Raw genomic sequence first — 144,179 nt, 5'->3', positions numbered from 1 at the left:
ATTAATCCCTTGCGTGCCCCCCACCCTCCGCGCGCACCGAGCCGGGTTATGCATTGTGCAACAGATTTTTTTTTCTTACCGTGTTACATTTTGCAGCGTCCACTTCCGCGCACAGAGAAAAAGCTGTATATGTGTGTGTATATATGTATATATATGAGAGAGAGAGAGAGAGAGAGAGAGAGAGAGAGAGAGAGAGAGAGAGAGAGAGAGAGAGAGAGAGAGTGTGTGTACGTTTAAGGGGTTGTGTTGGCAGAATGGTTTCCCGGCCAGACGAGCATCAGGAGGGCCAGAAGCATCAAGGAGGATCAGTTTTATGTTAGTCTCGTGTTTTATTGTCAACACAGCGAGATGGTCGGCCGATACCGCCCCTCCTTGTGCCGCTTATTTAAATACCTCGTTTCTCACACCACTTGGGTAACTGCTGAATGGCTTGATGAGATTATCCCACATATTGATAGATTATCTTTTATCTTCATGATACTGGGGACAATATAGTTTCATGTGTGACAAGCTTAAGGCTCCTTAAGGAGTGAGGTCTAATGGTCGTTTCTGTAGAGAATAGCCCTAATGTCAGATTGACCAGTCGAGTTAGGCTTGTATGTTTTGTTGTCCATTGGTGACCAGCTGATGTTCCTTTGAGGTCATGTGGTTATTGAGACGATGTGAAGGTTGTCCCGTCCTTGCTGGCTGTCATACACCAGTCTACCACTCTACCTCCTACTTCAGTCCACATTCTTGACCTCTGACGTCCTTAGAGTGTTCATCTTATCCCCACTCTGTTTATCTACTTACCTCTCCCTTACTCTCTCCCTACCTGCTACTACCTACCATGTTCTCTACCATTACCTATCTACCATCATTTCATCTACCTCCATGCTATTGATTATCCATCTAGCTACGTTACATACTTTCCACTGCCCTGTTGCTTTCTAACCTGCTTTCCAACCCCCTACTGTCAGCCTCATTTCTGTCCGTTTCTTCTGCCGTCTACCGTCTCATTTCTCTGCTTCTCATGGCGACACCTGGGTGTTCTGGCTTGATACTTATTCCACTAACTATGTGGTGGCGGTGGGGAGCGCCTCTGCTTAGCTCTACTGTGGAACCCTGTTTATAATTAGCCTCCTCTTAAGAGGTGTGGTAACCCCCCAAAAGCATCAGTTGGGTCGCAGAAGAACAACAGTCCAATAGACCAGCCACAGTAGGATTTGTCGTACGTATATAGCGTCATTTTCAAGAAAAATTACTCATACACCGATGACCTACGCAGTCTCCTGGATATCAAAACACCGTCGTTTTCGCCAACAAAACCATTGACATGAGGACAACAAAGGCAGAATAAAGGAGGCTTTCTTCACAAAATCTCAGCATCAAAACTAGACATAAAGTTTGAAAGTTTTGTATATATGCGTATACCTTAGACAGCTTTATTGCGCTGTGTCTCTATCTCTGATGCCACTATTGTTGTTGCTGCCCCTGTCAAGATCATGACGTCTGGCAACCTAGAAGTTGTTTATTCCACCGGAACTCCAGCCGAAGACGTTCCATAACCCAGCCGGAGACGTATGACAGCTGATTTGTCAAAGAACTTGTCAACAATGGCTGCCGTGGGAACAGTTGGACCCAAAGTTGGTGAAGTCTTCGTCGTGGCCAGCGATCCGATCAGGCAGGAGACCCAGCTGAGGTTGGCACCTGTAACAGAGTACGTATATAGCATATATATATATATATATATATATATATATATATATAGAGAGAGAGAGAGAGAGAGAGAGAGAGAGAGAGAGAGAGAGAGAGAGAGAGAGAGATACATAGATGTAGATAGATAGATAGATAAGTATAGTTAGAAAGACAGATAGACATTCATTGATAAGGCCCTCTCCTCTTCCCTTTGCACTTAGATAGGTCCGCCATCATGTAATCCTTTAAAGCCGCCGTTAAGGCGGTTCGATTCTCAATCATGACGGTTACAACACCTTAAACACGTCGGTACAACCCTCGGGTCTGATGGCGTTGTCTTTGACCTTACCCTTCTAGATCAGGTTAAAAGTCACACCCTCATACTCAAGGGATGTACCGTCGTGGTCAGGGAGCACAGCTGACGGTGGATAGGATTCTCACACTCAGGTTTCTCCCGCAAATCTGGACGAGTCGCTGTACCTCATCAGTAAAAGAGCAACACGACCAAAAGATAATCTAAAGCAGTTTCATCGAATATGGTGATGGATCACCTGCCATGTTAAAGATCTGACAAAACAGAAACAAACGAACCCTTTAACAGCCTATCGTTCTAAGACTGATGATGATACTACACACATATGGTGGCAAAGAAGCCCTTCCCTTCCTCACAACCACTCCCACCGCACCGCCATGTCCAAAGTCAAGGAGGGAGGCGCTTATCAAAGTCGAGACGTATACCAAAGCAACCATAAAACCTTAACATGACGACCACGCAACCACTCGACTCCCAGCACTCAGTAGAGACTGCATACACTGAGCAAAGAGGGTAGCGCCCTGGTTACCTCATCTCGCTCATCAAACCTGATCATCTACTTAACCCAGTACTACACTCTCCAGTCGAGAGCGTGACTGAGGCGTTTAATATCGGTCTTAATTCCTCGTCTTGTAGAGGCAATGAGGGCTTCTTCAGAATTCTCATCGCGACACCCTCTCTACCGCAGCGTCAGCAGCAGAAGAACGTCTTCTACTACCCTCCATCCTCATCCTTGTGACCACACCCAGCTGGGCCCTCCATTACCGCCACAGTCCCCTCATTCCCAGAGGCAGCTGGAGATCTCTCCACCTCATCAACCTGTTATGGTAAACATTACACCCCCAGCATTCTGCCTCCGTCACCCCCCACCCCGTCACTTATCCCTCGCTCCACCCTACTCCCTTCCTCTGCTGCTGGACGCCCTCCGCTCCCCAGTCCTCTCCCAGCATGTCCCGAGGCATTATTCACTCGGATGATAAATATGTAAAGAGGGAAGCAGCACTCATTAAGGCGCAGATGACAAATGTGCATCTTTTATTTCACTGGTAATAGGAACCGTCTGGGCTCCACGCTGGAATATGAGCATCATGGACCCCAGGCTGGTGTCTGGGGCTGACGAGGAGGACCTCATACTGTAGTGCGCAGCTATCCAGAGCCCCTCGCTGGAATATACACGGAAGGACGGATAACAGGAGACCTGATGGTACATGACGCGGGTATCTGCAGTCATAACCTTATTTGTGGTAGAACCAGGATAGTAAAGCTGAAGTCTCTCTCTCTCTCTCTCTCTCTCTCTCTCTCTCTCTCTCTCTCTCTCTCTCTCTCTCTCTCTCTCTCACACACACACAGTTCCCTCTGGCTGAACAGCTGACAAGGAAAAATCTGAGAAGGAACATCATGTGGTATGCAGAGGGTATACCGCCATGGACATTTTATAGGAGAATGTGAGCGGGAGACGTTCCCGGCTTTAAGCTGTTGTGCGCTTTTCCGGCGCGGAGACATTTCTAGGACATAACAAAAATGATGCTCATGACTTAAGGATGTTCTTTTCCTCACTCTTCCTTCACCCAGGGTATTTGATGATAACGGGTATCAGTGAAGTCATTATTTAGCCTTGATTTTATTGATAGTCTTCGCGTTGATAGTATCTAGTGTTAATTTATTTATAAAATCTACAGATATGCGGATGAAAAAAGAATAATGTATCCCTGACTGGTATTACATCATCTTTCTTTAAATGTCATACTGTTATTTCTGGTTTATAATTCTGTATCTAATGTGATGGAATTCTAGAGTTGTTATATTTTCGAAGTTAGTTGGTAGTATGAAAAGTAGTTTTAGCTCTCCTTAAGGTCATCACATTTAAGAAAGAATGATTTTCTCCCTCTGAATATTGTTTCAAAAGGCTTATTTCTGACTGACGAAATTAGGTTTGTTGCTATTCTTTGAATTCGTTCTAATTTTTCTTCATCGTTGACCAAATCTGGTGACCAGAGCTGACCAGAGCATGGAAAATAAGGTCTAACCAGGGCGTTATAGGGTATTGTATCCTTCGTCTTAGAGTTTTCTTTCCTATATACAACTAGCCATTGTTTTTCGTATATCAGGTCATTACTGATATAATCACTTCAAGGTTTTTTTCTTTTGCTCATGATATTGGTTTACCGATCGTTTGATATTCATGATCAATACTTTTAACAACAAAAGGCATAACTTTGCATTTCTTGACAGTGAAGTTCATTTGCCACATACTGCTGTCTACAGATCAACACTGAGGGCCCTGCGTTTGGTCTGTGGTCATCAATGCCCTAAATGGTGATCTAGATTTCTATTCCCCAGTCTGGTTTATGGGTCATCCCGTGGCCTGGCCTGGTATATGGGGGGCCGAAGTGATTCCATGCCGTTGTACAACACCATATGTGACCCCGTGTTGGTATATGGGGTTATCTTACTGTCCCACGATGGTTTGTGTTGACACCCATGGCTTGACGCTGCCTCTTTAGGTCAATCGGGGCTTTCCACTGGTGTCCAGTTATATAAAGCGAGGGAAAGATCGTATTTTCTTTCCTTTACTTTACTGGTACATTGTCGATCTCTAGAAGAAACGTGTTCACACATCACCTACTCTTACCACGAATGCCGTCATCACTAGCAACACCTGTATCATCACTATTCTCCAACATATCTTCCCTACATCATCACTATTCTCCAACATATCTTCCCTATACCATTACCAATACTTTCCATCAGCGTTACTACACTCCGCCACCACCAGTTATCCTCACCACCACCACCACCACAACCACCACCATTGCTTCCCCTTCAAAAAACGAACCCCCCGCCTCCAATACCTCCGTCACCAGTACCCAGTACCACCACTGCCCCATCACACTATCCCAACCACCACTTTCACCACCATCTCTACCACCTATCACCACCACCATCTCCATTAGCACACGGCACAGCTTCCCTCAACATCCTGGCTACATGTAAGTTCGCCTCTACTGGTGTCTGGGTGAGGGAGGGAGAGGGGGGGGATATAAAGTCGGCCGCCCCCGGTGCATGGTGGCCTAAAAGCCTCGGGGAAGCTCCTATATCTTTCTGATGTGTGTTGTCAGAGCTGAACAAAGAGTTAAGCACGAGGGGAAAAAGAATCCTGAACAAAAGAACAGGACATCAAAGGCACTATTCAGCTCGGAAGGTTCACTCCTTTTTCTGTCTTCGCCATAATTAATTGCAAGTTGCAGCAGATCTGGGGCGGCCGGCGTCTTTATATCCTTCCCTCCCATAGCGGACCACTAGCCCCGTACAACGCCATATACATAACACCCGCGACTCCCTCTACTTAGGCGTGAGTCCGGGTGCGCTTCCTCCCCAGTCCGTCGCCCTCGCAGAGTCGACACAGTAAACCCTAGTATCGTACATACGTCTAAGAGAAAGCATGACGACTTGAAAAGGGTACACACTTATACAGGGAAGGAGTTGCATGTTTTCTGATGTCTTACGTTCGGATTCATTTGGCATGTATCCCGTCAGCTGGGAAGAGATACAATAGCCTCACAATGACTCATGACCTGAGTTTGTTTTGTTTTTTACCGCTGGGTGCTTAGCAGGAGAACAAAGAATGGGTTGGACAGGAAAGGTAAAGTAGAGAAGTAGACGGGAGCCACAGAGCGTAAAGATGTCTGGTGTAGGTTGAATATTGAATGTGAATGTTTTGTTAGATATCTCTTTTTAGGTGCCTTACTTATATGCCCCTGGCAGACGGTGTGTGTGTGTGTGTGTGTGTGTGTGTGTGTGTGTGTGTGTGTGGGTGTGTGTTAAGAAATGAAATTATCTAAGCTACGTTAAGAGCTGGAACTTCTCTCAGGGTTCTGAGACTCCGTGGAAGCCAGATGTGTCCTGCGTTTGAGCTGCTGTCGAAATCTTGAATACTTTCCGTCCCGTCATTTTTGCAACATGGAGCAGCGGGGTGTTACGTCAAGTCGTAGATGTCGGTCGTCGGTGATTTTCAGCGTCTGTGTATCTTTCATGAGGGATGAATGACAGTGATACCTTCAGTACACATCGTAGCATCAGCTGCCGTCATGTGGAGTTCGTGTGCGTGAGCACTGAAGAGTAGTTTGACATGGTCAGAATCCACGCCATTACGGGAGGTGCCAGAATCTAGACCAGCTCCTCGTAGTTGCTTCACCCCGTGTTGAGATCTTTCTAGTCGATATAAGTGTGTATGTAAACTGCGTTTTACGGTTCTACTGGTGCTGTGCGCAACTTTCCTCCACTACTGTGTCGCTAGGTCACACGCTTCCCGGAGCCATATCTATGAACTTGTTTTTCTTTACGTTTTCCCATCGATTTTACAGTCTGGTTGCCTCCGACTGAAGGAGGCTGACGTGTTTTACAAGTGTGCTACAGGGGGCTGGTACTTACGTGGCCATCGTCCAGTGCTAGCGTAGGGCAACGACGGGAGGTTAGGTCAGGTCAGGTCAGGAGTGTCCCACCTGGTTCGAGGCAGCGGTTGTACAGTGCAGGAGGCTGGTTAAGTCATACTCCAGGACTAGTATTGCTTGGTCAGACTATCACATGAGGAGAAAAAATTTCCTTTTCTCTTTCTTTTGACATTTGCTTAATATATTGATTTTATATGTTCTATTCCTAGTTCTTTCCGCATCTAGAGTGAAAATGAAAGCTATTTTGATTTTCTACTTACAGTGTATAGAACATACAGATCATTGCCTAGCAGATTTCCCCTTTTTCGTTTGTCCTTAAAGCCAAATTCTGTTCAAAAAGTATATAATAATTTTTATTGTCATAATGGATAACTGATCATATGATGGGTGTGCATCATTTTCATGAGTTTATATATATATATATATATATATATATATATATATATATATATATATATAACTTCCTTCCGAGCAACTTAGTCGTGTGAACGATACATTTCGAGCCGTGAGCGACAGGTAGAGCGACGTGTTCCCTCCTGGCATTACCCGCCACATGCATCGCCCCGATCTGAGGAAATTACTTTCATCAAGTTTACCAACTTTTCAAATTCGTAATCATGTCGGCTGACGGCTACACGCCCCGCGCCAGGCTGAGTATGCCAGGCCAACCTGTAGCGAGGGATAGAAACAGACGAACAGATCCATAGAGAACGAATATACAGACAAATGGCGATAGACAGACACATATGCATCATCAATATAGTTCTCCATATCTAGTTCTAAATGATGTATTTCTGAGTTTCTCCACACACACACACACACACACACACACACACACACACACACACACACACACACACACGTACGTACGTGTAAAACTCCCTCCCAGTGACGCACACGACTCCCTCGGCCACTGACTATCGACAGTGGAGGTCGTGGGAGGGAAAGCTTCACCCCGCCCCGACCCCCACATCGCTCAGCTTGCACTCTCCCCGCCAGCTGAGTGATGCTCGACAGCTTAATCCCGTCTGCAAAGATGGATGCAGATTAGCTCACTTTGTTCCCGAGATCTTCATAAAGCTGTTCTTCTCCAGATCACTCCTTCTGAAAAATGATTACCAACATAATCAGTAGCTCTCTTCATCTTCACTACTTTTTTTTTTTTTTTAGCAAAGACGGTACGCGTAACTAAAGGACCTAATCAAGGTCATGGATATATATATATATATATATATATATATATATATATATATATATATATATATATAGAGAGAGAGAGAGAGAGAGAGAGAGAGAGAGAGAGAGAGGAGGATGATGAACAGCTAAGTGGACTGTGAACCAACTTCCGTAACCAGGATTCGTACCGACACTGGCTTGTCCCCAAGAATGCCTCATCAACTCACACATTTTCAACCCGAGTCAGTGTGATGAACGTGGTATTCCACGGTTATGAAAAGTACTTCTTAATTCATTACACTTTACACACTTAACTGATTCGTCTACCATACACAAAATGCAACTGATGCAACACCTGCAAAGCAGAATAAACTTCTACGACGCGACGTGTTGTTACATAAACACTCTCCAGAAAGTCATCTGTGAAAAAAAGATTTTTTTTTCACGAAAATCAACCTTAGGATGGACTTATACCAGAGCATTGTTACCAACACTCAGCTCACTCTTAGAAATTGTGCACAATAGTTTCATATTAACAAAACCTCTACTTTTTCCTCCTCGTGTTTGTTAACGAATGTTAAATACAGATGTTAACATGTTAGGCGAGCAGCCTCTGTTGACCCACATTAACCAAACACTCGCTGCCCTCAACATAAGTACAAGAGATGAGCTTTGTTTGAATGATGTTACACACATTCAAGACGTAGGCTTCACATGTATGTATAGGCCTAGATTCAATAAGTCTGACGCTCTAAGTACCAGTTGATCTCGCATGAACAGCTGCATCGCCACCACTCACAGCTGCATCGCCACCACTCACACGATACTAACTGTACACAGCAAACTTTCTCAGATTCTGGTTGTAGACTTCCTGATTTCTGAGAGTTACACGGAAGGCCATCTACCACTCACGGTGCCTGGTCGAGTGCAGAGGTCAACTCTGACCAGGTCTGGGGCGCACAGCACCGTCTTAGGACACTTCACAGTTTCCACCGTCACTCGCTTCACAATCTACTATCCTCTTTTATTTCCTAAGGTAGTTGTGACTTCCAGACATCCTTCCGTCTGAAGGGACAAGCCTCCAGGAGATTTATCTGAAAAGAGGAAGAAGGGAAACCCCAAACTTTGTGATGGTTCTAAAACCAGAAGCATAACCAAAAACCGGAGCAAAATTCGTCTGTTTCCGTCGGCACGACAATACTGCGGGTTGGATGTGGGCTGCCTGCCTTATCACGCGTGACTGATCGTCTACACTCATTGTGACATTTGGGCTCAAGTTGTAACCCCTGAAGAACAGATGGCACGGTGCACAGTAGAGGTTACCCTGGGAAATCGGTACTTGAGTTGGGGGTCACGGAGGCTAGAGTGTCAGTACCTGCTGTGAGGGGGGGTCACACGCCGGAGTATCATTACATGCTGCAGGTGATCACAACGTAACGTCAGTACCTCCTGTTGCGGAGCTGACGCTGTAGTTTCTTCTGCTGTTGGCGGGTCAGACCGGAGCTTCAGTTCCTGCTGTAGGGGGTCACACCAGAGCTCCTGTCGGGAACACAACAGGAGCACTGGATCGTAAGAAGGGAGGGTCGTCACGACGGGGTGTCCTTACCCACTATGGAGGGTCACGTTGGAGCGCCGCTACGCAGGAGAGTTGACAATGCAGCAGCAACACCGGAACGGTAGTACTGGCGGTAAGTACCTTTGTATGACGAGCCTGACGCCGCCGGCAGTGTTGTCGCCCACCGTGGCGTGGATCCTGTGGTGCGACGCCGGGCCATCACGGTGTAATGTAGGTTGCCACAGTAGCAAGGAGCGTCCTCTCTGGGATGCGAGGCGGGGAGATTTCAAGCATCACTTGGCGCGTTGATGTTGAGGGGGGAGAGGAGCTGATGATGGCACGGCCTCCGCAGCCGTGCGTCACTTCCCGACGCAACTGAAGAGATGAGCTGACATACCGTGGTCTGTTGACGGGCAGGCAGGGGATATATGAGCCATGTCAAACAGCCGGGGAAGTTTGCGAGACATCAGAAGAGAGAGTGAGGGAGCGACACACTCGGGTGCCCGTCACATGAACGGCTGGCGGGAATATCAGCAAACAGACGCACCACACACAGTCTTGTGTTGCCACAAGCTGTACACACACACACACACACGCCACGCAGTCTCCAACCGTACGGCCGTGTCCCCTGATGTCTCCTGGAGGGGCGCGGCCCCGCGACACGTCCTGGCCCAGCAGTAAAGCAGCTTGGGACGCCTCGGCAGAGGTGGCAGTTTTTGTGCGTGTCGGGGCGGCGACAGCAGTAATGGCCGTCTTCCGCTGTCTGTGAGGCCGGGGGAGAGACCCAATGTTACATCACCACCATAAACCCGACCATCTTCCGCACAAATCTGCTATTTACATCTCAGATCACCTGGGGCTCCCATCCTAAGCATCACTCCTTGTTTTCCCTCAACATTTTTTAGACGAGGTTTGGGAGTTGGACCGGAAGTTAGGAGCAGGGGGAGGGGAGGTCACTCAGAGGGGAGGGGGGTATCTACAAGTTAGTAGGGGGGAAAGGAGGGAGGGGGTCAATGGAGAGTACGGGGAGAGGGAAAGGGGGAGGGAGGTCAGAGGGTGAGGGAGTCATGGAGGAGGGTATAAGAGGGGAGGGGCAGGTATTGAGGGAGGAATCCACATGATGATATAAAGAGGAAGGGAGGCTACTGCGACGGGATTTAGGAGGCTGGGGAGGAACACCTGGGGAGCTGAAACGCCAGGGAGAGGAGGAGGAGGAGGAGGATGTATCCGTTGGTAGTGAGCTGCGTCTGGTGGGGTGGGTGGAGGGGTGGGCAGCGTGTGGCCTGCTGCTGGTGTACTCCCTGGCGCAGGGACCGCCCGCCATGACACACAGCCAGGGAGGGAAGAGGAAGACGTGCCACTGAGAGTCGCACATATTCGGTCGGATGGATATCGCTTCGTGAAATATTTTACCCCCATTGTCTGCAGCAGCGACGCAGTGTGCCTCTGTCTTTGTTTTGATTATTTTTTGTTGATGTGCTTCTTTTGTAACCAGCTCTAGAGTGATCTTTGGATTAGTTTGATGTTAACTTTTCTGCACAATCCTTCACACACACACACACACACACACACACACACACACACACACACACACACACACACACACAGAGTAGCACTGGTGACGTGATGGAAGACAGGAGAATCACAGTGTCCGCAGTCCACCCTCCCTGGGAACTAGGTCTTGGCTGCAGCGCCTCTCGCACTACGTTCCTTGGAGTGGTTGACGCACCTTGGTTACCCCTTCCTAACCCCCACCCTCTCTATATCTTTTTCCAGATGACATATAGAACTAACAGCTGGCATGGAAGAGCTTTGAAGTTTTCTCGTCTCGCTTTTCATATGAAATTTTGATAGGGTATTTGTGCGTAAAGTTCAAATTATCAAAAGAAAAATTGGGATTTTTTTTTGTTGTTACGTTTTGCAATATATCTTTTCGTGTATTTGATTCTATCTGTTCACATTTGCCCCAGGTATCCTTTTTTCAGTGTTACTCCAGGACCCTTTTTCCAGGAACTCCTGCAGCTTCAAGGATGCGCTTCTTTCATTTGCAGGGAAATGATGGACACCTTTAGACTAAGCTGTTCCTCAGCGCGAGTGTACACCTTGTCGTCAACAGACGATGATTCAGCCTCGCCGAAAGTGATTTTTCACTCACGGTTTAACCACACACAGGCGCAATCCGGTAACACCCATCGTTTCATGTCATAACCGTTGAAATCTAGAGGCAAATAAAGGCAATAACGGGAAGATAGAAACTGATTCTTTATGATATATTTTGTGCATTTTGTGGTTAGAAAATACGGCGCTCGTCATTCATACACCTTATGCAACTAAGGTTCGCCCTGTACAACTAAGAGACGGCATGTACAACAGAGAAACCCTCTGTACAAACTGAGGCGCGCCCTGCACAAGGGAGGAAAGCCCTATACACATGAGAGACGCCATTTCCAACTTGGAAAGGTACCCATACAAAGCTTAGAATTAGGATGTCCACGCCAGACGTGCCCTGCATGGCTTACGAGATGCACCTTGCAATCGATGTGATGCCCTTGTCAACTGAGGGGTATCCATGTACAAGAGTGTTTCTCCTCGTATGCGCAAAACCGTCCCTTGACTTCGTTCGAAATGCCTCGTGCGTCTGTCGCGGTGCGACGCAAAGTGGGAGCACTGTGCGTAATGAACACAGGACTGACGTGTCCGTAGAGTGCACCCGTTGGGTCCCAGGTGCTGTCAGTAACAGCGCCTGGGATCCGTGCATCATGGCACCCGTCACCATCCACTCGCCACACAGCTGTATAACTCGCCACGCAACCCTTGCCACCCATCATCGCTCGTGATGCACCATCACTCACCGGCCAGTTCGAGTGACCCCTGTCGCTTTCTGACTCACTGACAACATGTGACCTGAAGGTCTTCGTTCGTCATAATCCCTTGTAATCCCCCGTAAATCCCAGGTTACCCGGGGAAAACCTACCAGTTTTCTTTGGTGTCGATTTGTAGAAGTAGAAAACCTGACAGAAGTCGTCCATAAAACTAGATCTTTATTTTTTTCTCTCTAGAATCTTGTAAGTATAGCTAGCTACCTTGTTATAAGAACCATTGGATATAACAACAGTAGGATATATCAAGCACTGAACATAGCGACCACAGGATATAACATGACCACAGGATATAACAACCACCGGATATAACATGATCTAGCAATCACCGAGTGATAGGACACATTGGATATGACGACCACAGGATATGTAGTAATATAAACAATCATTAGATGTAGTCCAGTTATATGTTCGTTATTCGTTATTACTTCATAATTCGTCAGCGTTTCGTTATTCGCTATTTTCTCGTAATTCGTGATTATCTCATAATTCGTGATTATTTCATAATTCGTGATTATCTCATAATTCATTATTATTTCATAATTCGTGATTATCTCATAATTTGTGATTATCTCATAATTCATGATTATCTCAATTCATTATTATCTCATAATTCGTGATTATCTCATAATTCATGATTATCTCATAATTCGTAATTATCTGATAATTCGTAGTTGTCTCATAATTGGTGATTATTTCATAATTCGTAATTATCTCATAATTCATGATTATCTCATAATTCATGATTATCTCATAAATCGTAATTATCTCTTAATTCGTGATTATTTCATAATTCTTTCATCTTACAATTCGTTTCGTTATAATTGTGATCATTCTGTAATTCGTTATTTTCGCGATTTGTTATCATTTCGTTATTTCCTGTTATTTCATTAATCGTGAATATATTAATTTGCAGTTATCAAAATTCATGTTTACCTCATGAATCTTATTTTTCAAGTAATCCTTGTGTTTCATAATTCATTACACTGATCAACAACATTTTTACTTTGTCACGCGAATCAAACTAGGTGGACCTTATAGTACTTTTTTTACGCCGAATTCAAATCTGTCTTTAAAATTTTCTAATAAGCATGGTTTTTAAGTGACATAGCAATCACATTTTACAATAAGGGCATATTACTCATTCATAAATAAGGCTGGTACTACAATTAGAAAAAATTACCTCTAAAATGTAGAAGTGTACAATCTTTGGCTATATTTGGCCTCAGGAACATCCTCCTCCCTTAGTGTCTAGCAGTAATCTGTCAACATAGAGCGGCTTGACTTTCCTTAGTATCGCTTTTCCATGTCCAGAATGTCCTGGTGAAATCTGTCGCCCTCTTCATCACTGACTGAGCCAAGATTTTTCCGGGAAAAAGAGTCTGAGTGCGAGTCCAAAGAGTGGGTTTATAGACTCGTATTGCACAACCCCAGAGCTTTGTACGAAGTCAATTGATCTTTGACAACATCACAGTTGTTTTCTGATCTGTGATTCCCCTCCAAAAAAAAAAAAAAAAGAAAATCTTTGCACACTCTCTTCAATGACAGCCATGCAGCTTTTCAACTTAGCTTTTCATCGAACTTCTCATCTCGAAGCAGTTCCGTGATCTGTGGTCCTACAGATATGCCCTCCTTGATTTTTTGCATCACTCATTCTGGGGAATGTATTCCTCAAATATGTGAATCTATGGCCAGTTTCTTATCACCAGACTTATCGTCACTCAGTGTCATGTTTCTTGGAGGCTCTGGCACTGGCAGTTCCTGTGAGGCACTGGCCTCATAGCAGATGGTGAATTAGGGTATCTAATAGTATGCTTGGATCTGGATGCTATGCCATTTATATTTGATGGGCAAAAGTAGCAATCTGAAGCGCGATCTTTGGGTTCTCTCCAAACCATAGGAATGGCAAAAGGCATATGGCTTGAACCTTTTGCCCATGCCATGAGAAGCCTGACACGCGTGACAAAATAAATATGGGGGGGTGCTACTTTTATCCCGGTCACCCACTTTACAACCAAAGTAATGCTCAAAGCATTTTTAATGAGGGATGTGAAATAATGTTTATGCGATATGAATGTCAATTCATCGTAGATGTAGAAGAAAGAATTCGGATTATTTACACAGTTTCTCGGTATTATGATGGTGGATAGGGTATCAGCTCAACACTTGTATACACAAAAGCAGAAACAGAGTGGAAAAGACACTGTTTACACATTAAGTTCTAACTTACAACTAACAGAGAACTGCTACTCAGGACTCGACACTGTCTGTATGTCTCAACAATTCCAGTCGTATTTCTGAAGACCTCTGGTGACTTGATTATCTAGGACTGTGCTCTCAAAAAGAAGCTATTGCACTTCACAAGCAATGAAAATAGCTGTGTTTGCTAAACATTTTGTTTCAAATACTCCGTAGAGCACTAGTACATGTATACTGTACGTAATGACATGTTGCTATGCTGGTACAAAAAACTTTGAGTGATAGAGAAATTCTTAAAACATATTTTGATCTATCGTTCAAAGGTAAGCAAGAAATAGATTTTCTTTCCCAAGAAACAGATTTTATTCTTTTTTCCATGGGACAAAATCTTTGTTGACTATTGTTATTGTTTCGTTATTTGTTAATGTATTTATTGTCTTATACGTCTTTGTTATCTCATTATTCATTGTTATATCAATTGCTTATGATCTCATAATTCTTTATAATCTCATGATTCCCTGAGTTATTATGTGTTATAGATAAGAAATGAAGCACATCGTTGCCAGTAGTTAACATTTGGCGTACATCGGTGTACTGTAACATTACAGACCTTAATGTAGTTTTTCAAGGTTTCGATATTCGTCAGATTCCATTTTGGATTTACATATCATTCCATTGTTTCTAACATATACAATCTTGTGAATGAGTATAGAATTGAAAGAATTCTGCATAGCTTGCGTTACCCCGCTAAAAGAAACATCATTGAAAACGAGCTCAAGCAGCTGTTTAAAGAAAACAGATTCTATTGAAGTTCTATGCCTAACTTAAATAATAAGATGAATCATTCACGGACGATAAAGTTAAGGGATCATTTTATGGCATTCATAATGATAATGATAGATACAGAGCCAGATATATCCATTTTTAGCTCTATTATAAAAAGAACAAGTTCATCTGCCATATATCTTTGTACCAACTTCAGAAGGCAAGCATATACTATAACAAAATCTAATTTGCCAATGATTACAGTTGTCATTAACATTTCTATAGATATAATTGAATGTATATTAAGGGAAGACCAGTAATTCTCATAGACTGGCCAGTAACTATTGATAGGCAACCGAACACAAAATCATGTAGATGATGCCGCAATCACCTTACAACGTAACTGATAAACAGTTATGCTTATCAGTGAAGTCATATTCTCTCCTAGAAACTGTTTTCTTGTTGAATATCATTATCAGACAAAAGTGGTTTAACGTAGGACTTCATTTAACATGAGATGGCGCTGTTTCCGTCGTGCATTACGATTCAGAATAGGAATTCCCTTTTATTTCCTTTATTCTCTCCGACCATGAATCACAATTCATCGTTCTCTCTTGCTGTTTTGTTCATTACTTATCCTTTCATATTTTGTTTATACATGATGATTAAAAGGAAAACAAAAATTAACAATGTAGACTCATTTATGTGTCTTTGTGTGAATGTACCCAAGAACGTGTTTTTTTTTTTTTTTTTCTTACTGCTTTGTTTACATTCGTTGATCGACCACTGACTGGTGTTGATGCCAAGCCGCCAACTTGGAAATTGGGAGGATAGCTTAAAGATCACCAAGCCATCGAAAGGTCATGTGTGTGTCTATCACGAGTACCAGACAGGAAAACAAATGTTTACAAGGAATAAACTTTATCCCCCCAAACAAAAGTAGGTGGAGCTTTTGTACGGTCAGCGTTCTGCAACTTACACAACTTTTCACATTATTCATGTTATGTTATTTTTTGTCTTAATCATGATTTGTACGATATAATCAATGTAACGGTATAGATAACTTGGCTGATATGAGCAATGACAAGTAGGATTCGAGTATATGCATGATTGATCCATATATTTTTTTTTTTTTTTTTTATACTTTGTCGCTGTCTCCCGCGTTTGCGAGGTAGCGCAAGGAAACAGACGAAAGATATGGCCCACCCCCCCCCCCATACAAATGTATATACATACGTCCACACACGCAAATATACATACCTACACAGCTTTCCATGGTTTACCCCAGACGCTTCACATGCCTTGATTCAATCCACTGACAGCACGTCAACCCCGGTATACCACATCGCTCCAATTCACTCTATTCCTTGCCCTCCTTTCACCCTCCTGCATGTTCAGGCCCCGATCACATAAAATCTTTTTCACTCATCTTTCCACCTCCAATTTGGTCTCCCTCTTCTCCTTGCTCCCTCCACCTCCGACACATATATCCTCTTGGTCAATCTTTCCTCACTCATCCTCTCCATGTGCCCAAACCACTTCAAAACACCCTCTTCTGCTCTCTCAACCACGCTCTTTTTATTTCCACACATCTCTCTTACCCTTACGTTACTCACTCGATCAAACCACCTCACACCACACATTGTCCTCAAACATCTCATTTCCAGCACATCCATCCTCCTGCGCACAACTCTATCCATAGCCCACGCCTCGCAACCATACAAAATTGTTGGAACCACTATTCCTTCAAACATACCCATTTTTGCTTTCCGAGATAATGTTCTCGACTTCCACACATTCTTCGAGGCTCCGAGGATTTTCGCCCCCTCCCCCACCCTATGATCCACTTCCGCTTCCATGGTTCCATCCGCTGCCAGATCCACTCCCAGATATCTAAAACACTTTACTTCCTCCAGTTTTTCCCCATTCAAACTTACCTCCCAGTTGACTTGACCCTCAACCCTACTGTACCTAATAACCTTGCTCTTATTCACATTTACTCTTAACTTTCTTCTTTCACACACTTTACCAAACTCAGTCACCAGCTTCTGCAGTTTTTCACATGAATCAGCCACCAGCGCTGTATCATCAGCGAACAACAACTGACTCAACAACTTCCCAAGCTCTTTCATCCACAACAGACTTCATACTTGCCCCTCTTTCCAAAACTCTTGCATTCACCTTCCTAACAACCCCATCCATAAACAAATTAAACAACCATGGAGACATCACACACCCCTGCCGCAGACCTACATTCACTGAGAACCAATCACTTTCCTCTCTTCCTGCACGTACACATGCCTTACATCCTCGATAAAAACTCTTCACTGCTTCTAACAACTTGCCTCCCACACCATATATTCTTAATACCTTCCACAGAGCATCTCTATCAACTCTATCATATGCTTTCTCCAGATCCATAAATGCTACATACAAATCCATTTGCTTTTCTAAGTATTTCTCACATACATTCTTCAAAGCAAACACCTGATCCACACATCCTCTACCACTTCTGAAACCACACTGCTCTTTCCCAATCTGATGCTCTGTACATGCCTTCACCCTCTCAATCAATACTCTCCCATATAATTTACCAGGAATACTCAACAAACTTATACCTCTGAAATTTGAGCACTCACTCTTATCCCCTTTGCCTTTGTACAATGGCACTATGCACGCATTCCGCCAATCCTCAGGCACCTCACCATGAGTCATACATACATTAAATAACCTTACCAACCAGTCAATAATACAGTCACCCCCTTTTTTAATAAATTCCACTGCAATACCATCCAAACCTGCTGCCTTGCCGGCTTTCATCTTCCGCAAAGCTTTTACTACCTCTTCTCTATTTACCAAATCATTTTCCCTAAACCTCTCACTTTGCACACCACCTCGACCAAAACACCCTATATATATATATATATATATATATATATATATATATATATATATATATATATATATATATATATGAATTATTTTTTCCGTACATTTTAGTGATATGCAGTATCATCAACAATTGCCAACATACTTGATCAAGACTAGCTAAAAATGGGTTGAAAGACTGTAAATTAACCATACGTAAGTTGTAAGTCCGTTGACTATTCTGTTTGGGGATAATGGATTTTCAGGCTACAGTCCTTTTATTTTGAAACGTGATTCGTATTTCACATATACATTTTTGGTTACAGGCCTCAAGACAAATTTATGAAACGTTGTTATAAGTCAATTGACAAATCTGTGAAACTGGAGTTTAAGTTCGTAGACGTGTTGTTGAAACAGTATTAAGTCCACAGACTAGTATGTTTCAAATGTGGGTTGAAGTCCATAGGTTTTTCTCGTATAAGACTTAGATTATAATGCAGATTGTAAGTAAGTTTAGTTACTTTTGTGACACGTGGATAGAAAGAATTTTACTATCTTGAAAAATGATATATTAGTAAAAAAAAAAACATTACTTGTTAATTCATATCATACGCATTATTGTTTGTAAAACGTGAAACGTAAGACCTTTTTGAAACTTGAATATCAACCCTTCAGGCTTAATTGATTGTGACTCATTAGATGTAAATTCGTATTTGGCTTCTTTTTTTTATGTGTATTTCACTATGAAGCCTATGAATTTACGTTGGTTACATTTGTTATAAGTCCAAAGTATATTTTGTTTGTTGAATTGTGGTTTATATTTTTCTTTGCAAACTGTTTTCTGTAAGTTGTATAGAATCTTTTGTGGTTTTATTTTTGTTTGTAAAACGTGTGTTTAAGTCCATAGACATTTTACTTGTGAAGTATGGAATGCAGAACTGTAGACTATTTCAGTTTGGGGAAAAATAGTCTCAGGTTCGTACTTTTTTTTGTAAACTGAGGTTTGTCTGTTTGTAGAATTTTGACTGTGATATGTAGGTTATTTGTCCATATACTTTTTTCTTTGCAAAACATGGATTGCAAGTCTCTAGGCTTATTTACAGAACATATATTCATATCAGCAAATTATTTGTGAAACGTGGGTTTTCAGCATGTAGAGTTTTACCCGGTCTTTTCTTGTACTGAAAGAAGGGATTATAGTTATGAAATGAAGATGGTTAAGTCCATAAATTTTTTGTATATGAAATGTGGGTTGTAAATCCATGGTGTCGATTATTATGACAAGCAGGCTTGTAAGTCTGTAAATATTTCGTTATGAGACCTGAGTTGTAATTTAGTAGATCTATTTGTAATACATGGGATTTAATTTTGGAAACTTTTGCTTCTCAAACGTAGCTTGTAAATTGGTTGACTTCATTACATGTTTACAGATTTTTTGCTTGTGAAACTTGAGAAAATACTTGTATTAAGTAAAGTGCAAATTTTTAGGCCTTTTCCCTCTGAAGTGTGAATGGTAAGTCTATAAAGTCTATAAGTTTTTCCTCTAGGGAGGACGTGGGTTTTCAGTCCGCAGGAATTATTTGTGAGATGTGGATCCAAAGAAGCCGTAGTCAGTAAGGAGAGAGTCGTCATTCCGAGGACCTTGCGTAAAAACTCGGGTCCTAAATCTGTTAACAATTAATTTGTAAGAATGAACAAGTAAACCCTAAAGCTTTTGTATGTAAAAGTGGTTAGAAAGAACATATGTATATTTTTATGTGAATTATTGGTGCAAACTGCAGTATTTATCTTAAGAAAGGGTTTTTAAGTCCATGGACTCTTATAAACGTTTTGCATCTGCACACTGACGGATTTCGACCTCGGGGAGAAGGGCACTTGAGGTTCGGTGAACCCTTCGTACACAGAAATTGAAATATACGGTAAATCACCGAATTTACCCATCAAAGTCAATTTATTGCATGTAATTAGAGCTGACAAGTTATACGTGCATAGAAAGGTACATACATAGATACAAAAATACTACAATATCTACAAAAGATCTTTCTACACTCGGTATGTTTCCACCGTTTCGACAAATCTTTTCCTTTTTTTTTTTTTTGGCTGTAAGCAAGGTCTCTTAACCTTTGTCTGGCCTTAATTATGTCTTAGCCAAAGTTCAGTCGAGATCCTGGCTCAATAAACTAAGTTTTTCATTATCACATTTTTGTATAGGGAGGCCCCCCTCTGGCAGGGGGACCAGGACAATTACCCCTTTTGCCAAAAGAGGGTTGATAGTCCGTACAGTATTTGTCTGTGCATCTTAGACCGTGTGTGAAGTAAAATTTTTAACTGTGCTGTCCGAGAATTCGCTTTCTGTAAAGTGTCAACTTCAATGTATTCATCTTATAAGATTGAATAGTGGGTAGTAAGCCCAAGGATTTCTACTTTATATTGCATGTTCGCAAATAATTCCAAAGTCTTGTATTTATTCTTTTTAAGCAATGTAAGGTGTAAGTGTAGACCTTTTTTTTATTTTCTCGACGTAAATTTTAAATATTAGAATTCTCTGCCTGTGTAAAGCAGGTATGTGCGTCCGTATTTTTTGTTATAAGTGTTGCAAATCCATAGAATATTTGACCGTAAAACGTATGTTTTCTGACAATTTTTAGCGTTATGTTCAGAAAACTTGCAATGTAAATCTAATTTTCTATTTGAGAAGTGTCAGTAAGTTCTTATGGTTTGTTTTGTGAAACTACAAGTCCGGAATATTGTACTTGTAGCGTATCTAGTAGAGAGTTCTAAATTCATATCATTTTTGTATGAAATGTGGTCCATAGATACACATACCTGTTAGATTTAATACTGGTTGTCAAGTACAAACTTATTTTGTTTAACCTGGGCTGTAAGTCTGCTCATTTATTTAAGAAATATGGAGTCCATAAATTTATAGGCCGAACACTGTTTGTAAAAGTTCAGTGACTTGATTTGTGATTTATCATTTGTCCTTAATAGAATAGCTTTTTGATTACTGATATTTACGTTCATTAAGTGTAACCAGTTTTATTGGTTGTAATAAAACACATTCAGAACTTAGCGTCCTTTGTTTCAAAAAATTTTACTGACTTTCCTAGACTTACTGATGACATTAACAAATTGACTACGAGATCTTTCAAGACAATCGGATTACGGTTAGTTAGATACTCAGCTTGACGAGATGTATGATAGAATTTTCAGTGAGTATCCCAGAGACCAGAATTATGAACAAAATTGCATAGATACTTTTGTTTACATCTTTTCAAACAAATTATACCCATTTTGCTGAACGTTCTCTTTACCTGCTGCAGCTGGTAAAGGTAAAACATGTAAAGGACTTAATTTTGTTAACTGTATAGTGGATTTCTGTAATATCTATCAAAACCTACGGTTGAGAATATCATAATAGAATTATCTGAATCGTCAAATTATAGGGGAATTCATGGAGGATTAAACTACGCAACTCAATATCACCAAGGTTAATTCAGCTATTATATGTGTATGATCATAAATATGGGTGTATTCTAATCAGAATTCGGTTCATCTTTATCAAGAATTAATTACGTAAGCGACGAAGGTGATGTGGGTGGGAATGTTTATCTGATAATGAACCATGTTTCAAATAACAGGTGTTCATGATCCAAAGGAAGATACAGCATAGATTATAATGTACATTTCTATCAAGTTTTAGCAGGTAGTTGGGAGTGTGAACTTTGTGTCATATGACTATGGCATGCCACAGCTTGTTGAGGTGAAAGTTTCATGACTTACATCATGCTTTAGAGCACATTATATACGGTAACATATATACCAGTGCTTTGAAATATGTAAAATATGAAAAGGTGTTTATAGAATCCTGATCACACACCGTCTTCTGAAATATATTACGTAAGGGATTGATTGTGCAGCCGCGTTCGGGCTCCACGAGAATACGGCATTATAGGAACCTTCCGTGACGTCATGAGAGGCTTAGCCAATCATATTCGAAGGACTCAAACGGTTTCTGTTATGGTGCCGAGCAAGGACGCAGTAAACTCTATGAGAAATGCCGAGTGCGAGTCGTGTAGGTGTGAACCTCCGTGCGTCAGCGTATTTACACCAAGGTGACAGAAAGTATATGGAAGATGAATTTCAAGTGGCATATCAAAGAACTCATGACAAAAAGGATATTGAGTACGCATTCTTCGGAATTTTCGATGGACATGGCGGGAAAGAGGCAGCTCATTTCGCTAAAGATAACTTAATGGATAATATTGTAAGCCTTCGGTCCTTTTGGTCAGATGACGATGAAGATGTTCTTTCTGCAATCAAAGAGGGATTTTTGCAAACTCACATGGCGATGTGGAAAGTTTTAGGTAAGAATTGATGGTTGTTGGAGGAAGGTGGCGGGTAAGGATGTAAACAAACCTTTGGTGGGAGGCCACGCGCTTGGCTCAGGGTTCCCCGTCGCATAAAGTTCTTTATTTAACATTTTCCCATCATGGGAATTGCGAAATCTAAATAAGTTTCAAAGTTAAAAATATTTATGGATCTAATATTGTGCGCGGAGGCTCTGTTTCGAGGTATGTCTACTAAGTTCCATTACTGCTGCTGACAACTTTGATCGGTGGTTCCTATTTTCCTGGTTGGGCAACCCATGGCCTCAGCTTAAGGCACTATGTACCCGCTTCCAGTGATGACATATCATTTATTGGAATTTTTTAATTTCTGTAATTCTGCCGGAGTAATGGAGCTTATAGCAAATCTTGTGTCAAAGCAGCCTTTTCCTCAAACAAAACAGCTCAGTGGTTATGAACCTTTTGCTCCTCATAATGTATCTCATATGTCTTCTGATGAGGCTTTGTGTTCCCAGGAGGTCCTTCTCCTGATGAGGCTTTGTGTGTTCCCAGGGGGTCCTTGAACTCTAGATTGGGAACCGCTGATCAGACCAGGTGCATGTTTGGTCAGTCTGATAAAGTCTAGACTAGAGACGTGACTTTCATAGGTTGGAAATTTTAGTTTTGCCCATTAAGTATCTTTTTGTCATTTTAAGGAATTAGAGTAGGGTATTGCTTTACTACCCAATATTACTGTCTTTAGATATTGATTACTTCGTTAGTGAGGGTCATGTGGAATAGGGGATTTTTGTGGTTGAAGAATGATACTCTTATGATACTGATGTTATCATGCTGTAAAATGTTTTTGTGAAGATTCAAGTTCTTTTACGTATTCCTACCAAATTTGGACAATGTTCATCTCTACCATTTTCTCTCAAGTGGCTGACAGTGTAAACAGAGTTCAGATGTTTAGATATAAGAACTTTACCCAGTGTAAAAGAGATCTTGTTTGTATTAATTCAAATCCTTAATTACTGTAGACACCTGAACCCATCCAGCATATTTGCACAATTCTTGTGAGATTCAGATATTATGAGGTATAGTGACATTCAGTGCACTGCATGAATGACAAAAGATGCCTTTCTACACTCAACCGGCAAGTTTTCTTTTTTGTTTTTTGTTACATCATTCATATTGTATGATAACATTCAAACTGAAGAAAACTCTACAGAATTTAAACAAAGGCCAGGTGAAAGCTTTTTTTTTGGTCAACTGTGTGCAGGATGTTTTCTTATATCCTCACAAATAAGATGAAGACATTAGAAAAGGATATCGGGACATTGTGCCGTTGATTCTTTTGCTGTTTACAAGATTTCATTGAAACTAGTTCGAATGTATTAATTGGTCTACTATCAGTTTTGAGTGTTTACCCCTCAGTTTCCCCTTACTTCAAAGCCTAGCTCTCTGTACAAAAACTTGAAATTGATGGAGTTGCAGGTGCTACAGTTATATTCGCACGTTGCCAATATGCATTTTAATGGTGCATTCCTGAACAGTTGATTCCTGTCATTTAAGGAATTTAGATCAGTAAACTAGAATATCATCATCAGTAGGAAAATCATTAGGGTGTGATCGTTCCTGTGCTTTACTTTCATATGTATTATCTTTGAAGTATGGTGAGGCTTGTCATGCCCCAAATTGATACCATGGAAAAGTGGGTAAAATTGTTGGACAAACACGCTTGTGCGGAGGGTATGCATATATGGTGTGGCATTTTAGGTGTGCATTCATAACACCATTGAAAGCTAGCCAATATGTATAGTCTAGAAAAACCTTTTGTTTTATGCATCCCACTGAATGCCACCATGCCTCATAATGTCAATCCTCCAAAATCTGAGTTTTGCAGATACTGTATGTTGGGTGAGTTCAGGTGTCTGCTTGTCCTTCACCCTCCTGCAATTGGGCTCTGATCACTCAAGATCTTTTCTCTCTATATACTTCCATCTCCAATTTGTTCTCTTTTTCTAGACCCCCTCAGATTTTGATATTCTATCATTACTGAAAAACCTTACTGTTTCCATGGGTACATCTCTCTCTCTCTCTCTCTCTCTCTCTCTCTCTCTCTCCATGCATTAAGTAAAGTGGGAGAAGCTCTCCATTTAATTTATAGGGAGATGGATAGAGGATAGCTCATATGACAGTGCTTCTCTAGCAACATTAATATTCTCATTTTAAAGGTTATTCATTCATGAGGGATTGGTATTTGGTTGACACAAATAACAAAGCATTACAGCTGGTGAGTTACTGCCTGACACACCATATCAGCCAATTTTATTATGAGTTTGTGGTTGATTTCAGCTATGTCACAAACTGTGGGCATGAGACCTTCAATTTTCTCCTTTGATTATGACATTTCTAAAATTGTCTTCATGTGTTTTCTTGAAGAAGGTTAACGTAACAGGTCTAGAGTATACAGATGAAAATGGAAATATGGGTGATACAGTAGAATGATTGCAATTTAAGTAGGCATGAAGAGTAGTATTCCTGCCTGTGGCACAGGGGTCCCGGGTTCAATCCTGGCTGTTGGAGGTTTGTATGTTCTATGAAGGTGCGCGTTCATATGCACCCCCCCCCCCCCCCCCCCCCCCCCCAAGGCCCAGTCCTCTGTTCTTAACACTACCTCGCTAATGCGGGAAATGGCAAATAGTATGAAAAAATATATATATACATACATACACACACACTGGGTATTTTTTTCTATATCATTCTCTTAAGTAGGTTTTTACTTAATGCATGAACTAATTATTACATATTCAGGAGAGAAATATAATACAGAACCCTGCTTAACCTTTCCTAGAGTCCCCAAAAAATGATGACGTGACAAATAGCCATCTACCTGTCTGTTGTTTTCTGTATGTGGTGTTTGTTATTCCCATTGCTTCAATAATGTTTTGAATATTATTTGGTACATTATATACAGTAGGGTTGAGGGTCAAGTCAATTGGGAGGTAAGTTTGAATGGAGAAAAAATGGAGGAAGTAAAGTGTTTTAGATATCTGGGGGTGGATCTGGCAGCGGATGGAACCATGGAAGCGGAAGTGAATCATAGGGTGGGGGAGGGGGCAAAAATCCTGGGAGCCTTGAAGAATGTGTGGAAGTCGAGAACATTATCTCAGAAAGCAAAAATGGGTATGTTTGAAGGAATAGTGGTTCCAACAATGTTGTATGGTTGCGAGGCGTGGGCTATGGATAGAGTTGTGTTCAGGAGGGTGGCTGTGCTGGAAATGAGATGTTTGAGGACAATGTGTGGTGTGAGGTGGTTTGATCGAGTAAGTAATGTAAGGGTAAGAGAGATGTGTGGAAATAAAAGGAGCGTGGTTGAGAGAGCAGAAGAGGTTGTTTTGAAATGGTTTGGGCACATGGAGAGAATGAGTGAGGAAAGATTGACTAAGAGGATATATGTGTCGGAGGTAGAGGGAACGAGAAGTGGGAGACCAAATTGGAGGTGGAAAGATGGAGTGAAAAAGATTTTGAGTGATCGGGGCCTGAACATGCAGGAGGGTGAAAGGCGGGCAAGGAATAGAGTGAATTGGATCGATGTGGTATACCGGGGTTGACGTGCTGTCAGTGGATTGAATCAGGGCATGTGAAGCGTCTGGGGTAAACCATGGAAAGCTGTGTGGGGCCTGGATGTGGAAAGGGAGCTGTGGTTACGGGCATTATTGCATGACATCTAGAGACTGAGTGTGAACGAATGAGGCCTTTGTTGTCTTTTCCTAGCGCTACCCCGCACGCATGAGGGGGGAGGGGGATGGTATTCCATGTGTGGCGGGGTGGCGATGGGAATGAATAAAGGCAGACAGTGTGAATTGTGTGCATGGGTATATATGTATGTGTCTGTTTGTGTATATATATGTGTACATTGAGATGTATAGGTATGTATATTTGCGTGTGTGGACGTGTGTGTATATACATGTTTATGGGGGTGGGTTGTGCCATTTCTTTCGTCTGTTTCCTTGCGCTACCTCGCAACGCGGGAGACAGCGACAAAGCAAAATAATAAATAAAAAAAATATATATATACTTAGCTTTTTTCTCCCCCACAGCCCTTAACCCCATGTTTACATGGAAATGATGTTGTGATGTAATTCCATGTTTTGCGTATATTGTTGATGCTTTTCTCATGCTATGTTGCGACGCTACTGCCCCATTATTTTATTCAGCCAGCTGTTAAACCACAAATATGGTGCTTCCATAAGGAAGTCCATATGAGTGTGTGTATTCGCTCTACCGTATCAGAATATTTCCTCCATGTATTTGCACATATCTATATTTCCCATTTTTTGTGCATGTAAATGTTTTGTTTATTGGATTTTTAATTATTCCAGATCAGTGGCCCAGAACTGCTTCAGGTTGGCCGAGCACAAGTGGGACAACAGCAAGTGTAGCTTTTATACGCAGACAGAAGATATATATTGGTCATGTTGGTGATTCAGGAATTGTACTTGGATATGAAGACCCAGGTTAGTCGTAGTACATTTCTTGAGAAGCATGTCCTACTTGCTTTTAATCCATGTTTAAAAGTTTTGAAGTCTTATTTAAGCATAACGTGCTTGGTTACAGCTTCAAACTGTCTCCAGCCATTGTACCGGACCATGGGTCAAACCTAAACACTTCATCCTTTTTCTGCATCAGAGGTTATGCATCATCTATTACCCAGTGCAATTCATGTCTTTCCTGTCTCATGTGTGCAGGGTAACTGAGGGTGATTTTCTTGTGGAAGAACTTGGTACCTATAAATGCTCTTTTTCCTAACCCTTCGTAGAATATAGTTTTGAAATTTTGACCAGAATTATCATAGTGAAGATATACATCTGTGGATATTGATATACCTGGAAAGCTATGCCTTTGGATTTTAAAGGATTAAAGATGTTAGCATATGCTAGGGTTAAAATGTTTTTATGGTGGTGGTGGTGTATTTAAAAGCCTGAGTTGTTATATTGATTTTTAATAATTGTAAATGAATTTTATTAGATACCAAACCTCAGCCAGGCAAGTCCTGGTGAACTTCTATAGTTATGTATAGGTGGCATGTAAAGAAATGGTATAAAGAATTAATTATTAATTAATTATTAATTATTAGTGGAGATAGGGCTACTTTTCTATCTCTAGTGGTCCCACTGTCCCACTTGTAAATGGTATCTTGGTGATCAATCAAAATATGTAATCTTTTGTATTTTATGCTTTTGCATTGTTGTGATGCATTTTGTTTTGACTTCCATCCCTTATGCAAGTGTTGCACATGACGTGTAAATTGATCTTCCATTCAGGAGTAAATTATCTTTAACACACTTATTGTGATGACTTTCATGTAGAGCAGTTATCCATTAAGTGCTTTTTATAATTGTTTAATGGTAGTTTCAGATTCTTATGTCCTAATACTCAATTGAATTAAAGGTGGAAATTGGCATGGTGAAGCCTTGACACAGGACCACAAGCCAGAGAGCGTGGTAGAGAAAGCACGCATTACGGAGTGTGGAGGGAAGGTCATCAATAAATCTGGTGTCCCAAGAGTAGTTTGGAACAGACCTAAATCTGGCCACCAAGGTCCTGTTCGCAGATCCACACCCATGGATGAAATACCATTTTTGGCTGTGGCACGATCTTTAGGTAAGTTGAAAGTGTTTTGAAACATTTGAAGGTACTAGTTGTAGATTATGAAGAGAACAAAAATGTGGTGTATAGGAGTAAACTGAAGGTTAGTATGTTGTAGACCACTTCCAAGATATGGAAGTGATGAATGGAATATGCACTTTTGGAGAATTGACAGAATGAAGATATCAACATTTTAATTGTTTTATTTCAGTTTGCTGTTTCCATCTTCTTTTCTTCTCAGGTTAACAACATTTGGTTATGTGACTTATTCTATCAGATAGTGTTTATGAATATTAATTGGTGAGTTTTTAGATTAAACTTGGTTTTGAAGAATATAGTTGGGTGCTTTTTCTTACTTTCGGAGGGATTATGTTTATATCATGTAATTTTTGTTACTGTAATTCAAACAGCATTTCCATATTTGAGTGAGTTTTAGTGGAGAGAACTTGGGGGAAAGTGGAATGCTTTCAGGTATTTGGGGATGAAGGTGTAAGCATGCACTTGGTAGGGATTGAGGGAAGCTTGGGAAGCTGGGCAGTTGTTATTTACTGATGACACAGAACTAATGTCATAATCAATGAGGAACTGCAGAAGTTTGTGTCTGAATCTGGGAAAGTGTTAGAAAAGAATAAGTTGAGAGTAAATGTGAACATAAGCAATCTTATTAGGTTTAGCAGAGCAGAGGGACAGGCAAGGTAGTTGGGGGTATGAGTTTGAATTGAGAAAGTGGTTTTATATACATGGGAGTGGACATGACAGCAACTGGAATTATGGAGGGGGAATTGGGTCATAGGGTGGGTGGGTGGGGGTGAAGATTTTAGGAGCATTGAGAAATCAGTGGAAAATGAGATCGGTAGCTGAAGGCAAAAAGGGTTTATCTAAAGGTATAATATTCCCACCGATGATGTGTGGATGCCAAGCTTGGGCTGTAGATGAGGATTTGCAGAGGAGGATGGATGTGTTGGAAATGATATGGTTGAAGATAGTATGTGGTGTGAGATCAGGGTGAATTGGAATGATGTGATATGCAGGTGTCAGTGGATTGAACCAGGTTGTGTGAAGTGGGTAGCGAGACAATGGAATCGTCCATGGGGCCTCGTTGTAGATAGAGGGCTGTGGTTTCAGTGCATTGCACATGACAGCCAGAGAATGGATGTGAGTGACTGTTGCATTTCATCTGTTCCAGGCACTGCCTCACACAGGTGGGAAATGGCAGTTAAGTATGATTTTTTATTTTTCTTTCCATACACATGCTCATTGATCCCACCGTGGTAGGGTAGTGTCAGGACAGAAAAACGAGCTATCACTATTCCCTTTTTAAAACGTTAATACTATAGGAGAGGATTTCCAGCCCCTTGCTCCCACCCATCTCAGTTGCCTTGTAAGAGGTGCTAGAGATATGTGGATATATTTTTTCTTCCATATCCCAAAGATAATTGAAGAAATGTCTGACTGTATTGCCTTTGTTTTCTGATGGTAAAACACAAGTTAGTAATGTTATTAACTTTTCAAAGACAGAAGAATGGAATGGTAAGACTAACATAATTCTTTAACAGGAGACCTTTGGAGTTACAATGCAACAAACAACCAATTTGTAGTTTCACCTGAGCCAGACGTTTGTGTTGTGCCCATCGATATAACCCGTCATAGGTGTCTTATATTTGGCACCGATGGTCTGTGGAATGTTTTAACACCGGATGCTGCAGTCACCGTTGCTCACCAGGCCGAGAAAAACAATGAGAAACACTATCTTGGTGTTCCCAACTCTTGTGGTAAGGTAAGGATATGTATGTACAGTTTTCATTAATCATTTTGTTAAACCCTTTGATTTAGGTTGTGTCTCACTTTTGTGCATTGGGATTTGATAAGGATATTTGTCTACTGCTCCCATTATCTGTCAGCTAAAAAGCAAGCAGATTTTGCTTCCCCCAGACAGATAGGATTTTCAACATGTATATGGCTTAAGGTAAAGTACTAGAATGCTTTTATAGTCCCATATAAAGGCAGTGGGGCTAAAAGCGTATGTTCAAATTAAGAAGGTACAGGCAATTTGAGTTTATAGGTAAGCTGTACAAGAAAGTATTGATTCAAGGGGTACTTGCTTTTGCACAGCATAAGATTAGAAAGGAACTCTGGTAAAGAGAAGGACTTCTGTGTAGCATTTATGGATCTGGAGAAAGCAAATTATGATACTGATAGAAATACTTTGTGAAAGTTGCTACAAATATGTGGTGTTGGAGAACAGCTACCAGAAGCTTTGAGCAGTTTCAGTCAAGAGAATAAGGATTGTTTGTGAGTAGGAAGAGAGGAATGTGAGTGTTTCCAAGTGAAGTGGGATCTGCATCAAGTCTGTTTCATGTCACCATGGATGTTTATGGATTTGATTATGAAGGAGGTAAATGTGGGGTTGGGAAAAGAGAGGGATGGGCTGCAGTCAACATGGGTCCTGTAAGGTCAGTCATTTATTGTTTGCAGATAACATGGCTCTGATATTGGACTTAAGAGAGACTGCATAAGCTAGTAATTACCTACATATAATGTATGGGGAGAGATTGACACTTATAGGGCCACATTTCTTGAACATTGTTTACTGTCATACAGCTTCCTAAATTTATTTATGCTGTCTGTATGAACCATATTCTCAGTTTGTGACATTTATCCAGCATTTATATACTGTAAAACATCTTTGCATGTATCTGTTTTTGGGAGAGTTTGTGAAAGGAGGAAGTTGAGATTTAATGTCAATGTATGTAAGGGTATGAGGTTTAGTTTGTGGGCAAGATAGATTGATTTGAATGGGAGAACCTGGAGGAAGTGAAGTGCTTCATGTACCTGGGATTAGAGATGGCAATATATGGAACAGTGGTAACCAAAGTGAATCGTGGGGTGGGTGAGCACAGAATCTGGTTGCATTGAATGTTTGGAAGAAGAGGTCATTGTAAGTGTTTGATGGTAGGATAACCTCATTGGTGCTGTATGGGCTCTAAATGCAATAGAATGGAGGATGGTTCAAGTTTGATTTCACTATGGTTGTTTCTCTTGTTTAACAGTACTAGTGATGAGGGAGGTGAATGCAAGGGTCTTAGAGCAAGAAATGGGTTTAAAGCATACTAGGGTTGGGGCAGGATAAGGGTCCTGGTAGTTGAATCATATGATGTTAGCATATGACATAGCTAAGGTGGAATTCTTAGAAATGAAAGTTCATGTATGAACTAAAGTAGGGTGATGGGATGCTGCAGGGAGATGAGTAAGGGTAGTTTCACAGTAAATCTGAATGGGGAGAACATGTTAGAACTGGAAGTGCTTTAGATACTTGGGAATAGACTTGGCTGCAGATGAAACCATAGGGTGGAAGGGGTCTAAAGTCTTGGATACAATGAGGGATGGGTTGAAGGAGAGTTAAATGTCTGTTAGGGTAAATATATTTTAAACTATAGTAGTCCAGATTGTGTGTTACAGATGAGTCTGGGCCCCATAATGCAAAAGAATGAAGGAGGATGGATCTGTCTGAACTGAAATAACTGAAGACATTATGTGGTTTGAGGTGCGTTGATTGTGTAAGAAATGACATTACAGAAGGTAGATTTGGTGATAATTGGGTTTCATTGAGAGAGCCAACCAGGTTGTGCTGAAATTATGTGGGCATATGGGTAGGATGATCAAAGAGGAACTGAATACATCCATCAAAAGTGAAGGGTGCATGGATGATGGGGAGACCAAGGAGATGAAAGGAAGCAGTGAAAGAGGCTGAATGTCCAGGAGCTTGAGAAGCATTTGTTGGATAGAACAAAATGGAGGATTAGGTTATGTAGGAGATAGTAATGTTTGCTGTCATTGGGCTGAACGAGGGAACATGAAGCACTTAGAAGACCATAGAATGGTCTATGGGTCCTGACTGACTGGGAGTTCTGGATTTGATGTATTGTTCTCGAGAGTTAGAGAGTGGATATGAGCAAATGAGACCTTATCAGCTGTTCCTGGCACAACCCCAGTAAAGTAGGAACCACAGACAAGTGTGAAGTAAGACATAGTTGCATGTAAGCCTTCATACATACGAAGGTACTATTGAACTCTTGCCTGTAGTTGGTTGCACAACACCATGTGCAGAAAGTGACCTTTAGCAAGGCTGTGTCATCACCATAGACAGCCTCAGCTGCAGAAGCCCCTTAAAAAGGGTTATGAATAACTGAAAAGGGAGTGAAGAGTGTGAGTTCAGGCTTGGAAAAAAATTCTGCTCAATTATGTAAAAGACTGTAGGAATAAAAGATAATGCAGTAAGATGGCATATGTTAGTCCCAAGGCTCATGTAAATTTAGAAAGTGATAAGTTTAGAATGATTGTAGATGCATGTTTAATGTGTAAGAATTGAGCATAGGAGGTTGACCTACTTCTGGAGAGAAGTGGAGGAAGGAGTTAAGAATGTACATTCAGTTTATTAAGTATGCATGATGAGTAATTAAGATAGATGTCTAAACAAGTGTTTACTCTCAACTGAGGGATGGTTTTAGAATGACATGTGTGCCACTTGGTGATGTAGGAGAGGAGATTAAAATACCATCTAGAGAGAAATGGAAAGAGCATGAGAAAATTCAAATTCAAGGGAGAGGTTATTGTTGATGACTTAATTGACTTATTGTTCTTTATTTTAGCAACGACTGTGGGTGAATCCATCTAGATCAGTTGTGTCTGGAGCCTTGGGGAGGTACTTCAAACTTAACCTTCGTGCTGATAACACTAGTGCTGTTACAGTCTTCCTAGATCCTCCTGGACGACCAAAGAGAGAGGTGAGATGTTATTCCCATTAGAAGTATTGAAATACATATGGTAAATACACTTGGGATTTTATTGTTAATCAGGAAAGTATCTTAAGGTCCCACTTCATTTTTCTGTGATGAGCCCAGAATGCCTGCTGACATGTAAAAAGAAAATTAACAAAATTGAAAAAGAAATAGCCTTCATATATTTTTGTTTCCCATTGTAGAAGTAGAGAGATCTTTGTATAAGTAGAGGATGTATTTGATATAGAGCTCATATAGCTTGTATGGCCATAGTATAGAGCTAAAGTTTAACATGTAGAGCCCCTGGCAAGGAATAGTGGAGTCACAAGAATGGGTTGGAGGAATAGCTTGGTGGATGAGCATCTGGTGCAACTTCAGGATAAAATGCCCTTGGCAAAATACTGTAAAACATTATAGAGTTGATGGAGATGCGTTTTGGAAGGTGCTACAAACATTTGGTGCTTGAAGGTAACTACTATATGCAGTTAGGAATCTAATTTTTATTAAGAGAGCAAGACATGTGTGTGACTAGGAAGGGAAGAGGTTGAGTTGTTCCTGGTGAAAGTGGGTCTTTGTTAAGGGTGTGTGATGTTACCATGGCTGTTTAATTTTTTCACAGATGGGATGGCAGAGAGAGGTAAATGTGAGGGTCTTGGAGATATGAGGGTCTATGGTAGCTTGAGATGGGGGATGAGTCATTAGCTATACACTGTGACATAACTCTGGAGGCAAACTTGAAACAGCAGAAGCTGATGTCCAAATTTGAGAGTGTTTGAAAGGAGGAAGTTGACAGTTCTTTCCATGGTTCTGCCTGACCACTTCATATACCCTGTTGCACCCCATTGATGGCATGCTACCCCATGTACCAAATCGGTATTGTTCATTTTATTCCATACACCCCTCTTGCATGCTCATGCCCATTAACGCAGAATCTCATTCATTCCATACTTGCCTCACATTCTCAGTTTCCCCCGTCTTTTGACATATATCCTTTTAGCCAGTCTCATCTCAGTCATCCTTTCCATTTTTCCAAACCATATCAGCACCCCTAGTTCTGCTTTCTCTGTTATGCCCTTCTTACTGCAACACCTCTCTCTCTTTCTCTCTCTCAGTTTTATTTTGTACACAATCAACCCACTTCGCACCAAGCTTGAATTACAGAAGCATAAATCTTTTGAGTATAACTGGTAAGTTCTTTGGAAGTGGTGATGTAGACTGGTGGCATGCACAGAGCATCAGACTTAGGAGTCAGATGGCTCATGGCTTTAGTAAAGGATATTTTCTTTGAAGGATTTGTGAGAAATGTTAGAGAAAGTACTTGTATGAGACATTTACGGATTTGGAAAAACGAGTGATAGGGTTATGAATAGGAGGGTGAGTGGTTCCAGGTGAAGGTGGGTAATGTCACCATTGCTGTTTAATCTGTTTTGGATAAGGTGGCGACTGGTAAAGGAAGTGAATGTGAAGGTTTTAGAGGAATGGGGAAATCTTCAATATGTAGGGTCCTGAGAGTTAAGTCATTTGCTATATGCGGATGAAATGGCCTTGTGGCAAACTCGAGTGAGAAGCTACAGCAGCTGGTATCTGAATTTGGGGGAATGTGAGAGGAGGAATCTGGAAGTCAGTTTGAATCAAAATACAGTGGTGTCAATAATTTGCGCATTTTTGATTTAATATTCCTATTTCGCGCTTACCTAAATTACCCCCATTATTTTAAGAATATGCGTGAAACTCTCAAATTCCCGTGGCCAGCTGGGCGTGCGCACTAAATGAACACTGTTGACAGGTAAGACTTATATTTATTTCGCTTATTTTCTCCTTTATTTTTCTGAATATTTAGATGATTATCAACTCATGTGTACGAAAGAAACTCCTAAAGACATCCATGCAGAAAAAGTATGTGAATAATACATTTTACTGTATCATCTTATTGACTGTTGAATGTTTGGACCAAAGATAATCATTTATATTTGGTAGGGCTTACATTTATTTTGCCAATTTCCTCCCATATTTTTATGAGTATCTAAATGAGTAATTAGCAGGCCAATGGCAGAGGGCAAGTCTAGTGCAGTGTTTGCAGAGGCTCATACCTAATGTTTCTAATAACTGCTTTTTATCTCATGCTCCTACCTACTACTACTGCTTACTGCTCCTACTTTATGCTCCTGCATAAATCATCCTACCTACTACTTCTGTTTACTGCTCCTACCATTTTGCCAAAAAGCAGGGCTAACACATAGTGCTCTCCGCAGAAAAATTTAGAGTTACAAAGAATGAGCTATGTGAGTTAAAAGTTGTCAAGTGTTACATATGATAAGATATATGTTAGTGAGGCAGAAAGGAAAGACAGCTACCTGGATTGGGGGAAATCCTCCATTCCAGTATTACTTTCCAAAAGAAAGAACAGATTGAGGAGCTAAGCGAGCATTATTCCTTTTAAGGCTCTGTCATCTGTTCTTGACGCTGCCTCACTCGCACAGGAAATGGCGAGCATGTATGATTCCCCTCAATACTTGATTGTCATTTCCTTTGTTAGCAAAGTAGCTCCAGAAACAGATGAAAATATGCCTTTTTTTCCGCACACCACATAATTACTCCATCAGATACAGTGACCAGATGTAATTTTGATGTGAATATTCTTATACCGTAGTCCTGAAAATTGTCTCAGGATACTGGGAATGATAATGATTTTCCAGAAGTGTTAGCAGAATGGCAAAGTTTCCAGTTATTAAAGGACTTTGATATTGAGAGAATTAATTGAAAAGGAAAAAATTCTCAATGATTTGTAATTATCATTTGAAATGATACGTGATGTTTAGTGTACTCTCATGTCATAAAAGTGCTGAATATTTTATGCAGACTAAAAATTAACATAAAGAAAACACTGTATCTCTATATCTCTGATTCCTGTTCCAATGAACTCCCTCAAAGGGTGTGGCCATGGCAACAGTCAACATAACTGAAGAACTCTAGTGCTGTTTCTTAGCCTTTAGTGCCTTACCCTTAACAGGCCACTGGCATGAGGCAAATCTAGTGCAGTTCATAGAGGCTCCTACCTGATGTTTTTAATGATTACTTTTGTCTAATGCTTCTGCCTAAATGTTCCTACCTACTATGTCAATCTCCTGTTCCTACCATTTTGCCAAAAGGAAGGGCTAGCACACAGTGCTCACTTCAGGAAAATCTAGAGTTATGAAGAATGAGTTTAGTGTTGTCGAGTGTTACATATAAGGAGAGGGTGTGTTTGTGGACAGAATGCCAGTAGTCCACATGTCGGTGAGGCAGAAAGGAAAGACAGCTACCTGGGTCAGAGGAAATCCTCCTTTCCAGTATTACATTCCAAAAGAAAGGACAGAATAAGGAGCTAAGTCAGCATTATTCCATCTAAGGCTTTGTCATCTGTTCTTGATGCTGCCTTACTATCACAGGAAATGGCAAGCATGCCTTTGTTAGCATAGTAGCTCTAGAAACAGACAAAGATATGCCTTTTTTCCACACACTGCATTATTAATCCATCGGATTCAGTGACCACTTGTAGTTTTGATGGGAAATATTCTTACTGCATAGTCCTGAAAATTGTCTCAGGATACTGGGAATGATAATGATTTTCCAGAAATGTTAGCAGAATGGCAAATTTTCCTGTTATTAAAGGTCTTTGCTACTGAGGGAATGAATTGAATATGGAAATATTCTTACTGATTTGAACTTATCATTTGAAAGGATACGTGATGTTTTGTGTACTATCACATCATAAAAGTGCTGAATATATATGGCCATGGCAACAGAGTCAACATAACTAAAGAACTCCTGTGCTGTTTCTTAGCCTTTAGTGCCTCACCCTTAACAGGCCACTGGCATAAGGCAAGTCTAGTGCAGTGTTTGCAGAGGCTGCTACCTAATTTTCCTATTGATTACTTCTGTGTAATGCTTCTAGACACTGCTTCCACCTAATGCTTCTGCCTAAATGTCCCTACCTACTACCACTATCTACTGCTCCTACCATTTTGGCAAAAGACAGGGCTATTGTATAGTTCTCACTGTAGGAAAATCTAGTTACAAAGAATGAGCTGCATGAGTTAAGTGTTGTAAAGTGTTACATATGACTAGGAGAGATTCTATGTTTGTGGCCAGAACACCAGTAGTCCACATGTTAGTGAGGCAGAAAGAAAAGACAGTTACCCGAGTCAGAGGAGTGCAACTTTACCACTAAAGTGCTGGCTTACTAAGCAGATGTCACCCAGGCAGGTAGTACTGGTATTGTACCTCCCTGTTTGTTGGTTACCAACAACCACTACTACTAAAGAAAGTAGTTACAAGTGAATATCATGACTAATTTTCTTGTGCTCCTTTCCACCCATCTGGGTATAGCATTGAAATATCTTGATAATATTAAGATTTCTTTCATTTACTCTTTTCAGGTGCTGCTTCAGCAAAAAGGAATGAAAAAAGGATCTCCCACTAAACCACCCAGCAGAGTACCAACAACTGAGGAAGATAGTGATGAACTTGTCAAAGTTCACATGTACAACCAGAGTCAGGCCACAAGGCATGAAGGCAGTCGGGGAGTACTGCGCATCAAGGAACGCCTCCCAGAGAAATGGCAGACCGCACAACAGGAAAACCAGCTTGGTGTGTCAGAGAGTAACCATGGGTGTTCAGACACTTTTCAAGATAGTGGTAATGCAGGGTGTGGGGGTCGTGATATTAGTGACCTTGATAATCAAACTGTGATTGGTGCAGAAACAACTAAGGTAGGTTGTTCAGAATGTGGGTGTGTGGGAGTACATGCAGTTCCTGGTACTTCAGGTGACAACTTAAATGGCCTTAGTGCACACAAGCTAGCCTCTAGGGTAGTGCCAACTAAGAATTTACCATCATCCCCACCATTAGATGTAGATAGTATATCTGAAATTGTGTCGGAGAACAGACCAGACAGTCGATCAGAAAAGAAACTAGAAAGCAGATCTGATAACAGGCCAGAAATCTTGTCTGAAAATAGGCCTGACAGTAGGACAGAAAGCAGACACTTAAGAGACGACATACAAATTCCGGTTGTGTCAAGCAGTACTGTGAGTCCAGGGCCTGATGATAGATGGAGAAAACATAGAAGAATATGTGGCAGGTTGAAAGGTGCAACAGGAACGGTGTCCACGGAAAAAAATGACACACGAAGGAGAACAAGATCAAACATTCATTTAACTCCTGGTATGGAGATTGAGAATAAAGAGCAAAACCCTGTTGCTTCAAATAACAATAATGAGTGGAATGAAGAACAGCACAAGGAGGAAAAGGCTGGAACAAGTACCAAAGGTAAACAGCCAATAGGAAATTCAGCAATGGATTCATCCTATCGTGTACTGAAGTCAGTTAATCGAGGAACTGCAGAAACTTTAAACCAGAATTCCTCAAAGGCTGTTGCTCCCAAGCGTAAGCGAACTTCGGATCTTGAAGATGAATCATCTAGTGAGCCTGTACCTAAATCTGCCAGAGTTCATACTCGCTCACACACTTGGAGTTACAAATCCATGGTAACCAGAAGTCAGGAAAAGACCCACAAAGCCCCTGCTAAACCACCTGCCAATCCAAAGAAGTAAGATGTGTATATACTTGTTTAAGTGTTGCTGTAGAAAAAGAATCCCAGAAACTGCAAGGAAGCAATTTCCTTAATATATTTTAACTTCATATGTGCAAATGTTTATTTCATTTTGACTGATCTCATGAGTAGATGACCTGTGAGTTTGGACCCAGCTCTTTGAGGTGCTAGAACTGTTGCCTGTTATAAGCTAATTGTTGACAAGGCATTCTTTGTAAAGTGCTGTGTTTATATAGTTTTCCTTTTATAATGGATGTAGAATTAAGATCATGGCCCTAGAGTATGTTGAGGGGATTGGGTAGTCATTTTTTACATTTTTCACAGCACATGTGAATGTGGATACTGATGTCTATTCATAACTTTAGTTAAACTGTGTTAGCTTGTTTAAAGAAAAGTTAGCATTGGTTTAACAGGTTTATCAGCTTTCACATGTGTGCAAGGGGGAAATGGAGTGCCTTTGGCTGCAGAAAAAAAAAACAGTGCATGTTTGGCTAAAAGTACAAGTTCTGATTTAGGAGTTTGTTTCATGTGCAAGATAAAACATTGTGGTTCCATAAGATGATGTAAGTATTGCTGATTCTTTTAAGAACATGATCCTTTTTGATATTCTGTTAATACCTTGCTTGGTTTTGAAAAAAGGTTGTAGTATTTTTATATATAGAACACTTTTTTGATATGTCATCTACTAAAAGGATATGGGTACTGTAAATGAATAATGTGGCTACCCTCTGATAAAGACATTTTATTGATAAACATAGTCTTTGATTTTAATGCAGTTACCAAACATTAAAATCAGAGATAATGTTTTAAGTACGAAGATTTTATTTCCGATATTCCATAATTTATTTTTAATTCATAGTTTTCACTTTCATTTTAATGTATTCATTTAAGGGGTATTTCTTGTGTTTTTATTTTGTCATGATCCTTGTGTCATTATTACAGTATGATTATGAAACCCGTAATGGTGAAAGTAGCATGCTGTGGACACTTTTAGGTATCACCTCAGGCCACCTTAAAAAACAATTCTTTTTAATATGAGTTGGAGTCTGTAGTTCTCATTCTACTTCATTTTTCATTTAGGGCTTGATCTTCATGGCTTTTTTGTTGATTCATCCACCACAAAAAATTTGTTTTTAGTCCATATGAAGGTGGCAACAAAACTTAGGACCAAGAGTTTCTGTACATGAGTTGTATGTATAGCATTTTTACATAATTTGATACCTTTTGAAAACTCAGGCATCAGAAATTTGAGCAATATCATGTATCTGTTTTTGCTGGGTATAAGGTAAAAGGTATGTAATATATTGTAGAGATGAAACATATACAGCTTTGGCATTTAATAATTTTATTTATGTATTTATAATTTTTCCATATTTATTAGAGGCCCATTTCTGTATATATATATATGATAAAGTTGAATATGGGTTACAGAATATTTTTTTGAAATTTTGTCCAAATGTCATAAGGAAGCGTTCGTGACTTTTTAAGTAAATGTCCTTGGGTGCTGAAGCCCCTATCCACTCTGGTTTTTGATCTACTGCAAGAATTTGTAAATCATTTATAAATTGAAATTTTTAATTTTTCTCCCTGTTATTATATTAAAGTTCAAATTTGCCAGTCTTGGGGAGGGAATCTTGTAAAAGTACAAGTTATATTACCTGAGGTGTGTTAACAATAATTATTGTGATAAATTGTGATCCGTCAGTATATCAACTCTTGCAAAATATTGCTCTTAAGTTTTCAAAAGCAGATTAAACTATAATTAATTATGATAGGATAACCTATTATAAAGTCTCAAAATGTAAGAATGTACATATGTAACTTAACCTTGGAATGTAAATATATGTATATGAATTGCTTGCTTTCTTTATTCTTAACTGACTCTCCCAGCATTACACACTGGATTTTACACACCTTGGTATATCATTTCATTAAATTTTAACATTTAGTTTTATGGTGTTTACATATTATACCTGTGTTTATACTTAGCTTGTCTTTTATTTGTGTATATATTTTCCTGTAATTATGTAACTCCTTTTTCTTTCTAAGCAAGGTAGTATTAGGAAGAAATACAATGGCCTAAGTTGTACCTATCCGTAAGTTTTTATGCATAATTTCCTGACACCAGAGACTGCTTCATGTGCCCATCTTTAGCCCATTGATGCTTCATCTCCCAGCCACCATATACTGCTACAGTTCATTCAATCTAGCTCGTGCATCCTTCCTACCATTTTAAAGTGTTTAACCCCATAACAAAAAGCCGACACTCCATATATTTTTTTTTTTTTTCCCCAATGCTTTCTGTAGTTTTGAATCTTTTTGTCAGCCTGTTCTCTTCATATGCCCAAACTCTCTTCATCCTTCGTAGACCACTCGTACCACTTCTTACTCGACTTTTACGATGAACCCCCTGGGCATTGCATGTTATCCTTTGGCATTTCATTTCCTGCACATCTACCCCTTCCTATCTTATTTTGAAGGACCAAGACCCATCCATATAACATTGTTATTTTATTATACTATACTGTTAAATATGCCCTTCATGATTGATACTTATCAGCAACAGCTTTTATTTTCCCCATGTCACCTTAATGTCCTGATGATTTTCTTCTCCATTGCTTAAAAGGCATGATTTTAAGTTGTCTGAAAAATAAACCTTTAGTCTCAAAGATAATCATTAAAAGAAATAAAAGTTTTTCATCCACTTCTTACACTGTAATAACATGTATGAGACTAAAGAGGAGATATGTGTTAGAAGTGGAGGGAACAAGGAGAAAGGAGAGCAAATTGGAGATGGAAGGATGGAATGAAAAAGATTTGAGCAATCAGGACCTGAAACATGCAGGAAGGTGAAAGGCATGCATGGAATAGAGTGTATTGTAATGATGCAGTATATGTACTAGGATTGTCAATGGAATGAACCAGAGCATGTGAAGCATCAGGAATAAACCATGAAAATTTCTGAGACCTTGGTGTGGATAGGGAGGTGAGGTATGGAGAAAAAAAAATTCATACATGCCATTTCCCACATGAGTTAGTGTTAAGAGCAGATAACAGCCTGAATGGGGAAAATTCCTCTTTTGGCTCCTTGCTCTGTTCTTTTTTATTTTTGGAATGTAATATAGGAAGGGAAGATTTCCAGCCATCCACCCTCGCCCCTCTTAGTCACCTTCTGTAACACATTGGCAAAATGTGGGCAGTATTTTCTTTCCCCTAGGGATATTTTAGAAGTGGTAAATGTGTGGATAAAGTCTTTGCTTTAAGGAATGTCTAAGAAATATACAGAGATATGGATTTGTACAACACATGGATTTGGAGAAAGCATGTAGAGTTGGCTTGTGGAAGGTCTTCAGAATAAATGGTGTGGGAGGAAAGTTGCCAAAAGTAGGGAAGTTTTAACAAAGTTGTGAGGCATGTGTACAAGTAGGTAGAGTGTGAATGGTTCCAAATGAAGGTTGGTCTGTGGGAGAGGTGTGTTATGTCACCATGGTTTTCAGTTTGTTTATGAAGCTGATTGCATTAAGGTAGTGCTGGATATTGTGCCATGTGAAGAGTGTATGATAATATGAAAAGGACTGGTGTGAAAGGAAAACCACCTGTGACATGGGAATATAAACTGGAAGAGTACTGGAGGGAAAAAATGGTTTGTGTGAGAAGGCATGTAAGGACAGGGATATGTGGAGATGCTGTGGCTATCCTCTTCATGGGAGTTCCCAGAGGAAACGCATCAGAGATTTAAATTGATAAATATCTTTTATTCAAGCACTCTTCCAGTCCTCAGATACCTCACTTTGGGCTATACAAAAGTTGAACAGCCTAACTGACCAATCATCTATTGACTCCACACCAAACCAATCTTGGGTATTGTTTCATGGTGGGTGGGTTGCATAGTTTGTGCTTTTGGTGACATGTATTTGTCACTGTAGTGAAGTCCGTAAACAAAAGTTAATTGTAAATTGTTTGGTTAATTCTATATTTGTCAGAATTTTACCTCTTCAAGGGATAGGAAAGATATTAGATATTTCTTGTCACTGAAGCTAATTGAAAAGACCACAGTACATTCCATAAGTTGGCATGGCCTGGTGTAAAATGAAAAGGCTTCTGTATGCAATATTTCATTCATTCCATAAGTTGGCATGGCCTGGTGTAAAATGAAAAGGCTTCTGTATGCAATATTTCATTCAAATATATAAAATGCACTCTGATACAAGTATGTAAATAATAAAAATTTGGTAGATAAAACAAAAAACACCAGTACATATTCAAATAACTGCTTGGTATTTCCAAACTAATGTGTACTCTTCCTGGAATTTTAAGAGGAACATTACAAAAGCCATAAGTCGAAGTCTTCCCTTTTCCAGGTCTACTGAGACCCATATGGTCCTGTGGCTATAACCAAATGAAAGGCCTGTCAATAATTATTTTTACTTTTATTCAATACTTTGCCATGTGCACAGCTAATTAAAAATTGGTGCATTTAGGCATTCTAACCCTCTAATTATATTTTTCAAAATATGCACTTTAATTGGAATTATATATCAGTTATGATATAGCTCTCGTCACAGTCCACACTCATTATAGCTCTTCAAAACGAGGTCTTTTGCTTTGTCCTCAAATAGAAAAATTTGCCAAGTAAACATCTGCAGGTATGAAAATCTTCCCATAGAGTGAGTCAGTTATTGGAAACTATGAACTATAAACTTTATTAGAACTAGGATTATTAGTAAACTGAGAATATACAAAGTATGTGTCTGAAAAGATTGACTACAAAATCCAACCTTGCACTTTTCCTCCCTTTCCTTATCATTAGCAATAGTTCATTACATATTATGTCTTCAAATATCTATATATCAAACTTGGTTTAACACTTGGAAGTTAAAATACCTAGGATTCATATGCGATGAAAATGAGTTTATAGAATACTCTTCCTTCACTGAAGAATTTGTACATTTAAAAAAGAGATCTCATTTCTGTTATACCAAAATGTATCAACACAGACAAATGATACTTTGTACAAACAGTACTAAGGAAAGATTGAAATGCAGACAAATGTTTCTGCCTTTTATTATAAGATAAAACTAGAGAATCTTTTGAAATAAAAATAATGCATATATAATAATTCTACAATAGAGATATTCTTCATTGAAAAAGATTCATCTAAATCCTGTAATAAAATATCATAGTAATGTAAAAGTTCATCAAATAACTAGTATGGGCACCTCTGCCAAGGATAAGTCTTCAAATTACCTAAAGTCACCCAAAGCACAGTTTCTTTCTTCCCCGTAACCGAACTTCATCTAGACGTCTGATCACGTTTATAGCACTTTCACCTCTATTTCCATACACAGAGAGAATATGAGCAACAAACTTTTCTGTGCTGGGATGTGTACTCAAAATGGCCCGTTCTAAAACATAAAGATCAACTGCCTTGTCCTCAACACGTTCGTCAACAGAGCTCAGTCCAAAGTCAATGAGAATAATTTCTGAAGAATCATATGGGGGAATTAATAACATGTTTGATGTTGTCAAATCCCCATGTATAATGTTGTTTGAATGCATCTTTGCAAGAACTTTACCAATCCTCTCTGCCATGCACAACATAACTGAGCTATCCATTGACAGATTCCTATTCACAGCTTGATATATATAATTCCTGACAGTTAAACCATCAGCAATTTTCTCAAGTATCATTTCATTTTTTTCCAAATTCACATCATACACAATTGGAGTCTTGATACCAAAAGTACGACACCTCGTTAGTGCACGTGCTTCTGCCTTCATTCGCTCATGTGTAATAAAGTTATCTAAGTCTGGATGACGATACTGCTTGGGAAATCGATGCTTTATGATTACTGGACGTCCAAGCCATTGTGCAGCATATACACGGCCCTCAGCTCCCTGGGTTAGGAGTTCTCGACCCATCTGAAATTCAATTTATCACATGAGCTAATAAAATAATTACCAAATGTAAAAATTTTCATATAGTAAATACATGGTAAAGCACCCTATATGACTAAAGAAACCCCTCCTGCACTTATACTCAAGCATAATGTTCCCATTTCATTTTTAATTCTTAAAATTTTTGTATCATCTATGATCATATGCAATTGTTTGAAGCTTAGTGTAAAAGGGTATAAGGTAAATCCTACTAAAAGCATAATTATGAGGCCATAGCATAGTTAACTAAATATATATTAAACTGTGGGTTAAGTTTTCAACGTAAGGAAACCTGAATCTTTTATTATTATTTATTCATTTCCCTAAGTTCTGCACTCCTTTGTTAAACTCTCAGTAACCATTACTGTTGTGTTTTTTTTTATTCATAGACTTGCAGACCTATTCTAGAGAAGCACAGCTGCTCTATTTATCAAGAACCTGACAAATTTAGGATGAGATAAAAAGAGGAGGGTTTCCAAAACTTCGTAATGAAAAAAAATACAAGTTTAGCAAAGGGAGTTGGAGGACTGTTGTTTCTCCAGTCAGTTTTGTTTCAGTTTTTTGGCCCACCAGCATAATTCTCCAACAGACTGTCATTCTTCACGAGTTAATTATGGGTTTTCTGATGTTTCAGGGTTGATTTGGTATCATAGTCTCAGAGGAACTGGCTTGAGTGAGGAACTAACTGCCTCGGGTGACTAGATCCTGAGTGGGAGGAGTGGACCGAATGACAGTGTCCTGAGTAAGTGATTGTATTCCGAGCAAGGGACTGGCCTGGATGATAATTACTGAGTATATCACCGATTATGCATTTCATAATTTTTACATTTACATTGCTACAACAGCAACAACACATCAATCACACTTCATCTCAGACAGTCAGTCAATCTTAAGATGTTCAAATTTAATCAAAATGCAGTCGGCATCCTTTTTACCAGCACACTGTACACATAACCACAGCTTTAATTAGGTGCGGTAAGAACTACAAGAAAGGAAACTGATTCAAGGTAACTTCTAATAATGCAGAATAACAGCCGAGAGGCTTCTCACTCCTCGTAGCCCACATGCTACTCCACCTCGTTAGGTACGAAGGAAGCCAAGTTTGGGCAGTGTTCCTACAGCCCCTAAACCCACGTCTCTTTCAGGGGCTGTTTTAGTATTGAAGGTTTCAGTAAACCATTTCCAATAACTCTTAAGCACAACAGACACTAAGGCTTTTCCACGCCATTGGCAACACGAATTCCAAGCAATATTGTATATATGAATCGAGATAGGCACGTTTTTTTGGACATGCCAAAATCGGAAAAGAAATGATTATGAACTAATAACAATGTAACATTTCTCCAATCACTGAAATAGGAAATTATATATATATATATATATATATATATATATATATATATATATATATATATATATATATATATACCTAATTCAGCTCTTTAGCTGCCCTGTAAAACTGGCACCAGATTCAGATTCGCCACATTCACATTAGAAAAATAACCTAACACGTAATATAACGCCACGTACTATCTCAAAGATAATTTCATACTGAATCTATGGGTATGGCACAACACATATATCCTTTTAATAAACCAAACAAGATAAAAATTCATCTTAAAAACGGTACCCTCCTGCCACGCGTATCTGAGGTAAACAAACGCTAGTATGCACACACTGCTCCATAGATGGCAATGCTCGCTGAGTGGCGCGGGATTCGAGGATGGGGGGGGGGGGCATTATCCTAGCACCTCGCTATGATTTTTTTTTTTTATAAAAACAGCCTGACCTGATATAGTGTACAACTTTTAATTTCCAGGTATGATATATTTACCCCATGCTATGTACGTTTTTTACCCTTGGTATAGAATCATTGGCTAAAGCAATGAAAATATACTCTCTTCTTGCCTCTGAAAATTTAAAGTGGGTGTAATCAAACTTAGAATTGAATCTCAGAGCATTATGAAAATTACACACAACTATATATATATATATATATATATATATATATATATATATATATATATATATATATATATATATATAATGATGGAATATCATAAATCATATGATACAAAAATATTTATGGAAATATGACACTCTTACCTGGAAATGGTAGACACGCATTTTCTGGTATTTGAGCACAGTGAAACGATGCAAGAAAGCATGGGAAGGGAACGGTCTATAAAATTTTAATTGGAAAAGTGTAACGTATTCGAATACACATATCTTATAAATATGCGCTTGGGTTTTTGCCTTGTGCGTGTTTAAAATGGACAAGAACAAAAGTGTCCTTTTCCATACATTCATTTCCATACATTTCCATTCACTGTAAATTCGAGTGAAGAAAGAGTTAAAGTACAAAGTGTTAAGAGGCTTCAAATGTTGTTTGAAAGTAAGGGTAGCATTAGAGATGGAACCGAGCGACTGTAAACCACCTTAGGTAATGAATTAATTAACCACACGTAAGTGAATCACGTGCTGACACTCATTCGTACACATCCTCACACACATATTCAAGTACACAAGACAGACTTGTAAGTAAATGCACACACACACACACTTTTCGTAAAAAACTTTCAAGTGGGTCAAGAACGGTCTTTGAGAAATACAATGATCAGGAAACGAGTTACAAAAGACGTGAAGGAAAAACTTTCGAAACATAAGGATGATGGGATGGATGAAATGCACTAAGACGCAAAGCAACAAATGCACAAAATTAAGGCAAATCAATAGGCTTGTATGACAGCAGAGACAAGTTCAGAAACGGGATCCCACGAGACGACTCCACCCGTCATGCACCGGTATTCCTCCGGTCTGGTTAGAATTAATATTGCTTTCCCTGTCTACACTCACGTATCTGTGTCTTTGTCCACAACAGGAGTTTTCAAGCTGGGTTCCACGAGAGCTTGACGTGGATCCAAAAGATAAATTATGAGCTTGAGATGATTACGTGGCTTCAGATAGTTTGAAAACCCTTGTTCGCCTCTGCCCACCCCAACATTTATCTTCCTGTAGTAGATTAATTAACTTTAACTCGTAATAAGCATGGCAGACCTCGGTGTCAGACCGTCTCGCTTACTTATACTTTTTTTTTTTATGTCGGAAGCTATGGTCACGGAAAGACAAATACCAAGCCTTAGATAATTTGTAAAAAGAAGTGTGTTGAAAAGGTAGAAACAATTCTACTTAAAAAAAGAGTAAGTCGTATCTGTTAGGAACAAAAAGATAACGTTCTGAAGATATCAAGCCATGAGCAAAATCTCATATCTGAACATGCTTAGTATCTGTCCGAGTCTGCACCATATCTCATAAAAAAAAAAGTCTGTTGTAATCAATGAAATTGACAGATGTCACTGGAAATGTATGAATTTTAGTCCAAAAAATATGTTATGCTTATTATTACTCGTTCATAACGCCACTGCTTATTTTCAGAACCCAAAACTAAAGGGAAGACTGGAGTGGGGCGGATGCACGGATTCACGCAATGTGTGGTAAATATGCCATTGGTCAGTTTCATTTACTCTTTTTTTTTTTTTACTGAATGTACAAGCCGTGTGCTCATTCATATTTGTTGCACAGTTGATATACTTTGTCTTCAACATTACGAATGCGCTTCACGAGCAAGGATGGTTTCGAATCGTGTGATGTTGATTCCCAGTATCCGAAAATCTCCCTACTGATTCCATCTGGATTGCTGGAAAAAAAATCGCACGAACGAAACTTGACACATCAAACTGGCACGGTGACGGATGGGGTTAAAGATACAATGTAATTGGGAGTCTGTATTCTTGCCTGTCATTCTGTGAAATGAATTCTATGCTGAGGCATATGCCGACAGAAATTCTACTTTACTAACAGTAAAATCCTATAGGGTAGGTTTGCGTAGCTCTGCTGAAAGTATTTTTAATGTTTTATAGCAGTGGATCTGAATATTCATAGACGAGTCATTACATAAAAGCATTCCGATATTAGATTGATTTTCAAATAGCTCTCATTAGATAACTGACGAAAAAATGCAAGAACAAAAGACCGCACGAGAAATAACTACTTGCTTTATGACAAAGTTCCGGTAAACTTGTAAAACAGTATCATGTAGTAAAATTCGAGTGACTGCCGATTTATATGGTAAGACACCAAATAATGAATTTGTTCCCCAATCCGAATTTGTATAATTGAATCGTTTAATTTTAACTTGCATCGTCTATTCTAGGGAATGCAGTAAACTTTCGATGCTTTTTTGTTTTCTGTGTGGGTGAAATTCAGTGTTCTATAGTTAGTATGGTGAGATAGTAGTAGCATAGAGTTGGCAATGATGGAAGTATTACTTTAGCGACTAGAACAACTACCAAGATGACTTCGATAAAAAAGATTCCTAATGTACTTGGGACAAGACGAAGCAACACCCTGGACCAAGAACGGGACCAATTTGAGAGATCACAGGTACGTTTGTCATTATTAGGTATTGGTTTGTACACTTTGAAATTAGGAACTTAGGAAGGTGTGGAACCAGGATATCCTGTTGACACCGTACATGTCATGATAAAATGGGTGGGGCGCTCCTTTGGGTTCTTTACTGTCGTCTCTAAGTATGAGCTGTTTCTGTTTTTTAGTACAGGAACACTGTCATTCTCAAGCAAGACCAGGAAAGTAGCATCCAAGATGATGCTACTGGAGTGGATCTTCGTGTTGAGAACTGTTACAATTAGCTTACCCCAAAATGTTTTATAAAATAGTTACCAATAAATCCCATAAGCTTCATGAAATTATTAAAGATTGTTAATTCAGTCCAGTTATAAAAGAGGTTGATCTTTTGGAACGTAGATAATTCATATTTATAGATTAAAGAAACTGACAACTATTTGCAATCATCATTTTATATAATGTATGTTGATTACTTGGTCAACTTAAGAACAAGCTTAGATGCTTTTTCTTACAATGCAAGACACGAATTGGTTACTATGATAAAGTAACAGTTGATATCCAGCTCAGGGATCTTCTGTCATAGACCCGTCTTACCCGCGTATCCCACTGGTGTTGGAAAACAAGTTGGCTTTGATGCTGTCATACAGCAGAATGAATTTTGTTGAATTATTACCCATTTTATTTTTTAAAGAATATATTCTTTTGGCTGTTACATCCTCCTCTGTCAGACAGTTCTGTACTTTCATTGCCCCAAGGGCAAAATATTCTTTTCTTGTGAAGTTTGTCAATTTTGGTTATAGATTAAGGGAGTGTCCTCACATTCCTGCATGATCTGTAGAATCTCTAAAGTTGGAGTGTGTGACCAAGAATCATTTTAAAGATCTGTCTCGTCTCTCCAGTGTACCATTGAAAGTACTGATATTTATTCTTGCATTTGAGATGAGTCCTTTCATCTGAAACTCTTATCTCTAAACCCTCCTCCTTCATATGGGTATGTTCTCATTCTTGTGGGACAGATCAAAGAGGAGAAGTGTAATTTTTGAAAGTTGAATTACTTTTGTTTATTGACTTGGTGTTCTATCATCATTCTTTTTCTGGCTTTTATTACCCTGTCCCGGATTCCCTCTCTTTTGATGAAAAACCTTTTCTTTACCAACTGTCAGCTGTCGAACGGCTGGAATTGAATAGGTCTCTGACTTCATCTTTTTGGCAATTTCTGATTGGCTTAAGGTAGGCCAAGAATGAACAAGCTCTGATACCATGGTTAAGTATATAGTGGAGGATAGGGAATAAATTTCATAGAGATGTCCTGAGAATCTCATGTTTGATGGACACTGCTTCAGAGAGAGAGAGAGGATTTTACAACTTGAAAAGCCTACATTGTTTGTGATTATGCCTACATTAATATCATAAATAATCATAGCTAAATCCCAGAAGTTACCTAACTTAAAAACTTGTGATCTGGGCAGTTTTAGAAACTTTGTAAAGGGTGAAAGAGAACACTAATACTTTGGATGCCATCACACAGTTTCTGAAAGTTGAAAGTAATGTTGCAGTGTGAGGGAATTTTTACCATTGATCCTGGTAGACTTATTTTACTAGTTTTAATAGTGGTTTGCGTTGTACAATACTTTTTGCACTGCAGTAGTTAGTGATATAGATGTAAATAACAGAATGCCCTTTGTTTCATTGTTGCACTTCTGTATTTTACTGAAAAAATAATGATTTACCTGTTATAGCTTTGAAAAGTATGAGTACAACATCTTTTGACTTTACAGGAGGCCAGTTTTCGAAAAGCTGTCAATGATGAAGAAGTTCCTGTTAAGATGAAGCATGTACGAAATCTCATTATTGGAACATTTACAGACAAAAATGCTGATCTCTTCTGGCGGAATGTCGCTGTTTGTCCTCCTATCAGTACAGATGTTACAGCTTGGAAATTTTGTCATTGCCTTCATGTTGTCTTCCGTGATGGTCACCCTAATGTGCTCCGAGACTCTCAGCGTCATATTAATCGAATCAAGGACATAGGACAGCACTTTGTAAGTGCTTTCTTATCTATTTTGTTTTGAAACTTGTGAATGCAAATCTGATGGCATGCTCACAGTAGATTTGTCAGTGGTATTATTTATATTGCATATAATTCTTCCACTCATTGTTCGATAACCTCAACTGTCCTTAAAATAAATTTCAGGATTTGATTTCTATTTTATGTAGAATTGTGTGTTTTGTATATTTTATTGATTTGTTTTGAAGACGTAGATTTGTTATATGTATGTTATTACCCCCAACAGCAACATCTCACCCATGGCTATGGACGATTGATCAAGCGGTACTGTGAGCTGGTGATTGCTAAGTTGAACTTCCACCAACATTACCCTCGATTCTATGGTTCATTATCTGTAACACCAGAGGAACTGGAATCCCTTGCAGAAAATGATGCTAATAATTAGTAAGTTTTTTGGATAAATATCTTAGAGTGTTTTTGAATAAGCAAATGAATAATTGAAAGTTCAGAATGAATAATGGAAATGTCCATGATATTCTGCAGAGAAATGTGTGGGCAGTAAGTCTGGATGTGCTGGTGAAAGACCTACTAGCACATGCCAATTCATCCCAGCATGGTTAGTTTGTTAGTTTAATCTCTTATTTATCACCTTACATGCAGTGGCATGGGCAAGAGACAACTATAGATATCCCTGGAGAGAGATGTGAAAGAATCATAACCATATGTCTCCTGCATGTCTTAGAAACCAAGTACTATATAGTAAGAGGGATGGTATATAGGGGCTGGAAGTCCATTCCTCCTGTATAGTATTAATTTTTCTAAACTTTAGGACAGAAGAAAGAACAGAGTGAGGATTTTTCCTCAAAAGCTTGGTTCCTTATATTCCATCACTAAGGCAGGCATGCATGAAAAGAAATATCTGAATAATTTGTAAGACATTTAGAATTGAAGTTACTAAAATGCACATGCATTAAACTTGGCCATTGTCATCAGTTCTACATTCATATGTTTTTGTATTTAAGCTATTTGTAAAATTGTTTGAAATATCACTAGGTGATTATGCCGCACACACTCATTCACTTTTGTTCTCATTTCTGGTTTTCTTTCAGCTTCGAGTTAGCAGTTGAAATGCTTGAGTACATGGAATGTATCTTAAATCTTTATGAAGCAGGTATGTAGATCTCATTGATACTTTAGGAGTGTTTTAATAAACATTTTTACTTCTCATTTTAGGAAAAGCAGTTGAGTAATCTTGCATCACCATATATCGCTTTTCCTTTCACCTCACATGTAATTTGTACAGCATCCTTTTACAAGGGTATAGTCATTATATTCAGTCTAACATTTGCCACACTTGCCTTTTTTGGTGCCACAAACATTTCGTTAAAGCATATTCCTAATTTCTTTTCAGGTAATTGACTTTAGAATTTTGGTATCACATGCTTAGCTGGCATTTAGCTTTAAGACAATGAGTTTGCACACCAGAATTCCACTTAATGGACAACTTCTTAGGAACCTACATTTTATTCATTTATCATACATAATTGCTGTTTCCCACGTCAGTGAGATAGCGCTAGGAAACAAACAAAGAATGGCCCGTTTACTCATATACATGTGTGTACATAAACACCCATATATGCACATATACATACATATATTTATGCATATATACATACACAAACACAGACATATACATATATACACATGTACATATTCATACTTGCTTGCCTTCATCCATTCCTCTCACTACCAGCCCCACAGGAAACAGCATCACTACCCCCCTGCCCCAGCGAGGTAGGGCCAGGAAAACAGACAAAAAGGCCACATTTGTTCACAGTCTCGAGCTGTCATCTGTAATGAACCAAAACCATAGCTCCCTATCCACATCCAGGCCCCACAGACCTTTCCATGGTTTACCCCAGGCACTTCACATTCCCTGGTTCAGTCCATTGACAGCACGTCGACCCTGGTATACCACATTGTTCGAATTCACTCTATTCCTTGCATGCCTCTCACCCTCCTGTATGTTCAAGCCCCAATCTCTCAAAATCTTTTTCACTCCATCTTTCCACCTCCAATTTGGTCTCCTGCTTCTCCTTGTTTCCTACACTTCTCACACATATCTCTTTGTCAATCTTTCCTCACTCATTCTCTCCATATTTTCAAACCATTTCAACACACCCTCTTCTGCTCTCTCGACCACACTCTTTTATTACCACATATCTCTCTTCCCCTTTCATTACTTACTTGATCAAACCACCTCACACCACATATTGTCCTCAAACATTTCATTTCCAACACATCCACCCTCCTCTGTACAACCTTATCAATAGCCCATGCCTCACAACCATAAGACATTGTTGGAACTACTATTCCTTCAATCATACCCATTTTTCCTCCGAGGTAACGTTCTCTCCTTCCATACATTCTTCATCGCTCCCCGAACCTTCGCCCCCTCTCCCCACCCTGTGACTCACTTCTGTTTCCATTGTTCCATCTGTTGTTAAATCCACTCCCAGATATCTAAAACACTTCACTTCCTCCAATTTTTCTCCATTCAAACTTACATCCCAATTAACTTGTCCCTCCACCCTACTGAACCTAATAACCTTGCTCTTATTCACATTTACTCTCAACTTACTTCTTTCACACACTTTTCCAAACTCAGTCACCAACTGCTGCAGTTTCTCACTCAAATCAGGCACTAGAGCTGTATCATAAGCAAACAACATTGACTCACTTCCCAGGCCCCTCATTCCCAGCAGACTGCATGCTCGCCCCCCCCTTCCAAAACTCTTGCATTTACTCCACCCCCCTTACCACCACATCCATGAACAAATTAAACAACTATGAGGACATCACACACCCCTGCCACAAACTGACATTCACTGGGAACCAATCACCCTCCTGTCTTCCTACTCGTACACATGCCTTACATCCTTGATAAAAACTTTTCACTGCTTGTAGCAACTTACTCCCACACCATGTACTCTTAAAACCTTCTACAAAGCGTTTCTATCAAATCTATCATAAGCCCCCTCCAGATCCATAAATGCTACATACAAATCCATCTGTTTTTCTAAGTATTTCTCACATACATTCTTCAAAGCAAACATCTGATCCATACATCCTCTACCACTTCTGAAACCACACTGCTCTTCCTCAGTCTGATGCTCTGTACATGCCTTTACCCTCTCAATCAATATCTTCCCATATCATTTCCCGGGAATACTCGACTAACTTGTACCTCTGTAGTTTGAACACTCACCTTTATCTCCTTTACCCTTGTACAATAGCTGTATGCATGCATTCTGGCAGTCCTCAGGGACTTCACCATGGTTCATACATACATTGAGCATCCTTACTGATCAATCAGCAATACAGTCATCCCTTTTTTTAATAAACATATTTTTTTTTTTTTTTCCCCGCTGTCTCCCGCGTTTGCGAGGTAGCGCAAGGAAACAGACGAAAGAAATGGCCCAACCCACCCCCATACACATGTATATACATACGTCCACACACGCAAATATACATACCTACACAGCTTTCCATGGTTTACCCCAGACGCTTCACATGCCCTGATTCAGTCCACTGACAGCACGTCAACCCCGGTATACCACATCGCTCCAATTCACTCTATTCCTTGCCCTCCTTTCACCCTCCTGCATGTTCAGGCCCCGATCACACAAAATCTTTTTCACTCCATCTTTCCACCTCCAATTTGGTCTCCCACTTCTCCTCGTTCCCTCCACCTCCGACACATATATCCTCTTGGTCAATCTTTCCTCACTCATTCTCTCCATGTGCCCAAACCATTTCAAAACACCCTCTTCTGCTCTCTCAACCACGCTCTTTTTATTTCCACATCTCTCTTACCCTTACGTTACTTACTCGATCAAACCACCTCACACCACACATTGTCCTCAAACATCTCATTTCCAGCACATCCATCCTCTTGCGCACCACTCTATCCATAGCCCACGCCTCGCAACCATACAACATTGTTGGAACCACTATTCCTTCAAACATACCCATTTTTGCTTTCCGAGATAATGTTCTCGACTTCCACACATTCTTCAAGGCTCCCAGAATTTTCGCCCCCTCCCCCATCCTATGATCCACTTCCGCTTCCATGGTTCCATCCGCTGCCAGATCCACTCCCAGATATCTAAAACACTTTACTTCCTCCAGTTTTTCTCCATTCAAACTCACCTCCCAATTGACTTGACCCTCAACCCTACTGTACCTAATAACCTTGCTCTTATTCACATTTACTCTTAACTTTCTTCTTTCACACACTTTACCAAACTCAGTCACCAGCTTCTGCAGTTTCTCACATGAATCAGCCACCAGCGCAGTATCATCAGCGAACAACAACTGACTCACTTCCCAAGCTCTCTCATCCCCAACATATATATATATATATATATATATATACCTCGCAAACGCGGGAGACAGCGACAAAGTATAAAAAAAAAAAATTATATGGGAGGGTGTTGGTTGAGAGGGTGAAGGCATGTACAGAGCATCAGATTGGGGAAGAGCAGTGTGGTTTCAGAAGTGGTAGAGGATGTGTGGATCAGGTGTTTGCTTTGAAGAATGTATGTGAGAAATGCTTAGAAAAGCAAATGGATTTGTATGTAGCATTTATGGATCTGGAGAAGGCATATGATAGAGTTGATAGAGATGCTCTGTGGAAGGTATTAAGAATATGTGGTGTGGGTGGAAAGTTGTTGGAAGCAGTGAAAAGTTTTTGTCGAGGATGTGAGGCATGTGTGTGTGTAGGAAGAGAGGAAAGTGATTGGTTCTCAGTGAATGTGGGTTTGCGGCGGGGGTGTGTGATGTCTCCATGGTTGTTTGGTTTGTTTGTGGATGGGGTTGTTGGGGAGGTGGATGCGGGAGTTTTGGAAAGGGGGGCGAGTGTTGAGTCTGTTGGGGATGAGAGAGCTTGGGGGGTGAGTCAGTTGTTGTTCGCTGATGATGCGGCGCTGGTGGCTGATTCGTGTGAGAGGCTGCAGAGGCTGGTGACCGAGTTTGGTGGGGTGTGTGGAAGAAGAGAGTTGGGAGTGGGTGTGAATAGGAGCAAGGTTGTTGGGTGCAGTGGGGTTGGGGGTCGGGTCAGTTGGGAGGTGAGTTTGGGTGGAGAGGGGCTGGAGGAAGTGAAGTGTTTTGGATGTCTTGGAGTGGATCTGGCGGCGGATGGGGCCGTGGAAGCGGAGGTGGATCGTGGGGTGGGGGAGGGGGCGAAGGTTCTGGGGGCCTTGGGGAGTGTGTGGAAGTCGAGAACGTTGTCTCGGAAAGCAGGGGTGGGTGTGTTTGAAGGAATGGTGGTTCCAGCAATGTTGTATGGTTGAGAGGCGTGGGCTGTGGATGGAGTTGTGCGCGGGAGGGTGGATGTGCTGGAGGTGAGATGTTTGAGGACGGTGTGTGGTGTGGGGTGGTTTGATCGAGTGAGTGGCGTGGGGGTGGGGGAGATGTGTGGAAATGGGGGGAGCGTGGTTGAGAGAGCGGAGGAGGGTGTTTTGAAGTGGTTTGGGCGCGTGGAGAGGATGAGTGGGGGGAGATTGACCAAGAGGATGTGTGTGTCGGAGGTGGAGGGATCGAGGAGGGGGGGGAGACCGGGTTGGGGGTGGAAAGATGGAGTGAGGGGGGTTTTGTGTGATCGGGGCCTGGGCGTGCGGGGGGGTGGGGGGGGCGGGGAGTGGAGTGGGTTGGAGCGGTGTGGTGTGCCGGGGTTGGCGTGCTGTCAGTGGGTTGGGTCGGGGCGTGTGAGGCGTCTGGGGTGGGCCGTGGGGGGCTGTGTGGGTGTGTGTATTTGCGTGTGTGGACGTGTGTATGTGCATGTGTATGGGGGTGGGTTGGGCCGTTTCTTTCGTCTGTTTCCTTGCGCTGCCTCGCAAGCGCGGGAGACGGCGGCAAAGTAAGGAAAAATTAATTTTCCAAAAGAAGGAACAGAGAATTGGGCCAGGTGAGGGTATTCCCTCAAAGGCCCAGGCCTCTGTTCTTAATGCTACCTCGCTAATGCGGGAAATGGCGAATAGTTTGAAAGAAAAAGAAATATATATATATATATATATATATATATATATATATATATATATATATATATATATATATATATATATATCCCTGGGGATAGGGGAGAAAGAATACTTCCCACGTATTCCCTGCATGTCGTAGAAGGCGACTAAAAGGGGAGGGAGCGGGGGGCTGGAAATCCTCCCCTCTCACTTTTTTTTTTAATTTTCCAAAAGAGGGAACAGAGAAGGGGCCCAGGTGAGGATATTCCCTCAAGGGCCCAGTCCTCTGTTCTCAACGCTACCTCGCTAATGCTCCCTTCCCTTTTAGTCGCCTTCTACGACACGCAGGGAATACGTGGGAAGTATTCTTTCTCCCCTATCCCCAGGGATGATATATATATATATATATATATATATATATATATATATATATATATATATATATATATATATATATATATATATATGGATGTTTATGGATGGGGTTGTAAGGGAGGTAAATGCAAGAGTCCTGGAAAGAGGGGCAAGTATGAAGTCTGTTGGGGATGAGAGAGCTTGGGAAGTGAGTCAGTTGTTGTTCGCTGATGATACAGCGCTGGTGGCTGATTCATGTGAGAAACTGCAGAAGCTGGTGACTGAGTTTGGTAAAGTGTGTGGAAGAAGAAAGTTGAGAGTAAATGTGAATAAGAGCAAGGTTATTAGGTACAGTAGGGGTGAGGGTCAAGTCAATTGGGAGGTGAGTTTGAATGGAGAAAAACTGGAGGAAGTGAAGTGTTTTAGATATCTGGGAGTGGATCTGTCAGCGGATGGAACCATGGAAGCGGAAGTGGATCATAGGGTGGGGGAGGGGGCGAAAATTTTGGGAGCCTTGAAAAATGTGTGGAAGTCGAGAACATTATCTCGGAAAGCGAAAATGGGTATGTTTGAGGGAATAGTGGTTCCAACAATGTTGTATGGTTGCGAGGCGTGGGCTATGGATAGAGATGTGCGCAGGAGGATGGATGTGCTGGAAATGAGATGTTTGAGGACAATGTGTGGTGTGAGGTGGTTTGATCGAGTAAGTAACGTAAGGGTGAGAGAGATGTGTGGAAATAAAAAGAGCGTGGTTGAGAGAGCAGAAGAGGGTGTTTTGAAATGGTTTGGGCACATGGAGAGAATGAGTGAGGAGAGATTGACCAAGAGGATATATGTGTCGGAGGTGGAGGGAACGAGGAGAAGAGGGAGACCAAATTGGAGGTGGAAAGATGGAGTGAAAAAGATTTTGTGTGATCGGGGCCTGAACATGCAGGAGGGTGAAAGGAGGGCAAGGAATAGAGTGAATTGGAGTCATGTGGTATACAGGGGTTGACGTGCTGTCAGTGGATTGAATCAAGGCATGTGAAGCGTCTGGGGTAAACCATGGAAAGCTGTGTAGGTATGTATATTTGCGTGTGTGGACGTGTGTATGTACATGTGTATGTGGGGGGGGGGGGGTTGGGCCATTTCTTTCGTCTGTTTCATTGCGCTACCTCGCAAACGCGGGAGACAGCGACAAAGTATAAAAAAAAAAAAAAAAAAAAAATATATATATATATATATATATATATATATATATATATATATATATATATATATATATGTTTTAGATATCTGGGAGTGGAACTGGCAGCAGATGGAACCATGGAAGCGGAAGTGAATCATAGGGTGGGGAGGGGGCGAAAACTCTGGGAGCATTGAAGAATGTTTGGAAGTCGAGAACATTATCTCGAAAAGCAAAAATGGGTATGTTTGAAGGAATAGTGGTTCCAACAATGTTGTATGGTTGCGAGGCGTGGGCTATGGATAGAGTTGTGCGCAGGAGGGTGGATGTGCTGGAAATGAGATGTTTGAGGACAATGTGTGGTGTGAGGTGGTTTGGTCGAGTAAGTAATGTAAGGGTAAGGTAGATGTTTGGAAATAAAAAGAGCGTGGTTGAGAGAGCAGAAGAGGGTGTTTTGAAATGGTTTGGGCACATGGAGAGAATGAGTGAGGAAAGATTGACCAAGAGGATATATGTGTCGGAGGTGGAGGGAACGAGGAGAAGTGGGAGACCAAATTGGAGGTGGAAAGATGGAGTGGAATAGATTTTGAGTGATCGGGGCTTGAACATGCAGGAGGGTGAAAGGAGGGCAAGGAATAGAGTGAATTGGATCGATGTGGTATACCGGGGTTGACGTGCTTTCAGTATATATATAAGTATATATATGGATAGAGTTGTGCGCAGGAGGGTGGATGTGCTGGAAATGAGATGTTTGAGGACAATGTGTGGTGTGAGGTGGTTTGATCGAGTAAGTAACGTAAGGGTAAGAGAGATGTGTAGAAATAAAAAGAGTGTGGTTGAGAAAGCAGAAGAGGGTGTTTTGAAATGGTTTGGGCACATGGAGAGAATGAGTAAGGAAAGATTGACCAAGAGGTTATATGTGTCAGAGGTGGAGGGAACAAGGAGAAGTGGGAGACCAAATTGGAGGTGGAAAGATGGAGTGAAAAAGATTTTGAGTGATCGGGGCCTGAACATGCAGGAGGGTGAAAGGAGGGCAAGGGATAGAGTGAATTGGATCGATGTGGTATACCGGGGTTGACGTGCTGTCAGTGGATTGAATCAGGGCATGTGAAGCGTCTGGGGTAAACCATGGAAAGCTGTGTAGGTATGTATATTTGCGTGTGTGGACGTATGTATATACATGTGTATGGGGGTGGGTTGGGCCATTTCTTTCGTCTGTTTCCTTGCACTACCTTGCAAATGCGGGAGACAGCCACAAAGCAAAAAAAAAAAAAAAAATGACTCTTGGTGAGGTGCCTGAGGATTGACGGAATGCGTGCATAGTGCCATTGTACAAAGGCAAAGGGGATAAGAGTGAGTGCTCAAATTACAGAGGTATAAGTTTGTTGAGTATTCCTGGTAAATTATATGGGAGGGTATTGATTGAGAGGGTGAAGGCATGTACAGAGCATCAGATTGGGGAAGAGCAGTGTGGTTTCAGAAGTGGTAGAGGATGTGTGGATCAGGTGTTAGCTTTGAAGAATGTATGTGAGAAATACTTAGAAAAGCAAATGGATTTATATGTAGCATTTATGGATCTGGAGAAGGCATATGATAGAGTTGATAGAGATGCTCTGTGGAAGGTATTAAGAATATATGGTGTGGGTGGCAAGTTGTTAGAAGCAGTGAAAAGTTTTTATCGAGGATGTAAGGCATGTGTACGTGTAGGAAGAGAGGAAAGTGATTGGTTCTCACTGATTGTAGGTTTGTGGCAGGGGTGTGTGATGTCTCCATGGTTGTTTAATTTGTTTATGGATGGGGTTGTTAGGCAGGTAAATGCAAGAGTTTTGGAAAGAGGGGCAAGAATGAAGTCTGTTATGGATGAGAGAGCTTGGGAAGTGAGTCAGTTGTTGTTCGCTGATGATGCAGCGCTGGTGGCTGATTCATGTGAGAAACTGCAGAAGCTGGTGACTGAGTTTGGTAAAGTGTGTGAAAGAAGAAAGTTAAGAGTAAATGTGAATAAGAGCAAGGTTATTAGGTACAGTAGGGTTGAGGGTCAAGTCAATTGGGAGGTAAGTTTGAATGGAGAAAAACTGGAGGAAGTAAAGTGTTTTAGATATCTGGGAGTGGATCTGGCAGCGGATGGAACCATGTAAGCGGAAGTGAATCATGGGGAGGGGGCGAAAATCCAGGGAGCCTTGAAGAATGTGTGGAAGTCGAGAACATTATCTCGGAAAGCAAAAATGGGTATGTTTGAAGGAATAGTAGTTCCAACAATGTTGTACGGTTGCGAGACGTGGGCTGTGGATAGAGTTGTGCGCAGGAGGGTGGATGTGCTGGAAATGAGATGTTTGAGGACAATGTGTGGTGTGAGGTGGTTTGATCGAGTAAGTAATGTAAGGGTAAGAGAGATGTGTGGAAAAAAAAAGAGCGTTGTTGAGAGAGCAGAAGAGGTTGTTTTGAAATGGTTTGGGCACATGGAGAGAATGAGTGAGGAAAGATTGACCAAGAGGATATATGTGTCAGAGGTGGAGGGAACGAGGAGAAGAGGGAGACCAAATTGGAGGTGGAAAGATGGAGTGAAAAAGATTTTGAGTGATCGGGGCTTGAACATGCAGGAGGGTGAAAGGAGGGCAAGGAATAGAGTGAATTGGATTGATGTGGTATACCGGGGTTGACGTGCTGTCAGTGGATTGAATCAGGGCATGTGAAGCGTCTGGGGTAAACCATGGAAAGCTGTGTGGGGCCTGGATGTGGAAAGGGAGCTGTGGTTTCGGGCATTATTGCATGACAGCTAGAGATTGAGTGTGAACGAATGAGGCCTTTGTTTTCTTTTCCTAGCGCTACCCCGCACACATGAGGGGGGAGGGGGATGGTATTCCATGTGTGGCGAGGTGGCGATGGGAATGAATAAGGGCAGACAGTGTGAATTGTGTGCATGGGTATATATGTATGTGTCTGTGTGTGTATATATATGTGTACATTGAGATGTATAGGTATGTAAATTTGCGTGTGTGGACGTGTGTGTATATACATGTGTGTGGGGGTGGGTTGGGCCATTTTTTTCGTCTGTTTCCTTGCGCTACCTCGCAAACGCGGGAGACAGCGACAAAGCAAAATAAAATAAAAAATAAAGTGCGTAAGACAAGGGAGCAAATGGGAACTTCAGTGAAGGGCGCAAATGGGGAGGTGATAACAAGTAGTGGTGATGTGAGAAGGAGATGGAGTGAGTATTTTGAAGGTTTGTTGAATGTGTTTGATGATAGAGTGGCAGATATAGGGTGTTTTGGTCGAGGTGGTGTGCAAAGTGCGAGGGTTAGGGAAAATGAGTTGGTAAACAGAGAAGAGGTAGTAAAAGCTTTGCGGAAGATGAAAGCCGGCAAGGCAGCAGGTTTGGATGGTATTGCAGTGGAATTTATTAAAAAAGGGGTGACTGTATTGTTGACTGGTTGGTAAGGTTATTTAATGTATGTATGACTCATGGTGAGGTGCCTGAGGATTGGCGGAATGCGTGCATAGTGCCATTGTACAAAGGCAAAGGGGATAAGAGTGAGTGCTCAAATTACAGAGGTATAAGTTTGTTGAGTATTCCTGGCAAATTATATGGGAAGGTATTGATTGAGAGGGTGAAGGCATGTACAGAGCATCAGATTGGGGAAGAGCAGTGTGGTTTCAGAAGTGGTAGAGGATGTGTGGATCAGGTGTTTGCTTTGAAGAATGTATGTGAGAAATACTTAGAAAAGCAAATGGATTTATATGTAGCATTTATGGATCTGGAGAAGGCATATGATAGAGTTGATAGAGATGCTCTGTGGAAGGTATTAAGAATATATGGTGTGGGTGGCAAGTTGTTAGAAGCAGTGAAAAGTTTTTATCGAGGATGTAAGGCATGTGTACGTGTAGGAAGAGAGGAAAGTGATTGGTTCTCAGTGAATGTAGGTTTGTGGCAGGGGTGTGTGATGTCTCCATGGTTGTTTAATTTGTTTATGGATGGGGTTGTTAGGCAGGTAAATGCAAGAGTTTTGGAAAGAGGGGCAAGTATGAAGTCTGTTAGGGATGAGAGAGCTTGGGAAGTGAGTCAGTTGTTGTTCGCTGATGATACAGCGCTGGTGGCTGATTCATGTGAGAAACTGCAGAAGCTGGTGACTGAGTTTGGTAAAGTGTGTGAAAGAAGAAAGTTAAGAGTAAATGTGAATAAGAGCAAGGTTATTAGGTACAGTAGGGTTGAGGGTCAAGTCAATTGGGAGGTAAGTTTGAATGGAGAAAAACTGGAGGAAGTAAAGTGTTTTAGATATCTGGGAGTGGATCTGGCAGCGGATGGAACCATGGAAGCGGAAGTGAATCATAGGGTGGGGGAGGGGGCGAAAATCCAGGGAGCCTAGAAGAATGTGTGGAAGTCGAGAACATTATCTCGGAAAGCAAAAATGGGTATGTTTGAAGGAATAGTGGTTCCAACAATGTTGTATGGTTGCGAGACGTGGGCTGTGGATAGAGTTGTGCGCAGGAGGGTGGATGTGCTGGAAATGAGATGTTTGAGGACAATGTGTGGTGTGAGGTGGTTTGATCGAGTAAGTAATGTAAGGGTAAGAGAGATGTGTGGAAAAAAAAAGAGCGTGGTTGAGAGAGCAGAAGAGGTTGTTTTGAAATGGTTTGGGCACATGGAGAGAATGAGTGAGGAAAGATTGACCAAGAGGATATATGTGTCAGAGGTGGAGGGAACGAGGAGAAGAGGGAGACCAAATTGGAGGTGGAAAGATGGAGTGAAAAAGATTTTGAGTGATCGGGGCTTGAACATGCAGGAGGGTGAAAGGAGGGCAAGGAATAGAGTGAATTGGAGCGATGTGGTATACCGGGGTTGACGTGCTGTCAGTGGATTGAATCAAGGCATGTGTATGGGGGTGGGTTGGGCCATTTCTTTTGTCTGTTTCCTTGCACTACCTCGCAAACGCGGGAGACAGCGACAAAGCAAAAAAATATATATATATATATATATATATATATATATATATATATATATATATATATATATATATATATATATATATGAAGAAATTGTCTTATCCCTTAGGATAGGGGAGAAAGAATACTTCCCACGTATTCCCTGCGTGTCGTAGAAGGCGACTAAAAGGGGAGGGAGCGGGTGGCTGGAAATCCTCCCCTCTCATTTTTTTTTTAATTTTCCAAAAGAAGGAACAGAGAAGGGGGCCAGGTGAGGATATTCCCTCTAAGGCCCAGTCCTCTGTTCATAACACTACCTCGCTAATGCGGGAAATGGCGAATAGTACGAAAGAAAAAAAAGATGAAGAAATTGTTCTTCAGTTGAGAGTGGATGAAGAGGAAAGCTAATTAAAGAAGTTAATATAGAGAACATGAAAAACTTAAAGAATTGTGTGATAAAACAGAGAGGTTAAGAAATATTGTTCCAAAATATTAAAGCTTCCACCCTGTGTCTAGAAGCAGAATTAGATAATCACTCTGAGAACTTGATAGATTTATTGATAGATATTTTTCTTTCTTTTTCTTTCAAACTATTCGCCATTTCCCGCATTAGCGAGGTAGCGTTAAGAACAGAGGACTGGGCCTTTGAGGGAATACCCTCACCTGGCCCAATTCTCTGTTCCTTCTTTTGGAAAATTGAAATTTATTTTAATATAATTAGATTTGTTGTGGTTTTGCTTTGTGATCTGAAATTATTTTATGCTCTGGTCCAGTAGTCCTTCTAGCTGTTCATTTGTGAAAGACCTTAAAACTTAAAACGATATTTCAAAGTAGGATAGAACAATATTTCAAAGTAGCAAATCCTGTTCTTGTTGAAGGATGCCACATCATGCAGTAGTGGTATATTATTATTATTATACTTAATCGCCATCACCCGTGTTAGCAAGGTAGCGCAAGAAAACAGACGAGGAATGGCCCAACCCACCCATATGCACATGTATATACATAAACGCCCACACACGCACATATATATACATATACATACACAGACATATACATATATACACATGTGCATATTCATACTTGCTGCCTTCATCTATTCCCATTGTCACCCCGCCACACATTAAATAGCGCACACACACACACCCCTCGAGGTAGCGCCAGGAAAAAACAAAAAAGATACATATACATATTTTTTGCAGAAGAGTTATGATTTTGATTATCTTGACCAAGTGGGAAGTACCAATATTTTGTTGAATATTTTTCAGTGTTTGCATCTTTAGATCCATCTCGGGCCAACTCCATGACTCGCTCTGGTCAGTGTCGATTAGCTCCTTTGATTCCATGTATTCAAGATTCCTCTTGCCTCTATGACTGCACAGTGAGGATTCTTTTTCAACTACACAAAGGTATGTAAATTTATGGTATTAAATGCAGTTGTAAAATTGTCATGTAAATTTCTTATTTAAGCATTTTTCTCATGTACAAGAAAAGTACTGTAACTCTTTAGGTATGCTCTTTTGTAGTATCTCTAAGAAAAATGCATGAATAGTAGCATACAATTTAATCTTCATACTAACAGCGTCCACCATGTGCAACAGAAATCTTTCAAGAATATGTTTAGATACTTCATCTGCTGCACATATCACTTAGTCACACTTCCTTTGATCAAATACATTACCTCAGCATCTCCCTACAATCACTTCTTTCATCAGCATACTTCCTCAGGCTCATTTTGATTATCCCTGTACTAAACCTGTACCAGGTTGAACATCAAGACAGTTTTTTTTTATTTCTTAATTTTTTAATTTTTTTTATTTCTTAATGTATATCACATTACTGTCTCTTCATGATCTTTGAGAAGTTTTCACTTGGTTAGTTGGTTATTTTGGCTTTGATTCTGTCAACTGCCAGTAATATTAAGGCCATCAACATCAAGTTATAAACACCAGCTTGAAAAACATTAACACTGGGTAGGTTTCTTTCTCTCTTATCTCTAGAGATATGTCTATTTTTTTTTATTTATAATTACTGCAGGCCATCTTTCTAAGAAAAAGCTTTGATGTTACACAAGGCATCTTTCCAGAGGTTTCTGCAGTCCAGTGTTGTGCTATTTCAAGTAGCAGGGAAATTTGGACTCCTTTGGAATAAGAAGTTTTTTGATGGGAGTGTACCCCAACAATACAGCCTTGCCAAAGATGACTTTTCACTCAATATGTACCTCATGCAAGTAGATTCTGGTTACTCCCTCAGGGATGTTTTATTTTTGATTGCTTCAGGACCAGTATCTTTGAAAGAGTGCTTTTGTTACCCAGGACCTTTCTTAAGGCTCCTGCAGCCCAAGTCTGTGCTGCTTCCAGTGGCACAGAAGTTTAAGACTCCTTCGAAGTGAGAAGTTCTTTGACAGAATTGTAGTTCCAGTGACCCAGCCTTGCAAAAGTGACTATTTACTCATGGTGCAATCTTATGCGAGCAGATTCTAGTAACATCTCCCCAGATATAACAAACTTGCAAACCAAACGAAATATTGCACTCAGAACACTCACTGGATGCCTAGCAATGGTAAACCCTTAATATCTTCATAATAAAGCAAAGACCTTCCCAATATAGTCTCACCTCAACATACTCTCAGCACTCATTTCAGTTCAAAATCACTATACCCCTCCCACCCAAACCATTCCTAAACTTACCTCTGACCCCCAGGTAGAAATGAAAAGCTTTGCCTTGCATCACACCTCAGGAACCTCTGTTCACAAATCCTCCACTCTCAGCAAATATAACTCAGAAAAATTACATACTCACTGAAATGACTTAATGAGCACTAAACAGTTGACTTCCTAACTCAGTCTTAAACTCCAACCCACCAGACATACACCAATCAGAAACCACACTCTGCAGACAAACATGAGTCACATTCTCCCGCTTATGCTCTGGACATCACCCATCATCACAACACTGCAAACACCATTTCAGCTCATCCCAAGATGCTTCTTGCCCACAGTGCAACTACCATAAAAAAGACCCTGAATTTTTACTTTATACTAGGTTGCTGTGCACTTTCTCCACATAGATGCATACACATCACAACACTTTATGACTTGTGGTACCAACTAGTGGATGTGGCCAGCTTCCTGTGTTGGAGGGAATTCAAAAGGATAAAAGGGAGCCCTGAGGCTGGATGTGGATAGGGAGCTGTGGTTTCTTTGCATTACACATGACAGATAGAGACTGATTGTGAACGAATATGGCCTTTTTTGTCTGTTTTCCTAGCGCTACTTCTCTGAAGCAGGGGGTAGCGATGCTATATATATTTATTCATACTAGATTGCAATTTCCTGCGTTAGCAAGGTAGCCCCATGAATAGACGTAGAAAGGCCAAATTTGCTTACATCCATTCTCTGGCTGTCATGTAATAATGCACCAAAATCACTGCCTCTATCCACAATCAGCCCCCACAGACCCTTCCATGGTTTTTCCAGCCACTCCACATGCCATGGTTCAGGTCCATTGACAGCACGTTAACACTCTGTATACCACATCGTTCCAAACCTCTCCGTACATACATCGTTCCAAGCCTCTCCATCCCATGTACATGTTTCATCCCCTGCATGCTTAGACCCTGATCACTCAAAATCATTTTCAGTCTGCTTTTCTATCTCCAGTTTGGTCTCCCCCTTCTTGTTTCCTCCGCTTCTGACACATATATCATATTTGTCAACCTCTCCTTACTCATTCTCATCATAGTTCAAATCACTTCAGCACATCCTTTTCACCTCTTTCATTATACTCTTATTACTGAGAGTATAATGAAAGGCGACCAAAAGGGAAGGGAGCAGGGGGCTGGAAATCCTCCCCTCTCTCTTTTTTTTTTCTCTCCAAAAAGAAGGGGGGCCAGGTGAGGATATTCCTTCAAAGGTCCAGTCTCTGTTCTTAACACTACCTCGCTAACGCGGGAGATGGTGAATAGTATGAAAAATATATATTTATTTTATTTTGCTTTGTTGCTGTCTCCCACGTTTGCGAGGTAGCGCAAGGAAACAGACGAAAGAAATGGCCCAACCCACCCCCATACACATGTATATACATACACGTCCACACACGCAAATATACATACCTATACATCTCAATGTACACATATATATACACACACAGACACAAACATATATACCCATGCACACAATTCACACTGTCTGCCTTTATTCATTCCCATCGCCACCTCGCCACACATGGAATGCTATCCCCCTCCCCCCTCATGTGTGCGAGGTAGCGCTAGGAAAAGACAACAAAGGCCCCATTCGTTCACACTCAGTCTCTAGTTGTCATGCAATAATGCCCGAAACCACAGCTCCCTTTCCACATCCAGGCCCCACACAACTTTCCATGGTTTACCTAATGCCTGTTCCCAACTGGAACTCCCTTAAGAGGGTGGCCAAGGCAAGAGAGTCTCCATAACTAGTGAACTCCAGTGACGCTTCTTAATCTTTAGTGCCTTACCCATAATAAGCCACTGGCAAAGGGAAGCTCTAGTGCAGTGTTTGCAGAGGCTCCTACTTAATGTTTCTACTAACTACTTCTGTCTAATGCCCCTGCCTAATGTTCCTACCTACTACTTCTGCCTAATGTTCCTACCTACTACTACTACCTACTACTACTACTACTGTCAATTGCTCCTAACATCTTGCCAGAAAGGCTGGGCTTGTGCATAGTGCTCATCGCAGGAAAATCTAGCGTTATGAAGAATGGTTGTGTGAGTTAAGGGTTGTCACATGTTATGTATGACAAGGAGAAAGTATATGTTTATGGACAGAATGCAAGTAGTCCACATGTGGACAAGGCAGAGAGATAGGACAGCTACTTAGGTCAGAGGAGTGCAACTTGACAGCCACTGAAAAGCTGGCTCTCTGTGCTGGTGTCATTTACCATCTTGATACCCAGGTGGGTAATGTGTGTGTATATATGTATTAATTTATTTATTGGAGCGATGTGGTATACCGGGGTTGATGTGCTGTCAGTGGATTGAATCAAGGCATGTGAAGCGTCTGGGGTAAACCATGGAAAGCTGTGTAGGTATGTATATTTGCGTGTGTGGACGTATGTATATACATGTGTATGGGGGGGGGGTTGGGCCATTTCTTTCGTCTGTTTCCTTGCGCTACCTCGCAAACGCGGGAGACAGCGACAAAGTATAATAAAGTATATATAATTATTTACATTCATTCATACTGAATTGCTGTTTCCCGCATCAGCGAGGTAGCGCCAGGAAACAGATGAAGAATGGCCCATCCACTCATATACACACATATATACATAAACACCCATACACGCACATATACATACATATACATAACAACATATACATACATATACATACACAGTCGTATACATATATACACATGCACATATTCATACTTGCTTGCCTTCATCCATTCCTGTCGCTACCCTGCCACACAGGAAATAGCATTCCCCCCCTTCAGTGAGGGAGTACCAGGAAAGGACAAAAAAAGGCCATATTCATTCACACTCAGTCTCTAGCTGTCATCTAAAATGCACGGAAACCACAGTTCCCTGCCCATGTCCAGGCCCCACGGACCTTTCCACGGTTTACCCCAGATGCTTCACATTTCCTGGTTCAGTCCATTGACAGCATGTCGACCCTGGTATACCACATCATTCCAGTTCACTCTATTCCTTGCACGCCTCTCACCCTCCTGTATGTTTAGCCCCTAGTTGCTCAAAATCTTTTTCACTCCATCCTACCACCTCCAGTTTGGTCTCCCACCTCTCCTTGTTCCCTCCACCACTGACTTATATATCCTTTTTGTCAATCTTTCCTCGACTCATTCTTTCCAAATGTCCAAACCATTTCAACACACCCGCTTCTGCTCTCTCAGCCACACTCTTTTTATTACCACACATCTCTCTTACATTGTGTATGGGGGTGGGTTGGGCCATTTCTTTCGTCTGTTTCCTTGCGCTACCTCGCAAACGCGGGAGACAGCGACAAAGCAAAATAAAATAAATGAATATCTCTCTTACCCTTTCATTACTCAGTCAAACCACCTCACACCACATATCTTCCTCAAACATTTCATTTCCAACACATCCACCCTCCTCCATACTACCCTATCTATAGACCATGCCTCACAACCACATGATATTTTTAGAACTACCGTTCGTTCAAACACCCATTTTTGCTCTCCGAGATAGATAGATAGATAGGTAGTTTGATTGATAGGTATTAAAGCATACATAAACAACCATACATACTTTCTTATGTAATATTGTATGTTACTGTATGAGGATTTTTTTTTTAGTTTATTTGATAGTTGATTAGTTATAGAGAGACTATTGCCATTGCCACCCCCTTCACAGGACTTCCTAAAGGGAACAGGTGTCAGAAGTATAGATAGATCGATAGTTGATTGTTGTGTTTTGTGTGATTAACCTTAACTTGGGTACTTCACTTTGATAACTTCTAGATTAGCTAACTGAGTTATTGTCATGACAGTCTGGCCATCATTATTTTCATTATTGTGTTTTTAACTCATGAAAATATAGACTGACTTTCCAGCTAGAAAGGACAAGAAAATGTATGATTTTATTCATGTGGGTTCATCAGATCCCATTTCATATTATCTCATATAGTTAGACTGTTGCCATAATCATTCGTAAACTTTGAAGGTCTTTTGAAAAGCCTATGTATTCACAGTTTGGTTTTAAAGAATTTTGGCAGGTTGTTTAGATTTCACAGTATTCTCAGTTAGCTAGATACATGGCCACTACTGGCTGCTTTTTTAGTGTTATGCATGTGTATTACTATTGTAGCATTAACTTAAGATATCAGAATGAGATGTCTTTAGTGACCAGGGTTCAGGATACCCACCTCGTCATTATTTTTTGTTGCTTGTGCATTTCAGAATCACTTGTGTGAATACGTTTTATGTGGTATACCTGAATACCTGATAGCATGAGCTGAGCATGATATCTTGTAATGTAATTCTGTTTCATTTGAAGTTTTTCTTCACTTATCTCTTGCTACTGTTTTGTTTGATAGCTTGTTTAATGAAAATACTACTTTAGAGTTTAATGGATGATAATGGTGTTTACAAAACTATCTTTTCAGTTCCCAGCAAATTTAAGCCTACATTTCAATGTAAGTCTTTTAAAACACCTATTTTATTAGCTTACATGGGGAAAATGGTGTGCAGGGTTAGTTATTTTTTTTCTAATTTGATATGCACTCATCTAAAATATTTCCTTTCATCTTGGTAGATGAAAATGTGTTTGCCCTGCTCTTTTTGTTCAAGCACTGTGCATTGGCTTATGTGTAAAAATATGCTCTGCTCTTGTCTTTTGGAATTTCTTTTTATGTACAGATCACTGCAAATATGAAGTTGATGACATCAACAGCTTTTGTCCTTGTATGTCAGTTGAAGTATCACAGTGTTTGTTCTTATTGCTTTGCTGTAAAGTATGCACTGTACCAAGGCCAATTGTATTAGTGATTTATGTGTGTATTATGATCATTTTTATATCTAGAATCTTGTAGAAATCTAAGTACAGGAGACTCCCTCTAATTCGACACCATCCAATTTTGAAAGTCCTGTGTCATGGGTGTTTTGGGATGATTTTAGAATGATCATCAATTTGGACCAAGTCTTAAATGAAGGAAAATTTTCCTAGTTGATCATGCCCTTCTTCTCACATTACTGCTTCTGGCAGCCTTAATACCATTTACTCTCAGGTCAGTCCTTTCTTCACACCTGCACTGAAGTGAATCACCTATGAACTCTTCCCTGATTGAGGACTTAAAACAACATTTCCCAGTTACATAGCCAGCAGTATTTCACATGAGGACAATGCTAAAGCCCCTGTACTTCATACATCTAAGAAATTTACAAGAAAAAGGTACTCAGAGAAAAAAAATTTTGGATGTTTCTTATCAGGCTCAGAGAGAAACATTTAGTATACTTTACCAATGGTTTTTTAGGGATTAGGAAAAATTAATACAGAAAAACAGAAAGTTATAGTGTAATGGATTCATGTATCATTAGTATTTGATATTGAGTTTGATGGCCTTGTTAGAATGAGTTAAGTTAACCAGTTCCCAATGAAGTATCCTCTGTTGTTTCGAATTAAAGTACAAACAAGAACAGAATAAATTATCAAGAGAACTGCTGAATATGCAAATTTTTCAAGAAAGAAAGATGTTTGAATTAATCATGGTTTGCTACTTTTTAGGAAGGGGTTTTTCCTTCATTATTATGAATTATAGGAGTCTACTGTACTTCAAAATTACAGAAGCTCTAGTATTCAGTGTCATGATCTGTAGATTTTATGGGCGTTAGAAATTGTTCAGTTATGCTTTATTGTATTATCAAAGAGAAATTTCTTTTAAAATCTCACTTTGTATTGTGGTAAATATTTCTGCTGCATGGAACATTTATGGTAAAATTCATTTGTCTTGAAAGAAATTTTGATTATTTGAGTCATACCATAAATTATGAATATTATTGAATTTGGTAAGTCAAGAAATAACCCTAAAAAGTTTGCAATCCAGCTCTTCCCACGGACATGCTGAGTGGTCATCGTTCGAGGTTCTACAAACAGTTCAAGCAGCTACAGCAGTTCTACAACAATACTAGAAATCTTCAGTATTTCAAGGGGCTCATTCAGGTGCCGGTGTTGCCAGAGGTAATTTTTTTTAAGTAATAAAGGTTTTGCTCTTTGTTGCTTATTACCCCCTATTATCTATCATAGTTTTCCCTTTTCACCCTGAGATATGATATTTTTAAGTTGTATAAGAAAATGTATTTGACCTTACAGTGTGTTAGGGATGAGGGGGGCTTGAGAGGCAAGTCAGTTGTTTGCTAGTGACACAGTGCTGGTGGCAGATTCATGAGGGAAATTGCAGAAATTGATGTCTGAGTTTGGGAGAGAGTGTGAAAGGAAAAAGTTGAAAGTGAATATGAATAAAAGCAAGGTTAGTATGTTTAGCAATGTAAAGAGACAGGTTAGTTGAGAAGTGACTTTGAATGGAGTAAACCTGGGAGAAGTGAAGTGTTTAAGTTACCTAGATATGGCAGGGAATGGAACCATGGAGACTGAGTTAAGTCACATAATGGATGAGGAGCAAATCTTTTGGGAGCATTAAGGAATGAGTCGAGAGGTCACTACCTGGTAAGGTAGAATGAGTATGTTCAAAGGTATGATAGTTTCAGTGACATTGTAAGGATGCAAGGCATGGGCTGTAGATTAGAATGCATGGAAAATGGTGAATGTGTGGGAAATTAAATGTTTGATGACATTATATGGTATAAGGAGGGTTGATCTAGTCAGAAATGAGAGGGAAAGGGGGGAGATGTGGTTAAGAGAGCTGAAGAGTGTGTGCTGAAATGATTTGGCCTTATGTAGAGAACTAATGAGGAGTGGTTGACAAAGAGGACATATGTGTCAGAAGTGGAGGAACAAGGATAAGGGGGAGACCTAATTGGAGATAGAAGCATTGAAATGGATCTTGAATGCTCAGGGCTTGAACATACTGGAGGGTAAAAGGTGTGCACCAGGTAGAGTGAGTTGGAGAGATATGGTGTACATGGCTTGATGTGCTGTCAGTGGATTGAACTATGGAATATGAAGCAGCTGGGGTAAACGAAAGAAAGGTCTGTGGGGTCTGCTTATGGATATGGTGCTATGGAGAAAGAGGTAAGAGTTTGTAAATCAGAGAGAGAAATAAAAAAGATGTTAAGCAGTAGTAGGAGGGTACCTACCTGCCTGTGTATTAGTATCTGTGACAAGGTTTTGTAGTTAGGGAAGACTATGTAGTACTCACCATATCATGCTTAGTTAAAAACACTGTTGTTCTGCACAATGAGATATCTCCTCAGAGGGATGAGATCATGAAAAAAAACCTTCAGAAGGAAGATACAATGGTTTTTTGTCCTGCCACAGCAGTTGTGTATGCAGGATATTATGCCATTATCCTTGTGTATATTGTGTTTATTGATGATCTTATCGCAGTATTCAGAGCAGTACACGCCAGAATCTTTATACTTACACCATAAATGCTGCCTTTGAAGAAAATGAACTGATTTGATTTTGAGACATTGTAGTTGCAGTGTTTACCTATCGGTTTGGATTTTTAAAGGTGCTGTAACTCAGGAATGATGAATGATTGGAAATTCACATTTATGATTTATTTATGTTGAAAATAGATGGTAGAGATACCACCACCTAGGCATTAAGAGAAGTGATGGTGCACCATGATCCAGCACTTCATTGGCAGTAATGGTTTTCCCTTTGTAGCCAAAGTTATCGTCTCAACTTTCTGGCTTACATACATGTGGCTTGCTAGACTTTAGTTCACAAACACTTTCATCTGTCATGTAACGCTTGACAAAATAAAACTCGCTTAACTATACTCTTAATTACTAATCACCTATATCACTGAGGTTTAGGGAGTAAGCAAACTACCCATGTACCTCCTGTGTATCATATGGATGATTGATGGTTGGGAGCAGGGGCTTGGAAACCCTCACCTCTTGTATTTTCATTTTGCAAAAATGGTAATGGAAGGAGCTAAATGGGGATTTGTCCCTGAAGGTTCAGGAGGAGGTGTCTAAATCATGGTTGTAGCCAGGATGAGGAAAAGGAAGAGGTGGGTGCTGTGTTTTATGAGAGAAACCTGGCTGTTTTACTCTAAATGAAATTAAGTTTTAGGCTTGTACGTGCAGTAGGCAAGCTTTAGGTAGAATGAATTGGAACAATGTGTTATATGGGATGGGGAGTTTTGGGGCTACATACTGTCAGTAGGTCATATGAAGTGGACAAGATAAAGTGTGGAATAGTCTTTAGGGCTTGGTTTTGGACAGTATCCCCTGATTTTGGTATGTTATGCATGTTATGTTACACATGTTATTTAGGGATTAGATCTGTGCAAATGAGGTTGTTGTTCTTTTGTTTCTGATACCTTTCATTAAGGTGGGAGAATCAGTTGGCTATAAAGAGATGCATTAGGCAGAAGCTGATATGATAAAAAGTTCTTTGTTGATGAATGCATTTGTCACACAGGATGCTCCAAACTTCTTGGTTGAGGCAGAATTACGGAGTCATGAAACCCCTGTGGTAGTAGTGGAAGAGCAGCCTGAATCAGCCGACACATCAGACACACTCCTTATTGATACTTCAGAGCCTGAACCACCACCAATACCTCCACACCCTGATCTTACTGATTCTCACAATGGGCAAGTAATCATGTGTTAATTCTTTTAGGGTTATTCTTTCATAAGAAGTTAGGGGAAACAGGTTTTTGACATATATTTTCTGTAGTTATTTCATTATTCTTGTTTGAATATGAAGCTAGAATGATGAAAGTACTTCAGATCTCCAGTTTGTGATAGGCTTGTGTTCCTAGGAATTGTCATGAGTTGAGGCATCTTGAATTAAGTACTTGAAATACAAATTTAAGTTTTAAGTAAAGAATATACATAAAACAGCTTAGCTCAAGAACACATTACCAAATTCTCTCCTGATTTATATTAGACACTATTTAAGACTGTCAAACCGAATGTGTACCTTATGTCAAACCAAATCTCAACCATTCAGTCACATTAGATGGTCACACATTCTTCATGTGGATCAGGCTTTTGCTTTGAATAATGTATGTAAGAAGTAGTTAGAGAAACAGATGGATATGTATGCAGCATTTATGAATTCGAGGAAAGTATCATGAATGTAAGAGGTGGGAGGAAAGCTATTAGAAGTGGTGAGGAGTTTTTGTCAAAAGAGTAAGGTGTTTGTGTGAATAAATAGAAAGGAGAATGGGTGGTTCCTGGTGAAGATGGATCTGTGGCTGGGGTGTTTGGTCTCGATGGCTGCTCAATATGTTTATGGATGGGACGGAAAGGGAAATGGAGTGATGGTTTAGAGGAGGAGTTGGGGTACTTAGGAGGTCAGTTATTGTTTGCTCATGACATAGAGCTGGTGGCAGATTTGAGTGAGAAACTTCAAAAAAAATTTCAGAATTGGGAAGAGATACATGCATGTTATGTCAAAGATGAATATTTGTGAAAGAGAAGAAGGCCTTGGGATATTAGGGCCTCGACACTTAGAAGAACAAGAGGCATGCTTATTAGATAGAAATAAATGGATCAGTGTGATGTGATTCATTTGGGATAACTGTGGGATGAGCCAGGGCATATGAAGCTTTGAAGATAAAACCATGGAGTAGTGTATGTATGAGGCTTGGATGTGGATTTTAGGCTCTAGTTTTAGTACAGTATCCATAACAGCTAGATTGGATGTGTGCATATGAGGTTGTTGTTTGTGAATGATAGGAATGGATATGTGCAAATGGGGTTGTTGTTTGTTCCTGATAGAAATGGATGTATGCAGATGAGGTTTTTGTTTGTTCTGAGTGAGAATGGATGTATGAAATGAGGTGGTTGTTTGTTGGTTCCTGATACTACTTGCAAAGAAAGGAGAGGCAATTAACATTTGCATACAGATTGTATCAGTATTACATTCTCCAGAATATTGAAGCCAATATACATTAGACACGATGTGTCCAAATCTTTGAAACCTTGCTGAAAATTCATTTATGATCCTGTAGGTACATTTTATGATTTGAAGTGCCTACCCAACCTTTTACAGAGAATGAATTATTAAAGACATAGGGTTTTTTTTTTTTTTTTTTTTTTTTTCAAACTATTCACCATTTCCCACATTAGCGAGGTAGCGTTAAGAACAGAGGACTGGGCCTTTTTTGGAATATCCTCACCTGGCTCCCTCTGTTCCTTCTTTTGGAAAATTAAAAAAAAAAACGAGAGGGGAGGATTTCCAGCCCCCCGCTCCCTCCCCTTTTAGTCGCCTTCTACGACACGCAGGGAATACGTGGGAAGTATTCTTAATCCCCTATCCTCAGGGATATATATATATATATATATATATATATATATATATATATATATATATATATATATATATTTTTTTTTTTTTGCTTTGTCGCTGTCTCCCACGTTTGCGAGGTAGCGCAAGGAAACAGACGAAAGAACTGGCCCAACCCACCCCCATACACATGTATATACATACGTCCACACACGCAAATATACATACCTACACAGCTTTCCATGGTTTACCCTAGACGCTTCACATGCCCTGATTCAATCCACTGACAGCACGTCAACCCCGGTATACCACATCGATCCAATTCACTCTATTCCTTGCCCTCCTTTCACCCTCCTGCATGTTCAGGCCCCGATCACACAAAATCTTTTTCACTCCATCTTTCCACCTCTAATTTGGTCTCCCACCTCTCCTCGTTCCCTCCACCTCTGACACATATATCCTCTTGGTCAATCTTCCCTCACTCATTCCCTCCATGTGCCCAAACCACTTCAAAACACCCTCTTCTGCTCTCTCAACCACGCTCTTTTTATTTCCACACATCTCTCTCACCCTTACATTACTCACTCGATCAAACCACCTCACACCACACATTGTCCTCAAACATCTCATTTCCAGCACATCCATCCTCCTGCGCACATCTCTATCCATAGCCCACGCCTCGCAACCATACAACATTGTTGGAACCACTATTCCTTCAAACATACCCATCTTTGCTCTCCGAGATAATGTTCTCGACTTCCACACATTCTTCAAGGCTCCCAGGATTTTCGCCCCCTCCCCCACCCTATAGGTATAAAGTAATATTCTATTCTACCAGAAAACGTGAAAACAGAAATAGGGTTTTGAATATCTGTAGCTGGGTTCAAAAAACCATTTTTTTAATGATGTTGGGTAAGCTTTACTGTTTGTTGTATGTTTTATTTTAGAGCAAAGAGCAAACATTTGGTAACAAAAGATGTGTAGAAAAAAAAATAGATTGGATACAGTGTCACAAATTGATCATTACTGTAATTATTTATGTGCTACTAGTTGGGCGCATCTCATCAAACCTACTATGATGGTATGAAATTTAGCGTTTGGTGTCCATGATATTATAGTGCAATCATTTATGAACAAAAGTATGTAAAGAAATGGAGGACAAAACCATGTCAGAAAATGATTACTATAAACCTTTATTTGTGGCCAACAGCTGGCTGTACATGCCTCATTCACCTCTGGGGTACCAGGAGGGCTCACCCTTTCATGCATGAAAGGTCACGTTTACACAGAATGTCTAAAGTTGTAATCTGGTTAAACAAAGTGTCTAAAGTTGTTATCTGGTACCACTAGACTTATCTAAACTTCAACACTCTTTCCATTGCAGAATGATGCCATATGATAGTGTATATGGTGTGAATCAATATTGACTTTGCATTAGTCATCTTCATGTTCCTCTAAACAGGTCCTTGGCTGAGGTTGTTGCAGAGCGTGAGTCACTAATTGAAGCTCTCCATGGGGAACTGGAGGCCATGCGTATTGAAGTCCAGCAGTCACGCTCACATGCTTCTCACACAGAAGAACAGCTTAGACTTCGCATCAATGACCTTGAGTCTACGATAGCTGAACTAGTGAGTTCAGCTACCATTGTTCATAAATTTGTTTTTCTTATGTATGTATTATGTAGCATTCCTTAATCAGTTCACTATTTCTAAAATTCAAAACAGTGGACCTTCCATCTTTTCCCAAGTTTTGTTGCTACAGAAGTTGTTTTCTTCATATATTCTTCTTAACAGTGGAAACAGAATATAGACAGCTGTGAAGCTGCAAGATTCCCATAAAAGGAGCCCTAGGGTTGTAAAACAATTTGAATTCTTTCAACCGTAATACTTTTTGTATATATAGTTCCCTATCCCACATTAGTGAGAAAGCATCAGAAACAAATGAACACTGGTCTCATCTGCAAACATCCACCCTCTGGTTGTCATGTATAATTGTTCTGAAACCAGAGTATACCACCCTCTTTGACCATTTCATAAGTCCTAGTTCAGCCCATTGATAGCATGTCGATCCATGTATACCACACTGATCCAATTGTTTTTGACCCATGCACCCCCACCCTCCTGACTGTTTAATTTCCAATACCCTAAAACCTCCTTCACTCCATCCTTCCATCTTCTTGGTTTTCCTCTGTGAGACAAAAATTTATGAGCTTTGCAGTGAGTTAAAAAGAATTTTCAAAGTACTACTAAGATAATAAGAAGAGTGCATGGAACTTCAGAAACTTTTAAAGGAAAACTTGATATATTGTTGAAGACAGTTCAAGATGAACTCAGAATAGATAATAACAGAATGTGTGTGTGTGTGTCTGTGTGTGTTTGTGTGCGTGTGTGTGTGTGTGTGTGTCTGTGTGTGTGTCTGTGTGGTAGGGGAGATAGGAACAATATTATTCATTAAACAAGGCATATGGTAAGTGCTTTGCATTGCATTTTGGCAAAATCTCATCATAGTTACTCATTGGTAGATAGGTACTTCCCCTTCCTCTCTCCATTTACATAGATCTCCTTTGTCAGTCAGTCTTTATATCCTCTTTATATATCTTAATCATTTCAGCACACCTGAGGCACCTATCTCAGACTATTCTTACCTAACCCCTCCCATAAGTATCAATTCTTACACAGTTAAGTTACACCTTATATTGTCCTTGGGCATTTAATTTTCCTCATGTCCTCCCTCTTCCTTTCATTTGCATTCAAGGCCCAAGATTCACATCCATACAACACTGCTAATTAGCCAAGGCAGAGAGAGAGAGCTGTGAATGAAGGATTAAAGTCTACAATTTATAATTGGTGAGTTCCTGTTAGCTATTCATTGATGGAAGAGATTTTCACTATATGCAGTAGTTTGAGTGCACATTTAGTGGATGTGTATGCTGTGATACTTATACTGTACAGTATATAGGTTGTAGGTAAGTGTCAGGTCATTTCATTTTTTGAATGAGTTTTTTCATTGTTTTTTTTATCTGATTCCAATAACCATTCTTGCCATTAGAATACTACATGTTTTCTTGGTACTTTCTCTTTTTTCACTAGAGAAGATGTACCTTATTCATTAATTGATCCATATCAGCTTACAGAAGACAATCTTTTTAATAAAGTAAAGATGTTTTTGTTTTTATACAAACAGGATAGTGAACTTTTGGCTGAAAGACAGAGTAAGGAATCAATCATGGCACAGGTAGAGGCAGCAGCAGCAAGTGCAGAAGCAGTAACAAAGTTAGCAGATGAGGAAATGAAAAGACGTTCAGCTGAGGAAAAGTTTGTCAAGATGAAGGATGTTTATCAGAAGCTGCGTCATGAACACATAAATCTCATCAGAGGGGTAATACGATGTGATTTTTTTTTAAGTGTTTAAAACTTAATTTCCCTAATGTGCACATTATTATATTTTTTACTCTATTTTTGGTATTTAACCATACATCTTACCCTATACTCATAACATGGTGTAGTTGTGAAGAGAGAGATTGATTTTACTCGCTCGGTGAAATTGGCATGCAAAATAAGTCAAAGAGAGTTTTTATTAGAGTGGAAGTTCAAGTATACATTTTGCACATTATATATGGATTAAAGATGTTTATTTGTAAAATGAGAGTTTTTATGCACTTGATGCTCTCCATGTAAATGGCCATGGACTTAAGATTGATGGACAAAATCCTTAACATTTCTTTTATCATCAGGCCAAAGGCCACATGCGTGTGTTCAGGATGATTAATTTGTTAATGGTCTTTGTGTAGATGTTTGTGATGGAGTGAATTTCGTTTTTTTTTATGTAATACTTAGTATGTTTGGATTTTTGTTTTGTGGTATTGGTTGACCATTCGTAGTTGCAGAAGGGTGCAAGATGGATTTTTGTCTGTTAATGATGAAAAGGGGGATAGTAGATATCTGTTTAGAGAAAATCAGCTTTCTCATTGTGTGAACTCTTACTTGGGTGGTGTTAGGATTTTGTGATTTGGGGTAATCTGCATATGTGATGACTTGCACTATAAGTTCTGAGTGAAGTGATGGGTCATGTAAGACGAGATTGAAGAGGGTTGAAGAAGGAATTGCTTCTTACAGGACATCACAGCAGAGCTTGAGGATTGGGAGTGTAGTCTTTGTATATAATTCTGGCATGGAAGGCAGCTATGAGTTTTTTATTTGTTTGAGGATATACCAGGAGATGGTATTGAATGGTGCATTGATTTATGTTGCTAGTAGCTTGTGGTAGTTGTTGATTGATGCCATTCACACTGTGTTATGTGAAGTTTGTATGTGGTATGGTAGAGAAGTGATTGCCGTTTGGCTTTGACTTTGCTATTCTTGTTCAGTGTTGTGGATTAGTTTTTTGAAGAGTTTAGAACTGAAGATAGCAGTGACATAAGGCAGTATAAGGAAGGGGAGTTTAGATGTTTTGGATGAATTCAGAATAGGTATTCTCTTTGGAATTTCCAGATTTGGGATCTAGTTATGCAACCAGGAGTGGTTGGAGATGCCTCTTAAGTGCTTGGGTTGCAATTGGGCTGGAGTGATTCATGTGGAAGTTTGATATGTTGTCAAGGCCTGTTGTAGGGTGTTCTCTAAGGTTTTGATTTAGCTCACGAAGTTAACTTTTTTCAGAAAGCAGAGTTGGAGAAGCAGCTCTCCTTGGAGCAGGAAGCACATATAGCCACACAACAGTGTAGAGATGAGGTTGCTGCTACCTTAAAAAGTACACAGTCTCAGATGGCCCAGGACACACAAGCTCATCACAGTCTTACCCAGACAGCTCAGCAGGTGGGTACAAATAATATTATTTAGTTACATGTGATTTTGATTTATTCCCACTCATTTTAAGCAGAAGGATACAAGTTTTATGAATTAAAAGGTTGAGAATATAATTCTTTTCTAAGTCTACTCAATTTTAAAAGACTATGTACATGAGTTATATTGGTTAATGCAGTATGTTACTGTTTTCAGTGTACTGATAACTTATGCGCATTTTCATTTTGAAGCAAAGTTCCTAGTTTTTCATAAGTAAAGCTGTAAATTGTTAGGTTTGTTTATTTGTTATGCCTGCTTAAAAGAAATTACAATTTTTAAATGAAATGTATGTCTCTTTCTATTATTTTTTTCATACAATGTGGTTGTCAGTGTCGGTCAGTTTGAATTCAGCTGACACGCTACCTGTACATGGAAATTCTCAAGGAATATGAAACATATTTGTTCAGTTTTCAAGCAAATAACACTGTAAAAGATATATCAAAGATTGGTTTTGGATGCAGGCCAATAATTCTCTCATACGCAAAATTGAGGGAATGAATCATATCAACTGTCGTGAGAAGTTGAAAGAATATGAAGTTTACAGCCTAGAAAGGCAACAAGAAAGATACCCAGAAATCTATGCATAGCGACAAAGTCAAGGGAGAAAGGACATTATACTGGACATAAAAACCTCTCAACAGGGAAGAAACAGAATAGAATCTGTATTCATACCAAAATACTAAATACTAAAAAAGGGGGGGGAGGCTGGGTTGGGGGTGGAAAGATGGAGTGAGGGGGATTTTGTGTGGTCGGGGCCTGGACGTGCGGGAGGGTGGGGTGGGGGGGGGGAGCGATGTGGTGTGCCGGGGTTGACGTGCTGTCGGTGGATTGAATCGGGGCATGTGAAGCGTCTGGGGTAAACCATGGAAAGCTGTGTAGGTATGTATATTTTGCGTGTGTGGACGTATGTATATACATGTGTATGGGGGTGGGTTGGGCCATTTCTTTCGTCTGTTTCCTTGCGCTACCTCGCAAACGCGGGAGACAGCGACAAAGTATAATAAAAAAATAAAATAATAAAAAAAAAGATATTATACAGGTATATGTGAGAGTTCAGACCATGAGATGGAAAGAGAATTTGGTGCCTAACCTAGAGAAATATGAAACATTTATGGGACAAGAACAAAAACTTAAAATACACATGCATAAATGGTTAAAGTTCAGCCCAGACAAACCCAGTATTGACAGAAATGTTATGTGTGTGGCAGCATAGAAATATAGTACTATTAACCAAGTAAGAAGTTTGGTGAGCTCTCCTTGTTTGCCATGCATATTGGCAAAATCTTAAGACTTAGGAAGCTAGAAAGAATTAAGAAACATTCCACAAGTAAAATGATTACGGGAGTGAAGCATATGAATTATCATGAGAAATAAAGAACTCAAACTTTGTAGATCGGAAAGATTGAAAGATATATGGCAATGGACAGTGTCAATAAAATGGTCATCAGAAATGATATCTTTGCTTTCATAGTCTCCCAGCAAAGAAGACACATTAGTTAAGTAAGTAATAATACCTTGGAACAAAGATATCAGAAGATTTTTAAGAGCCCTCCAAGAAAATTGCACCATTTATTTAATGTACTGCAGAGTAAAGAAGGAATATGCATGGGATAAGCACTGAAACATTCAAAAGAAACCTTGATAAATGGCAAATAATAGTTCCAGGTTAGCCCAAAAATGGGTTTGTTGCAGTAGAGACAAACAGTATTGCTAATCAAATAAGTGGTGATTGCTACACATTATCCCTGTCTGAAGGCAAAATTTTGTATGTGAGGCACTAAAGGCTAAAAGAGCAACTCTGGAATTCACTAGTTATGGCGACTATTTCCATGGCCACCATCTGGAGGGAGCTCAAGAAATATATAGATAGATAGATTTCTCTGAGTGACATATTTTAAGTATGACAAAGAAAAGAATTGTAAGGAATACTATGGAACATCTTTAAAGAAAAAGATGTAAGATTCAAGAGATCAACATTTATAAGATAAAACGCAGATAAAGCATCAATACTAATCAAAATAAAGTATGAGAGAACAAAAAATATTATACCGAAAGAGAGAAGAATGTGGATGAACAGATGACATTGGGAATAGAAAGAGAAGACAGTAACAATTAAAGATAGGATACAAGAGCTCAAAGAAGAAACCAGGAGTTTCGATGTGAAAACTGTGAAATTACGAATAGGACATTAAAGATCAGATGAAGAGAGAGAGAGACCAGTAACTTAGAAAGGAATCCAAAATTATTATTCCCATATGTGAAGAAAGCAGAAAACAAGACCAAAAAATTAATCATTCATGTTAGGAGAGAAGTTAGGATCAGTACAAAATGATGATCTTTTTCTTTCAAACTATTCACCATTTCCTGCATTAGCGAGGTAGCGTTAAGAACAGAGAACTGGGCCTTTGAGGGAATATCCTCACCTGGCCCCCTTCTCTGTTCCTTCTTTTGGAAAATTAAAAAAAAAAAGAAAAAAAAAAAGTAATGAGAGGGGAGGATTTCCAGCCCCCCCCCCGCTCCCTCCCCTTTTAGTCGCCTTCTACGACACGTAGGGAATTTTTTTTTTTTTTTTTTTTTTTTTTTTGCCGCTGTCTCCCGTGTTTGTGAGGTAGCGCAAGGAAACAGACGAAAGAAATGGCCCATGTATATACCATGGAAAGCTGTGTAGGTATGTATATTTGCGTGTGTGGACATGTGTATGTACATGTGTATGGGGGGGGTTGGGCCATTTCTTTCGTCTGTTTCCTTGCGCTACCTCGCAAACGCGGGAGACAGCGACAAAGTATAAAAAAAAAAAAAAAAAAAAAGAATATATATATATATATATATATATATATATATATATATATATATATATATATATATCCCTGGGGATAGGGGAGAAAGAATACTTCCCACGTATTCCCTGCGTGTCGTAGAAGGCGACTAAAAGGGGAGGGAGCGGGGGGCTGGAAATCCTCCCCTCTCGTTTTTTTTTGATTTTCCAAAAGAAGGAACAGAGAACGAGGCCAGGTGAGGACATTCCCTCAGAGGCCCAGTCCTCTGTTCTTAACGCTACCTTGCTAACGCGGGAAATGGCGAATAGTATGAAAGAAAAGAAAAATATATATATGTATATATATATATATATATGTGTATATATATATATATATATATATGTGTATATATATATATATATATATATATTTCATGTGTGGCTGAGTGGCGACGAGAATGGATGAAGGTAGCAAGTATGAATATGTACATGTGTCTATATGTATACGTCTATGTATGTATATGTATGTATACGTTGAAATGTATAGGTCTGTATATGTGCTTGTGTGGGCGTTTATGTATATACATGTGTATGTGGGTGAGTTGGGCCATTCTTTCATCTGTTTCCTTGCGCTACCTCGCGAATGCGGGAGACAGCGACAAAGTATAATAGAATAGAATAGAACATATACAATGGCACATGTATATACATACGTCCACACGCAAATATACATACCTACACAGCTTTCCATGGTTTACCCCAGACGCTTCACATGCCCTGATTCAATCCACTGACAGCACGTCAACCCCGGTATACCACATCGATCCAATTCACTCTATTCCTTGCCCTCCTTTCACCCTCCTGCATGTTCAGGCCCCGATCACACAAAATCTTTTTCACTCCATCTTTCCACCACCAATTTGGTCTCCCACTTCTCCTCGTTCCCTCCACCTCCGACACATATATCCTCTTGGTCAATCTTTCCCCACTCATTCTATCCATGTGCCCAAACCATTTCAAAAAACCCTCTTCTGCTCTCTCAACCACGCTCTTTTTATTTCCACACATCTCTCTTACCCTTACGTTACTTACTCGATCAAACCACCTCACACCACACATTGTCCTCAAACATCTCATTTCCAGCACATCCATCCTCCTGCACACAACTCTATCCATAGCCCACGCCTCGCAACCATACAACATTGTTGGAACCACTATTCCTTCAAACATAGCCATTTTTGCTTTCCGAGATAATGTTCTCGACTTCCATACATTCTTCAAGGCTCCCAGGATTTTCGCCCCCTCCCCCACCCTATGATCCACTTCCGCTTCCATGGTTCCATCCGCTGCCAGATCCACTCCCAGATATCTAAAACACTTTACTTCCTCCAGTTTTTCTCCATTCAAACTTACCTCCCAATTGACTTGACCCTCAACCCTACTGTACCTAATTACCTTGCTCTTATTCACATTTACTCTTGACTTTCTTCTTTCACACTCTTTACCAAACTCAGTCACCAGCTTCTGCAGTTTCTCACATGAATCAGCCACCAGCGCTGTATCATCAGCGAACAACAACTGACTCACTTCCCAAGCTCTCTCATCCCCAACAGACTTCATACTTGCCCCTCTTTCCAAAACTCTTGCATTCACCTCCCTAACAACCCCATCCATAAACAAATTAAACAACCATGGAGACATCACACACCCCTGCCGCAAACCTACATTCACTGAGAACCAATCACTTTCCTCTCTTCCTACACGTACACATGCCTTACATCCTCGATAAAAACTTTTCACTGCTTCTAACAACTTGCCTCCCACACCATATATTCTTAATACCTTCCACAGAGCATCTCTATCAACTCTATCAGGGAAAATATATATATATATATATATATATATATATATATATATATATATATTTTTTTTTTTTTTTATACTTTGTCGCTGTCTCCCGCGTTTGCGAGGTAGCGCAAGGAAACAGATGAAAGAAATGGCCCAACCCCCCCCCCCCAATACACATGTATATACATACGTCCACACACGCAAATATACATACCTACACAGCTTTCCATGGTTTACCCCAGACGCTTCACATGCCTTGATTCAATCCACTGACAGCACGTCAACCCCGGTATACCACATCGCTCCAATTCACTCTATTCCTTGCCCTCATTTCACCCTCCTGCATGTTCAGGCCCCGATCACACAAAATCTTTTTCACTCCATCTTTCCACCTCCAATTTGGTCTCCCTCTTCTCCTTGCTCCCTCCACCTCCGACACATATATCCTCTTGGTCAATCTTTCCTCACTCATCCTCTCCATGTGCCCAAACCACTTCAAAACACCCTCTTCTGCTCTCTCAACCACGCTCTTTTTATTTCCACACATCTCTCTTACCCTTACGTTACTCACTCGATCAAACCACCTCACACCACACATTGTCCTCAAACATCTCATTTCCAGCACATCCATCCTCCTGTGCACAACTCTATCCATAGCCCACGCCTCGCAACCATACAACATTGTTGGAACCACTATTCCTTCAAACATACCCATTTTTGCTTTCCGAGCTAATGTTCTCGACTTCCACACATTCTTCAAGGCCCCCAGAATTTTCGCCCCCTCCCCCATCCTATGATCCACTTCCGCTTCCATGGTTCCATCCGCTTCCAGATCCACTCCCAGATATCTAAAACACTTCACTTCCTCCAGTTTTTCTCCATTCAAACTCACCTCCCAATTGACTTGACCCTCAACCCTACTGTACCTAATAACCTTGCTCTTATTCACATTTACTCTTAACTTTCTTCTTCCACACACTTTACCAAACTCAGTCACCAGCTTCTGCAGTTTCTCACATGAATCAGCCACCAGCGCTGTATCATCAGCGAACAACAACTGACTCACTTCCCAAGCTCTCTCATCCCCAACAGACTTCATACTTGCCCCTCTTTCCAAAACTCTTGCATTTACCTCCCTAACAACCCCATCCATAAACATATATATATATATATTTTTTTTTTTTCATACTATTCGCCATTTTCCGCGATAGCGAGGTAGCGTTAAGAACAGAGGACTGGGCCTTTGAGGGAATATCCTCACCTGGCCCTATTCTCTGTTCCCTCTTTTGGAAAATTAAAAAAAAAAAAAAAAAAACGAGAGGGGAGGATTTCCAGCCCCCCCGCTCCCTTCCCTTTTAGTCACCTTCTACGACACAGGGAATACGTGGGAAGTATTCTTTCTCCCCCATATATATATATATATATATTGTATATAGTATATTTTATTTGTTAGCTAAATATATGTTTTTTATCTGTTAGCTAACCCTCAAATGGGTGGCCTGAACCTTAAAGTTCATCACTGTATGGAAAAAATCATTTATGAAATGAAAGTTATGATATGAAAGTTGAGCTTCCAAAAGACTGAAAAAATCCACAGAGAATTATGTTAATGTCTTCATGTTGGCTGAGCTCACTGCAGAGTGTATGGCTGAGGGTGATTTGGACAACACATCTGACAGCACCCATTAAAAATCAAGGATAGGGAGATGTTTCTTTTTCTTGATATGTATGTGATGTTCCAAAGTATTGAATTACAAAGACCCTTTGTTAACCTAAGAAAGCTTAGATTTAGAGATGATAAAAGTGAAAATTATTGATGTTGCCATGATAACATGATAAGTAGAGGTTTTTCTTAAGTTGCAATAATTATCACTTGGTAAGTTTTATATTGCTGTTAGTCAGACTCAGTTAGATTTGACTGAAATATATTATGAATATATATGAAATGAGATGTTTCACAAGGCTTTGGTTTTGGTAAACCTTAGATTTACTAAACTCTGCATTACAGGAGGCAGGGTTATTGAATCAGAAGATATTAGAAGTTACTGCTGAAAGAGATCAAGTGGCAGCCCAGGTGAAAGATCTGCAGGAGCGTTTATCACAACTTTACACCCAAATGGAAACACATACTCAACAGGCATCTGCCCAGGTTAGGATAAAATGCATTAGAAATAGCAGTTGAAATGAACTCATACTTCTCATGTTTGAGAATGACAAAAGAATTCTGAATTTTATTCTTCGTCGTGTACGTAAAAAATATTGGAGCCATTAAGCATTGAGTTTATATTCAGTCTGTAGGTATTTGGTTATGTATAGTAAGTGAAAGGTGATTTGAATACATTTAAACAGGAAAAGTAAGGATATGGGTGAGGCAGATACACTAGCAGTGGGTGTAGATAAAGGTTGTAGGAATGAGAGTAGGAGGGCACTTAGAATAGAAGAAAAGAGAGAGAGTGGAGTACAGTATTCTCCAGGGGTGGATTTTTTTTCTCAAGATACTGAAGGTAGAAGGACAGTATTGTACCTAGATGCAATGTAGTATGCCTAAAAGTATGAAAGTAAAAAAAAAAAGAAGTCAAGAAATTGGATGCATGTAGTGATTGTTTTACCTTTACAGAAATAGTGAAAGATATAAGTACTTTATTCATTTGTTGCTATTGCTCCACTTTTCCTTACCTCAGTGTAGCTTCAGTCATACTTAAGACATTTTTTTGGCTTGATTATCTAGATGTGTGATCAGTGGAAGATAGTGAGATTTATAGGAAAGTTGTGTTCAGGTGTGCTGAGAATAGAGATACCTGATCCTTATTGCTTAAAGTTTGTATTGATTGCACTGAATCATGTTTGATAATTCTCAATTATGCTTTTAGCCACTCAATTGACATAAAACTTTTCTTTTTAGATGGTGTCAGTTCACAGTGAATGGAAGACAAATACCCACAAGTGCATTGAAGGAGCTGTAGATGGAGCTCAGATTGTAATAACTCATGCTCTTTCCCACTTTGATCATGAGGCTCATTTAGATGTGAAATGCACACCAGGTAGGCCTACATGAAATCTTTCTATGCCTTTAAAAAGGCTTTTGTTCACTGGTAATTAGCTTTAGATTTTTGAAGGATGTACAAAGTAGGCCAAGATTGAATCATTTTTTCATTCTTAATAGTTGTATGTACTGGTAGTTTCTTTTTTAATTTTTAGATATTCTTTCATGTGTTCATGTTGAAACTTTATCCGTTGGCATTGGATGATCTAGGAACACTGAATATTTCATTCTGTACGACATCTGATTTGGCCTCTTATAAGATAGAAGTGAATTAATGAAGAAATTTAGTTGGAGACTTCAAGGGCCTAGCAACAACTATTATTATATATTCAGAGACAAAAGGACATCATAAGATGTAGTCAGTTGATTTTTAAGTGATTAACCAGTTTTTTCCTATTTTTTTCTTTTCATTCATACTTGTTTACCATTTCTGAGTGTTAATGAGGTATTGCCAAGAACAAATGATGACAGCCCACATTTGCTCACATCCATTCTCTAGCTGTCATATGCAGTGCACCAAAACCACAAACCCCTGTCCACAACCAGACCCTATAGACCTTTCCATGGTATCCCTCTCCCACTTCACATGCCCTTGTTCAGTCCATTGACAGCTCATCACCACCTGTATGAAACATCATTCCAGTTCATCAGATCCCATGTACACCTATCACCCTTCTGCATATTCAGGCCCTGGGCTACTCAAAATCTTTTTCACTCCATCCTTCAGTCTCAAGTTTGGTCTTCCCTTCTCCTTTTCCACTCCACTTGCAGCACATATATCTTCTTTATCAACCTCTCCTAACTCATTTTCTCCATATGTCAAAACTATTTGAGTCTTACAACACCTAAGTAAAGTAGGGTTAGGTGAGGTGAATCCCATAAGATTCAGAAATGAAGATCCGCACATGTTCACCATCATGATTTTTGCTTTTAGTCTTCTGCCTGCATTTAAAGCTGGCTTGTGGAATGATTGATCACATAGTTGCTTAGTCAACATATGAATTTATGCTTGGTCATTCATGCCCCAGCTGTGTGTAACAGAAGACGATACACTCGGTTAGTAGTCAGTGAAAGTAAGCACATTCTGCTAGACATAGAGCAAGACATGGTAGATATCCAAAGGAATTATACGATAATGACGTGTCTTCATATGGTAGAGTCTTACTTTGGGGACACAGACTCTTCCAGCATTGATACTGTGTATGAAAATGATTGAGTATAGATATACTGGAACGCCATTCAGTATTTGAATGATAAGTGATATCTACTATGTATATCCATAATGAAGAAGTAATGCAACCATATGACAAGTAAAACATGCTAATTTGTAGAACATAGATAAGTCATTTGTAACCACAGCCCTTGTGCCAGGCTACTTCTGAGTTAGGAGGCAGACAGTTTACTGTTATATAAACAGATGCTTCTTGCTCTCAAGTTCTTTCAGTGTCCAACCAAGGATTCTATAGATTGTTGAAAAATTTTATTAAATGTTAACAGAATATATTGATATATTTCCTTTATGGAAGGTTATGCAAGGTTATTAGGTACAGTAGGGGTGAGGGTCAAGTCAATTGGGAGGTGAGTTTGAATGGAGAAAAACTGGAGGAAGTGAAGTGTTTTAGATATCTGGGAGTGGATCTGTCAGCGGATGGAACCATGGAAGCGGAAGTGGATCATAGGGTGGGGGAGGGGGCGAAAATTTTGGGAGCCTTGAAAAATGTGTGGAAGTCGAGAACATTATCTCGGAAAGCAAAAATGGGTATGTTTGAGGGAATAGTGGTTCCAACAATGTTGTATGGTTGCGAGGCGTGGGCTATGGATAGAGATGTGCGCAGGAGGATGGATGTGCTGGAAATGAGATGTTTGAGGACAATGTGTGGTGTGAGGTGGTTTGATCGAGTAAGTAACGTAAGGGTAAGAGAGATGTGTGGAAATAAAAAGAGCGTGGTTGAGAGAGCAGAAGAGGGTGTTTTGAAATGGTTTGGGCACATGGAGAGAATGAGTGAGGAGAGATTGACCAAGAGGATATATGTGTCGGAGGTGGAGGGAACGAGGAGAAGAGGGAGACCAAATTGGAGGTGGAAAGATGGAGTGAAAAAGATTTTGTGTGATCGGGGCCTGAACATGCAGGAGGGTGAAAGGAGGGCAAGAAATAGAGTGAATTGGAGTCATGTGGTATACAGGGGTTGACGTGCTGTCAGTGGATTGAAGCAAGGCATGTGAAGCGTCTGGGGTAAACCATGGAAAGCTGTGTAGGTATGTATATTTGCGTGTGTGGACGTGTATATGTACATGTGTATGGGGGGGGGGGTTGGGCCATTTCTTTCGTCTGTTTCCTTGCGCTACCTCGCAAACGCGGGAGACAGCGACAAAGTATAAAAAAAAAAAAAAAAAAAAAATTTCCTTTATGGTAGAAATTGGACAAATTCTGAAGTGGCTGCACAGATTACCATTATTCAAAATCTAGTTATGTGTTATGGAAGGAACTTATATTTGGTATGTTTAGGTTTAATATTGTTTTCCTTTCTCCTTGGCTTAGATTTGTTAGCAGTTCCATTGTGATGTAGATATCCCTAGAACCGTATCAGATTCGTCCAGTGTAAAGTTCATTTTAGATGTGAAAGCAGGGGAAAGTGAAAATTTAGGGGTCACAGAAAGACTCAGTAATTCTATTTTGTGATTTTTTAAGACACTGGGAAATGATTCTTAGGGTAATATATGCGGACTGTGTGTATTTTTGTGTATATTTCTGTGTATATTTCTGATGTCTGTTCCAATTAGGACTTCCTCAGAGGAGTGGTCATGGCAACAGTGTCTCCATAAATTAAGAACTCCAGTGCCGCTTCTCACCCTTTAGTGCCTCATGTGTAACATGCTACTGGCTGAGGGCAAGTCTGGTGCAGTGTTTGGAGAGGCTTCTATCTAATGACCCTAATGACTACTTCTATCTAATGCTTCTACCTATTGCTTTTACCTAATGTGTCTGCCTAATAGTCTTTCCAAAATGTTCCTAGCTACTAGTTCTATCTACTGCTCCTACCATTTTGGCAAAGGCAGGGCTAGTGCATAGTGCTCACTGCAGGAAAATCTTGAGGTATGGAGAATGAGTTGCATGAGTTAAGTGTTGTCACATGTTACACATGACAAGGAGAGATTGTATGTTTGTGGACAGAATGCCAGTAGTCCACATGTTAGTGAGGCAGAAAGAAAAGACAGCTACCTAGGTCAGAGGAGTGCAACTTGACAACCACTAAAGTGCTGGCTCACTAAGCAGATGTCACTAACCATCCTGGTACCCAGGAAGGTAGTACCGGTAATGTACCTCCCTGGTCATTGGTTTCGTACCAACTACTACCAACAAATATATACATACATTAAATGATTTTAGAAATAAACATATTGGTTTAAAGCCTTCCTCATTTTGTAATAGTATAGACTCTACCTAGATTCAAACGATTCAAGGCTGTCTTCTTTTGTTACCATGGAAAACTATTTACAGTGGTAGGCACTTTGTTTTGGAGAAGAGCTGAATGGATTTGTAGATCAGTTGATACTAAAATAATTGAGGTAGAATTAATATCATTGAAGCAGCCACCATGTTTTTGCTGTCTTGATTTTGAATCTTTGTTTCAGAGTACACCTTGGCTTACCAAACATTGGTAATGGATGCTTTGATGAACCTTTCAAGTTCGTATGAATCATATTTAGACAACTTCCATTCAGCACCACATCTCATCACCAGCGTTACTACATCTGCACATTACATTGCTGCTTTCCTTCTTTATGCAAAAGCAACCTCACATGCAAGCCCAAATATTGAACATGCAGAAAGTGAGTTGAGTTGTTAATTGCTTTTATATAGGATTTTATGTTTCTCTTGTGATAACCAAACTAATTATCAGCATCATGTGTTAGATGTGTTTATTATTTTGGAGTCTTTTTAAAGTTAGAAAAAGTGTATGTCAAAAGTCTTTATTTGTCTTAATTTTCATTAAACGCAGAAGCAACAACTTGGAGAGAGTATTATTGTCATTTTCATTTGTATCCTTTCATCCCAGTTAAACTAGTATGAAGTTTTATACCAAGTCTTTTGTAGAATTTCTTGCAGAAAAACAACACTATGATAAGACTTGATTTTGTACATTGTTTGTTCCACATATGTTTTGCTATCTTTTTTAGATACTTTAGTATCTCTCATTGTAATATCTCATAAAGTTTTTCATGTAATCGTGTCTTGATTTTTTCTAATTCTTCAGTGTGAGAGAAAACATTGCATTTCTAAGTTACATTAACATGAATTTATTTCTTTATGTACCCTTATCATCCCAGTTAAATGAGTGAAGAGTTTTACACCAAGTCTTGTCACTTCTAGAGTCTTATGTGGAAAATAAGGTTTAATTTGTGTTATTTTGTAGTAATTTGTGGTCTGTTTCCATCATAATCAAAATTTTCTCTTATAACCATTAGTCTTGTATTTTTTATTACTTTCCATGAGTGACAGATTTAAAAGTATTGTATAATCAGTGCATAATCTGTATATTTTTTTATCATCTGTAAACCTAAGGTCTAGAGTGAGCCATGTACTTATCATTATTTTTGCAGATCTTGTTGCTGCTCTGGAGGAATTTGCCAGGGCATTTAGTAATACTTTGGAAGGATTCAAAGTAAAGAAGACTTGACAGATGTTCGGGCAGTTAAAGAGCAGTTTGAAAGGTAAAATATTTATTGAGAATTGTTTTAGTTGACAAATTAGACTGAAATTATTGCCAACCTAAGTTATGAAGCTCATATATTTCTCTTCAATTTTTTTCTTTTTTCCTTTTTCTTGCCAGGTTTAAGAAACATTAAGAATTACATAGGAAAACTTGATTTCTAGCCTACATAAACTGGAAGGGCCAGATATATAATTGAGTGTTTTGGAGGCTGAAGACCTCTTTGGTGTCAAGAATCCTGGTTTTATAAACATTAGTTGTAAGAACTTCAGATACTCTGGAAACCAAATTTTCAAATGGTATTTTCAGTGGTAATAAGGCTGCTTTTCAGTAGATTTTCATGATGCCTCAACAGCCAGGTCTAGCTTTTGGTTTCCAAATGATAAACAATTGTAAAGATGTGTTTACTTGACCAACCAAGGCATATGCAAAGAATAGATGTTATAATCAGTTAACTCTTAAGTTTTTGGTATATAACATTTTATTGGATTACATCAAGATTACCGTTTATATCCCTGCAGTTGTTGTTCACTAGTGTCCCTTTGTGAAGACCAAAGCCCTGCATTAGAAGATATGGCTGCTGTGGTACATCGGGAAATGGAAAATATGGAGCTGTCTATCAGAGACGCAGTGGAAAAGTTCACAGCCTTGTTGGAAAATTCCAGGGCTAAGGACACTGGAACACAGCTGGAGGTAAGTAGTACATGAACATGTCTGGGAATGATTAATAAATGGGTTTTGGGAGTGAAGTATATTCACACTTTGGGTTACTTCATTTTATAATGTTTACAGGACTTTTATAGAAGTTCAGTGATTGTAAATGTGTATGTTGGACTCAATATTGATGCTATATAGAAAGGTTTGATTACTTATGGATACCGTACACTGTTTTGTGAGAGTAAAGTAGTGTTTGAAGCTCCCACCACAGAGGTGTTCTCACGTGTTCCTCTGCCTCTGGCTGATAAAATGGTTTTTCATCCCTCAAAACTTACTCTGGAAGGATTAGAATATTAGGCAGGAATGATAGGTAGGCACATTAGGTAGAATTAGTTGTAGTTGGTAGGAACATTAGGTAGGATCCTCTGGAAATACGGCTCTAGAGTTGCCCTCTGCCAGTGGTCTATTAAAGGTGAGGCATTAAAGGCTAGGAAGTGGCAATGAAGTTTGCTAGTTATGGAGACTATTGGGCTGTGGCCACCCCATTGACTGAGCTCCCAGAGGGAATAGGTACCAGGTATAGAGATACATAGATAGTTAGATCGAAAGCTTACTCATGATTTTAAGTGGCTCTGATTTTTAGAATGTATTCTTAAACATCATTCACTTGATTTTTGTCTGTATGAGGTTTGATGCACCTGATTATTCATATTTTCAGGTAAATGCAATGTGATCTTTTTTAAAGTTGAGGTGTTAGTTTATTACCAAATATTGGGCTACAGTTTTTACTGCATTTTGTTTCAACATCTTATTGTCAGATTTGTATTTAGTATCAACTTGCTTGCTTTAACATATCTTTTTAGAAAGTACTGAAACTTGAATGCACCGTAAGATTTTAAGGATAAAATTATATTGAAATGTTGAAGGAATATCTGTTATTGGTAACTGAATATTTTTTTCATTATTGGTCACTGAATATTTTTTTCAGTGAACTAATGAAATTAGCAGTGGTATATAGAATATACATGAATAGAATAAGTATCTAGTCTGCAAAGTGAGAACTATTAAGATAATGTGTTTTCATTGATTCTCAGATGAAGTGTGAAAAGGTGCAGAGCTGCAGTTTAGCTTGTTAAGTTTTTCTCCCAGTGTGTTTGTAGTAGTGTACTAATGATTCCAGGAGTGATATACAGAAAGCCTGGTATTTATATTGAGAGTAGTTTGTGGGTTTCTTGCAATTTTTTCATTATTGTGTTGTATGTGAGGTAGAGAGACTGAGAACCTTGACAGATATCAGTGAAACTGCCAAAACTTTGGTGAGAGTGACCAGCAACTACCCAGAAATATGTCCAAGGGGCCCAAGAAATAAGTTGCCATTTTAAGTCATCCTGTCAACAGCACTGCGTGCCAGTCCAACTTCACTTTGATAGTCAGTTTGTTAGTTCACGTCTTGTCCAGGTTTGATGGTGTTGGATAGTGTAGCTGGCAGTGACTTTGAGGCATGCTGACTCTTACCCCTACATTCTTTTGGTGAATTCACCATCACACCCTTCGGGGATTCCCAATTAGTTATTTTCATCTTGTGAATGGTTACTTTAATCATCAAATATCTTACTTTTCAGTAATAATTTTAACATGCTATGCTTGTAAACTGTTTTTTACCTACAGTTAGTCCTTAATCAGTCATGGGGTTATGGACCAACAGGGTTTAGAAATGATGAAAATTAAAACAAATCATAATGATTTTCTCTTTTAGAAAAAGTATTAAGTGACCAAAGTCACAAAAAGTACATTAGAAATACTCAAAAAGCAAATAGATACCATGTATACTTATACTGTGTTATGGCTTATTAATGCATGAAGAAAAAGAAGATGAGTGAGAAATGAACATACAGTATAATTGTTCACTGTCAGCACAATGAATCCACTTACACTTAGAGAAGGAGATTTATTTTATGTGATGATTTACAATTGGAGACATCAGGAATTGGTGGAGTGGGTGGAAAAGGAGTTGATGTAGACTTCTGAGGCAATGGTAGGATGGGTTGCCATCGTATATACATACATACCTTACTTTTTGGTGAAGAAAGAAGAGACGCTGAAAGCCTTACGTAGGATGAAATGTGGCAAGGTGGCTGTAGTGGATGGTATTGCTGTTGAATTTATCAAGAAAGGGTGTAACTGTGTTGTTGATTGGTTAGTTAGGATTTTCATTGTATGTAATGATAATTGGGAGGTGCCTGAGGATTGGTAGAATACATATATGTTATCACCATATTAATGCAAAGTAGATAAAGGTAAATGTTCAAACTACAGAGATATAAGTTTGTTGAGTGTACCTTGTAATTTTTATGGGAAGGAAGTGATTGAGAGAGCATTAGATTAGGAAATGATAGTGTGGATTCACAAGTGGTAAAAGATGTGTGGATCAGGTGTTTGTTTTAAGGAATTAGTATGAGGAATGCTTAGAAAAATAGATGGATTTGTGTGTAGCATTTATGGACCAGGAAAAGGCATATGATAGGGTTGATAGAGATGCTTTGTGTAAGGTTTTAAGAATATTCAGTGTGGGAAGAAAGCTGCTAGAAGCAATGAGAAGTTTTTATCAAGGATGTCAGGTGTGTGTATGGGTAGGAAGAGAGGAGAGTGAATGATTCTAGGTGAAGGTTGTGGCAGCATTGTATAATGTCCCCATGGTTGCTCAATTTATATATAGATTGGGTGATGAGGGAGGTAATTGCAAATCTTGGAGAGAGGGGCTGGGAAGTGAGTCAATTGTTGTTTGCTGATGATACAGTACTGTGGCAGATTTGAATGAGAAACTGCAGGAGTTGGTGACTGAGTTTTGGAAGAAAGTGTGAAAGGAGAAAGTTGAGAATGAATGTGATAAAAGGAATGTAATGTTATTAGATTAGTTAGGATGTGAGTTTGAATGGAGAAAAACTGGAAGTAGTAAGGGTTTTATAGCCCTGCGAGTGGACATGGCGGTGAATGGAAGCATTGAAGTGGAATGGAGTCATGGGTCGGGGAGGGGGCAAAGGTTCTAGGAACAGTGAAGAATGTGTGGAAAGAGAGAACTTTATTTGGGAGGGCAAAAATGGTTATTTTTGAAGGTATAATCATCCCAATGATGATCTATGGTTGTAAGGCATGGGCTATAAATGAGGATGTGTGAAGAAGGGTGGATGTGTTTGAAAGGAAATGGTTAAGGGGAATATGTGGTGTGAGGTGGTTTGTACTTGTAAATGATAAATGGATAAGTGCAAGGTGTGGCATTAAGAAGAGTGTGGTTTAGAGAGCTAAAGAGAATGTACTGAAATATTGTAGACATATGGAGAGAATGAATAAAGAGAGGTTGACAGAAAAGTTAGATGTGTCAGAAGCAGAGTAAACAAGGAGAAGGTGAAGACCAAATTGGAGATGAAAGGATGGAGTGAAAAGGATCTTTAGTGACTAGGGCCTTAACATGCAGGAGGGTGGAGGACATGCTTGGAATGGAGTGCATGGAATGGCTACATGCAGTCAGTGGATTGAACTAGGGAACATGAAACAACCAGGAGAACCATCAGAAGGTCTGTGTGTCCAGGTTGTGGCTTCAGGGCTTTGGTTTCATTGCATTACACATGACAGCTAGAGAATGGATGTGAATGAGTAAGACCTGTCTTTGTGTGATCATTCATCAGCAAACAGTAACACTCACCTCCCAGTCTTCCCTACCCCTGACAAACCTGTCCCTCTCTGTAAATGCCCTTGCATTCACCTCCATCATCATCCCATCTGTAAGCTAGGGTGTACTTTCCTGCTACTTTAATCCTATTTTTTCATAGACTACCAGGGATCAGTTACATGGGGCATCTGGTTGTAAATGGGTTAGAAATTGTGGCATCTTATTTGCTAGGACCCCAGGATCTTCATCTTTATTTGTTGCTTGTCACTTTATGAAGATTTGGAGGTTTTCTGTGTGTTTTCCAGTAAAGCTGTACTTGGGTAAGTTCAGCCTTTGTGTTCTAGGTTGCACGCTGTTACATAAAGAAGTCACTGTTCTTGAGAATTCTCTTTTCTGTGAGTTGTACATTAACTCAAGGTATACGAGATGGTTATTATAAATTTGTTAGAAACTTAACATCAGATATTTTTTCTTGGCCATTGTTTTTATATTGTGTAGAGAAGTAATGCATGTGTTGTTTATGACTGAAACATTTGAGATTCATGTGTGATAACATAACTAACTTCAAAAGATCTCAGTTTTAAAGGGTAGAGATAGTTTTTATGTACTAAGGCATTGGTTTTACTCTATATTAATGTTGTCCAAAACAATAAAAAGTGAAAAGGTAATAAGTGACGGATTACTTTTGTTACTAGCTTATCAGAATATATGCAGTGTAACCACCATGTTGCTGAGGTGGATTGGTTACCGACATCCACACAAGGAGGAAGTCTTGTAGTATAGTACATAACATTCCTTTTATCTTTTTTTAAGTTTATTTATTTATTATTTATTATACTTTGTCGCTGTCTCCCATGTTACCGAGGTAGCGCAAGGAAACATACAAAAGAATGGCCCATCCCACCCATATACATATGTATATACATACACGTCCACACATGCACATATACATACCTATACATTTCAATGTATGCATATATATACATACACAGACATATACATATATACACATATACATAATTCATACTTGCTGCCTTTACTCATTCCCGTCACCACCCAACCACCCTTGAAATGACACCCCTACATCCCCCCGCACACTCAGTCTCTAGCTGTCATGTATAATGCACTGAAACCACAGCTCCATTTCCACATCCAGGCCCCACAAAACTTTCCATGGTTTACCCCGGACGCTTCACATGCCCTAGTTCAATCCATTGACAGCACATCGACCCCGGTATACCACATCATTCCAATTCACTCTATTCCTTGCATGCCTTTCACCCTTCTGCATGTTCAGGCCCCGATCGCTCAAAATTTTTTTCACTCCATTCCGCCTCCAATTTGGTCTCCCACTTCTTGTTCCCTCCACCTCTGACACATATATCCTCTTTGTCAGTCTTTCCTCTCTCATTCTCTCCATGTGACCAAACATTTCAATACATTCTCTTCTGCTCTCTCAGCCGCACTCTTTTTATTACCACACATCTCTCTTATCCTTTCATCATTTACTCGATCAAACCACCTCACACCATATATTGTTCTCAAGCATCTCATTTCCAACACATCCACCCTCCTCTGCACAACTCTATCTATAGTCCATGCCTCGCATCCATATAATTTTGTTGGAACCACTATTCCTTCAGACATACCCTTTTTCTGCTTTCCGAGATAATGTTCTCGCCTTCCACACATTCTTCATTGCTCCCAGAACTCTCACCCCTTCCCCCACCCTGTGACTCACTTCCGCTTCCATGGTTCCATCCACTGCCAAATCCACTCCCAGATATCTAAAGCATTTCACTTCCTTCAGTTTTTCTCCATTCAAACTTACCTCCCAGTTGATTTGTCCCTCAACCCTACTGTACCTAATAACCTTGCTCTTATTCACATTTACTCTCAGCTTTCTTCTTTCACAAACTTTACCAAACTGAGTCGCCAGCTTCTGCAGTTCCTCACCCGAATCAACCACCAGCTGTATATTTACAGACATACAACTGTTACAAGGGAAAAGGGAATAGTAGAAAGAGTGTATTTTTGGGTTTGTGTTAAAGGCTACCCATATTTGTAACAGGATACAATATGTAGTATCTTTCCTTGACACCCTTGTCCTCTTGCATCACATAGTCAGGATTTGAAGACATTGCAGACCTAGGAAAGAGGTTGCAGAATACCTGTACAACAAGATGTAAAGATACATTGCACAGTAGAGTCACTCTGAATTGCACACTGTTGTAGTACAATTTGGGATATTCTACAACTAAGATGACACATAAATGATTATTTTTGATTTAATGGTATAGGAAGAAAATTTTATAGGGAAATTGAATAAGTTTCATTGGATCAGCTCAGCCCAAGTGGATCACATTAAGGTTTAGGCAAAAAGCCAGATAGCCTTTTATTGCGTCATGGTCATAACACTTGCACAGTTGTGAATTTTATGGTGTCACTTAAGCATTCATATTCCTACTGTTCTGAGTAGATTGCCATCCTTATTCAGTGTTTTTCAAAAGCAAGTTGATGTTCATTTATTGACCAGCCTATAGGAAGGAAGGAACAGCTGAGTGTATACTAAATTCCGCTAAATTGAAAGCTAAAATAGCTTATGCAGTTACAAGGGAAGGGAAGGGAAGCTGCTTGCCATGGTAAGGTAGCCAAAGCAGCCAAAAAGTGGCTCTGTGATTGCACCCAAAGACAGTCCCCTGAAGTATATGGCAAAGGTGATATAGGGAAAATATGACCTGAGCATGACTCACTTGGTAAAGAAAGACTAGGAAACAAATTCGCTTGCTAAAAACATTGTGACTTGCAAAGGGTAAGAGAAAGTAAATGGAATTAGAAGTCTGTTGTTGGTAAACAAATCTTGATCATGAGGACCTATCACAGAAAACCACAGTTGATGGGAACGACTCTTATCATTTCTTTCCCCCAATAAAAAGTAATCATATGAAGCGTCTGGGGTGAACCATGGAAAGCTGTGTAGGTATGTATATTTGCGTGTGTGGACGTTTGTATATACATGTGTATGGGGGTGGGTTGGGCCATTTCTTTCGTCTGTTTCCTTGCGCTACCTCGCAAACGCGGGAGACAGCGACAAAGCAAAAAAAAAAAAAAAAAAAAATGAAAGAAAATTCTGGTTGTTGAAGAGAAAGTTCATTGAAAGTTGTAGAAGGAGAAAGAAAGGGTGCATTGGAAAGACAGGCCAAAGGCTGTCATTAATGTGAATTTACCTTGCCTACTGTCTGATATCCGTTTGGAAGAAATTTTGCATTGAATATTGTTAAAGCTCGGGTATCCTCACTGCTTTGATTTTTCCATATTTTCCTTTTGATTTTGTACTTTGTATTAACAACGTACTTCTATCATAGGTTTGTTAGTGTGCATGAGTGTTTTGTGATTGTGACTTTTAACAGAATTGTTTCTTTATCTAACAAGCATTTTATTCCCAGAACTAAAGTTCTGTATATTTTATGGAGTAACAGCAAGAAATTATACAAAATTTATTTTGATATTCAGTCTATAGATGATAATTTCTGTAAATTTAAGTGCCCCTGGATTGATTGTAATACCCATATTTTTTTATATTTTTCAAATAGCAGAAAACATAAGAACACTTAAGTGATTACATTGTTTCTGTTATTTTCCATAGGTGAATGAAAGCATCTTGGGACTTGCAGTGATCTGATGGCAGCAGTGCGGTTACTAGTCCAGAGGGCAGCAGAGCTTCAGAAAGAAATAGTAGCTGCCGGGAAAGGAGGGGCCTCTCCTCGAGAGTTTTACAAACGTAATCACCGTTGGACAGAGGGCCTACTCTCTGGTGCTAAAACCGTTGCAATTGCATGTCAAGCTCTTATGTAAGATTAAAATTTTTTCTTTGTTGAACATATTTGTTGAAAGGGATAGATAGAGATATAACTGTAGTCACTGGCTTCATTTTGCATTTGAAAGTTTATTCACATTTAGTTTGAAACAGAATTTTTGTTTTTTGTTATCTAGAAATGAAAATGTTAGGCATATGGGGTTGAGTGGCTCACTTTTATGAAAATTTTATTTAGGTTGGAAACAGAAAGAAGTTCTTTATGTTGCAAATTGACCAATATGTATATGCTGAGGACGTATGATGTGTGGTGAAATGTCATCACAACTATGAGCACTGTATGGGTCAAGGCCTTTTAGTAATGTGTTACAGTCTTTTTTAGGTATCTAAAAACTTTCTAAAATCTCTGCACTCCAGCTCTCTGGTGGTGGGGCTAGTTTCTTCCACTGTGAAAACACTTTTGCCCTTGTCATTCAGTTCTACACATACTCTTACATCATCCTTTACTATTATTCACTCAGAATCCCCTATCCTGATTAGCTGCTCTTTAACTATCAGTTGATTTCTGATGTGTTTATGGAGAAGTCTTGGATTATTTCGTGCCTTTTCCGTTATATTTTTTCAAAATTTCTTTGTTCTTCATTTCTTATCCTGTTTCCTGCTCTCCTATACCTTGCAAAAGCTGGCTGGCTGGAGTGTCGCCTGTATCTTCACCACTGCACAGCTCAAAACTCCTTTAATTTCAACATCTTTTATCAAACCATTCTTCTTTCTCTCATAACATTCCCCTTAGAGATGCCGATGTTCCTACTCTTACATTGTAGATTTCACAGAACCCCCTCACTCCAGTGCCTTGGTTCTTGGCTAATGAACTCCATTTCCTTATCTATTTTACTATAGAAATTAAGGGTTAGGGAAAATGAGTTGGTAAACAGAGAAGAGGTAGTAAAAGCTTTGCGGAAGATGAAAGCCGGCAAGGCAGCAGGTTTGGATGGTATTGCAGTGGAATTTATTAAAAAAGGGGGTGACTGTATTGTTGACTGGTTGGTAAGGTTATTTAATGTATGTATGACTCATGGTGAGGTGCCTGAGGATTGGCGGAATGCGTGCATAGTGCCATTGTACAAAGGCAAAGGGGAATAAGAGTGAGTGCTCAAATTACAGAGGTATAAGTTTGTTGAGTATTCCTGGCAAATTATATGGGAGGGTATTGATTGAGAGGGTGAAGGCATGTACAGAGCATCAGATTGGGGAAGAGCAGTGTGGTTTCAGAAGTGGTAGATGATGTGTGGATCAGGTGTTTGCTTTGAAGAATGTATGTGAGAAATACTTAGAAAAGCAAATGGATTTATATGTAGCATTTATGGATCTGGAGAAGGCATATGATAGAGTTGATAGAGATGCTCTGTGGAAGGTATTAAGAATATATGGTGTGGGAGGCAAGTTGTTAGAAGCAGTGAAAAGTTTTTATCGAGGATGTAAGGCATGTGTACGTGTAGGAAGAGAGGAAAGTGATTGGTTCTCAGTGAATGTAGGTTTGCGGCAGGGGTGTGTGATGTCTCCATGGTTGTTTAATTTGTTTATGGATGGGGTTGTTAGGGAGGTGAATGCAAGAGTTTTGGAAAGAGGGGCAAGTATGAAGTCTGTTGGGGATGAGAGAGCTTGGGAAGTGAGTCAGTTGTTGTTTGCTGATGATACAGCGCTGGTGGCTGATTCATGTGAGAAACTGCAGAAGCTGGTGACTGAGTTTGGTAAAGTGTGTGAAAGAAGAAAGTTAAGAGTAAATGTGAATAAGAGCAAGGTTATTAGGTACAGTAGGGTTGAGGGTCAATTCAATTGGGAGGTGAGTTTGAATGGAGAAAAACTGGAGGAAGTGAAGTGTTTTAGATATCTGGGAGTGGATCTGGCAGCGGATGGAACCATGGAAGCGGAAGTGGATCATAGGGTGGGGGAGGGGGCGAAAATTCTGGGAGCCTTGAAGAATGTGTGGAAGTCGAGAACATTATCTCGGAAAGCAAAAATGGGTATGTTTGAAGGAATAGTGGTTCCAACAATGTTGTATGGTTGCGAGGCGTGGACTATGGATAGAGTTGTGCGCAGGAGGATGGATGTGCTGGAAATGAGATGTTTGAGGACAATGTGTGGTGTGAGGTGGTTTGATCGAGTAAGTAACGTAAGGGTAAGAGAGATGTGTGGAAATAAAAAGAGCGTGGTTGAGAGAGCAGAAGAGGGTGTTTTGAAATGGTTTGGTCACATGGAGAGAATGAGTGAGGAAAGATTGACCAAGAGGATATATGTGTCGGAGGTGGAGGGAACGAGGAGAAGAGGGAGACCAAATTGGAGGTGGAAAGATGGAGTGAAAAAGATTTTGTGTGATTGGGGCCTGAACATGCAGGAGGGTGAAAGGAGGGCAAAGAATAGGGTGAATTGGAGCGATGTGGTATACCGGGGTTGACGTGCTGTCAGTGGATTGAATCAAGGCATGTGTATGGGGGTGGGTTGGGCCATTTCTTTCGTCTGTTTCCTTGCGCTACCTCGCAAACGCGGGAGACAGCGAAAAGAAAGAAAAAAAAAAATATTATATATATATAGGGATGGTGGTGGGGACACACAAGCAGTCAGCTCTCATGAGCTGAAACCACACTAATACCCATAGAAGAGGGAAAGTGAACCAACACTGGGGCGTAGGGCAAGGTGGTCAAGTTTGGATGTTATTCTGGGACAGTTTATAAGTCAGATCGCTTTCGACTCAACTCTGTCAAGTAAACATACAGAGCTGGAACAGATATAGATGTGAGAGAAGTATTTCATACAGGGCTGAATTAATCTTTTTTATAAACAGAACAACTGTTTGGAAGAGAAGAAGTTTCAACATGTAGACAGGACACCCAGTTTCTTAGAGGCAGACTTAACTGTTCCTGTAATGTGGGGTTTCCAAGAAAGAGTGGATGTTACAGTAATACTAAGTATGTTCATTGAGTCAAGAGGTGGAATTACAGAACAGTCAAAGGAGAGACAAGAGTTAGGAGGAGTTTCAACAGAGAGATGGGTCAAAATTGGTTCTTGGATGAATTAACAAGATTTTGTCTACCCTACTGAGATATCCGGTTCAAGTCTGAGTTTATTGAGGAAGCTATGTTAAGACAAGATGCAAATCAAGTGAGAGAAGAGGGAGCAGAATTGAAGAATGTGGATGAATGCAGTGTTGACTCGTCAGCATATGAGTACATTGGATTATTTGTGGAGAGGAAATCATTGGAAAAAAGGAGAAAAACTGTAGGGGACAGAACAGAACCTTAAGGGACACCACTGTTGATGGAAGAAAGGGGGAGGCTGATCCATCAACAACCACAGATATAGATCAGCCAGAGAATAAGCTAGATATAGAGGAGCAAAGTGAGGGAGGGAAGCCAAAAGAGAGGAGCTTAGAGATGATACCCCAAAGCCCCTACCCTGTCAAAATCCTTGGATATGTCAAAGGTAACTGTACATGACTTCCCAGAATCCTTTAGGGATGATGACCAGACATTAGTAAGATATGAAAGAATATCAACAGTGGATCTCACCCTGGGGAAACCATATTGGTGACCAGAGAGAATACTGTGATTTTCGAGGTGTTTAAGGATATGGGAGTTAAGGAGGGATTCAGAGGCTTTGAAAATGGTAGATGTCAAAGCAGTAGGATGATGGTTAGAGGGGTCAGAACGGTCACCTTTCTTAGGGATGGAATGTTTCAATGCATGCTTCCAAGGAGAAGGAAAAGTTGTGGTTTTTAAACAGAAACAGAACAGACGAGCAAGCACAGGTGCACATTCGGAGGCACACTCTTTCAGTATGCAAGGATGGATGCCATCAGGACCATAAGCCGTGCTTATATCCAGAGAAAGAAGCATTTTTCAGACAGTCTGAAAAGAGATTATGGGGAAGGGGCATAGGATTATTAAGAGAAGCATTAAGGGGCAAAGGAATGTTAGAGTCATCTAAGGTGGGGTTAGAGGAGAAATGGGAACCAAAGAGAGTTGCTTTTTGTACAGGAGAGACAGCTCTAGTACCATCAGAGTGGAAAAGTGAAGGGAAGGTAGAGCGACAGAAGTTGTTAGAGATGCCCTTAGCTAAAGACCAGAAAAACCTATCTGCTGATGATACAATCCTGGTGGCTGATTCATCTGATGAACTACAGAAGTTGGTGACTGAGTTTGGAAAAGTATGTGAAAGGAGAAAGTTGAGAGTGAATGTGAATAAGAGCAAGATTATTAGGTTCAGCAGGGTTGAGGGACAGGTTAATTGGGATGTAAGTTTGAACAGAGAAAGGTTGGAGGAAGTAAAGTGTTTTATATGTATGGGAGTGGACTTGGCAGTAAATGGGACCATGGAAGCGGAGAGGGAGAGGGGGCGAAGGTTCTGGGAGCAGTAAAGAATGTGTGGAAGGAGAGGATGTTATTTCAGAGAGCAGAAATGGGTAAGTTTGAAGGAAAAGTAGTCTCAACAATATTATGTGGTTGCAAGGCATGGTCTGTTGATAGGGTTGTATGGAGGAGGGTGGATGTGTTGGAAATTAAATATTTGAGGACAGTATGTGGTATGAAGTGGTTTGATTAAGTAATGAAAGGGTAAGAGTGTGGTTGAGAGAGCAGAAGAGGGTGTGTTGAAATGGTTTAGACAGAGACAATGAGTGAGGAAAGGTTGACAAAGAGGATATATGTATGAGAGGTGGAGAGAACAAGAAGCAGGAGACCAAATTGGAGGTAGAAGGATGGAGTGAAAAAGATTTTGAGTGATCGGGGCCTTGAACATGTAGGAAGATAAGAGGCGTGCCAGGAATAGAGTGACCTGGAATGATGTGGTATCCTGGGATCGACATACTGTCAGTGCATTGAGCCAGGGCATGTGAAACGTCTTGGATAATTTATGGAAAGGTCTGTAGGGCCTGGATGTGGATAGGGAGCTGTGGTTTTGATTCAATGCATATGACAGCTAGAGACTGAGTATATACAAATGTGGCCTTTTTTTCTGTTTTCCTGGCACTACCTTGCTGAAGTGGGGGGCAGTGATGCTGTTTCCTGTGGGGCAAGGTGGCATCGGGAATGGATTGAAGGCAAGCAAGTATGAATATGTACATGTGTATATGTCTGTGTATGTATATGTTGATATGTATGTGTATGTATATGTACGAATTTGGGCGTTTATGTATACATATATGTATATGTGTGTATTTGAGTGGATGGGTGATTCTTCGTCTGTTTCCTGGCACCACCTTGCTGATGCGGGAAACTGATCAAGTATAATGAATGATAAAAAGAAATATGTATGTACATGTGAAATTTATGCACAAGTCACTCCAACCGTCATTTTAATACACAGGACAGCAGCTGATCAAGTTGTCACTGGTAAGGGCAAATTTGAAGAAGTGATTGTCGCCTCTCGGGAGATTGCTGCATCCTCGATGCAACTGGTAATGGCTTCAAGGGTGAAAGCTGACAAATCTAGTGAGAAATTAGCTAATCTTAATTCAGCAGCTAAAACAATATCTACACTGACAGGCACAGTGGTTGCAACTGCTGAGAACTGCCGTGATAAAGTTGCAATGGCCAGTAAGTTACTTTCTGATATGGTTTCATTTTTGTTGTGTAATATGCAAGCATGGAATTATTAACACTCAAAGAGTTTTTATGTTTAAGCAAAAACTGAAGTCCACTTATGATTGAAGTACAGCTGTATGGTCATTTTTTTATTTATTTATTAAACTATTAACAGAAATTCATATGAGGAAAGCCAAAGAACTTACAATAAACCCTCGATTTAACAGACTAATGGGGAAAGTAATGTCCGTTAATGCCAAAAGTCTGTTAAGTCAAATGTAACGTATGGGCCATCTTTTAAAACAATATACAATGATACAGTATACAGGCTACATGCTTTCTTTTAACTACTCTATCACTTGATGCTATTTTGAATTGTAAGGATTGCAATATTATCTAATAAATAAAGTCACAATTCTCTGTATGCAACCTGACCGCACGATAGCTTGAGGCAGACTGAGACCAAAGCAAAGCAAATCTACCCCATGCTATCAAAAGCAAGTGCAATATGAAATGTGCATTTTTTTTTTTTATTATTATTAATTAATGTGTTATTATTTGCCTGGTCCATTAAATCTGAAATGTGCTATATTGGGGTTGATTAAATTGAGGGTTTATTGTAGTTATATATAGGAAATTTGGAGAATGATAAGCAAATAGGAGCCTCTGAAAACACTGCACTAGAGTTGCCCTCTGCCAGTGGCCTGTTAAGTGTGAGGCACTAAAGGCTAAGAAGCAGCACTGGAGTTCAACAGTTGTGGAGACTTGCTATGGCCACCCTATTGAGGAAGTTCCCAAAGGAAGCAAGTGTCAGAGTTATTGATAGATAGGTAGGTAAGTACACAGATGAGTATCTTTTTCAGAAGGATGGGAGGGAGTAAATTAAATGTGATTTGAATCACTGGGATAGAATCTGGGGCTGGTACCCTCTGCCTCCCTCTACAGATGCAATTACCTTCTGCCCCACTCCATGGGCCTGGGGCTCGGTAACTCCTGCTTTGCTCCCCAAACCTGAGGCTGCTTCCTCCAGTATCCATGAAAGTATACATTTATAACTTCTTCAACTTTTCTTGGCCTACTCTACTCATTTGTGGCCACTTTTATTCTGATATGTAACTCTCCTCATCCATCTTATTCATATGTTATGTTATGCTCACTCGGGTTATGAAGTATGTATTTGCTGAGATATTTTTACAGCTCACTCACTCAGAAGATAGTTTTGGCATTCAGTATTGTACAGTACCAGTGTAAACATATAGTAAAACAGTCCCCACCTCTTTTCTGTATCACTGTCTTTGCATCTCATTATCAAAGTGATTTCTTTTTGTTTAAGAATTTTACTTTTTTATGTTCTACCATTATTTTGAAAGTCTCTTTTGATAGGGTAGTGTTTTTCCATTTCTTTTGAATTTTTTTCTCTCGGTACATCTCTTTCCAAGTACAACTCGGTGGTGATCCTTTAGTTATCTCGGATTATCCCAATATTTGTATGATTTTATCTATTTGTCTGTTACGTATGTGGATAAACATGAATATGAATTTGTTATTATAACCTATTTGTAATTGTTACTTTTCAGGTACTCTGGACTTCTCAAAACTTAGTTTGCATCATACTAAAAGGATGGAGATGGAAACTCTTGTAAAGGTGTTGGAAACAGAGAAGCAGCTTGATGTTGAACGGTCCAAACTATCAGAGCTACGTAAACATCACTATCGGCTTGCTGGGGAGGTAGAAGGTTGGGAGGAGGGGGTGAGTATTGAGAAATGCTGCAAATCTTGCATCGAATAGATATAGTCGTATTGGCTGTGAATGCTTATGAAAGCAGTACCATGGGAAATGGTACTGAAATAAGAATTATTTGGTCATTATGGTATTAATTGTCCATGGAAGCATGCTATGGGCAGAAGAGGACTCTCACTTATATTATAGTTTTTCCTCTTTTAAATCCATTTGTTAGTCTGCCTCACCTCTGTCATTTCTTGTAGCTTACTTTGCTTTCATGTTACACATTCACCACAAACTTTACGTGCATTTTGACTTATAGTACCTGCAGATGGTACATACTTTTTTTCATACGTATTCGCCATTTCCTGTGTTAGCGAGGTAGACTTAAGAACAGAGGACTGAGTGATAGAGAGAAAATCCTCACTTTCCTCCCCTCTCTGTTCCCTCTTTTGGAAAAGTAAAAACTGGAGGTGAGAATTTCCAGCCCGCTGCTCCCTCTCGTTTTAGCCTCCTTCTGTGATATACAGGGAATATGTGGAAAGTATTCTTTCTCTCCTATCCCCAACTTGCAGAATTCTCCAGGAAATGTCCCAAATGTTCCTCGTACTGTAACACCTAAAGTTGAGACAATAGGTGATAGGCAAAATTTTTAGTTTATGACACCCTCTCTTGCAAGTAGAGTTATGGACCTGGAGAAAGCATATGATAGGATTGAATAAGTTGCTTTCTTGAAGTTGTTTTAAATACCTGGATTAAATGGAAATTTTCTTAATAAAGTCAAGATTTAACCCTGAGAATAAGGCATGTGTTCAAGTCAGAAGGGAGGATGATGAGAGGTTTCTGGAAAGGATGAGTCTTTATTAAAGATGCATGATGTCACCATGGCTGTTTAACATGTTTATGGATGGGATATCTTTCCTAAACTGTGGCTGCTTGTAGATATGCTCAGTGAAAAGTCGTTGAGCATAGTCTAATTAAAGAACTTCTTATTCCACATGAGTCTATCCTTTCTTTGCCATTTATTGTTTTACAGCCTTGAAGCTGCAGGAGCCCCTAGGGGAGTGATTGTAGGAACATTTATTATGATAATGAAAAAATATGTAATTAATAAAAATAATGATAATGGATGGGATAGTGAGGGAGGTACATGTTTGGGTTTACAGTATGCTGGGGGTAGGTGGGCATGGTGTTTGCAGATGCAGCTTTGGTTGCACACTTAGTAGTGAAATTTTGGAAGCTGGTAACAAAATGAAATGTCTTTCATACCAGAGATTGGTTTTGGCAGCAATGAGACTGTAGGAATTGAAGTGAAACCTAGAATTGAAGAGTGGCCTGAGGTCCCAAGTGCATAAGGAATGTGTGGAAATCTTGTCTGTAAGAAAAATTATAAGTATGATAATCCTGACAGAGTTGTGTGGATGTAAGTATTAAGACATAAAACACAAAAGAAAGGTAGAGGATCTTATTGGATATGAAATGCCTGAGGACAGTACATTGTTTGGTGTCAAATGATCTTATGGCACACATGGATATCAGCTCTTACTGATACACATGGAACTGAATATAATTCACAGTAAAGTGGTTTAAAGGATCTGTATCTCAGAAATGGAGGAAGATAGGGGGAAGGATAGACCAAGAAGATGGAAAGCTAGAATGAAGGGACCTTTTGAGAATTAAGGCATGAACATGTGAACTCCTTTTTTTTTCTTTTTTTTTTTTTGACATCCTTGACTTTTACAGTATTCCTTTCGTTTTATGAAAAACAAAAAACTGAAAACTTTTTGATTTTGTAGTGTAATTACTTTTGTGCTAGTCACCCAGTATTTTGATGACATACATAGGTTAGGATGAGCATTAGTCAAGATTGCTTTCTTTAGAAATTGGTCTGTATAGAAACTTGGTGGGTTTGCATACTTACATGCAAGTACTTTTGCCAAGACTTTACTAAATGGTAGAACTAGCAAGTTTTGCTTGCTGTGGGAAAATCTAGAGTTATGAAGAACGAGTCATAAGAATGGCATGTTATCAAGCCTTATAAGTGAGATAGAGAGTGGCTGTTTGTGGATTGAATACCAGCAGCCCATGTGTGTTAGTGCGACAGAAAGAAAAGACAGCAACATGGGTCAAATGAATGAAACTTGACATTTACTGAAGTGCTGGCTCACTTCATAGTCATCAAAAGCCCTCCAAATGCCCAGGAATGGTTAGGTTAGGATGAGCATTTGCCAGTATTGCTCTCTCTAACCCTTTCAGTGCTAAAAGCAAGTACATCTGCTTTGACATTCATAACCATATGACTCAGCAAACAGGTTTACCCAATTGCAAGTGGTAAAAGCCTTGCATTAGATGAAGTATGGCAAAGCAGCTGGGGTGGATGGGATTGCAGATGAATTTCTGAAGATAGGATGACTGTTTTGTTGAATGATTGATTAGGATTTTCACCACATCAGAGAGACAGTTTATAGATGGAATAGTTGATAATTGGATCAGAGAACTCTAAACATTTTACTGATGTAAGATATAAGCAGGGAATTAGATTCATGTTTTAAGAGTTTTATGTTAATACAATTTATGGATGTCTCAATCTAGATATTTTATGAAGAGAATATGCTTCTCTTTTCCTTAGTTTAGAATACTGAATTCTCTTTAGCTGTCAGTGCTGGTCAGTTAAGTGACCTCCATTGCCCAGACTAATCATTTGCTGTATGATTAGCCACATGCACTGCAGGGTAACTCATGGGTTCACTTTCACTCAACCCACGTTTCTTGCTTGGACATTTAATTATCAGCTTAAAGGTAGAGGCAGATATCCTAAATGAGCTGACACCACCTGATGGTGGCTAGAATCAGGATGGCAACATTTGCTTTGCATTGGATTTTTGTTATTAAGGTTCATTACTAAATCATCAGCAGGGAAGATATATATGTTTTAGATATTATATGTTTTAGATGATTTTCAACCTCATTATGACTCACATTAAACATTGTTCACTGTCATTCATGTGTTGGAGAGCCTTCCTGTGCTTTCCTTCACATTTAGATTTCCCGCTGTAAGTCTGTCAGATCTGTATATTTCTCTGTGTGCGTCTTTTTGCAAGTGCTTGCTGTACATTTAACTCTAGGAATATAACTCAGACAATGAAAATTCTGCTTGTGAATTTTACAAGAATGCAGTTGATTTTAGAATTGTGTTCTGATTACTTATCATTGGATTATAATTTTTTGCACCTTCTCTTTCCAGGAGATGAGCTGAATTCATCATTAGTGATGTCAACCCCCCTTACATGGGCTGTTAAGCAATAATCATATATCTCAGATGCAACAGATTCACAACTTTTTACACAGTTGTCATTAATGCATCATTTTGAATCTGTTCATCAGTTTCTTATATGCTTGTTCTCACATGGTCATTTTTCTTTTAATTATTTCCTTATGTTCAGAAATATGTACTGCAGCCTTCTTTACAGTTTTAGCCTCTTAATTACACCATTTCATTCCCTCTCACCATCAGCTCAATCAGCCTTCAACTCTTTCCAGTTCATTTCTTTTAGCTTTTACTTTACTGACCAAACAACTGGTCTCCTGTGTTGGCATCAGTGCATTAGAGTGGGCTTCATCATGCATTACGTTATAGGTGCCAGATACATTTCTTAGCACCCCAGCCTGTCACTCTGTTTTTACTCTTATATTCTAGTGTTCATTCTCCATCATGTGAAACACTTGAATTTTTTGAAAAATATCTACCAAGTCTTTTTCCTCTTCCAAGCTTGTAGGAGAGTTTGTGCCATACTTTTGTCATACAACTGCTCATTTCCAGCATTGATCTTGATTTTTGATAACCGTTTATATTTGTATGAAAATAAGTTCTGTCTGCAGACAAAACCTGATTGTACAGTTATATTTTACACTTGATTTTGCTTGTTTTAACATAACCACTTGATTTTCTCATGTTGATACGAAGGTCTCTCTCCTTTGAAACTTGTATTCAAGCTTTTTATAAATTCTCCTCAGAAGTTTTATTTGCTTATAGCATATAAGTATGGACTAGCTGCCTCTCAGTGCTCCCAGTTTGACTTCTATAACTTTTTGTATGAGTCAATTCTATCTCCTCTTTATAACTATATACAGTATATTGATAAAAACATAAAATCAGAGAAGTTCACTTCGTTAGTCAGATTGACATATGCTGCATACATGTGCTTTCTTCCCCATCCCTTCATAAGAAAAGTCTAGTCTACACAGATGCAACTTTACAAATCCATGTTTCTTATTTTGTACTGACTCATAAAAGTTCCCCAGTCCTATTACATTTGCTTCATCATAAATTTTTCTTCCCTCTTGTGACAAATATGATTTCTGTGTATATCATGCTCTCATTTGTTGTAGTGTTTTCCCCTTAATGTAGAATGTATCCATAGGCGTGGGATACTACTTCATAAGATATCAGTAATGGAAACCATTAATGTGTGCATCATCTAAGGTCAATGAGAATAACAGAGCTGACAAATCTGGTCATTCATTGTAAGTTGATTTAAAGGATTAGACAGTCACTGAGTTAGATTTGCTTCTTAACTTTATATCAATGACGTGCAATACAGTATTGTTAATGTCACATGGAACTACTGTGAAACTTGGTTGTTAAATGCATTTTATTAAGGTTATTTGATATCATTTACTTAAGGTGTTAAGTTAAATGATATGATTATATAAAGGGATGAGAATTTATAAGAAATCTTCAGTATGTATATTTCATATCTGTAGAAAGCTATTGGTGGTTTCACTGATGAAATCTGTGTTCAGAGGCACAGTCATTTAAGAGTAAATGATATGATAAAGGCATATTAAAGCTTTATTTAGATCAGGTTATTTTAATGGAGGTCAAATGGGTGTGATAGAGACCAGGTATAACATCATTCATGAAGCCAAGCTAGTGTGATGGAGACCAAATGTTGATACAATAAGCAAAATTAGTGTTAGCTTGCAGATAGCCAAGCTAGTATACAATATGTTGGAAACCCCATTACACTGAAGAAAGTCAAGCTGAAGTTACAGAGCCCAAAGTAACTTGCAGGAAGACAAACTAGTATAGTGGACACTAAATTTGTGTGGAGGAAGCTGAGTAAAGGTAAATAAATTTTTTTTAGCTGAATCCAAGCTTGTGTGAGGAATATCAGTCAGTGCTATAGAGGTGAAATTTAAGTGATTGAGGCCAGGCTACTGTGATAGAAACCAAGATATCAGGATGGATACTGAGCTAATGTGATAGATACTGTGTGTGACAGTGGCCTAATTGGCATATAGAAGACCAGACTTCTGTGATTAAGATGTTAGGTATAATGGACACTAGTATGATATGCAGGCTTGCTCTGTACCTCAGTTTCATATCTCCTTGAGCCAGAGTCTGTTTTTTTTTTGTGTGTGTGTGTGTGCTTTACATGCATATCCAAAAATCTTTTTTCAGCATTTTGTAAGAGGTCTCATATAAGTCAAGCTTATGCTGTTTGTAGATTTCTGCCGTAGATATGTGGTGCAAGTGAAGTTTATATGCTGAGATCTGATATTTAAGGCATGGTCATATAGGGAATTAGTCTGGAGCAGAGACATGAAGATAAATGAGTATGTATGTGCCCCATTTTCATTTTTTTATTTGTGCATGTGTTTGTTATCTATTCCTGTAATTACCTGTTTGTACTGCATAGAAGAACATTTTGTACTCAGGGGGCCCCATCTCTTGAACTGTTTCTGTTAAACATCTTTTTAAACTTCTGTATGCTTTCAGCACACAAAATTTGCTATTTCCATTCATCTTTTTCCATTCTTCCACTGCTCTTATACTTATAAATGTACTTTTTATATCCTTTTTAACAATCTACTTTGATTTTATGTAATGCTTATGACTGCTGTATCCCAATATTGTCTATATGAGCATGCATGTGATTATGCATGCAGTTTTCCTTTTTTGTCAGTTTGTTAGGTAGTGTTGTGAACAGAATGAGAAATGGCTTCATTCATTCAAGTTCTTGAATACCTATTTGTGACTACAGAAAGGGAGAGTCACACTTAATGGGTCCAGTTTCCTAACCTTATGTATTTTTTTTTCAAACATGTTCGCCATTTCCTGCATTAGTGTAGCGTTAAGAACAGAGGACTGAGCCTTAGAGGGAGTATCCTCACTTGGCCCCCTTCTCCATTCCTTCTTTTGGAAAATTAGAAATAGGAAGGGGGGATTTCCAGCACCATGCTTCCTCCCCTTTTAGTCACCTTCTACGACACACAGATGTGGAGGGAACAAGGAGAAGCGGGAGACCAGATTAGAGGTGGAAGGATGGAGTGAAAAGATTTTGAGTGATCGGGGCTTGAGCATACAAGTGGATGAGGCATGCAAGGAATAGAGTGAATTGGCACAGTATGATACTGGTGTCAGTGTGCTGTCAATGGATTGAACCAGGGCATGTGAAACATCTTGGGTAAACCATGGAAAGGTCTGTGGGGCCTAGATGTGGATAGGGAGCTGTGGTTTTGATGTATTACATATTACAGCTAGAGACTGAGTGTGAATGAATGTGGACTTTTTTTATGTTTTCCTAGTGCTGTTTCTTGTGGGGCGGGGCTGCACCAAGAATGGATGAAGGCAGGCAAGTATGAAGATGTATATGTGTATATATGCATATGTCTGTATATGTTGATATGTATATGTTTATATATTTGTATAAGTGCGTGTATGGACGTTTATGTATATATATGTATATATAAGTGGATGGGCCATTCTTCCTCTGTTTCCTGGCACTACCTTACTGATATGTTTGTCATTCTCCTCATAAACGAGGTAGCATCAAGAACAGGTGACAGAGCTTTAGAGGAAAAATTCCTCACATGGCTCCTTGCTTTGTTCCTTCTTTTGGAAAGTAATACAGGAATGATGGATTTCCTGTCATCCACTTCTGCCCGTCATAGTTGCCTTCTCCGACACACAGGGAATATGTGGACGGTATTCTTTCTCCTCTAACCCCAGGGAATTTATATATATCATCAATCCATCAAGAAAAGTTTTAATGATGACCCCTCATACCCCTCTGGTATCTAATATGGGTACACCTAGGATTTCAGTCTTCATATAGCTTAACTCCCTTATTTTGTTGCAGAAAGTTTTTGACTCGCCATCAGCTATCTCCAGCAACACTATATTTCTCATTAAGTGAGGAGACTAGAATTCTGATGTTTAGTCTGATGAAGTTAAAGTGAGGAGACTAGAATTCTGATGCGTAGTCTAATGAAGTTAGATATATTTTATATACACCTATTCAAACATCTGTTTATTTAGGGTATTCAGACAGGGAACAAAATTTATTTTGTCTCCTCCACCCTTCTAATATAGTTTTCTGGTGGCAAACAAGGCACCTTATTAAACTCCAAGTTTAAGTAGATATTCTTCCGACATTCCGTGCTAGTAGGTAATCAGTGTCTGGCATTGTTTCATTGTCCCATATTCATTACATTGTATTTAGTTTGGCTGAATTTTATTAGCCAGCTGACTGAGTAGGCTGGAACCAGTTAATTTTTCCTGGTTATTTGGCAATATCACAGATATTTATTTCCATGATAAGTTTTGCAACCCTCTTTGGGATCATTTTGCTTTAATCATGAATGTCAGCATCCCCAGGGCTAAGGCATGCCATCTGTCAATGGGTAAAAGATAGCCCAGATGTATATCTTCTCGTCAGCCAAACAGTTGATGAAGTGTTCACTTATTAGAAAAACTACATACCTCTTGCCTTTAAGGGTCAGGTAGAAGAGTGGTTCATGCATAGGCATAAATTTATCTCATGATACTTTGAAAAAACAGGCCTCTTTTCATATCTGACTGATGTGTAGGGGTGATGATATTAAATGAAATAAGATGTTCTTGTTTTATTAGTTTGATTCAGAAGTAGTTAGTTGAAATTCTATTGGTGCAAATATGGTCCTCTTTTCTCCATGTGCTACAAATGTAACTACAGATGACTAGAAATTGGTCGAAGAAAACATTTTCATTGCCTTAAAGGCGATTACTATGTAACTAAATTACATTTTGTCCCCAAACACATAAGATATACATTGTACTGGAAGTTAGATTTATAGAGTATCAAGTTCATGATATGCTTTAAAGGATGTGAAATCAGTTAATATTTAGTGGCACTGGGATCTCTATAAGCAAAACAGGGGCTTCAAGTCTTTCAGTGTTTTTGTGCATTTCACACATATTTCATGGAATGCTGCTGGTTGCCTCTTTTTGGGGGGAACTTAATCTCATAAACATTTTAGTTTAGTGAATTAGTAGGCATTAGCAGACTCCATCTGCATGTGGTTATGCCATGAGTAATACATTTCCTTCAAGTGAGGATGTATCATCTGAGTACAGTCCCACTGAAGAACTCAATGCAGAGGAATCTGTCATTTCCATGTTCCTGATTGTAGCATGACCTTAGAGTTGCAGAAGCCAAGGAGGAGTCTTTGGATTATATAACAATAATAAAAAGTAAATCTGTGTGAGAAAGGCAACTACATGATTTTGTAGACTTGTAAATGCATCTGAGATTGAGAGAAATATAAACGTGATGATGCAGTGGGAGAGTTACTGTCCATATCTTAAGATATACAGCTTTTTATTTTGTAGTGCACTTATTCTTCATATTTTAAGTACAAAAGATATTTTGTATGGGAGGAACTAATTTCTGCATTCTGACAGAGGAGGTATGAAGAACATTTGCACTAACACAATTCACCCAAGTTTTTGGTTCCATTAGACCTAGATTTTCTGTGGCTTGTGCTTTTTTTGGCTGTCAGCTTCTCTTCAAGCTATTGGTTTTCTCTGGTTAGAAGCTATCTAATTTGTTTTCAAAAGCTACCAAATACAGTCTAAAAGAATACAGTTGTTGGGAGTTCTAATTATTTTTGAGAGTTGTAAGTTTTTCATATGAGGTTCTTGCTGCTTTGATTAGACAGGAGTGCAAACATACCCCTTGAATTTACATCTCTGTCAGAATGCAGAAATTTATCTCCTCCACACAATTCATTTTTTTAATCAGCTGAATCTATATACAGAATAGGTTTTTTCCTGTTTATTAATTGTATATGTCATGAAAGTGGAGATGAAAATTATATATTATTTGATAGTGTAGTCTTGAAACTTGAAGGCCTGGTGAGATTTCTTGACTAGAACTTAATTTTATGGAGTGTCCCTTTAATTTCACAGTATGTTGTTTTACCAAATTATAGTATGGTTTCCAGTAGCAATGGTTGATATTGCTTTAGCAACAGATAGAGAATATTTTTCTTTAAAATTTTTTCTTCCATGGAATGGAACAAGAGGTATACTGTTTTTATGAAGTCTCTACACAGAAATGAAAGAATGCTGATTTTCACTTGATTGAATGTTCTGGAACTGTCCCACATAGGTAGAATTGGAATTCATTTTATCTTTCAATTGGTGAAAGTTTAAAGTTAAAGGCTTTCCTCTTTACCTATTCTACAGTCTGCAAAATTTTGCAGAAGTGGTGATATGTTGATAAAGAATGTTAAAGATAGAATGCTTCTTATAAGCAATGCATTAATGTGCAAAATCTGGCAGTATTAAGTTTTGTGTTGATTTAAAGAATAAATTCTCATCAGTTTCTTTCCTGAACACATTTACTTGTGTGAGGTTGTCTGTACAGAGATAAAAGACCCTTAGACAGAGATGTATTATAAGTAAAACTGCCTTTAATGAGATCTTATTTTGATGTTTTCTTTTGATTATTTTAGAATTCACAGAAATAGATATTCATTCAAGGCATATTGTTGTCATTAATGGTCAAACAGAACTCTGGCTCATGGTTAAAATTTTGTATTTAAAAATCTCGCTGGGATTTTGATGTTATTTACGATTCAATATATGTGCATCATTGGAGGGTATGTTATCCAAATGATGTATAGTAAATTTTATTATCCTATGTATTGCCTTGGAAAGCACATTTATTTATTTATAGAAGTGTCCCATGATAACATGATTAATAGTAAAGGGGGAATTTGAGAAGTTGATTTTATTAGCTTCTTCAAATGTCTGTTTCAAATATAGTTATTAATTCTACATATGCAGTATCTTATATAAGAAGTGTTTATGAAGAAGCCTGTAATGTTTGACATACATTTGCTTCATATATTAATTACTTCATATCTTTTGTCTTGCATCCTTTTGCAGTATACATATATATATATATATATATATATATATATATATATATATATATATATATATATATATTTTTTTTGCTTTGTCGCTGTCTCCCGCGTTTGCGAGGTAGCGCAAGGAAACAGACGAAAGAAATGGCCCAACCCACCCCCATAAACATGTATATACATACGTCCACACACGCAAAATATACATACCTACACAGCTTTCCATGGTTTACCCCAGACGCTTCACATGCCCTGATTCAATCCACTGACAGCACGTCAACCCCGGTATACCACATCGATCCAATTCACTCTATTCCTTGCCCTCCTTTCACCCTCCTGCATGTTCAGGCCCCGATCACACAAAATCTTTTTCACTCCATCTTTCCACCTCCAATTTGGTCTCCCACTTCTCCTCGTTCCCTCCACCTCCGACACATATATCCTCTTGGTCAATCTTTCCTCACTCATTCTCTCCATGTGCCCAAACCATTTCAAAACACCCTCTTCTGCTCTCTCAACCATGCTCTTTTTATTTCCACACATCTCTCTTACCTTTACGTTACTTACTCGATCAAACCACCTCACACCACACATTGTCCTCAAACATCTCATTTCCAGCACATCCACCCTCCTGCACACAACTCTATCCATAGCCCACACCTCGCAACCATACAACATTGTTGGAACCACTATTCCCTCAAACATACCCATTTTTGCTTTCCAAGATAATATATATATTCTTTCTTCTTTCTTTTCTTTCAAACTATTCGCCATTTCCCGCATTAGCGAGGTAGCGTTAAGAACAGAGGACTGGGCCTTTGAGGGAATACCCTCACCTGGCACAATTCTCTGTTCCTTCTTTTGGGAAAAAAAAAAAAAACGAGAGGGGAGGATTTCCAGCCCCCCGCTCCCTCCCCTTTTAGTCGCCTTCTATGACACGCAGGGAATACGTGGGAAGTATTCTTAATCCCCTATCCCCAGGGATAATATATATATATATATATATATATATATATATATATATATATATATATATATATATATATATATAAGGGGATAAGAGTGAGTGCTCAAATTTCAGAGGTATAAGTTTGTTGAGTATTCCTGGTAAATTATATGGGAGGGTATTGATTGAGAGGGTGAAGGCATGTACAGAGCATCAGATTGGGGAAGAGCAGTGTGGTTTCAGAAGTGGTAGAGGATGTGTGGATCAGGTGTTTGCTTTGAAGAATGTATGTGAGAAATACTTAGAAAAGCAAATGGATTTGTATGTAGCATTTATGGATCTGGAGAAGGCATATGATAGAGTTGATAGAGATGCTCTGTGGAAGGTATTAAGAATATATGGTGTTGGAGGCAAGTTGTTAGAAGCAGGGAAAAGTTTTTATCGAGGATGTAAGGCATGTGTACGTGTAGGAAGAGAGGAAAGTGATTGGTTCTCAGTGAATGTAGGTTTGCGGCAGGGGTGTGTGATGTCTCCATGGTTGTTTAATTTGTTTATGGATGGGGTTGTTAGGGAGGTGAATGCAAGAGTTTTGGAAAGAGGGGCAAGTATGAAGTCTGTTGTGGATGAGATAGCTTGGGAAGTGAGTCAGTTGTTGTTCGCTGATGATACAGCGCTGGTGGCTGATTCATGTGAGAAACTGCAGAAGCTGGTGACTGAGTTTGGTAAAGTGTGTGAAAGAAGAAAGTTAAGAGTAAATGTGAATAAGAGCAAGGTTATTAGGTACAGTAGGGTTGAGGGTCAAGTCAATTGGGAGGTAAGTTTGAATGGAGAAAAACTGGAGGAAGTAAAGTGTTTTAGATATCTGGGAGTGGATCTGGCAGCAGATGGAACCATGAAAGCAGAAGTGGATCATAGGGTGGGGGAGGGGGCGAAAATCATGGGAGCCTTGAAGAATGTGTGGAAGTCGAGAACATTATCTTGGAAAGCAAAAATGGGTATGTTTGAAGGAATAGTGGTTCCAACAATGATGTATGGTTGCAAGGCGTGGACTATGGATAGAGTTGTGTGCAGGAGGGTGGATGTGCTGGAAATGAGATGTTTGAGGACAATGTGTGGTGTGAGGTGGTTTGATCGAGTAAGTAACGTAAGGGTAAGAGAGATGTGTGGAAATAAAAAGAGCGTGGTTGAGAGAGCAGAAGAGGGTGTTTTGAAATGGTTTGGGCACATGGAGAGAATGAGTGAGGAAAGATTGACCAAGAGGATATATGTGTCGGAGGTGGAGGGAACGAGGAGAAGAGGGAGACCAAATTGGAGGTGGAAAGATGGAGTGAAAAAGATTTTGTGTGATCGGGGCCTGAACATGCAGGAGGGTGAAAGGAGGGCAAGGAATAGAGTGAATTGGATCGATGTTGTATACCGGGGTTGACGTGCTGTCAGTGGATTGAATCAGGGCATGTGAAGCGTCTGGGGTAAACCATGGAAAGCTGTGTAGGTATGTATATTTGCGTGTGTGGACGTATGTATATACATGTGTATGGGGGTGGGTTGGGCCATTTCTTTCGTCTGTTTCCTTGCGCTACCTCGCAAACGCGGGAGACAGCGACAAAGCAAAAAAAAAAAAAATATATATATATATATATATATATATATATATATATATATATATATATATATATATATATATATATATATATATATATTTAAAGAAGAATTTTCAATGATCTGTTTAGATTGGTGTTTTTAGACCCGATTTAGTGCACTTTTGATATGATTTATTTGGATTAGTGATGGCACTTTTTACTTTAAAGTTAATGTTATTATTAGGTGAGCAATATGTTATCATATTTACACATTGATTTGGAAGTAACATTAGATTCAGTTCTGTGGCCTAAGTTTTCTGAAAATACAATGCTTTTAAGATAATGTTATGAAGTGTTCAGATATCTTGAGTACATTTTTACATGCCAAGCTTTAATTTATAATGCAACACTGCCAGTACTGCCAGTACCATTTAGGCCTCCTATGGTAATTGTTCCAGCAAACATAGGTATCACTGTTTCCTCTGTACTTTTAATAAGAATGCCAAAAAACAGGATAATATGATTCTTGCTTGTGTGTGCTTTATGTTTTATATTTTTTCCAGTTAATATAAGTGATGGTGAACTTTTAGGGAAGAGGCTTTATTAGTAAGCAGTTGCACTCTTAGTTATAGCACTAATAGTGTAACAAGATAGTTTGTTAAAAATCATTCAGAGATTTTATATACCTGTATGTAGATATATGGTCATATGCTAAAACTAATGTACATACAAACATTTCCAAACATGTATATAAAAAGACACGTTCATGGGCACATGTGAAACATGCAGATGCATGCATTGTCCTGATTGTCTTGCACTTGAAGACCTGCACACCTGTGAACATGCATACTACAAGTTATCTCATACAGATAACGTGAACATTGGCAAAAAAGTTTAGATAATGTATAAAGGTACATATCAGCTTACATGCACATTGCATGTAGATCCTTCATAATCGTGTATTCACATATCCCTGTATATATACATACATATAAACTTATAGACTTGCTTACTTCCTGCCCTTCTATCTTTATGAAACTCCCGCAGTGCTCAGGAAGCCAGCCATGTCCACCGGGCAGGACCAAAGTCTTACTGTAGTAATGTTGTGTGTATATAAGTGTGTGTGTGTGTATGTTGAGAGAGTTCAGATGGTCATTGTGGTCATGAAAGGTCCTGGGATGTATTGAATTGATGTTTGAACTAAAGTAAGTGTCGCTGATGTTCAGAGCATAGACAGGAAAGGGCAACTCCTGTTTGTCTGGGGAGAGTGATTTCCGATGAATGTATGTATGATGGTGTGGTATTTGAGACTTAGTTTAGAGGACAGTTATTTAGTGTTTGTAGGTTCATTTTTACATATAGATTTTGTCAAATATACATTTGCATGGATGGAGGGATCTGTTAGTAGAGGTTGCTAAAGTGTGAGGTTAGGGTATGCTTTGTATTTCTACCCAAGGGTTGGTGGTTAGTTATGTAGTGATTTGGGAAGGAAAGTTCTGTTGCTTTAGCAAAAAAATTAAGTGCCAAGCATGTTGAATTGGGATTGTACTGAGAAAGTCTCTGTCATTGTGTAGGTGTTGATTAGTGTTTGTCAGGCAACCAGTGATTGCTTTGAAAGCTCTGTTTTGCATGGTTTGCAGCTTTATTATATTTGCTTTTGAGAGTGAAAGGTGTTACCAGACTCTGCCTGCTCATTGTTGCCTGGCAAGGGAAAAGTTACCTTTTATGAGTACAGTCTTGTAGAAGAATTTCCCACTCTAAAGGAGTCTACATTTCCCTGCCGCTGGAAGTAGCACAGCGTTGGGCTACAGGAGCCTATAGAAAGGTCTTGGATAACACCAGGACTTCCATAGATATTGGTCCTGGGATAATTATAAATAAAAATATTGTGTGAAAAACCAGGCAGGAGTTTAGAGTTGAGCTGATGAATTGTTTGTTGAGAATTTTAAATTTTTTCTTGTCCATATCTGGTGCCAGTTAGTGTTCTAAGGGCATTAAGTTTGTGTGTTACTGTTGATATGATTGGTGTGGGGATTTAATGTCATAAGTGTTGTATGTGATACCTAAAATGGTTGGTGTTTTATTCGGTGGGAGTATTTGTCAATTTAAGGTGACTGGAGGGTGTGAGTTGTACTCATTTGTCTAAGGTTAAAAGACTGATTGAAGACTTTTGTGGAGATGCAGGAATTCTGTTCTTGGTGAGCATGTGTTCCAGTTGTGTGATGTAGAGTGCATGTTTGACTGTGAGGTCATTTGCATATGAGAGAATGATCATGAAATGATTTGCTAGAGGCAAAGGGAGTTTGTGTTGCAAGAGGGTTGGAGAAAGACTTGTACCCTGGAGACCTACATTGTAAAGTTTAGGGTTTTAGAGGTGAAGCCATTGTAACTATGGCATGGTATTTGGCCATCACCCCTTTAATCTTTTGAGGCTTCAGCAGTACTTGGAAGCTAGCCATATCCACAGATTGAGACCATGGGTCTCAAAGTGCTTTGATGCGTTTGCACCTTTGTCAGGAAATGCGAAGAAATTGAGCAGTAAGTACTCAGTTTCTTTGTCGCAGTAGTTACTACGCAGCTGAGAGGAGAGTCAGCTGTCTCTGTTGTCTCAATTTAGGAGAATGTGTGAAAGGAGGAAGTTAAGAATTATTGTAAATAAAAGTGGACCAGCAGTCAAGGAAAACCACAGAAAGGTCTGCAGGGCTTAGATGTTAATATGGAGCTATGGTTTAGGTGCATTATCCATGACTTTGATATTAGAGTGCACTTGAGCAAAAGAGGCCATTTTTCACCTGTTGCTAGCTCTACATTGATATTTTGGGAAACAGTGAATAAGTATGAAAAACAATACTGTACAAATTTACTGGAACAAAAGAATTATTTTGAAATGTTCATGATGTAAATAGAGTAATACCCTGTACAAAGTAGATAAGTAATATGGCCCCTTATTGCTTTTAAGAACTTCTTGATCCAGCTCTGCATAGAATCCATTGGTGGAGGGCACATTAAATGGATATGCGTATTGTTGAGTCACATTATGATAATGGCCAAAATGAGCTCATGCATTGTTGTATTCTTGCTTGCTGTGCCTGGCTTTTACTGTTCCCAGGCTTTTTGAAAACATTTATTTTACTCTCTTCAAAAAATCTCATTATTTTTCTGGAAGTGTAGCATGGTGCCGGATCTTGTTTGAAAATTCCTCCTCCATTTGGTTGGAACTTCACCAGATGTAGACATGATTTGATCAAAAGCTCTTTCAAGGGTGTTTTGAAGCCAGGTTAGTGTGTCCTGTTTGAAGTGTTTCTCCTTAGTTTTTCTTACATAGCTTGATTCATCTGAAAAAATGCTTTTCTCCAGTTCTCTACAAATCAAATTTTATATTCTTGTGCCCATTGCAGTCTGCTTCTACAGAGTTTGTCGAAGTATCAGCAGATGCGAGATCCCACTCGAAGATCTAATTTTTTTTTTTATTGTTATTGTACTTAGTCGCTGTCTCCCGCATTAGCGAAGTAGCACAAGGAAACAGACGAAAGAATGGCCCAACCCATCCGTATACACATGCATATACATACACGCCCGCACACGCACATATACATACCTATACATTTCAACATATACATACATATGCATACACAGACGTATACATATATGCACATGTACATATTCATACTTGCTGCCTTCATCCATTTCCATTGCCACCGCACCACACATGAAACAGCACCCCTCTTCCCCCGTATGGGCTCGAGGTAGCACTAGGAAAGGACAACAAAGGCCACATTCATTCACACTCAGCGTCTATCTGTCATGTGTGATGCACCAAAACCACAGCTCCCTTTCCACATCTACGCCCCACAAAACTTTCCATGGTTTACCCCAGACGCTTCCCATGCCCTGGTTCAATCCATTGACAGCACGTTGACCCTGGTATACCGCATCATTCCAATTCACTCTATTCCTTACACGCCTTTCACCCTCCTGTATGTTCAGGCCTCGATTACTCAAAATGTATTTCACTCATCCTTCCACCTCCAATTTGGTCTTCCACTTCTCATTCCCTCAACCCCTGACACATATGACACACACACACACACACACACAGACGAAAGAATGACTCAACCCACCCACATACACATGTATATACATACACGTCCAAACACATCCAGGCCCCACAAAACTTTCCATAGTTTACCCCAGACGCTTCACATGCCCTGGTTCAATCCATTGACAGCATGTCAACCCCGGTATACCACATCATTCCAATTCACTCTATTCCTTGCACGCCTTATTATACTTGATTGCCATTTCCCGCATCAGCGAGGTAGCACCAGGAAACAAGACACACACACCCACATACACATGCATATACATAAACGCCCACACACGCACATATACATACCTATACATTTCAATGTATATATACATATACATACACAATTGGGAGGTGAGTTTGAATGGAGAAAAACTGGAGGAAGTGAAGTGTTTTAGATATCTGGGAGTGGATCTGGCAGCGGATGGAACCATGGAAGCGGAAGTGGATCATAGGGTGGGGGAGGGGGCGAAAATTCTGGGAGCCTTGAAGAATGTGTGGAAGTCGAGAACATTATCTCGGAAAGCAAAAATGGGTATGTTTGAAGGAATAGTGGTTCCAACAATGTTGTATGGTTGCGAGGCATGGACTATGGATAGAGTTGTGCGCAGGAGGATGGATGTGCTGGAAATGAGATGTTTGAGGACAATGTGTGGTGTGAGGTGGTTTGATCGAGTGAGTAACGTAAGGGTAAGAGAGATGTGTGGAAATAAAAAGAGCGTGGTTGAGAGAGCAGAAGAGGGTGTTTTGAAATGGTTTGGTCACATGGAGAGAATGAGTCAGGAAAGATTGACCAAGAGGATATATGTGTCGGAGGTGGAGGGAACGAGGAGAAGTGGGAGACCAAATTGGAGGTGGAAAGATGGAGTGAAAAAGATTTTGTGTGATCGGGGCCTGAACATGCAGGAGGGTGAAAGGAGGGCAAGGAATAGAGTGAATTGGAGCGATGTGGTATACCGGGGTTGACGTGCTGTCAGTGGATTGAATCAAGGCATGTGAAGCGTCTGGGGTAAACCATGGAAAGCTGTGTAGGTATGTATATTTGCGTGTGTGGACGTATGTATATACATGTGTATGGGGGTGGGTTGGGGCATTTCTTTCGTCTGTTTCCTTGCGCTACCTCGCAGACGCAGGAGACCGACAAAAAAAGAAAAAAAAAAAAAATACACAGACATATATATATATATATATTTCTTTTTCTTTCATACTATTCACCATTTCCCACATTAGCGAGGTAGCGTTAATAACAGAGGACTGAGCCTTTGAGGGTTTATCCTCACCTGCCCCCCTTCTCTGTTCCTTCTTTTGGAAAATTAAAAAAACGAGAGGGGAGGATTTCCAGCCCTCCCCTCCCATATATATATATATATATATATATATATATATATATATATATATATATATATATTTTTTTTTTTTTTTTTTTTTTTTTTTATACTTTGTCGCTGTCTCCCGCGTTTGCGAGGTAGCGCAAGGAAACAGACGAAAGAAATGGCCCAACCCCCCCCCCCATACACATGTACATACACACGTCCACACACGCAAATATACATACCTACACAGCTTTCCATGGTTTACCCCAGACGCTTCACATGCCTTGATTCAATCCACTGACAGCACGTCAACCCCTGTATACCACATCGCTCCAATTCACTCTATTCCTTGCCCTCCTTTCACCCTCCTGCATGTTCAGGCCCCGATCACACAAAATCTTTTTCACTCCATCTTTCCACCTCCAATTTGGTCTCCCTCTTCTCCTCGTTCCCTCCACCTCCGACACATATATCCTCTTGGTCAATCTTTCCTCACTCATTCTCTCCATGTGCCCAAACCATTTCAAAACACCCTCTTCTGCTCTCTCAACCACGCTCTTTTTATATATATATATATATACGCATGTACATACTTGCTGCCGTCATCCAATTCTGTCACCACCCTGCCACACATGAAACAGCATCCCCTCCCCCGTGTGTGCACGAGGTAGTGCTAGGAAAAGACATTAAAGGTCACTCTTGTTCACACTCAGGCTCTATTATTATTATTATTATTATTATTATTTTTTTTTTTTTTTTTTTTTACTTTGTCGCTGTCTCCCGCGTTTGCGAGGTAGCGCAAGGAAACAGACGAAAGAAATGGCCCAACCCCCCCCCCCATACACATGTACATACACACGTCCACACACGCAAATATACATACCTACACAGCTTTCCATGGTTTACCCCAGACGCTTCACATGCCTTGCTTCAATTATTATTATTATTATTATTATTATTATTATGACAGCTAGAGTCTGAGTGTGGACGAATGTGGCCTTTGTTGTCCTTTCCTTGCGCTACATCGCATGCACGCGGGGTGGCGATGGGAATGGACGAAAGCAGCATGTATGAATATGTGCATGTGTATATATGTATATGTTTGTGTATGTGTATGTATGTATACGTTGAAATGTATAGGTATGTATATGAGTGTGTGTGAGCATTTATATATATACATGTGTATGTGGGTGGGTTGGGCCATTCTTTCGTCTGTTTCCTTGCGCTACCTCACTAATGCGGGAGAGAGCGACAAAGTATTATAAAGAAAATGATAATAATTATTATTCTATTATTATTATTATTATTATTTTTATTATTATTTATTATTATTATTATTATTATTATTATTATTATTATTATTATTATTATTATTATTATTATTAATTTTTCTATTATACTTGATTGCCATTTCCCACATCAGTGAGGTAGCTCCAGGAAACAAACAAAGAATGGCCCATCTACTCATGTACATACATATATATATACATAAATGCCTATACATGCACATATACATATCACCATATACATGCATACATACATAGACATATACATATATACACATGTACATATTCATACTTGCTTGCCTTCATCCATTCCCAGCGCCACCCTGCCCCACAGGAAAGAGCATTGCCACCCCTTGTGTCAGCGAGGTAGCGCCAGAAAAACAGACAAAAAAGACCACATTCATTCACAATAAGTCTCTAGCTGTCATGTGTAATGCACCGATACTATATTCACCATTTCCTGCATTAGTGAGGTAGCATCAAGAACAGATAACTGAGCCGTAGAGGGAAAAATCCTCACTTGGCCCCCTTCCCTGTTCCTTCTTTTGGAAAGTAAAACAGGAGGGGGGCGGGATTTCCCACCTTTGTTTCCACCCCTTTTAGTCACCTTCTATGACATGCAGGGAATGTGTGGAAAGTAATTAATGAAAGGGTAAGAGAGATTTTTGGCAGTAAAAAGAGCACAAGCAAGGTTGCGCTGGCAGTAAAAAGAGCACGAGCAAGGTTGCGCCAGCACAGAATAATGTTTCTAAAAGGATAGAATATTCTCATTTGGCTCTTTCTTCTGATCCCTCTTTTGGAAGTCAATACATGAGAAGATTTCCAGCCCTCCACTTCCCACACCATTCATTTTTGCTCATTGTCTGTTTTGCTGGGATTCAACAGAACCTCTCTTGCACTAGAGAGTGATAATCTGCACTACATATGATTTTCCAGTGGTGACTACTTTACTAATCCCTGATATTGATGAGGCATTATTTAGGAAGAGCAACAGCCTTAGCGCATCTCATGGGAGTTATATCCTATCATTCATTTAGAGAGTGCAGAGTGAACCAGCCAAAATGGATGGATCTGATAAGTGAGCTAGCCTGGCATGAAATGCTTGTTTACTGCAGGCTGCATTCCACCTTTGAGCACACTTCCTCTGAGGCCTTGCTAGCAAGGTCACAAGTGAGAGCTGCATGTTTTCTTTGTTGGGACACATTAGGCCATGCACAAAACCTCAGCACTTGTACAGCAGTGACAAAGACCATACATCACACAGCTGTCTACCCTGTGAATTCTACTGAGCAGCCTAACCAATTTTTACACAGTTAGCTTACTACAAGTGAGGTATGTTTGTACAGGGAAACAACCAGTCTATATGAGTCTATGAAGATTAAACTGACATACATGAAAATGATAGATAATGTAACACATAGACTTGATAGGATAGAACTGACTTACATTGAATATGTGATTTTACAGCATACATAATATTGGTTGAATAGCATCATCCTATATGAAATTGTTGGATTACATAAGATACATAAGACTGTTGAAAGGGAAACAACATACTTAGAATTAAAGTCTTTCTTAACATAAACAAGATTCATGGCATAGAAGGAACATACATAAGATTGGTGGGTTCCATAATATATATGAGTTTCATGACATAGAATTGACATACACAAAGTTGATGGAGTACCTAACATAAATATGTATGATGGAACTGAACTTAAATGGATAATTTTGATGGTTACTTAACATGAATGAAAATTTTTGGGATAGTACATAGATGAATAGAATGCATGGTTTACAGGCAAATGAAATTTGGACGTACACAATTTTAAAAAAACGCAACAGATGGGAGCTGAAGGAGCTAAAGTCTTGGGCATGCTGGAAAGTGTATGGAAAAGATGGAACTGTCTGTGATAGCAAAGATAGGTATGTTTGATGGTATTGTAGTCTTGACAGTGTTGTATGAATGCAGGGCATGGACCCTAGATCAGGAAGTATAGAGGAAGGTGGATGCATTAGAAATTAGATGACTATGAGAAATGTCTTTTAGGGAGAGTTTATTAAATGAAAGTTGGTGGGATAAGGGAAAGGCTTAGTCTGAAGAAAGGTATGTACAAGAGAGCTAAAGAGAGATGTTTTGAAATGACATGGATATATGGTGAGGCTGAGCGAGGAGAGGCTGGCTAAGATGGTATACATGGAAGTGAAGGGAACAAGAAGAAGGGAGAACCATGGAGGAGGTGGAAGGATGGCATTAAAGATGCTTTGAGTGATTGGAGTCTAAACATAAAAGAGAGTGTGAGGCTCGCATGGTTTAGAAAGAATTAGAGTGGTGTGGTACTTAGGGGACACTGTTCTGTCATTGGGCTGAAACTTGGCATATAAGGTGGTCAGAGGAAACTATATAAATGTTTCTGTTTAATGTAAATTACTTGCCAGAATTACTGGAATCATATCTGAGTATGTTTTGAGAATAATGCTAAAAGTTACCAGAGAAATTAAGTTTGGGAAAATCTCCAAATAAGTGTCGACAGGTTCCAGCTGTGATATGACATATGGCTGTTGAAGTTTAGCCCCAACTAAATGTGAGGTAATGAGAATGGGACAAAGTGAAATGAATCCATTATATAATGATGACTTCCATATTAAAGCAAAGATACTGTAGAAATCAAAAAGTAGAAAGGACTCTGGAATTGATGTAGTGCAGTGCCTACCCCCAAGACATCACATCAGGAAATACTTAGAGGGAAATTACTTCCCTTTTGAAATCAGAATTTCCTGAAGTGCATGAATATGTAGATAATGAAAAGAAATGTAGCTAAAACATATGCCAAAACTAGCATATGTAACACCAGTTTGGTCATCCCACTTGAGGAGACAAGTGATCCAGTGGAGAATGTCCAAAGGAATGACAAAGATTATACTTAAACTATGGAAACCAGGCTGGAGGCTAGCAGCCATAGAACAGACAACATCTAAAGAAAGAAGAGGGGAAACACTATAACAAAGTGTATTTTTATTTTTATTCTTTTTTATAGATTTGATAGGATAAATATCAGTCATTTTTTATGTTTGGAGATGAAAGGTCAAAGAGAAGGCAAAGGAAGAAGCAAGTTCAGTAGAGTAACAAGATTTGTGGATACATGGAAAAAGCTGTTGAGTCAGATTGAAATTTGCCGAGTTGTATTTTACAAAAGAAAGTTTTATAGAGATGGAGTCCCACAGATGTAAATCTCCCTGCCAGTATTGCACAATTAGGTAGTTACGCACATATTTTATACCTTTCTTTTCAACTTAGGGGATATGAGAACATGTTAAGTTTATAGAGATTGCATTTAATGCATATTGTGTAATGGCATCAGAAAATAGTGTAAGTGTAATAATAAACAGGGTTGTTCTAAGGCATTAGTTTAACAGGGCATATTACAGGGCATAATTGATAAGCTCAGCAAATTGCTGTTAAGTAGATTTGACCATTCTTGTACTCTCTTGAGGTTTTCCGCTGTCATCTTTGCATCATTTGTCATGACCTTTTTCTTTTTCAAATCGTTATACATTAGAGTAATTGTTGTTGTTTACAACCTTCCCTGTTATTTCTCTATTTTATCTTGCAATTTCACATTATTTATTCATTAATAGTATGTATTCTGTATTATGTACCCATGGCAATGGATGCTCTTCATGGTTATTTATGAACTGTATCTATGTGAATATGTCAGTGAAACGATATGTGCATAGGAGGGCAACAATGAGGAACATGCCTAGTAAAACAAGATAGCTGCAAACTGACCATATAAAGAGTGTCAATGTCTTATTCTATCATGAAGTAATATTTAAGGTATTATTGTCTTGTTTCATCAGCTGGAACTAATCTTATTTCTTTTCTGTACATTTTTGTGTTCACCTAAGTCAAATAAGTACCTCAAAGAGTTGTGTGGTGCTTAGTGCTAAAGCACAATTGTAGTAATAATGAGTAGGTAACCTGATAGTGTTTAGTAGATAAAAGAACATAGCCTATTTTTCTATTGTTGCAAACTGTATCTTGGTAATATGCATTCAGAAAAATGTATTATTAGGTGTTGGTTGTTCTGTGATATACAGAACAGATTAAGTATTTCACATTCAGATAATCCCTTAAGCTTTGCAGTAAGCTGTCAGGCAGACTTCTGCACAATGTTTGGTGTAGATAACAAGTTGGGTCATTATCATCCCCTTGGTATGAAAGAAACACATTGTTAAATTTTGTATATCCCAAAGAATGATTTTTTTCATAATTTTCCTTGTGCTACCTCGCAAACGCGGGAGACAGCGACAAAGCAAAATAAATGAATAAATAAATATATATATATATATATATATATATATATATATATATATATATATATATATATATATATATATATATATATATATGTGTGTGTGTGTGTGTGTGTGTGTGTGTGCATACATAGTTGGAATGAAAAAATTATGTTAGATAAAAGTGATATTTATTTTTTTCTAGAAATTCACAGTGAAAACCTTTCCTCGTGTATTATTTGTAGAACAATAATTTCTTTCATCTTCATGTGCAAGAATTATCCATTTTAGATACTGTCTATAGTTTTTCCCAGTATATGCAGAAGAATCCCAGTAATCTGACCTTCATCATTGTGATCATAAGTGAAGTAATAGGTTATGGTATTGTTAGTAAGTGACTGAAAATTGACCTGATTCAGTATATCTAACAGTTTTGCATAGTAAAGTTACAACTTGCAGTAAATTGTATTTTGTTAAATATGGCAGGAAAATTTTCATTGATTGAACACATCATACCCTTTGTCATAGATGTAATTTATGTTTGCCCTCTTAAGGTTGGCTGGAATAGCATGGCAAACATCACTAAGAATTTACAGTCGGTGCCAAAATGGAAAGTGAAACTTCAGGTGTTGTTTGAAAGTGCATCCGCACAACCCATTCCCAGCGAACCTGAGGAATTTTTTAAGCTCACTCAGCATGCATTGTCCTTACAGCATAGATAGAGAAGGTTTTTGTAAGCACAAAGTTCTTGAAATATTATACCTGCATAGTGGATCCTGGAGGTTTGCTTTAATTATTTACTAATCATTGACACTGTTAGATGTGCTGCAAAAAATAGCAGAAAGAGATTCCTATGTGAAGTGTTTAAAGCTAAGTCATAGCTTAGACAAAATGTTTTAGTTACATAAACAACATCTTTCTACCGTTTAGTTGAATTACTCAGATTTCACATCTTTGTCATGAATCTGTACTCAATATTTCTTCTTCAAGTTTAGTTGAGCAATTGTGTAGGAGAGGATTAGCTGCAATTGTAGGACTGAACCAAATTACTTCACAATAGCTCAGTTGTTTTTGAATTAATCTTTTAAGCTGCTTAACTTCGTTATATCTGTCTTAGATATAATGGTAATCTTTGAGATTTTTTTTTCATAATAGGAAAGTATAGGATCATTAAGTTAATGGTTTTGTTAATGGTAAGATCTAGGAGAGACTTTTTTTAGACAAGATAAGTTTCAAAGCTTTTGAGCAGTATTGCCGTGAATCACCATATCCTTATAATCATCAAAGGGCTTTTATAGTTGTCAGGATACATCTTGGTCCCCAAACTGCTTTATATATAGTACCATGATTGTACAGTCCAAAGAATTCGTTTGGTTTCCTTTGAGAACATGGTTCTGACATTTGGTTAAGTAATTTTTTTCCCCTCACAACTGTATGTAGTCCTGCATTGTTTTCAGGGATTCCATCTTTTTATTTTATTTATCATCCCAACCCATGATAGGCACAAAATTTTTAGAACGTGCAGAAATTGAACTTTTATTGGATCAGGGCTTTGGAAACTTTGATTTTTATATATTCCTAAAAGAATAGTTATTTAGAGATAGCTGAAAAAAAATTATATAAGAAACACAAATATTTAGTACTGTATTTTTTTGTCTTCACACAAGATAGTTCTGACCCGCCTTTTCATGATTGAAGTTTCATAGTTAATCACTGAACTGTGTCATTAATGATACTGTTAAGTAAAAAAGTGAACGTTCTCATTCTTTTCATGTTACCATAGATTTCTTTCTTCATGCCTTATTATGCTAGCAGGTGTTCCTACTCATTTTTGTATCACATCTGGAATTGCCACTTTGCTGAAGTTCATGTTTAATTCTTTCTCACTTTCTGCTGAAATAAGTTTTTTGTGCTTACTCATCTGATAAGAAGGAAACTCCAAAAGTATTGGCATATAATAAGTGAAAAATGAAGGTTCTTGAAAAGGAGAAACAAGTTTACCACTGAAGACAGAGCCTCATGAGCATCTTGAAAGGGCAAGGCTTATTGAGGTTTTGAGAAGTCTAATCCCCTGCTGAGCTGTGGGAACTCATGAGAATATATATATATATATGGTTTGGTCACATGGAGAGAATGAGTGAGGAAAGATTGACCAAGAGGATATATGTGTCAGAGGTGGAGGGAACGAAGAGAAGTGGGAGACCAAATTGGAGGTGGAAAGATGGAGTGAAAAAGATTTTGAGTGATCGGGGCCTGAACATGCAGGAGGATGAAAGGCGGGCAAGGAATAGAGTGAATTGGATCAATGTGGTATACCAGGGTCGACGTGCTGTCAATGGATTGAATCAGGGCATGTGAAGCGTCTGGGGTAAACCGTGGAAAGTTCTGTGAGGCCTGGATGTGGAAAGGGAGCTGTGGTTTCAGGCATTATTGCATGATAGCTAGGGGACTGAGTGTGAACGAATGGAGCCTTTGTTGTCTTTTCCTAGCGCTACCTCGCACACATGAGGGGGGAGGGGGATGTTATTCCATGTGTGGCGAGGTGGCGATGGGAATGAATAAAGGCAGACAGTGTGAATTGTGTGCATGTGTATATATGTATGTGTCTGTGTGTATATATATATGTGTACATTGAGATGTATGGGTATGTATATTTGCGTGTGTGGACGTGTATGTATATACATGTGTATGGGGGTGGGTTGGGCCATTTCTTTCGTCTGTTTCCTTGCGCTACCTCGCTAATGCGGGAGACTGACAAAGTATAATAAATATATATATATATGACTCAAGGTGAGTGCATGAAGACTGTCAGAATGCCTTTGTAGTAGTTGTATGATTGATGGCAGAGACTGAGGGTTATCTATGGGAGGAATGGTAAAGGATGTGTGTACTAGGTGTTTGCTTTGAAGATGGTTTGCAAGAAATACTGTACTGTACTTGGGATTTTTGTATGGTATAATGAACCTGGAGAAGGCATGTAATATGGGCCAAGGTATCTACTTTGTGGGAGATATTACAGATGTATAGTGTGGTAGGAAAACTACTAGATGCAGTGCAGTGTTTGTCAGAAGAATAAGGTATAAGTAGAAACTTTTAAGGGGCTGCTTTCTCCTGTACCTGATTGTTTTGGTTGTAACTAGGTATTACTTAATCATAGTACAGTTCATCAGTAAATTTGAAATAATTCTCACCCTCCATGTTTTCTGAGGTCACCAGTTTTGAATATTGCAAGTCGTTTCAGCCAACATTCATTGGGAAGATAGAGACATAAGTAACTCAAATAACTTCAAGACAGCAGAGTGAAGAAAGAAATATTAACTCACATTTGTGTTCTAGTGTGCTTGTTTTTATATCATGTAAACAAGTTTCTGTTAGGATGCATGAAAATACAGTATTTTTCTGAAGTTGGATGGAAGAATGAATATTCCTCTATATGCCTCTTTTACTGCATTAAGTTTTTTCTCCTTATTCTGGCCCCCTTTTACTTGGATTACTTTTCTAATGTATTTCTGATTCTGTGTACATTTTATACATATACTTAGCCTTTTTAGATGCTGTAAATTTAAAGAATGAAAACTATACAGTTTCTTCAGGGGTCCAATATGTTTAAAAGGTAAAAAGAAATTTGTATGTCCCTCACATATACAATTGTAACAAATTATTTGATACTGTCAAAGTTCAAAAAGTTGATGAATCATGTATATATTATTAATGTACACTAATTTATTTACTGCTGTGTAATTCTGTAAGTCTTTATAGAATTAGGCAACAGAGATCAGAATTGAGATCAGGTCAGATTATTGGGAAGTTAGTTTTATTTTTCTTGTTACATAAAGAACATTTTCATGTAATACTACAACCTCTATCTATACTAACTTAATTCAAATAATGTCAGACTTATCTGAGTTCATTATACGTTAAAGTACTTGACCTTTTCAGTTGCACGTAATTGTGTAATCACACAATCATTAACAGTTTGCATAACCTTGCAGATTAAGGATTTGCCATGTTTTTGATTAACCAATTAACGTTTTGTTATCATTGGCAGCTTGTCAGTAAGTATAGTGTATATGCCTTACTAATGAACTGTATTGTGTTGGTGTTTGCCTTAGTGTTGTGGATTACATTATGTAGGTAAAAATATTGTGCATCATTATTTATGAAATATGCTTTATTGGCCTTGTATCTAATATTTAGCAAAGTTGGACTATTAAATTGCTAAAGTAAAGCTTAATGTTACAGTGAACCAAAGAGTACTAGTTTCAGTGACTGTTTGCCACACTTAACACAGTAATATATGGGGCCACATTTTAGTATAGTATATTTTTAACATGTTTATTAGGAAATGCTGTTTGAATACATTATATTCACAGATGGGTTGGTAATAGAAGATATTTATATTGTTGCAAAATGTTGATCATCTCAGAAGTGAGAATCAGTAAACTGTTTCTGTATAAACCTGAACTTGACATGAAACTAACAAATATAGAGTGAATATTTGTTTTGATAATTGTTTATTTAATCTAATTTTTAGCATAACTGAAATAGAGTGAATAGATTTTGATTCCATTAATTGAACTTTCATTTGTTTTCCTACTCCACTGCTGTAAAAGAAAATTAGTTACTAATGGGCACCTGGATTAAAGGTTCAGAAATATAATCCTTAAGGCCTAAAACTCAGTCTTGGATATAAGGTGGTTCATTGGAAAGTATGTTAAAGATTGGTTGCAGTATTACCAGAAAGAAATCAGACTGTCTGACCCCTTCAGTCCATACAAATCATAATTTGATCCATTGCTAGGTTTTATGAGATGGATCAGGAATATATAGCCTCTGAAATGACTTATTCGCATCAAACCATGCCCAGTGTATCAAAGAAGATGAACTACACTCACAAGTGTTTCTAAGTGATTCACAAAGTTGACTTGTCAACATCAGTGTATCCATTCACACCACCTCCATATACAAAGTGTTACCATTACATTCAATCCCCAGTCAGCTGGAGAAACCATGGAAAAGTCTATAAGGTATAGTTGTACATGGTAGGTTGTACTACACTGTAGTTTCAGTGCATTCAATGATGATTGAACATTTCTGTTTTGAGAATGGCTACAAATGGTGGAAACATCTTTCAAGATTTGTAGGGGTTTTCAGAAAAGAAGAGAGAATGTTGGGGTGAAGAGAGTGGTGAGAGTAAGTGAGCTTGGGAAGGAGACTTGTGTGAGGAAGTACCAGGAGAGACTGAGTACAGAATGGAAAAAGATGAGAACAAAGGAGGTAAGGGGAGTGGGGGAGGAATGGGATGTATCTAGGGAAGCAGTGATGGCTTGCGCAAAAGATGCTTATGGCATGAGAAGCGTGGGAGGTGGGTTGATTAGAAAGGGTAGTGAGTGGTGGGATGAAGAAGTAAGATTATTAGTGAAAGAGAAGAGAGAGGCATTTGGACAATTTTTGCAGGGAAAAAATGCAAATGAGTGGGAGATGTGTGAAAGAAAGAGGCAGGAGGTCAAGAGAAAGGTGCAACTGGTGAAAAAGAGGGCAAATGAGAGTTGGGGTGAGAGAGTATTATTAAATTTTAGGGAGAATAAAAAGATTTTTTGGAAGGAGGTAAATAAAGAGCGTAAGACAAGGGAGCAAATGGGAACTTCAGTGAAGGGGGCTAATGGGGAGGTGATGACAAGTAGTGGTGATGTGAGAAGGAGATGGAGTGAGTATTTTGAAGGTTTGTTGAATGTGTTTGATGATAAGATTGGCAGATATGGGGTGTTTTGGTCGAGGTGGTGTGCAAAGTGAAAGGGTTAGGGAAAATGATTTGGTAAACAGAGAAGAGGTAGTAAAAGCTTTGCGAAAGATGAAAGCCGGCAAGGCAGCAGGTTTGGATGGTATTGCAGTGGAATTTGTTAAAAAAGGGGATGACTGTATTGTTGACTGGTTGGTAAGGTTATTTAATGTATGTATGATTCATGGTGAGGTGCCTGAGGATTGGCGGAATGCTTGCATAGTGCCATTGTACAAAGGCAAAGGGGATAAGAGTGAGTGCTCAAATTACAGAGGTATAAGTTTGTTAAGTATTCCTGGTAAATCGTATGGGAGGGTATTGATTGAGAGGGTGAAGGCATGTACAGAGCATCAGATTGGGGAAGAGCAGTGTGGTTTCAGAAGTGGTAGAGGATGTGTGGATCAGGTGTTTGCTTTGAAGAATGTATGTGAGAAATAGTTAGAAAAGCAAATGGATTTGTATGTAGCATTTATGGATCTGGAGAAGGCATATGATAAGAGTTGATAGAGATGCTCTGTTGAAGGTATTAAGAATATATGGTGTTGGAGGCAAGTTGTCAGAAGCAGTGAAAAGTTTTTATTGAGGATGTAAGGCTTGTGTATGTGTAGGAAGAGAGGAAAGTGATTGGTTCTCAGTGAATGTTGATTTGCGGCAGTGATGTCTCCATGGTTGTTTGATTTGTTTATGAATGGGGTTTTTAGGGAGGTGAATGCAAGAGTTTTGGAAAGAGGGGCAAGTATGCAGTCTGTTGGGGATGAGAGAGCTTGGGAAGTGAGTCAGTTGTTGTTCGCTGATGATACAGCGCTGGTGGCTGATTCATGTGAGAAACTGCAGAAGGTGGTGACTGAGTTTGGTCACATGGAGAGAATGAGTGAGGAAAGATTGACCAAGAGGATATATGTGTCAGAGGTGGAGGGAACGAAGAGAAGTGGGAGACCAAATTGGAGGTGGAAAGATGGAGTGAAAAAGATTTTGAGTGATCGGGGCCTGAACATGCAGGAGGATGAAAGGCGGGCAAGGAATAGAGTGAATTGGATCAATGTGGTATACCAGGGTCGATGTGCTGTCAATGGATTGAATCAGGGCATGTGAAGCTTCTGGGGTAAACCGTGGAAAGTTCTGTGAGGCCTGGATGTGGAAAGGGAGCTGTGGTTTCAGGCATTATTGCATGATAGCTAGGGGACTGAGTGTGAACGAATGGAGCCTTTGTTGTCTTTTCCTAGCGCTACCTCGCACACATGAGGGGGGAGGGGGATGTTATTCCATGTGTGGCGAGGTGGCGATGGGAATGAATAAAGGCAGACAGTGTGAATTGTGTGCATGTGTATATATGTATGTGTCTGTGTGTATATATATATGTGTACATTGAGATGTATGGGTATGTATATTTGCGTGTGTGGACGTGTATGTATATACATGTGTATGGGGGTGGGTTGGGCCATTTCTTTCGTCTGTTTCCTTGCGCTACCTCGCTAATGCGGGAGACTGACAAAGAGACTGACAAAGTATAATAAATAATATATATATATATGACTCAAGGTGAGTGCATGAAGACTGTCAGAATGCCTTTGTAGTAGTTGTATGATTGATGGCAGAGACTGAGGGTTATCTATGGGAGGAATGGTAAAGGATGTGTGTACTAGGTGTTTGCTTTGAAGATGGTTTGCAAGAAATACTGTACTGTACTTGGGATTTTTGTATGGTATAATGAACCTGGAGAAGGCATGTAATATGGGCCAAGGTATCTACTTTGTGGGAGATATTACAGATGTATAGTGTGGTAGGAAAACTACTAGATGCAGTGCAGTGTTTGTCAGAAGAATAAGGTATAAGTAGAAACTTTTAAGGGGCTGCTTTCTCCTGTACCTGATTGTTTTGGTTGTAACTAGGTATTACTTAATCATAGTACAGTTCATCAGTAAATTTGAAATAATTCTCACCCTCCATGTTTTCTGAGGTCACCAGTTTTGAATATTGCAAGTCGTTTCAGCCAACATTCATTGGGAAGATAGAGACATAAGTAACTCAAATAACTTCAAGACAGCAGAGTGAAGAAAGAAATATTAACTCACATTTGTGTTCTAGTGTGCTTGTTTTTATATCATGTAAACAAGTTTCTGTTAGGATGCATGAAAATACAGTATTTTTCTGAAGTTGGATGGAAGAATGAATATTCCTCTATATGCCTCTTTTACTGCATTAAGTTTTTTCTCCTTATTCTGGCCCCCTTTTACTTGGATTACTTTTCTAATGTATTTCTGATTCTGTGTACATTTTATACATATACTTAGCCTTTTTAGATGCTGTAAATTTAAAGAATGAAAACTATACAGTTTCTTCAGGGGTCCAATATGTTTAAAAGGTAAAAAGAAATTTGTATGTCCCTCACATATACAATTGTAACAAATTATTTGATACTGTCAAAGTTCAAAAAGTTGATGAATCATGTATATATTATTAATGTACACTAATTTATTTACTGCTGTGTAATTCTGTAAGTCTTTATAGAATTAGGCAACAGAGATCAGAATTGAGATCAGGTCAGATTATTGGGAAGTTAGTTTTATTTTTCTTGTTACATAAAGAACATTTTCATGTAATACTACAACCTCTATCTATACTAACTTAATTCAAATAATGTCAGACTTATCTGAGTTCATTATACGTTAAAGTACTTGACCTTTTCAGTTGCACGTAATTGTGTAATCACACAATCATTAACAGTTTGCATAACCTTGCAGATTAAGGATTTGCCATGTTTTTGATTAACCAATTAACGTTTTGTTATCATTGGCAGCTTGTCAGTAAGTATAGTGTATATGCCTTACTAATGAACTGTATTGTGTTGGTGTTTGCCTTAGTGTTGTGGATTACATTATGTAGGTAAAAATATTGTGCATCATTATTTATGAAATATGCTTTATTGGCCTTGTATCTAATATTTAGCAAAGTTGGACTATTAAATTGCTAAAGTAAAGCTTAATGTTACAGTGAACCAAAGAGTACTAGTTTCAGTGACTGTTTGCCACACTTAACACAGTAATATATGGGGCCACATTTTAGTATAGTATATTTTTAACATGTTTATTAGGAAATGCTGTTTGAATACATTATATTCACAGATGGGTTGGTAATAGAAGATATTTATATTGTTGCAAAATGTTGATCATCTCAGAAGTGAGAATCAGTAAACTGTTTCTGTATAAACCTGAACTTGACATGAAACTAACAAATATAGAGTGAATATTTGTTTTGATAATTGTTTATTTAATCTAATTTTTAGCATAACTGAAATAGAGTGAATAGATTTTGATTCCATTAATTGAACTTTCATTTGTTTTCCTACTCCACTGCTGTAAAAGAAAATTAGTTACTAATGGGCACCTGGATTAAAGGTTCAGAAATATAATCCTTAAGGCCTAAAACTCAGTCTTGGATATAAGGTGGTTCATTGGAAAGTATGTTAAAGATTGGTTGCAGTATTACCAGAAAGAAATCAGACTGTCTGACCCCTTCAGTCCATATAAATCATAATTTGATCCATTGCTAGGTTTTATGAGATGGATCAGGAATATATAGCCTCTGAAATGATTTATTCGCATCAAACCATGCCCAGTGTATCAAAGAAGATGAACTACACTCACAAGTGTTTCTAAGTGATTCACAAAGTTGACTTGTCAACATCAGTGTATCCATTCACACCACCTCCATATACAAAGTGTTACCATTACATTCAATCCCCAGTCAGCTGGAGAAACCATGGAAAAGTCTATAAGGTATAGTTGTACATGGTAGGTTGTACTACACTGTAGTTTCAGTGCATTCAATGATGATTGAACATTTCTGTTTTGAGAATGGCTACAAATGGTGGAAACATCTTTCAAGATTTGTAGGGGTTTTCAGAAAAGAAGAGAGAATGTTGGGGTGAAGAGAGTGGTGAGAGTAAGTGAGCTTGGGAAGGAGACTTGTGTGAGGAAGTACCAGGAGAGACTGAGTACAGAATGGAAAAAGATGAGAACAAAGGAGGTAAGGGGAGTGGGGGAGGAATGGGATGTATCTAGGGAAGCAGTGATGGCTTGCGCAAAAGATGCTTATGGCATGAGAAGCGTGGGAGGTGGGTTGATTAGAAAGGGTAGTGAGTGGTGGGATGAAGAAGTAAGATTATTAGTGAAAGAGAAGAGAGAGGCATTTGGACAATTTTTGCAGGGAAAAAATGCAAATGAGTGGGAGATGTGTAAAAGAAAGAGGCAGGAGGTCAAGAGAAAGGTGCAACTGGTGAAAAAGAGGGCAAATGAGAGTTGGGGTGAGAGAGTATTATTAAATTTTAGGGAGAATAAAAAGATTTTTTGGGAGGAGGTAAATAAAGAGCGTAAGACAAGGGAGCAAATGGGAACTTCAGTGAAGGGGGCTAATGGGGAGGTGATGACAAGTAGTGGTGATGTGAGAAGGAGATGGAGTGAGTATTTTAAAGGTTTGTTGAATGTGTTTGATGATAAGATTGGCAGATATGGGGTGTTTTGGTCGAGGTGGTGTGCAAAGTGAAAGGGTTAGGGAAAATGATTTGGTAAACAGAGAAGAGGTAGTAAAAGCTTTGCGAAAGATGAAAGCCGGCAAGGCAGCAGGTTTGGATGGTATTGCAGTGGAATTTGTTAAAAAAGGGGATGACTGTATTGTTGACTGGTTGGTAAGGTTATTTAATGTATGTATGATTCATGGTGAGGTGCCTGAGGATTGGCGGAATGCTTGCATAGTGCCATTGTACAAAGGCAAAGGGGATAAGAGTGAGTGCTCAAATTACAGAGGTATAAGTTTGTTAAGTATTCCTGGTAAATCGTATGGGAGGGTATTGATTGAGAGGGTGAAGGCATGTACAGAGCATCAGATTGGGGAAGAGCAGTGTGGTTTCAGAAGTGGTAGAGGATGTGTGGATCAGGTGTTTGCTTTGAAGAATGTATGTGAGAAATAGTTAGAAAAGCAAATGGATTTGTATGTAGCATTTATGGATCTGGAGAAGGCATATGATAAGAGTTGATAGAGATGCTCTGTTGAAGGTATTAAGAATATATGGTGTTGGAGGCAAGTTGTCAGAAGCAGTGAAAAGTTTTTATTGAGGATGTAAGGCTTGTGTATGTGTAGGAAGAGAGGAAAGTGATTGGTTCTCAGTGAATGTTGATTTGCGGCAGTGATGTCTCCATGGTTGTTTGATTTGTTTATGAATGGGGTTTTTAGGGAGGTGAATGCAAGAGTTTTGGAAAGAGGGGCAAGTATGCAGTCTGTTGTGGATGAGAGAGCTTGGGAAGTGAGTCAGTTGTTGTTCGCTGATGATACAGTGCTGGTGGCTGATGCATGTGAGAAACTGCAGAAGGTGGTGACTGAGTTTGGTAAAGTGTGTGAAAGAAGAAAGTTGAGAGTAAATGTGAATTAGAGCAAGGTTATTAGGTACAGTAGGGTTGATGGTCAAGTCAATTGGGAGGTAAGTTTGAATGGAGAAAAACTGGAGGAAGTGAAGTGTTTTAGATATCTGGGAGTGGATCTGGCAGCGAATGGAACCATGGAAGCGGAAGTGAATCATAGGGTGGGGGAATGTTTGGAAGTCGAGAACATTATCTCGGAAAGCAAAAATTGTTATGTGTGAAGGAATAGTGGTTCCAACAATGTTGTATGGTTGTGAGGCGTGGGCTGTGGATAGAGTTGTGCACAGGAGGGTGGATGTGCTGGAAATGAGATGTTTGAGGACAATATGTGGTGTGAAGTGGTTTGATCGAGTAACTAATGTATGGGTAAGAGAGATGTGTGGAAATAAAAAGTGTAGTTGAGAGAGCAGAAGAGGGTGTTTTGAAATGGTTTGGTCACATGGAGAGAATGAGTAAGGAAAGATTGACCAAAAGGATATATGTGTCAGTAGTGGAGGGAACGAGAAGTGGGAGACCAAATTGGAGGTGGAAAGATGGAGTGAAAAAGATTTTGAGTGATCGGGGCTTGAACATGCAGGAGGGTGAAATACGTGCAAGGAATAGAGTGAATTGGAACGATGTGGTATACCGGGGTCGACGTGCTGTCAGTGGATTGAACCAGGGCATGTGAAGCGTCTGGGGTAAACCATGGAAAGTT

The 144,179-nt window shown here is 39.3% G+C and overlaps 3 protein-coding genes across 5 annotated transcripts; 2 read left to right on the top strand and 1 right to left on the bottom strand.

The window, feature by feature from the left end:
• Window positions 1-21,886: 21,886 nt before the first annotated feature.
• On the top strand, window positions 21,887-40,094 carry LOC139752716 (uncharacterized). 2 transcript variants are annotated; one of them, XM_071668544.1, is made up of 6 exons: window positions 21,887-22,250; window positions 26,600-26,734; window positions 27,669-27,881; window positions 29,423-29,643; window positions 32,516-32,650; window positions 37,063-40,094. In XM_071668544.1, exons 1-6 carry the CDS (start codon window positions 21,941-21,943, stop codon window positions 38,236-38,238), a joined length of 2,190 nt encoding a protein of 729 aa, XP_071524645.1. In that variant the 5' UTR covers window positions 21,887-21,940; the 3' UTR covers window positions 38,239-40,094. The 2 variants fall into 2 exon arrangements, with proteins under 2 accessions (XP_071524645.1, XP_071524646.1); XM_071668545.1 differs by lacking the exon at window positions 21,887-22,250 and adding an exon at window positions 22,310-22,457.
• Window positions 40,095-43,285: 3,191 nt separating this feature from the next.
• Tcs5 (TP53 regulating kinase) lies at window positions 43,286-45,886 on the bottom strand. Of its 2 annotated transcripts, none has more exons than XM_071668542.1 (2): window positions 45,805-45,886; window positions 43,286-44,159 (listed from the first exon to the last, which is right to left on the bottom strand). In XM_071668542.1, the coding sequence occupies exon 2, from the start codon at window positions 44,157-44,159 to the stop codon at window positions 43,491-43,493; it is 669 nt and encodes a 222-aa protein (XP_071524643.1). In that variant the 5' UTR covers window positions 45,805-45,886; the 3' UTR covers window positions 43,286-43,490. The 2 variants fall into 2 exon arrangements, with proteins under 2 accessions (XP_071524643.1, XP_071524644.1); XM_071668543.1 differs by lacking the exon at window positions 45,805-45,886 and adding an exon at window positions 45,251-45,442.
• A 2,508-nt stretch (window positions 45,887-48,394) lies between these two features.
• Window positions 48,395-113,445, top strand: LOC139752714 (huntingtin-interacting protein 1-like). Its single transcript, XM_071668540.1, is given in 20 exon segments — window positions 48,395-48,617; window positions 50,378-50,641; window positions 50,894-51,051; window positions 51,717-51,778; window positions 64,332-64,472; window positions 71,624-71,757; window positions 74,134-74,306; window positions 77,411-77,576; window positions 79,132-79,326; window positions 80,604-80,759; window positions 87,398-87,538; window positions 88,292-88,430; window positions 92,066-92,263; window positions 93,035-93,076; window positions 93,079-93,145; window positions 93,666-93,841; window positions 101,115-101,319; window positions 106,644-106,873; window positions 108,439-108,611; window positions 111,829-113,445. Coding segments are annotated over 20 exon segments (2,922 nt in total). The 5' UTR covers window positions 48,395-48,527; the 3' UTR covers window positions 111,841-113,445.
• Window positions 113,446-144,179: the final 30,734 nt, after the last annotated feature.

Source organism: Panulirus ornatus, chromosome 13, assembly GCF_036320965.1.
Source record: "Panulirus ornatus isolate Po-2019 chromosome 13, ASM3632096v1, whole genome shotgun sequence".
In the NCBI taxonomy this organism is placed as follows: domain Eukaryota; kingdom Metazoa; phylum Arthropoda; class Malacostraca; order Decapoda; family Palinuridae; genus Panulirus; species Panulirus ornatus.
The sequence above is the reverse complement of the archived record's forward strand: the minus strand, read 5'-3'. Positions and strand labels throughout refer to the sequence as shown.

Bases quoted from the DNA above. Each gene is read 5' to 3' on its own strand.
- Tcs5 (XM_071668542.1), bottom strand. From the start codon at position 44,159: ATGGGTCGAGAACTCCTAACCCAGGGAGCTGAGGGCCGTGTATATGCT.
- LOC139752716 (XM_071668544.1), top strand. From the start codon at position 21,941: ATGCCGAGTGCGAGTCGTGTAGGTGTGAACCTCCGTGCGTCAGCGTAT. The intron at 22,251-26,599 runs GTAAGAATTGAT...TAATTATTCCAG, and splicing joins GGCGATGTGGAAAGTTTTAG to ATCAGTGGCCCAGAACTGCT. The intron at 29,644-32,515 runs GTAAGGATATGT...TCTTTATTTTAG, and splicing joins TTCCCAACTCTTGTGGTAAG to CAACGACTGTGGGTGAATCC.